Source organism: Lytechinus variegatus, chromosome 3 (assembly GCF_018143015.1).
Source record: "Lytechinus variegatus isolate NC3 chromosome 3, Lvar_3.0, whole genome shotgun sequence".
NCBI classification, from domain to species: Eukaryota; Metazoa; Echinodermata; class Echinoidea; order Temnopleuroida; family Toxopneustidae; genus Lytechinus; species Lytechinus variegatus.
The window spans coordinates 17092943-17237121 of NC_054742.1; the positions used below are offsets into that span (position 1 = coordinate 17092943).

General features: G+C 34.9%; 3 protein-coding genes and 1 long non-coding RNA gene across 6 annotated transcripts in view; 3 read left to right on the forward strand and 1 right to left on the reverse strand.

Annotated features, from left to right (window-relative positions):
• The first annotated feature begins 7064 nt into the window (after positions 1 to 7064).
• Positions 7065 to 74496, forward strand: LOC121410360 (multiple epidermal growth factor-like domains protein 11). The gene is made up of 28 exons (XM_041602393.1): positions 7065 to 7470; positions 14268 to 14464; positions 16981 to 17082; positions 21211 to 21311; positions 23829 to 23921; positions 28205 to 28315; positions 29361 to 29496; positions 46351 to 46471; positions 47870 to 48108; positions 53662 to 53702; positions 54104 to 54173; positions 56050 to 56232; positions 57467 to 57579; positions 59007 to 59170; positions 59602 to 59707; positions 60127 to 60273; positions 61577 to 61714; positions 62260 to 62388; positions 62933 to 63061; positions 63548 to 63682; positions 64115 to 64243; positions 64638 to 64766; positions 65081 to 65209; positions 65652 to 65808; positions 66209 to 66420; positions 69074 to 69199; positions 69774 to 69965; positions 70758 to 74496. The coding sequence occupies exons 2-28, from the start codon at positions 14331 to 14333 to the stop codon at positions 70961 to 70963; spliced, it is 3672 nt and encodes a 1223-aa protein (XP_041458327.1). The 5' UTR covers positions 7065 to 7470; positions 14268 to 14330; the 3' UTR covers positions 70964 to 74496.
• A 1398-nt stretch (positions 74497 to 75894) lies between these two features.
• Positions 75895 to 79887, forward strand: LOC121410363. The gene is made up of 2 exons (XR_005969323.1): positions 75895 to 78906; positions 78948 to 79887. It is a non-coding gene; the product is annotated as an uncharacterized LOC121410363 (long non-coding RNA).
• Positions 79888 to 84674: 4787 nt separating this feature from the next.
• On the reverse strand, positions 84675 to 118371 carry LOC121410361 (hepatoma-derived growth factor-related protein 2-like). 3 transcript variants are annotated; one of them, XM_041602394.1, is made up of 17 exons: positions 118266 to 118371; positions 110317 to 110409; positions 109155 to 109231; positions 108028 to 108166; positions 106644 to 106781; positions 106153 to 106206; positions 102072 to 102191; positions 101294 to 101489; positions 96446 to 96536; positions 95277 to 95946; positions 94514 to 94578; positions 92800 to 92822; positions 90643 to 90707; positions 89985 to 90092; positions 88900 to 89059; positions 86345 to 87698; positions 84675 to 84906 (listed from the first exon to the last, which is right to left on the reverse strand). In XM_041602394.1, exons 2-17 carry the CDS (start codon positions 110392 to 110394, stop codon positions 84849 to 84851), a joined length of 3396 nt encoding a protein of 1131 aa, XP_041458328.1. In that variant the 5' UTR covers positions 110395 to 110409; positions 118266 to 118371; the 3' UTR covers positions 84675 to 84848. The 3 variants fall into 3 exon arrangements, with proteins under 3 accessions (XP_041458328.1, XP_041458329.1, XP_041458330.1); XM_041602395.1 differs by lacking the exon at positions 118266 to 118371 and adding an exon at positions 118212 to 118233; XM_041602396.1 differs by lacking the exon at positions 118266 to 118371 and adding an exon at positions 117925 to 117946.
• A 10335-nt stretch (positions 118372 to 128706) lies between these two features.
• The window catches only part of LOC121410364 (D-ribitol-5-phosphate cytidylyltransferase-like), a 16368-nt gene continuing 895 nt past the window's right edge, over positions 128707 to 144179 (forward strand). Inside the window, exons 1-8 of the mRNA XM_041602397.1 lie at positions 128707 to 128850; positions 135198 to 135474; positions 135762 to 135911; positions 136618 to 136722; positions 140239 to 140284; positions 140584 to 140741; positions 142368 to 142583; positions 143452 to 144179. The exon at positions 143452 to 144179 is cut by the window's right edge and continues 895 nt beyond it. Of these exons, the coding sequence (XP_041458331.1) occupies positions 128726 to 128850; positions 135198 to 135474; positions 135762 to 135911; positions 136618 to 136722; positions 140239 to 140284; positions 140584 to 140741; positions 142368 to 142583; positions 143452 to 143556 (1182 nt within the window). The 5' untranslated portion in view covers positions 128707 to 128725 and the 3' untranslated portion in view covers positions 143557 to 144179. The remainder of the gene's footprint in view (positions 128851 to 135197; positions 135475 to 135761; positions 135912 to 136617; positions 136723 to 140238; positions 140285 to 140583; positions 140742 to 142367; positions 142584 to 143451) is intronic.

The window sequence follows — 144179 nt, forward strand, 5'->3', positions numbered from 1 at the left end:
GTTATACTCGTGATAAAATTTACCAAAAACCAACACCAAAAGGTCAACACTAAACTTGAAATCACCCAATGTCCTTAGAATATCCAGGTCCTGGGTCAAAATAATAATTAACAAAAAATATCAGCTCTTCGCACTCACATCATAAAGTAAGTGCGATCCACATCCACTTCATAAATTTCCTACACAGTGCTTGAAATAGGATTAGGGTTTAAATTTACCCCTTTTCAGATCGCAATGTCAAATAAGCTCCCGCTTATGGCTCGCATTACCATGATTAAAAAGATAATTATATTCAGAATGCCCAGATTCTATGTATAATCTAAAACACGTGCACGCATGTTTATTGAGATGAATAGCTTGTTCAATTAAAACGTGCTTAAATTATCCAGTTTTATATAAGAATATAAAAAATGTTCTTCTCGCACTCGGCTCCGCACTCGCATTATTAATTTAGGAAGATACCCAATTACCCATCATCTTTTCATGATTTACAAAATAAATTTGTTTAGGTCGGAATGTCAAACATTTTCCGCTCGTGTTTCGCGCTCGCGTTATTTTAATCGTTGAAAAAAATATGTATCGTATTCGGTGCCAGGTAAAAATGGCAGAGGTAATAATGGCAGAGGTAAAAATGGCAGAGGTAAAAATGGCAGAGGTAAAAATGGCAGAGGTAAAAATGGCAGAGGTAAAAATGGCAGAGGTAAAAATGGCAGAGGTAAAAATGGCAGAGGTAAAAATGGCAGAGGTAAAGATGATAAAGATAGGCTACATCATAATAATTATCATCCATGACCGGACTCTTGTCGACGAAATGGGCTATAAAAACTGATTAAATATTGTGTTTTTTCGTCATTTAAGATCTATACTCTGTCATTTATATGACTAAACTCAAGCATTTTCTTGCCAAAATGATTTAAATTAGTGACTGCATGATGAAAGGATCTTAAGCTCGTAAGCAGAACAACGCTTTACATACAAACCCAACGATTTTTATAAAATGTAAACACCAATGTGTGCAGCCACTAACCCTCTGAAACGAACAAGTTCGGGTCTACTTCGAACTACTTTCATAATTTAACCTGGATAAAAAAAAATAACTGAACATTCTGTAATACAAGTTTTTTTATTTTTTTATTTCCACATCATGATGGATCGTGATAAATAGATATTGATGTCACTGGCGGATCCATGGGGCACAGCTGGCCCGTGCCCCCCCCCTCCCCTTGAGAGGTACAATTAAAATCTTAGCAAATATGCTAACTCAAGTGTGCCCCCTTTTTAAAGCGAGACCCTTTTCTGCTTGCTAATTTTTTTTTTGGACGAGTTAGTAGGCGGAAAACTTTTTTGCGTGTCATTTTTGTCTCACCTGCATAGCAGAGTGAGACTATAGGCGCCGCTTTTCCGACGGCGGCGGCGGCGTCAACATCAAATCTTAACCTGAGGTTAAGTTTTTGAAATGACATCATAACTTAGAAAGTATATGGGCCTAGTTCATGAAACTTGGCCATAAGGTTAATCAAGTATTACTAAAAATCCTACTAGAGTTTTATGTCACATAACCAAGGTTAAAGGTCATTTAGCGTCAATGAACTTAGACCATGTCGGAGGAATCAACATCGAAATCTGAACCTGAGGTTAAGCTTTTGAAATGTCATCATAACTTAGAAAATATATGGACCTAGTTTATGAAACTCAGACATAAGGTTAATCAATTATCACTGAACATCCTGCGTGAGTTTTATGTCACATGGCCAAGGTCAAAGGTCATTTAGGGTCAATGAACTTTGGTCGAATTGGGGGGTATCTGTTGAATTACCATCATAACTTTGAAAGTTTATGGGTCTGATTCATTAAACTTGGACATTAGAGTAATCAAGTATCACTGAACATCCTGTGCGCATTTCAGGTCACATGACCAAGGTCAAAGGTCAATGAACTTTGGCCGAATTGGGTGTATCTGTTGAATTACCATCATAACTTTGAAAGTTTATGGATCTGATTCATGAATCTTAGACATAAGAGTAATCAAGTATCACTGAACATCCTGTGCGAGTTTCAAGTCACATGATCAAGGTCCAAGGTCATGTAAGATCAATGAACTTGTTGGGTTTTTTTGTTGGATACCATATCTCTGTAAGTTTATTGGTCTAGTTCATAAAAAGTGGACATAAGAGTAACCATGTATCATTGAACATCTTGTGCGAGTTAGAGCAGTTTTCAAAGTCAGCACTGCTGCTATTGAACCGCGTGATGCAGGTGAGATGGCCAGAGGCATTCCACTTGTTCAGGAAAATGTGCCCCCCCCTTGGAAAATCCTGGATCTGCCCCTGATTAATGTGATACGTTAAATGTAAATGATACAATTATTGTTCAGTCTTTAGAGCAATACCTTAATGCAGCTGGTCCAAGTGGATGCCAGGTTCCCAAAGGGTTTGACGTCATATATGGGAAGCTGCCCCATGACATTTTATGCACTACAAAATGGTTCATAATTGTTTTAAAAAAATATTTCAGGAGCATAAGTGAAATGATTTGTCTATTGATATATACTGAAGATAAAAAAATCATTTGGATTTTTTCTAGAAAATTATATTTTATTAATATTTTCTATACACCAAATATGGGAAAGCTGCTCGCAAATGACGTCATCATTAGAATATAAAACTATAGCTTTTTTAATCTTTGATTGATTTCCTAAAACCCTCACCAATACCATTTTATTTTTTCTGCTATTATACAATGACTTTTAACTGAGGTTGAACTTCCCCTATAATGAATTGCGATCAAGAGTGTGCTTCAAATCTGAATATTAATACAGCGATTCGACATGAGAAGGCCGTCCATGAGAGTCCAGAAAAAATAAAAAAATCCAACCAAAAGATTATCAATTTGGTGCAGACGATCTATCTATGATTTTAAAAATGTCGCCCTTTCCATTATTTTTAGTTTCTTTGAACCTTTCTTAGTTAATCTATGCAGGGCTTCCATGCGGGGGCCTTTTGATTTTTTTCATGGTGGTTTAAGACCCTTTTTACCTATACCATTATGACCTCTGCCATTTTTACCTCTGCCATTTTTACCTCTGCCATTTTTACCTCTGCCATTATTACCTCTGCCATTTTTACCTCTGCCATTTTTTCCTCTGCAATTATTACCTCTGCCATTTTTACCTTTGCCATTTTTACCTCTGCCATTATTACCTCTGCCATTTTTACCTCTGCCATTTTTACATCTGCCATTATAACCTCTGCCATTTTTACACCTAGCCATCGTATTCATGGCTATCTGCAAACAGTCCTTAACTAGTTCCTTAAAAATTAGGTCAGAATGTGTATTGAAAAATGCTCAGTAATTATCAAGTAACATACGTCTCTTGTTTAGGATCACAAACATTGCCAAGAAGTTCTGGACAAAATACATGAAATTTATTTTTAGCTCGCGCTTCGCGCTGGCACTATTTGAAAGGGCTTATGAGATTATTGCATATTCTTTATGTTTTATAAGAATAAAGCTAACAAGTTACCGTAGGATAACCCCCTTCAAAACATTACAAAAATCAACTTTGAGCGGCTTATCAGGGAAAATATGAGTGAAATTTGTTTCGCCAAGCCCCCTATTGGCGAAGGCTGGATCCGCCCCTGGTAATGCCGGGATGGATAGCCCCCCCCATAACAAAACACTTAGCTAAGATATCGGGTAGGGTCGCGGGGAGAAGACGGGAATATCAATATTTGATATTAATTACAATTAATAATTTGATTTATGAGCGCTTTTCCAAGAGGATATAGCGCCGTTAATGGCATTAGACATTTTATTGGTGTGCTTTAAGATGTTTTTTGAGAGGTCAAGAAAAGAGATGTTTCGGAGAGATGGAGGATTTTGTTCCAAAGACGGGATCCAAGAGATAGAAAAGAACTGAATGAAGACAGTCTGTTTTCTTGATTTAGGGTATATAGGAAGGAACAAATATAGGACGAAGGTAGTATGTTGATCTTTGTTGCTGAAATGGTGAAGAAATTTATAAGAAATGAGTTTGAAATCATCCATTATGATAGTGTGATATTATTATGCTGGGATGAGTTAGTTCAAGTTAGCAACCACTTGTGTGCAAATAATGTATGCCCCTAAAAGTAAAAGTCAATTGAATACATTTTCAATAACCTCGGGGTCAACCGGGCCGGTCAGGGAGTGTGCTGATGTTGTTGGATTGGAGAAAGAATGTGCTTTTGATCTTTGCTTTGCTTTGTTTATATTTGAAGTATTTTTGGAGATGTATGAAGAATTGGTAAAAAAAAATATGATTACCGATTTCAAAAAGGAAGATACAATTTCAATTGTTAGGGCATAAACTGAATCAATTCTGAGTAAGTATATAAAATGTAGGCCAAGATCCCCCCCAAAGATATGTTAAAGGCAGCATGATTATAATTAGAATTTATATAAATATCTATTGCAATAAAAATGAAGTTAACCATAAGAGTGATCATTCCGGTAATAGTTTAAAGACACCACTGAACAACAACTCCCAATTAGACTGCATGGAAATATATTCTTTATACAGCGAGACGTTTGTGGAGAGTGAGTGACCCTCGGTTAAAAAAAATACTTTTTCATGTCCGCACCTCTCCAACCACTCTCTTTGAAAAAAAATACAACAAAGTCGCGCAAAAAGTATAAGGTTCATGAAGAAAATATTTGGGCCATGGCCCATGGATTAATAATATTACTTTCGAAGTCTATGACCAATTTACGCGGTTTCTGGTTGCCTCCCTCTATCGACAAGAACAATCTCTGATTTACTTTTCCTCTTATTGACCGATCTTATCGCTCTTCCAACTTCTATTTATTTATATTTTGCCCCTTTTCATAAGGAGGTGGGAGGGAGGTGTAATGAGCTAGAAAATTTGAAGGGGGCACGTATGACTGATTTAGTGAAAATTTTAAGAGTAAGTAAAGCGAGTAAGCACAAATTTTTACCTTTTTATGGGAAAAAATGAATTTGGAGCTATATTTTAGTATTCAGAATAATGATATGATGTTTCACTCTTTCCAGATCCTTTCCTTTTGGGGTGGGGGGGGGGGGTCACTCTCCACATGGACTGCTACCTACCCGTGTCCGACAACCTTAGAAATAGACTGTGGGATGGTCGCTAAAATTGTGACTTTCCGTGGGGCGGCAAATACAACCACGGTTCTTGGACATGATAATATGTAAAATATTATGAGTGAATACATGCACAATGTTGCCATCGGTAAATTTTGCTCCTGACCTCAAAATTAAAATAATAATATGCAAAATCGTACCATTGATTCGACTGGAAATTCCGCCATTCACCCCGTGTGTTAAGGACTTCCGTGAACGCGCGCAAGCGTGCACAATGCATGTAACCTCGTTCGCGTTTTATTTTTTTTATTAACTGTACACATATACGTTACAATACCCTAAATAAAGCCACCCTAAGTGGCGTGAACAGGGACATCCCCTAATTTGATACCCTAGGTGGCGTAAACACCGAAATCGATTAATTTGATACCACAATGATTTTAATTTGATGTTAAATACAACATAAGTAAATTCCATTCTTTGAAGTTATTAAACGTAAGGTCAACATGATTACTCTCAAGGAGACCTTTCTTAGTCACTCTGAATAGCCACCTTTTAGCCTAAATTAATGAATGCAAGTGAAAAATTTTGCTGTCTTGACTGACTGATGCATCACATACCATTCATTTTTACTAATTTGCACCCCTAAATGGCGTAATATTCATAACCAAATTGGCATCCCTAAATGGCATATAGATAGAGTGAAAAGGCTACCCTAAATGGCATGAAGAGAGAGAGAAAAGGCTACCCTAACAGGCGATTTACCAGCGAATGATGCTGAAATGCAACACTTTTTGCTAAAAGACTTCGACGACGCCTGAATGCCGGAAACGGGACCCTTTTCGACGCTTTTCTGCAGGACGCGGTTGCACGTAGCAGGCCACATGGAGAGTGACTCCCCCGGTATAAAACTATTACAAGAGTACGATATTGTTCCTATACGTGACTTTGAACAACAGCAAGATATACAAAAACTCCTTATTTCCTGTACTTGAAGGATGGAGGAATACGGGGGCCCACATTATTTTGTCATGACATCGGGCATCGTTACCTTTGGTGTAATCTTCTTGGGTAATGGATGATTTTTTCCAGTTTCATATTTATAATCATTATATTGTTTGCCACCAATGCTCCGATATATCAACCCCTTTTGATGTGGTAAGACTGTGGGGAAGACAGTCTGATAAAAATTTGATAATCGCTTATTCACTTCAAGACTGATGTTAATTTGTTAATAGGGTCTATCTCTGAATTAGGAATTCAAGATAGTGTATAGTGAGAGTCCAAACAAAATGTCTGCTGCAATTAAACAAATTATGTTGCAGTCGGTCTTTTATCTACATCTTTGTTTACAATAGTTATGCGAAAACATAGCAAACGATATATTCTACCACGGTAATATGCATTCGTTTTCCAGGGTATTTTTAAAATCAAACTTCCTCAACGATCATTTGGAAAAGCTATCCAACAGGACCTGGCCCAACAGGAATACTGGCCCACTAGGAACTTATTAAATTTGCGCTGTTGTTGTTTGTGACCAGATCCATTGACAATTTCTTATTTTGTAAACAAAGAGGAGCTTTCAACTGATAATCCCATTCATGTAGCTACTCAAGCGTGAACATACCGTTAGAAACCATACTACATGAGGCTGATTCACACCCTATTCGAAGAAAAAGAATGAGACTATGGATGAGTTCATTTGGCTTGTAGGGGTGTTACATTATCAACACCGTCTATGCCATCAATTATTTGTGTCTTATGAACAATATACAGCAATAATAATTTATTGTAGACAATTTTTATATTTAAATAACATATTTAAGAACTCAGGACAAAATGAACAAAAAATACACTTTTCTTTAACGCTTGTATCCCGGCTTACAAACCTGCAACAATATAGAGCTGTCTGACGTCATAATTTTTTGTGTGCTGCCAGTGGAAATCTGGCATGCCGTTTCCCACCTCCCACGCATACACGCATGGCCCGCCGCACCCGCTTTATTTTGTAAACATTAAATAGGATAGTAGACAAGAATAAGCGGCATCAGCTCACAGAACGAAATCTCTAGCGAAAATATACAGATTGACAGGTTTTCCATTCTGAAGATTGGGATGATGCTTCTTGTATCTTTCTCATCATGGTCCTAATGTTATGAACTTCATTCAGTATAAATCTCCACTGTGAATTTCATCATTTATTGGACACCAGTCCTGCCGGGTTACATTCGACCACCGCAGTTGCACGGGTTGTATTACCGGTACCCACAAGTTACCACCACGCCTTCCATCCATCCATCTGGAGATTGGCCTCCTGCATTTGATATTTGTGGAATCATTTACGTCGATGGAATAACATTTGACAGGTAATTTTGACACACTCAGTAATGTTTTGTGGCATTATCGTGATCCAAGTCCCCGGTGACTCGGATCCACGGACAATTTTTCACAACGTAAAACATGTCCTACCTGTTTCTACCAACCTCCATCGTAGTTGTGTGTGACTTGTCTCTTTTCAGTCTCCACCAAAGATTGTAGAGCGCCGCGTACGCGCGCTCTACAATCTTTGGTCTATCTTCACTTTATTGGCGTTATAAATCAGATCGAATTGCATCTATATACTCCTTTTCAATCTCTATTGCTTTAGTTGGTAAATTATACTTTTCATATAAATAAATCATGATTATATTCATCTTCTTATGTTTCCCACACTATGAAATTTGCTTTATTTCGTTTACATTTTTACTAAATAAATCGGCCCCGAGTATATCCCTCGAACAGTCTCAATTGATTTCGTTGATTCCTAATTTACTAAATAAATCAGGATTGAATCATCTTTTCAATCTCCATTGCTTTATTTCGTAAATTAGTACTTTTCATATACATAAATCAAGATTATATTCATCTTCTTATGTTTCCCACACTATGAAATTTGCTTTATTTCGTTTACATTTTTACTAAATAAATCGGCCCCGAGTATATCCCTCGAACAGTCTCAATTGCTTATTTCGTTGATTCCTAATTTACTAAATAAATCAGGATTGAATCATCTTTTCATTCTCCATTGCTTTATTTCGTAAATTAGTACTTTTCATATACATAAATCAAGAGTATATTCATCTTCTTATGTTTCCCACACTATGAAATTTGCTTTATTTCGTTTACATTTTTACTAAATAAATCGGCCCCGAGTATCCCTCTTCTGCAGACATTGCTTTATTTCGTTTATCCCTAATTTACTAAATAAATCAAAATTGCATCTACTTTTCAGTATATATAGGCTTTATTTCGTCGTACTTTTTAATTATACTATGAATAAATCTCATTATGTTTGTCATGATTATGCTTTATTTCGTCTATCACGTTTTTACTAAATAAATCAAAATGCATATCTCTCTCTTAACTGTCTCCATGCTTTATTTCGTAAGGTACGTAATTAGAATGTCGGTCTATCATACTCCTCGTGATTCAATTCCCCCTTCATCCGAATTAAACCACTCTGCCACTTTTAGACAGTTTCCTAGAGATGAAATATTTTCGATAATAAGAATCATTAAAATCAATGAAAATCACATTAAAGACACTATTTAACTGTCTAAAGAATTGAATTAAAACAGTATATACTACTCCTCGTGATCCAAGTCCCCTCTCCTAAAAATACAAAACGGCAATTAACCCGTTGATATTCATCTACCCCTCATTTCCCTCCTCTTCAAAACCACTCTGCCACTTTTAGACAGTTTCCTAGAGATGATTAATATTTTCGATAATAAGAATCATTAAAATCAATGAAAATCACATTAAAGACACTATTTAACTGTCTAAAGAATTAAATTAAAACAGTATATACTACTCGTGATCCAAGTCTCCTCTCCTAAAAATACAAAACGGCAATTAACCCGCTGATATTCATCTACCCCTCATTTCCCTCCTCTTCAAAACCACTCTGCCACTTTTAGACAGTTTCCTAGAGATGATTAATAAATATTTTCGATAATAAGAATCATTAAAATCAATGAAAATCACATTAAAGACACTATTTAACTGTCTAAAGAATTGAATTAAAACAGTATATACTACTCCTCGTGATCCAAGTCCCCACTCCTAAAAATACAAAACGGCAATTAACCCGTTGATATTTATCTACCCCTCATTTCCCTCCTCTTCAAAACCACTCTGCCACTTTTAGACAGTTTCCTAGAGATGATTAATAAATATTTTCGATAATAAGAATCATTAAAATCAATGAAAATCACATTAAAGACACTATTTAACTGTCTAAAGAATTGAATTAAAACAGTATATACTACTCCTCGTGATCCAAGTCCCCTCTCCTAAAAATACAAAACGGCAATTAACCCGTTGATATTCATCTACCCCTCATTTCCCTCCTCTTCAAAACCACTCTGCCACTTTTAGACAGTTTAATAGACATGATTAACAAATATTTTCGATAGTAAGAATCATTAAAATCAATGAAAATCACATTAAAAACACTATTTAACTGTCTAAATACTCCTCGTGATCGGAGTCCCCTTCCCGTGTTAAGTTCGTCCAATTTCCCATAGGAGGGGACTTGGATAACGAGGAGTACTATTACTCGTGATCCAAGTCCCCTCTCCTAAAAATACAAAACGGCAATTAACCCGTTGATATTCATCTACCCCTCATTTCCCTCCTCTTCAAAACCACTCTGCCACTTTTAGACAGTTTAATAGACACGATTAACAAATATTTTCGATAGTAAGAATCATTAAAATCAATGAAAATCACATTAAAAACACTATTTAACTGTCTAAATACTCCTCGTGATCGGAGTCCCCTTCCCGTGTTAAGTTCGTCCAATTTCCCATAGGAGGGGACTTGGATAACGAGGAGTACTATTACTCGTGATCCAAGTCCCCTCTCCTTAAAATACAAAACGGCAATTAACCCGTTGATATTCATCTACCCTCATTTCCCTCTTCAAAACCACTCTGCCACTTTTAGACAGTTTAATAGACATGATTAAGGAGTATTTTCGATAGTAAGAATCATTAAAATCAATGAAAATCACATTAAAAACACTATTTAACTGTCTAAATACTCCTCGTGATCGGAGTCCCCTTCCCGTGTTAAGTTCGTCCAATTTCCCATAGGAGGGGACTTGGATAACGAGGATTACTATTACTCGTGATCCAAGTCCCCTCTCCTAAAAATACAAAACGGCGATTAACCCGTTGATATTCATCTACCCCTCATCTTCAAAACCACTCTGCCACTTTTAGACAGTTTAATAGACATGATTAATGAATATTTTCGATAATAAGAATCATTAAAATCAATGAAAATCACATTAAAAACACTATTTAACTGTCTAAATACTCCTCGTGATCGGAGTCCCCTTCCCGTGTTGAGTTCGTCCTATTTCCCATAGGAGGGGACTTGGATAACGACTATAGTACTCCTCGTTATCCAAGTCCCCTCCTATGGGAAATTAGACGAACTCAACACGGGAAGGGGACTCCGATCACGAGGAGTATTTAGACAGTTAAATAGTGTTTTTAGTGTTATTAAATATGTCTTATTTAGTGTTTTGATCATTGTTGCATCAACTTGGAAGAATATACCGCCACAGCTAGGAGTGAAAAGAAAGAGACTATTTTTGTCGTTTGAAAAAGTGTCCGAGTCAGTTGTTATTGTGTCAATGGGAAAACGTGTGGTGGAAGGAAGCCCCGCTCAGTGAGAAGCTTCGCACCGTTTCGCATCGCGAACAATACATTTCTTTGAAATCCTTCCAACCGTGGATTCTATTGAAAGATTGCTGATATTTGAGGTGTGTCTCAAGTTTGTCCCCAGTGACTTGGATGACGATAAGTACTGTTTTGTTGAATTGACACTGAGTTGAATTCCTCATGAATTCATATGATTTAGATTATTAATTAATATATCACATTCACAGTTAAAACAATGCATGCTTGATATGTTGTATAGACAGGAATATCCCCTCGTTTCAGGGGATTTATTTAACAATATCTTACCTTTTACTATCATTGAAGATTTTTGTCTAATCCTATTATGTTTAAGGAACATTCAAATGGGGTAGCAAACTTTTTTAACTGGTATTAGCAGGTATTTTTTTATGAGTTCTTCAATTAAAATGATGAAGTTTGTTTCAGAAGGAAAGTACAATTTGTAAATCCATACAAAAAATATGCATTATATTCACCTGAGGACACTTTGTGGGATAGCAAAACTGATTCTTATAAGGTTAATAATCAAGATTCATTGCTCCTTCCATGAAAAATACCAATGTGAATACAATACTCTTAATTAAAAATTTTTTACCTATATTTAGTTTTAACATGAAACTACCGAAAATTCTACCCTTCCTTTATGAAGTTTTGATTGTTGAAAATAAAGCATTCATTGACATGTACTTCCTGTGTTGTCATGGTTTTCAACAAGAAATCAAAGAATATTAACCAATAATATATAAAGGTGTTGTACGATGTCTAGTCATTAAAACTTAGAAGCCATTACCCTTGAATTCTGTCCATGGATGGGTCAATTATCTACACAATCTATTGAGTTGTTCAAATATTTAAGTATTGATCAAATATGGCAAGGTTAAAAAAATAATAGCTGAATTTACACAAACATTATTTGTGAAAAAGAGTGATAATTCTCATTGTATTGATTCAGTTCCTGATGATATATGTACTTGAAATTGATGTTATATCTTAAATTAATTTTTTCTATTGAGATATTCTCATTGATGTAACACTTTGTAGGCAGTTATGAGATAATAAATAAATACCAGGCTGCCTAGTATGTCTGCTTTATGGTTTGGTGATTTGCCCTTTTTTTAATTACGGTGAAGTCTACCCTGAAAATATATAGGTCTTTGATATAAGATCAGAAAAACTAGAGGAAAATCTCATGAAAATTAATAGTGAAAGCTCCTATTGCAGCATTTAATATTCTAATACCCTTTTCATAAACCCATCCTCCAATTATCCGCCTAAGAGTAATGCGGATAATTCAATAAAAATTGCGTTCACAAACTCCGAAAATAATCCGCACTGAAAAAGGCGGATAATCGTCATGACAACTGGACACGCCCCCTCCGATGCGGTGGTGTTGGAAAAGGGTGACCTTGTGACCGCACCATGGCAATTATCCGCATTTTTGTCTCACCTGCGAAGCAAAGTGAGACTATAGGCGCCGCTTTTCCGACGGCGACGGCGGCGTCAACATCAAATCTTAACCTGAGGTTAAGTTTTTGAAATGACATCATAACTTAGAAAGTATATGGACCTAGTTAATAAAACTTGGCCATAAGGTTAATCAAGTATTACTGAACATCCTATTAGAGTTTCATGTCACATGACCAAGGTCAAAGGTCATTTAGGGTCAATGAACTTAGACCATGTTGGAGGAATCAACATTGAAATCTTAACCTGAGGTTAAGTTTTTGAAATGTCATCATAACTTAGAAAATATATGGACCTAGTTCATGAAACTTAGACATAAGGTTAATCAAGTATCACTGAACATCCTGCCTGAGTTTCACGTCACATGACCAAGGTCAAAGGTCATTTAGGGTCAATGAACTTTGGCCGAATTGGGGATATCTGTTGAATTCCCATCATAACTTTGAAAGTTTATGGATCTGATTCATGAAACTTGGACACAATAGTAATCAAGCATCACTGAACATTTTGTGCAAGTTTCAGGTCACATGATCAAGGTCAAAGGTCATTTAGGGTCAATGAACTTTGGCCGAATCGGGGGTATCTGTTGAATTCCCATCATAACTTTGAAAGTTTATGGATCTGATTCATGAAACTTGGACATAATAGTAATCAAGCATCACTGAATATTTTGTGCAAGTTTCAGGTCTCATGATCAAGGTCAAAGGTCATTTAGGGTCAATGAACTTTGGCCGAATTGGGGGTATCTGTTGAATTCCCATCATAACTTTGAAAGTTTATGGATCTGATTCATGAAACTTGGACATAATAGTAATCAAGCATCACTGAACATTTTGTGCAAGTTTCAGGTCTCATGATTAAGGTCAAAGGTCATTTAGGGTCAATGAACTTTGGCCGAATCGGGGGTATCTGTTGAATTACCATCATAACTTTGAAAGTTTATTGGTCTAGTTCATTAAACTTGGACATTAGAGTAATCAAGTATCACTGAACATCCTGTGCGTGTTTCAGGTCACATGTCCAAGGTCAAAGGTCAATGAACTTTAGCCGAATTGGGTGTATCTGTTGAATTACCATCATAACTTTGAAAGTTTATGGATCTGATTCATGAAACTTGTACATAAGAGTAATCAAGTATCACTGAACATCCTGTTCCAGTTTCAGGTCACATGATCAAGGTCAAAGGTCATGTAAGGTCAATGAACTTTGGCCATGTTGTGGTTTTTTGTTGAATAACCATCATATCTCTAAGTTTATTGGTCTAGTTCATAAAAAGAGGACATAAGAGTAACCATGTATCACTGAACATCTTGTGCGAGTTAGAGTAGTGTGCAAAGTTAGCACTGCTGCTATATTGAACCGCGTGATGCAGGTGAGACGGCCAGAGGCATTCCACTTGTTTGGAAATGCGTTCATAAAGTAAAAATCTGGTCCCGATGCTGCTATTATGCGGATAATAGCAGCATCAAAATAATGTAGATAACTTTGGTCCTCCTCCGATTTTACGACCAAATTATGCTGCTATTAGCTGCATAATTGGGTTTATGAAAGGGGTATAAGTAACAGAGAACATTGTGTAATCATTGCAATATAAGAATATAATGCTGAAAAACATTATGTTCCCCTTCTTAAAGATAAACAAAAGATAAACAATAACATCTTCATATCATAATTTCAAAAAGATTTATTCAACATAATAGACTTCTTTTAGATAAGATGCTGATCCTATACTATTATCTGCTCTGTATACTACTTTAGTAAGTAAAAGAAAGCCCCTTTTCATGTAAATTGCTGCTTGCTAAAGTCTAGTGAGATGGCCTACTTTAAATCCATTTTGTAGGTTAATAAATTTCACACAAGTGCATGTGCCTTATGGATGACTCAGAAATTCCATATATTAGTGAAAGTGTAGTCTGACTAGAATAATGTGACCTCTCAATTTAATTTCTGATTTTCATCTCTCACAGGTGGCTGTAGGATCAGTTGGGTTTCAAGTAGTAAAGGATTTAGGAATCACCAGCCATTTTATAATGGAGTTATGGAATAGTATCATGTGGAGAGGCACAGCAGTGCTGTTGTTTCTGACAACCTTGTATTTTACAAGAGGAGATGCAAGCCTGTCATTGGATGTGGATGGTAGCCATGTCTGTACAATAACAGAAAGGTAAGACAGGAATCTTGGCATGTGAGTTTAGATTAAAATAAACACCTCAGAATGCTTAATCTCATTTTTCATTGCATTGGAAACAAAAGTAGGGTTATCTATTGACAGTAATTTTGATAGTGCGTAAAGTTAATGGAGGTTAAATTTAAATTATGGCTGACAAAATGCTGAAAATAATATACAGGTACATGTACATGTATGAAGTGCCTCTGAAGTAGATGATGAATAAAGTTCAGATAATAACTTGGAGTACCAAAATTACATAATTGGGTACATACTTGTGCAGTAGGCACTTCAACTGTATGATGTAATGTGATCATTTTAGAGGAACTTAATAAGATGAATACTGGCATTCTTAATTGGTGGCATATAGAATGGTGAAATGATTTGTATGTATGCCTTCAAACCATGTTTGTGCTAATATTCAAAATCAAAGCAAGGAATAACTCCCTGATGATGGGAAGTGATGTACCTGCCTGTGTGTTTCACTAGCATAAAGTAGTTAACCACTTATTGCAAACAAATAGAAAATGCCCTCCAGTTATTACAAAAAAGCTATACACTGTATGTAGCATGGCACATAAATAATTTGATCTTGACTGAATAAATTCTTAATATATTATTTGAATAGCAATAAAAGTAATTACTGTGGGAATATTAGTATGCGGTTTAGTTACCCAATTTCATCAGTTAATTTGCTCTGGCACACTGGTTATAGATTTGAAGTAGCTGTTAAATATTGGCTGCTAATCTCCCTACTTCCTTATAGCGTCTCCCCAGGGCTCCCTGTCTTACCCCCATTCCTCTTCCTGTCCTGTCTGGGTCTTATCCCTCTTGGCCCTGCCCTTCATCAGAAAAAAAGTCATGAATATGATCACTTTAGAACCACCTACCAGATTCCATAAAGGTTAAGTTCTTTGAGAGGTCTAATATTAGATCATGAATGTTTGATGTGAGTGAGTCAAGTTGCTCCTGCATGCCCCTGTTCTTCAACATCATATAATATCATACACTTGTTGGCATCATTTCATGCATGACAGATTCTTTCAGATTCCATATTGTCCACTTCCAGAAGTACTGTAAAGTTTAAATCTCTTTAGTCACATACGCAATACCTGCATGACAACTTTTGTCAAGTAAAACTTGTATCAAATTCATAAGTTCATTTTACCTTCCTTCAACAGCTTGATATTAAAGAAATGTGTTTTAACTCCTGAGATGCATGAAGAAGGTATTTCTTTAACAAATTCATTTTGTAATATGATTTGTAATAACCTCAGGCAGCAAAAATATGTTAAATGTACTTTCACATTTCTGTGAATGTAGTTCCAGGTAAAGGAAAAACACAATATTGATCTACTACTGTCCGAGTTGAAATTTTTGTGATGGTTTAATTTTTTTTGCTTATTTCGCGATCGTGTCCTCGCTGAAGTTTCTTATGTTTATTTAAGACAGTTTCAAGAAACACATAAATTTGGAAACATGAAAATAATAACTGGCTATATTATAAGTCAAACTCATCCCAACTAATGTTGTATGAATATTATTGGTGTCAAACCTTAAGTACACTGTAGGCATAGTTTTAAGTTGGTTTCATTATAATACTCTTTTGTGCTTTTCACACTGCATAAACCCATATTATCCTCAACCCTATACTATCTTTTTTGGTTTCACACCATCTTTCTTAACTCCATACTACTTGCTAAGCCAAGGGTTAATGCCTTAAGCCCGGATTATTGCACAGCTCATGAATATTGATGACTTTGTCATACAGTGTGTGAGCCACCAAACCGGGCATGGTGGCTCACCGGTAGAGCGTCCGCCTCATGAACGGGAGGTCGTGGCTTCGATCCTCGGCCGAGTCATACCAAAGACTTATAAAAAAGGGACCTTCTGTCTTCTTGCTAGGCACTCAGCATTTAGATTGGAGAAGGGTAACGATAACATGTTATGTTATGCAGGGCCCGCTGGTAGAGCAGTTTCCTAACTGAAGTGGCTACCCTGGGTAAATAAAACATTATTATTATTATTAATGTCCAATTTCGACTTCTGTGATTGGCTAATGCTTAGCCCAGGTTCGTTTCACACTGCATCTCTTAGCACTGCAATAAGCCGGCTAACCCTGCTTTTTAGCAGGGCCAGATATAGTACCGTCTTATTTACTGTACGAGCCTACTTTCCTAAAAGGTGTGAAACCAAAGTGGGCTAGGCTTAACCCCGGGATAATGGTGGAGCTAAGACCCCCCCCCCCCACCTTAGCGCCACCTATTTCCAGGGGTTAAGGAAAGAAAGTGCAGTATTGAAAAGCATATTGGAGTACTTGTAAATTGTAATTTCATTTGTTTAAATTGAATCATTCATTAAAGTTGGTCTTGATGAATATGTGTTATTTTTAACTAAATGACTCCCATTTTATGACATCTGGCGAAATTTGATGTATAAGGTATATTGTAAAGATTAAAAATTTGTAATTCATTTTGTAAACTGATGTCTATGTTTTTTATATCTTGTTATAGTTATTTCCAGACCCTGACAGCATCATATAGTGAGCCGTTTGATCAGATATACTACACCAAGTGTACAGACATCACAAACTGGTTTAAGTGCACAAGAAGAAGGTGAGATATCAGACTTTATTATAAAGTGAATGATATAAAATACACTGATTAATTTGATTAAGAATCTAGAAGGTAGATATAAGTTTGAATAGCTTCACTGAAATTGAAAGCACTTCTTCCTCCACTCATTCATTCTTCAGCCACCTTAAAACATGTGCCATCTGACATGATATGTTAAGGATATTTCCCCATACAATTAATAGAGAAATATACTTTGTAAAGAAGACTATACACAAGATACAACTTCATTAGAATGTGATTTTTTTTAATGTCACGTTATAGAGATTTATTTAATTTGGGGATAATAATGATGGTAATATTCACAATGGTGATAATGATGATGATGGTGAGGTTGGTGATAATGGTGATGATTGTGATAGTCATAATGTCAAGCTACCATAACCATACATAATTTGACTCCATATTTGTCAAAAGTCTGCTAAGTTGTAATCCATTTATTACAAAATTTTCACTTTCTTTCACTGTTTTTCACCAATGGGTATGTAACTGTGTATGCAGGTTTAATAGCTAAATGGTATCGGAACTGTGAATATGATTATGTTTACGATCCTTGTAGTAAATTATCTGTAAATATTAGCTAGTAAGGAAACCAGGAATGCAAAGAATTTGGGATTGAGGCCAAGTTGAAAACAAAAGAAAGGCAGAAATTGATGTGCTGATGGTATTATTGGTAACCTGCCCAGTCATGAATGACAAAGATGAATGAAAACCAGACAATTTAAGTCAATAAAGTTATGAAAAAGGAAGTACCTTGTCTGACTTCAGGTCTTGTATTATTGACAAAAAATTGTTTTATTTGATTGTCTGTCTGATGCCACGGCTTTACTTCCCGTAGAATGCAATCTCCCGTATTCCATGTGTACAATATCGTTTTGAACTATAATCGTGAAATTATACATCAAATGTAATGTCTGACATTTTCTTTTCTTTTTTAATTCATAAAATCTCACTCTGTGTTTTCATGCATCCTGTTCAATTTGACATTCAGCATTTTGATTCTTTTACTGAACATTATAGGCCTAAAATGAAAAATATGTTTATCTCCCAGAAGGCTCCTAGTTTCTGGAATTAGATATCTGCCCATCATGGGCATTGAAGCACAATACTCTATGTACGCATTGCATGTAAGCAGAAGTTCCAGACCTTTCTAAGGGTTTAGTATACATCCATGACTCAGATTGTTTGTGAGTGATTCGAGTGTTTATCCAGACAACTTGCAACAAACATGCACATCTCTTTTTATCTTTTATGTCTTCTAATCACCAATTAATCTAGAAACCTTATTAACTCTATTCTTACATGTGTAAAGTTATGTAAAATACACCCTGGAAATAAAAGATGAAATGAAAAAAAGGATTTTATAAATACCTGTAATAGGTATGTGAGATGTTTTGTAATGTATACTCAGTGTTTCCATGATATGGCCTGCATTTATCTTTATTCCCCCATATGGTTACTCAAATTTGGAATGGTTTCATAAAGGAGTATAAATTATGATTGGCTGGTTTTAGGGCCTATCAAGTAAGAGGCACTACATAATTATAAAGAATATCCAGCATGGTATTCATTTCTTGAGCTCAAAGTCATACCCTATGTAAAAAGTAAACAAAATACAGAATACAATATATATTTCTATTTTTGCTTTTAAAACTTTATAAATGCACACATACAATTGTCTGTAAGAAATTAAAAATAAAATTTATTTTCCAATGAGAGAATGCTGAAAATAGGTGCTATTTATCTGTGTAGTCTTGTGACAATGTTAACGAAATTGAGATATCATTTGATCGTGTTACAGGGAGTGTTTGTCGATATGGATTAGGAAGGACTATCAATGACCTCATTTGATATCATTGATAACCAGCTACAGTTTATGTCTTTGAATTGTGCGATTATTTACCAGTTTTCACTTTAATGTCAATTTTAATGTGGAAGTCAATAATGATGACATGTTTATCAAGGAAATGCTTGACTATTGTCAAATTCATATAATCATGTGCTGCAGTTGTATCCATAGTGAGGTGATGTACACCACCAACATTGTACATTGTAGTGCAGTGTAAAGAGGAGAATAATCTCTAATGGATACTAGTTATAATGTACATCGTTGTAGTCAGTACAGCGTTTAATCACATAGTGAAGGTTATTTCAACTCTTTCAGACTGGCTCATGACCAAGTCATTATGAGTAATAATAGCTACTGGACTAGGAAAATTATTGGACTCCATTGATATTAGCTTATAAAGGAACCTGATATTATATTGTATTGTTGATAATACAGATTACTTATTTCTGTTGGGATGGTTAAAGTTGATGTATCCATGTTAATTTCACTAATTCACTTTAAATTTTATTTCATGCAGATACCTCTAAACGGAATGATTTTTAGTTGAATCATAAATGCATCGTCAGTCAGGACTTGTCTTTTACACTATGTTTAATTTTATATTGTTCCCATCTGTTCTTTCTTTAAAAAAATGTATTCTCTTGTTACCACATTGCTTTCTTTTGTAAAATGCCTGTATGGATAAATATTCTGTTTTTTTAAATCTTCATTTATATGGAAGCAATTACAAATACATTAAATTAAATTCAATTCATTTATTCATAGGCCTACATAGGCCTGCTTGTTTTTAAATGTAGAATTGACCTAAATTCCATTTCCTGCATCTACCACATGTGTATTTCAGAGTCTCAGTGTTAAATTCAATGCATGTTCACAAAATGTTATATATATCAAATAATCATCAATAATACAACCTGCTGGTGGAAATAAGATCCCTCATTAAAAATCACTACAATCTTGCATTGCACTTAAAAAGAACTAGTATTGTAACATACCGTAGATGGTTTCATCTCATTGTTTTCCTCATCTTCCTTCAAGGGGATATGGAAAGTAGATTGTGACGTCAACATGGTTCTCATCCTTGAACTTCCATTTGCCAGTCTGAGTGGGTTTAAACCACTGGAAGAGCATACATGCTGAGGGTTGAAGTTTGTCAACTATTGGTCTTCAAGTCCAAACTTATCTTCATAAAGTCTACATTGAGGTCAAGGATGGCCTCATCATTTAGTTTCCTGTACTGATATTTTATGTATTATTTGTGTGCTTTAGTGTGTCTGTGTATTATCAGTTTATATTTATGTGATTTTGTTATGAACAACATTGTACACTATATTTAAGGAAAAAGTAATAGTTCATATTTTGGGGATGTGAGCGATAATTATATCATTTGAACTATATTTACATGTAGTTACAGTATGTCGTGGAACAAATATCCTCGAGTCTCTTTCATTGATTGTGAGGAGGTATACATTGCCAGCCAGATAATCACATGTAAGAATGGGCATTTAAAAGGAACCATGGTCGCTTTACAGAATCAGATTTCTGCTCAGGAAATTGAAATGTCGGTGAACTCTCCAATTTTCTTTCCTAAAACCCATAATTCCTGTTGAGGTGATAGGATATCCTTTCAAATATACATCTATGTCTTTGAATAATCAACTGGAAACATCATATTTGCTATAATAGCGTTGTAAACTCATAGTAGTTCTGCAATATTAATTTGTTCAAAAGTATTCAGCAATGGAGAGAAACAATTGAAAAGGCTATGTGATTTAGATTTTCTGAAATGCCAATATGTACATTTTTATGTAGTATACATTTATTTAATCATTATCACTAATTTGACCTGAATTGTATTTTAAAAGACTTCTGCATCGTCATTTAAAATCTCTATTCTCATCTCTGGCACTTTGAATAACCCCCAAGGAAATGATTGTTTTTTGCTCTTGCATGCCCAAAACTGGCTTATAAGCAGAAATAATGAGCAAAATAAAGTGAATGGAATAAAGAACATAATCACTTATTCTAGATAATAGATCTATACGAAGATTTTATTTTTACTGCTTTTGCTTAAATAGTTACTTCATACAAATCAGTGTAGGGGTAGAGCTATTGACAATGGGATGGATTGGCTGTGTATCTTACATCATCTGCTAGTATTAATGAAAACATCACATATTTAAAGATGTACTTGTGAATATTGTTTTCAATGCAAGTGTTCATAATGTATGTGTAAACCTCAAATGTCTTTTGTTTCACAGGACGAGGTACAGAGTTCGGTATCGTCAAGAAGTGAGGACTCGCTATCGCAAGTTGAGGCTGTGTTGTAGTGGGTACCATCAGAGAGAGAATATGTGCATACGTGAGTAGAATCTTGAAGAATTAACATACATGTGGGGGTGCTTTTTAACCATTAGTCATACAAGAGCTGTGCAAATGGCTTGCTCAATAGCCAGTAATATCTTCAGGCAACATGGGAAAATATAAAAGCTGCGCATTGATCTTTCCCCTTTTCAACTCAATGATTGATTCCTTATAAATGGTTTGGCATGTCTTATGTGAGCCAATATAGTGTAATTCTGCATATCTGAGGTTATATGTTGAATTTGATTTTTTTATATAAACTTGATATCAATAATTTTATTTTCTTTGGACAAGAAATATATTCATGTCATTTAGCTTTTTTTGCTAAAAGAAAACTCATTAATTTCCTAACACTTATACATGGGTGTACTGTGATGGAAAACACCAGTGTGCCTGTGCAAATGACCCTGGAATTATTCATTTACAATTTTTTTCTGGACATGGTCCATAGCATACACCTCACTCTAAACTATAGTCTTTGGAGTACAGACATCTTTATACCTATATCTATATACCTATACTAATTCATGTGTAGAATGATCAGTTAGTGAAATTTAAAGCAGATACGAACCAATAGCGCCATCTTGAGTCCTCAACTACTCATACCTGGCCAGTTTCCTGACCTATAATGCTAGTGTAGTCTAGTAATATAGACCCACTTGAATGATAACATGCTAATTAACTACCCAATAAATGTATACTGCAATAATTAACCAAGTAGCAAAACAATTACTTTTCCTCTCAGAACATTTTAGTTTCTCTATACAAATACAATTATAGGTCAATTCATTTTCTGTAGTATTAGTAGATATCTGAAAATGTTTATTTCAAGACTATGTGTTAATAACCTGCATTCAATGAGAGACCACACACAGTTTACTCCCGCTTTAAGAGACTAAAGAAAAAAGTTGAAGAAAGTCCCATTTGCAAAAGAGAAAATTATTATCAGAAAATAGATTTTGAGCCAAGAGCAAGAGCTGAGTCTGTATGTCAGACTAATTCAAATTTCTATATATGGGTGTTTTTCTGCCTGAACTTCAAAGTCTGCAATTTGGGAATCTTACTGTATTTGACCATGGATACACACTTAGTTCATTCATCATTACTCACTGTTTCAACTTGTGTTTATAGACATGGCTACTTTTCATTTCAGTCTTATAGAATGCAAAAAATAGGCCTAAATGTTTCATTGATAATACACTTTTGAAAAAAGTAGCTCCTATAAAAGCCAATCTTAATTATGTTAGACTTTATTAGAAACTTTCCTTTACATGATAATGAAAATGAAAACAGTATTTTAGTCTTGGCAGTGCATTTTGAAAACAATTATGTTTCTGTGTTGTTTGTACTGTGGGTTATATATCTCATGAGGAGGAAATTCATTTGGGAGAAAAACAAGATATAAGTAGCATCGATTTCTCTACTTGACATCATAGAACGATCAAGTTTATATCTTTTCACACTGATTTGTAAATATTATTAGATATATATATATCCTGAATTGGTGTGTACTTTACAGTTTGAGTGACATTCCAAGTAATACAACTCAACATTTCCTCAAAAGAGTTCCTTGTTAAAGGGGAAGTTCACCCTGACAATTTTTTGGGTAAAAATAGGGGAAAAATAAGAGTATTGTCAAAGGTGTGAGAAAAAAATCATCAATGAATAAAAAAAATAATTAGAATTTAAATTATTTGATATATGACGCCATATGCGAGAAGCTTTCCTACATACATTTGTATCATGTGGTAAAAATCAATGAAATGTAGTTTTCTAAAAAAAATATTGAGAAGGATTTTTACTGTACCTTCAGTATATCGATAGACAAATCATTTAACATCCATTCCTAAAATGGAAGCAAAAATAAGTGACAGTCATCACAAACCATCGAAAAATTGAGATTTATGCATTTTATATTGCATAATATATGGGGAAGCTGCTTGTTTATTACGCCACAAATCTACTATCTAAAATTCTGAAAACTTTCTTAATCTTTGATAGATTTTCCTCAAACCTTAACCAATATTTTTTTTTATTTTTCTGCTTTTTTCACAACAAACTTTTCTTCAGGGTGAATTTCCCCTTTAAGAGGAATGTGAACTGGAAATTATTACATTGCCAGTATATATAGAAAAAGTAGTTCAATGAATGAAATACAAATAATCATAGTAATCATGATTCACAAGATTTTACACCATAAATTAAAATTGTAGAAAAAGATTTTTCTCCCAATTTCCTATTATTTTCTGCCAGGACTTAAAATATATGTTCAGAATATGTTATTCATAAAGATGTAACACTTGACTTGGTTCATCCATTTAAATGTGAAACTGATTTGGGAAGATTATGCAATATAATGCATAGACAACGGTAAATTGGTTTATGTTTTCTTCCTATATTTTTACACATTATAAAGATGAGGTGATGAAGAATATTGGAAAATAGAATTGTTTGGGATGTAGCTGATAAGGGTCTGAACAGGGAGAGATTCATCAAATAATTTTTTTTTCTACAGCTATTTGTTCCAGTCCCTGTGTCCATGGAACATGTTCTGCTCCAGATCTATGTACCTGTGAAGCTGGATATAGGGGTGATACATGTGAAAGTAGTAAGTACAGTCATTTCTAAAGTTAATTGTTTTTAAAAAGGGCATAATGATTAATCTAGCTACATTGTATAGCTGGTTTTATGTTTGAAAAATCTCAAATATTTTCACATGTACATGTGATGTTTCCTTATTTACTCTTTAAAGGTTTGTCTGTAGTGATTAACGTCATGGGTACCATACTATCTATTTCTCCTTATTGTGAACCTCTATACGAAGGTCAAAGAAAACAAATTGAAAGGTCACTGTCTTCATGAAGTATGTATTACTTTCAGAGTGAGGCAGCAATGTTTCAAAATTTATTAGATACTGTGTTTTAAACTAAATATCTAGTATAATTTAGTTAAATAAACAAACTATTTAGACAAGGGTTCTGTATCACAAAGGTTTCCATCCAGTTGCTAAGTGGAAATGGTTTATCATGATCATGATCTTATGTACATTTTGTTAGACACTCTGATTGGATACTTACAAGCATTCATGCTCTCTTAGCAATCAGGCAAAAATCAATACCCAAATTACAATCAGAAATTCAGAATCGTTCAAATTTGCAATGCATGGCAAACTTTGTATTATTTTTGCCCATTTTATACCAATTAGAACAATAAATAAAAGGACCATCTGAAGTAAAAGCCTTTTCATTGTTTATCGTTTTAGAATATAATGTTTTTCATAAGGAAAGTCACTTCAGAAAAGGTATTAGGCTATGTTTCTTGAAAGAAATTCTATTTACAGGGATGCATAGCATAAAAGCATTCAGACACCCTAATCAATGTGTACCCCAGTCTTCTATTATTACCCTAATAGCTAGCTCTTATTAGAACATATCACTGTCATAGTGCAGAGAGATGGGTCGAAGGGAGAGGTATTGTCATCATAGTTAGGCAACAGTAGGCCTATTGATAAATAGCACTCATGAGTCACATAGAAATGTGTACCATACATGTATACCTGAGCTTGCTGTATTTTCATATCAGAAATGCACCATCTTTGAACTGCTTTAAGATAAAATTTATGAAAAAACTTACACCCGATTCCTAAATTAAAAGATTTGCTTAGTTGCATTTGTTGGTTGATTGGTTTGACAATTTATTTACTGTTCCATTTGATATTGAGTTGCCCAGTGCCCTGATTTGTTTTCTCTTTTATTTGTCTCCCTTGTTATGTAATGTACTTTGTATGGATAATTTTTTAAAAATGTATTATGCAGGCCTCGAAATAATCGACGTCCATCGACGGCCATGGCCGTCGATGCCCCCATTACTGGCCGTCATGCCCTTCTTCTTTTTGCTAAAAGTTACGGCCACTAAATATGTGCCCTTTTTTATATGGCAGTGGTGCCCTTTTTTCTCATAAATGTGCCCTTTTTCTGATAAATAATGTACCCCTTTTGAAAGTCTGCACCTTTTTTTCTGAGCGAGGAAAACTTTTCTCCGACCTCAAAAAGTATTCAATACCTTAGCTTTACCAGCGACGTCCAGTGCCTGTATTGCAGTCTAGTCTGAAGCCGCGCCGAACGATGAGCTAGCTATACACAGCTGGCCGGCTGGCCGGCCGCTAGCGCGCTTTACATATGCTATGTAAGCTGCAGCATAAGAATGGACGAGCGCGAGCTCCGTATGTGTACTACACAAATGTCGCGCGCGCTGTACTGTCCTGGCGAGCGCGCGCGATGCGTAAGTACAGTACTTTGAATGGGAATGTTTCATAAAGCTGTTCGTCAGTTACGAACAACTTACGAACGACCGGTGATACTTTCTTGGGTGCTAATCAGATTCACATTTAATTTCATGTAGCTCAAGAAAGTATCACCAGTCGTGTGTAAAGTTCATTTTTTCTTTAGTAAATAATGTGGTTTGGTAATGAATCTGATGTATAACATCAACTATGGAAAGCCCCCCCCCACGCCGCAAAACTGTAACACCTACAAATAATTTATTACATGCCCCTTAAAAAGTGGCCTTGGTGCCCCTCTGTATGGCCTTGGTGCCCTCTGCTGCCTGGCCTCGATGAAAAAGTGCCCCTCAAAAAAGTGGCCTTGCCCCCCAAAAATCCTATTTCGAGGCCTGTATTATGTCTTTATTATGTCAGGGTGCACTTGTCACAAGCACTGCTTACAGAGTTGTTACCTCCACTGTGTTGAATTTTTTGGAAAAATTGTATTAATGCTTTTATCTTCAGAAATAAATGTTGAATTGGAATTAAATGTTCAACTTGCTAATTTCTTAGAATAAGTCCTAAATGTCATGAAGACTGATATACAGTCCAAGTATTCTAATCTAAAGAGGATGGTTATAGGTTGACTGGTCAACTTGACTATGGTATGGTTATAAATAGTTTTGGAATGTTTTATATTCATGGGAGAGGTATTTTTCCCTGACCAGTGATATTATGTCATCACATATATCTTGCCTGATGGAACTGTCATGCCATCATTTACATTTTGACAGTAGATGAGTCTACATGATTGGTGTGCTTACTGTCAGGTTAAGTCACTTATAAAGGTGAATGTACTATACTTCTAATAATATTAGCAAAATTGTAGGCCTTTAATACACTCCCATTTCCAATATCACAAACAGGTAGGCCTAATAGCTAATACTGAAGTGTGATGTCATAAATTTTCCAATTTTGCATTTCAGTATTTTTGATACCATATTTTGGTAGAGCATGATGAAAAACCTCCCACCTCCAAAATTTGTAGCGAATCGAATCACTGGGGCCTGAGATATGACCTCATGAATACATAAAATAGCCCAATAATACATTGGCTTCAATGGGGCTAATTATGTATTCATGTGGTCATAACTCAGGCCCCCATCGACCAATTCACACCAAATATTGGTAGTGGAAGTATTTCATTATGCTCAACCAAAATATGGTATCAAAATTCTGAAATGCAAAAATTTGTTTTGGTGACATAATCACTTTGGTACTCAATACATGTAGGCCTATTGTCTTTGTAAGTAACTTTACCACCTTAAAGGTGTGAAATGAAAGACATGAAGGTGTAATAGACTGTTTCATATATTTGTTCAAGAGGCCAAATGGTCCATTTTAAAATTTGAAGGTTTGGATGTTCCATTCCTTATCTTTTGAATTATTGTTCCTTGTATTGGATTTTTGGAATATTTATCCTATAGGCTATAGGCCTACATATATTGTTAATTATAATTCATGATGATTGACAATATGTGGAAGCTTTGTAAAACTCATTATGATTCATAGCAAATTCTGTGAGTTTACTGGAGGCAGTATGAGAACATGAGATGCAGCCAGCAATACTTGGGCGAGGGTAGGCTATGAGATTAGGTAGGATGAAAATAGACAAATGATTCATACAATGGATAGGATTTTACAAAAAATGTGCCTGACTCTGCAAAGCTTGTTTCATTATAAAATTTGACAATCAACCAAAAGTAAGTGTCAAGGTTTACAACAGGGATTAGATAATATACATTATGTTAAAACGATTAACAGTAGGTGCCAAGTTTTTTTTCTTCACCAAATGTCCATTTCTTATTGTGACTTTGATATAGCTGGAGAGCCATTAGATTATATAAAGAATGTAATTTAAAGTGTACAGGAATTTTGCATGGATGGTATGATGTGAAGACAATGAAGGAATCTTGTAGCCTATACATTATGTGAATGTACGGCATTTAACAAAATAATCACCCATGGTTATTCCTGCAGGAAGATTGTTATGACCTGACATAGTTTTATGATACTGTTTGTTTTGCTACCTGATAGTGAATCCCTTTGTATGCCAAGGTATATTGTACATTTCAGATATAGGTCAGGCAGACTAGCCAGGCAAGTGACCAAATATATGATACTGAGAATAAAAATGATGTGTATACTTTTGATAATTATCCTGTACTTTTTTTTCTTGTATCTTCAAATATGTTACCTTACTTTTTCATACTGTACAAATTATTCCCTCTGTCTATGTCATTTACAAATTCAAATTCCAGATATTTTACTCTGAACTTTTTCCCCTTTGCTATCCATCATTATTTCTGTGCATTGCTTCAGCTCATCTATTTGAAAACACTTTGGAAATCTTCTTAGATCTGCAAGAATTTTGGTTCCTATTCTTGTTCATCATCTTGTGTATCTGACTGTCTATCTTTCTTCTAATTCATTCTTGTATGGTTGGTTTTAAAGCAGAATAAGAAAGTGTTTTAGTTAGACTTTTTGGGGGCCATTATAGGTTATATCAAGATGAATCTATATTGATGTAGATCTACATGTATATCAACTTTCATTTTTTTTCTCCTCAGCTTGCCCAGATAAGAGATGGGGTAGTAATTGTCTAAATCGTTGTCAATGTGCGAATGGAGCATCATGTGACCCGACGGACGGAAGCTGTTCCTGTCAAGCTGGCTTTTCAGGTAAATCATCTATAAACAATCCAAATTTGATGGTGACCTCAAATATTTCATAATTCTTGTACTTCTTTAGTGATATGATCATGTACTTCCCTGTGGTAAACTAACAAAGATAAACTAGTTTTGCAAATGGCAAAAGATCTGATAAAATGTGATTTTGGATTTGCCGACTTGAGAGTTGAGTGAAGGAATAGGATTATGATTAACCCACATCATTAATGGATACTAAGTAAATGGCACAAGTGCAAGATCATACATTTTTATTACAAGATGATAAATTTGACAAGCATATATTAGTCTCTTTTCTGACCTTATTTATGATAATGATCAGTGAAAACTGCTACTGCTAACATTTGCGATCACTACAGTTTTTTATGATTTTTAATTCACACCTAAAGATCCATAATAATTAGATTGTTCCTGACAGAATGTTTGTCATCCCACCCACAGTGAACCTCACATCTCAAGTTGAATACCAGTAACAATTTAACAAAGTCCTACTGTGTGCCTTTCATTCTAAATTACCATCATTAATAATAGAGTATTCCCATGAGTCTACTAGATGCATTATTGATGTTATGCTCCATGTTGGTTGATGATCAGTTGAGGGTGAACCTATTTCATTTTCAGTGAAATTTTCTAAATTTTAATGTCTGAATTGTAAATATTATTCAAGCCTTGTTATTTTTTAAAGAGGGGTTTAGCCATTTTTACTTCCATTAAGGAAATAATCGATGTTGTTCGAATTAGATCTCTAATTTGGTTTGCAAGCTGAGGGAACACATTAAAAGGGAAATTCCATGCTATATCCTACAGGAGTTTTAACGTCCTTTTTACTTTTTTTTACCCCAATATATATATATATTTTGTCTGATTGATGGTGTTCCTGAAGGAGTACCAGAAGGGGAACAATTAACCAAGACTTTACAATTGAATGATAAACAAATTTGATTTGTAAGTTTAGGTGGCAGTCATAATTTATTAGTAGTCATTTTATTTCAATTATTTGTTGTAATATTGACAATTGTATTCCCATTTGTATTTGTAGGTCCCACTTGTTCGGATCCATGTCCTGCGAATACTTATGGTCCAGGGTGCCTCTTAGAGTGCCAGTGTGAGAATGGGGGTAGATGTGACTCGGTAACAGGTGCATGCTCATGCCCCCCTGGATATCGACTGCCCTTGTAAGTAAATTCACTTATAAAAGTTTCCTCTGAATCTCTAACAATTTGCTTTTAGATATTAACAAATATATTACTCCATTTTTTAGTCTTTAGTGCTCAAGATTATGATCAAAATTTATGTCAAGGTAAGAAATGGAAATCAGGAGTAAATAAGTTGTTTCTGTAAATTTGATAATAACAGTCTCAGTGTAAGACTGTGTGTTCTCTGGAGGTCCTCAGTATGTAAAGCCTTGTACATAACACTTCTATGAGCTTGATATGGTCTATTATCAATCAGGGGATATTTCCTTGTCCTAATGGAGGACAGACAGCAGCTGACTACTCTACTCATGTCTCTATGGCCCCTGAGTTTTATAGAGTGTTTTATCTTAAACATGTCCGGAGCTTGGGATTTGAGACAGAGTATTTATTCATTGAGAATGTACAGTTTTTACTTAGGGCTTTGTACCCTGATTTTCCTTGATTTCACATATAATTTTTTATTGTTTTGTGTTATATATATGTACCTCTCCCTTTATTCTTAATACAGCATTATAATTAAGATGGAAAACTATATTCCTCAGATCATTATGATTAATTTTAAAGGGTGTTGAAGCCTACATGCATATGAACCCATGATGTAAATTAGTTTTTAATATGGCAATTTAGCTATTATGGTAACTACCAAGGAAGCTGTGATTTTTAAAAAATTACTGTGAAGTTCTGTGTATACAGCGCACCCAACTTTTGGACTTGTCAAAAAAAGAAGAAGACATGAACATTACCGGGAAAAATTACCCATCCGAATTGGCACATTCTTAACCTGTGCTACATATTTTTTCCCCTCACTTTTCAACACTAAATAAGTGGTAATTAATTGAACAACAGAGAAGAGGAAAAGCAGCAGCTAACTCCAAATATTGCTGCCGGTGTAGTGGAGCCCTGTTACGGAAATTCTGTGAGCCCCGCACTTATTTTTAATTGCCGAAAATCATGGGACGTGCGTAAGTCATGTGACCGTACTGTTGCGAGGGGGAAAAGCCTGCCGCCTATTCGGTGTGCTGGTAGATCAGTTCCCTGTGCAGCGCTAGTGGAATAAAGAACACGCATGTTTTTGCAAGTTTCAGAGTGATAAGTATTCATCATGAATATTGCATTATGAAAATTTTTAAAGTCTATTTTGCCATTCATGAAACCGTCAATTATCCCATGCACCTTTCCGCTCTCTACAGCCCCATATGTATGCATTCATGTCGGAACTGCTGCCGTGATTCCGTTGTCCCTGTGTATAAGACGCATCCCAACTTTTAACATTTTGTGATGTGAAAATAAGTGCGCTGTATACACAGAACTTTACGGTAGCTGCTGAGCCCTGTTAATATCGGTTTCATAACATTTTCTCTGATGACCATTGCTCTGCTGTAAATTCCACTCACTAATGGAATGACCAACTTCAATCCCAGAGTTAACAGTATACCCTATCCTAAACCTAAGGTAAAAAGTCCATATTTTATTGTTCGAAATAGACATGAAATGGAATACTCCAAAAATTTGCTTTGCCTAATTGATTGTTGGTCCGGCAGCCACTGTACAGCGCCAGATTGATGAGGCTCTATCCCTTCAATTGTTGAACAGTGTAGCAGCATCTTTTAACATCTTTTGGTCTGATGCGGCCGGGGTTTGAAGTCCAGATCTCCTGGTTGTGAGACAGATGCTTTACCAACTGAGCCAACTCACCCTATTGCAACCCTAACCCTATATCTGATACCCTTTTCATAAACCTATCCTCCAATTAGCCACCTAAGAGTAATGCGAATAATTCAATAAATATTGCGTTCACAAACTCCGAAAATAAGCTGCATTTTTTTTTACGAGCGCCCGTCCTGAAAAAGGCGGATAATCGTAATGACAACTGGACACGCCCCCTCCTATGCGGTTGTGTTGGAAAAGGGTGACCTTGTGACCGCACCATGGCAATTATCCGCATTATTTGGAAATGCGTTCATAAACTCAAAATCTTGTCCCGATGCTGCTATTATACGGATAATAGCAGCATCAAAATAATGCGGATATCTCTGGTCGTCCTCCAATTTTACGACCAAATTATGCTGCTATTAGCCGCACAATTGGGTTTATGAAAGGGGTATTAGATGAAATAAATCCTGGAGAAATTGTCTCATGAGCAAATGTTGTGTCTACGTTTTATCAGCTATAATGTCAGAGTAACAACAGAATAGAAATTTCATGATTGATTGATTTCACGTTTTTTAAATAAATGTTTAGTTGAGTTTGGTATCAATCCATTTTGAAAATCTTATCTCCAAAGTAGAATTAGGTGTAACTTACAGTTGGCTACGTAATTTACATGCTATTTTTAAATCTGGGCTAATAAAAACAGGACATTCCCATTGATTTGAGATGAGTGTCAGTTTTAGAGCATGAACTACATTGCAAGTTGATGACATATAACAGCTTTCCTCATAACAGCATAGGCCCCTCACTCTATCAGGTTGTTGTAACTTTTAAGATTACTGTTGGCAATTGGTATTATGAGATGCCCCAAAAGGTGAAATTGATTTATTTAGCATTATGGGACACTTTTTTCCAGTTTGGAATTTTGCCAGACATATTTTGCTATGAAAGTTCGAATTCAGCTGACCAATTTGTAGTTATGATTCAGTTTTTGTTCATATTTTTTATTAAGTATGCAATGTTTGCTTATGCCTTATTAAACTCTTGGAGAGATTATTTTTTATGTTCATACTTTTAAACTGTCACTTATATGACATGTAATAAAGATAAGTGCAGTCTTGGATAAGTAGATTATGACGTAACAATTATCAATTGCAATACTTGATCATAATTGAAATAATGATATTTGACTTTTCCTTTTACAGTATGGCTTTTCGATTTTGGTAATTTTCCTTTATGATTGTTGGTTTACGTATCATTTTATTGAATCATATTTGATGCTCAAATGCAGTCGAAAGTTTCTTGAGCAAGTTGAGCTATATTAAGGTTTTTGATTCCTTAGACAAAGTTTTCTCCATAATGAATGCCTCAAGAACTCTCTCCCCTCTCTCAAGAAGGATCAGTGTTATGCAGACATGGATCCAGTTTATATTAGACCCAATAATTTAGAGGGACTGAATATTGTTCACAAACAATACTGCTCCTCAGATATATCCAGTAAGACTGGATCTGCCACTGGTGATGTAAAAGAGTTTTATGTGTCCATGCTATGACTGTATCATCCTCTGTCTCTGGCCTTCATTTTCCCATATACATCCTAGTCACGTTTTGAGAGCTCTTGCTTTTGAGGTAAAGGGTGCCTGATTTAGATTTTGTCAATTTGGGCAAAATGTTGCCAGGAAATAACCTTCCAGACAGTGCTATGGATGCATCAGTGTTTGTGAGGGTAATATGAGGAAAAGTGTCTGTGGGTCAAACAGTGGGTGATGTAGAAGAGTCACTCCTATAACAGGAGAATTATTCGAGTTGAGGTTTATAAGGAAAGAGTAGGATATGTTATGAAATGGTCATTATTTTGGAGTCAAATGGTGGGTTAAAAGTTCACTGCCAACACTTAAGCAAATTAATGTGACACTTTAGAGCATTTAGGTTAATTCCATTGTGACTTATGGGACATTTGATACTTTTTTCTACATAACTGAGGTGCATATCTGAAATAGTAGCTGCACAAACATGGATTTACTTTATTAAACTGTAAGAAGAATACTGAAACTCACTATATGCAAAAATGTATGCTTTCAGCTTGGTTGCATAGGGTGCTATATCTTCAGAAATGTCATTGTGACTTATGGGACATCGATGGACCACACAAATTGAGCTCTTTTGTTCAAAGTGCCATATCTATCTCAGTTTTATGACAATGTTTTTAGATTTGGGCTTGGAGATTAACCAGTGATAGTGCTCACTAACAGTACTTGAATTGGACTTGATTCATTTCATTTGTTTCAGTAGTTGTGTGCAATCGTGTGTGACTTATGGGACAAGTGAATGTGACTGATGGGACCCTATCTCATTTCATGGAATTTACATTTCCTCTCGATGACTTTTTAAGTCAAACTTAATCAGGCCTCTACAAATTTTTTTTTCGTCACTTGCCCTGTTGGGCAAGTGATGAAAAAATTTGCTTGCCCGATAGAAAAAACTGCTTGCCCAATTTTTTAAATAATTTTTTCATTATGACGGCACTATTATTTTTATTAAGGTATACAAAATTACAATTGAGAATCATGTCCAGTATAAAAGAACACACATTGAAAAGGATATTTTCAGCAACGTAGGCCTGAGTCTTAACGTTTATTTTGGAGAAAAAAAATCGATGTTTTATGGGCATTTAAGGTTTTAAAAAACCCGTCAACAAAAGTTGCTAATATTTCATATTTTGCATCTTTAAATCCACAAAACGGCTACCTGCTTACCATATTTCCTTAGAATTGCTTTCATTTACCGTAGTTGGAAACTATAAAGAAAGCCAGTGAAAAATGTTCAGCTCTTAATTAGTTGGAAACCATCAAGTCTTTACTTCATCATTTTATGATGTTGCACTCGGTCAATAATTTTTATCTACATGTTTTCACATGCTACTTTTTTTCTATTTTGAGGAATACCTGTTCACTTATTAATAAATTATTACTAACATTGTTTAATATTGTATGATTTTTAAGTAATTTTTTTCACTATATGCTTAGAATCTTGGGTGTGTGTGTGGGTGTGTGTGTGTGTGTGTTTGTGTGGGTGTGACTGTGAGTTGAACTTTGATATAAATGAATTCAATATCTAATTTCTACTTCGCCTATTCCAGTACAATAACCTGTACTCGGCCATGTAATGAAGGCCCACATACCCTAACTTTTCCTGAAGTTCTTTGAAAACGCAGACTTCTACGAAAATTGCATTTCTCTATGGGGGAGTCTAAATTCGGTGAGAATGTATTCATTAATAACTTAAATATACATGACAATGAAGAAATCATCAAACTTTATTGGAAGTTTTGAATAATATACCCGAAATGTAAACTCTGTCTGAAACAGAAAATCACCATATTTGAGGCCTTTACTGAGCGAATTGTCCCCCAGAGCTCTGGCAGAGAGACAGAGCTTAGACTGGCTAGCTAGTATGCGCACGTGCATGAGCGTCCCGCCGGCCTTGTAAAATAGATGGAGCTTTGTTTGATGATTTATTGTCTGATATTTACCTAATCCCCTCAAAAAGGGAAACAAATGAATTTTAAGTTATAATTAACAAATACAGCAGTTATTTTGGATGTTAATAGGCCGTTTTGAAAAGCAAAGCCGAATGACATGACAACTCACCAATGCGTGGTTACTCGACTCTGTGATTTATTTCCTGTGTAATTCTAATTCTTTTATCACAAAATTGTGATATCGGAAGGGGGAAAATGTGCATTAGAAATTGAACATGGTGGTAGTCATAATGGACCCCTATACTACATTCAACTGTTTCCCGGCCATTGCGTTGATTTTTTTCATACCTGGTACCATGTGTATGGAAATACGTGGTACAGAAAAAATAACGCAATTTCGGAATTTGAAACTCCGCTACTTGCTATTTTTTAAGGCTTGTTCATGATTTTGAGTGTGGATTTTGGATGATTTATGGAAAAACGAGGTACGGTACAGAAAAAAAGACGCAACAACCACTTGCCCGATCGGGCAATTGACTTTGAGAAGTGCTTGCCCGCATGTCATTTTCACTTGCCCCGGGCAAGCGGGCAAGCGGGTTTGTCGCGCCCTGCTTAATTTCAGCTATGAATAAATATTCCCTAATAAGATGACACCTTTAATAATTCATGCCATTGTGTCAGAAATAAATTCAACAAAGGGCAGAAACATCTTTTCATGCACTTCATTTATATACAGGGAACATTAACCAAAAAAAAAGCTTCCTAACTTGTCATCAAGCTTTAAGAACTGTAATCAAATCAGTACAAAATAATCAATAAACAATTACAATCATAAATATTTAGCAAACAGATGAAAAATTAACAATTAGAAAGAATGTACACACTTTCCCATTGTGACTGATGGGACATAATGATAGGACATATTTGTTACAGATGAGACAAATAAATGTTGCCTTTCTCTGTTTGTCACATACAGTATGGAAAAAAAAGACCTTTACAGTGTATACATGTAAGAACATTAAGGCATTAATGCTGCCATGAATTATATCAATATTCTTGTTAATATATTCTCTTTTGTGTCAAATGCTAATATTTTTCATTAGTTGTTGATGTTTATGAAAAAAAAAACAGATGGATAATTGGATATCAGTGCACAGACAAATTTTTGACAAAAAATATCAAAATTTTGGCATAAATTCTTTAAAGAAATGTATTAACTGGACTGTCTAGAAAACGGTTGCAATTGATTTCTACTATCTAAACTGCATGTATATGTATACTTGTATATAGTAAAAAGTGTATTCATTTACATGGAAGATTTTACCATTGTCTGTGCAAAAAATATGAAAATAATTGATTTTCATGAAAAATCCAAGGTGGCCGCCAAAAATTGCCAATTTGGAACCCCATGGGACACGATTTGACAAAGGGAACACCAGGATTCATTAACTATACACTTCAGGCAATACAAAAAATGTTGGTTAAAATATATCATGGGGGTGCACCCTATCACAACTTCTTTTTTTTGCCAGCTGCTTGGGTTGATACATTTATGTCATCTCTTTCATAGAAATTCTGAATGTCTGTAAGGACATCATCATTTATAGAGTACCAAAGTGATGATGTCAGTTGTCATGGTGTAATGGCGGCCTGGTTCTAAACAAAATAACCTGGGGCCGTTTCATAAAGCTGTTGTAAGTTAGGAGCAACTTTAAGAATGACTAGTGATCCTTTCTTATATGCTAAAACATTGCCAATTTATGATGACATTTACCACAAGGATCATTGGTCGTTCTTAAAGTCGCTCTTAAGTTACGAAAAGCTTTATGAACCAGTGCCCTTTTACGACTCTCAGAATGATGGTAACAACCAGGGACAACACACATCACCATTTTTGCAAATACAAATGTGTAAGACGATCATGCAGCTGCGACTAGGTTTAGAACCGGCCGATTCGATGTTCATGACATTGTGACATCACACTTCGGTCCTCTTTAAATGCGCATGTTCCTTTCTATTGGCAGGCGGCAGGAATGATTCTGAGAAAACTTGATTGCAAGCTTCTGAACAATTTTTTGGCATTTACAGGGGCTTTAATAGCTCTGCTCATGGTAGCCTTAAATGCATCTGAGGACTGGTGCTCTTATTTTGACAGGATCCAGAGGGTCGCTCAACTACAAAATTTGTGACTGATGGGACATTGACATAGGTTTTAATAGTTTCCATGGAACTACATGTATATACCAAGTTCACATCATATGTAAAACAGTGGATGCATACTCCAAGGGGACAAGAAAACCAAGAGAGTGATCTGGACCTAAAAAAATGAATAAAAGCTAGGGTGAAACAAACCCAATTTACCTGCACTCAGCTTTGCATTTTAGCGATCATATTCAGTTTTCTCCTTCTTTCTGGACTGGGCACACAATGCAAACTTTTTTTTGTTCAATGCACTGCCTATGATATTCAGACTGTTTTTTTTTGACAGTCAGCATACTGTTCTCCAGCTTTTAAGCATTCTCATCTCACTCTTTGATGTCATAGACAGCTTTAAGGTGGCATGGTTTACGAACTGTATGTGTGACTTATGGGACATGTGACTTATGGGACTTAAATGTATGTCCCCCCAGTATAGCTATTTCAAGTCCAATACAGATGCAGCTTGATTTGTTGATGCAAGCATGTACTATGGTAGATAAAAAAGTCCAATACTTGTCTCCAGGAGTCTATGGCAGCATATGAGGGAAACTTAATGCTCAAAACTGTGACTTATGGGACATCAAACATACACAACTTGAAATGTATTTTGTGCCTCACAGTTTCACTGCAGCTTGTAAAACAATACAGCTAATTGTAAATTATTGCTTGGAGGTCACATGGACAGTGGAATTTTTCATCAGCACCCTTTGCTTGCCAGGAGCCAGGGATGGGTGAAAGTTGTACACTTTCTATGAAATCTTAGTACCAAAATGCAACAGAGTGCACATTGCATATTTTATGAATGAATGAGGGTATAGTAAATATAAGTGTGTTTTTGTAAACCTTAAACTGTATACTTATAAACAGTATAAACAAAATTGCTCAGAAAAGAAATTTTTGAAAATGGAAAAATGCAACATTTGGCTGGAATTGACCTTTAGCATAATTGAAGTATTTTGTCTTTCTCATTTAATTTTATAATGGATCATATTTTAAAGAAATATTAAAACTTTCTAGTTTTTTAATGGATGGATTCAAATGTTGATAAAGAGGATTTGATAGGAGGAAATTATAATTTATAAAAAAAATATTGGCATTGCTCTTATGTGTTTAAGACCGCATGCTCGATCTGTAATGAAAATCATAAGTCAGAAAAAATGGAACCAGTGGGATTCAAACCTGCCATCTACTGCTGTTTTCTGACTTATGATTTTCATTACAGATCGAGCATGCAATCTTAAAGTAGACAACCGAAGAATCAAAAGTATTTTATAATGTCTTTTTGTGGTCAACATTATAAAGGGGAAGTATTACTAATCAGATATATAACTTCACTTTTTAAAATAGTGATTAGAGTTTGCAGAAATCAGCTCTCAAAAATGACTTATTTTCATGGCATATTTCTGCCTTCGTCCGTCCTCTGGCGAGCTCCAGCTGAGTGACGTCACACCAAGAGCAGTGAGCAGCTGAGCTGACAGCAGCCCATTGAAGACGATCTTTCCAATCAGCATTTTTTGCTCTTAGAATTGTTTATTCCTCACAAGATTGGTCTTATTACATGTACATAGATAAAAGTTTGAATTTTCTGAACAGTAAAATGAAATGCACATTTAACATATTTTGGTAACCGATATTTAGCTTAGAAAAAATTATTTGTTTTCAAGAAATATACGTGAATAAACAAAGCATATTTTCACTTAGAAATCATGCTTGCACCACATTGATATTATTATCAATATAAAACATAGACATTCGTCTTCACGACTGAATAAAAATTATGAAATTTAATTACGTAGCAAGTTCAGGAACCACAAAAAAACACGGCAATATCCATCGCGAAATGATTGGAATTGCAGTTGGATTGCCGAAGCATTGCGAGGCAACAGCACTTTGTATATATATCATTATGAACCCAAATACGATTAAGATACTTTCTGTGGACAAATCTGTACGCACGTAGTTTTTTTGCGAGTGCGGGGATCCTGGTTCGAAACTCTTTGATTTTTTTTGGTTCGGGATTTTTTTTTTTTCAATTATATTCCTTCCCCGTTCCTACCAGCTTTTTTCTCTTTTTATTTTCATGTGAGATTCTGTTCAGTCCTGTATTTATTAAATCTTACTTCTTAATTGCTGCTTTTTATTTTCAAGTTAGATTCTCTAGGCCTACTTTGGCCTTTGGGCAGCGACTCCCTCACGGTAGTCACTTAAGAACCAAGTTTGAAAGGACACTCGTAAAATTACGTCACTCACGCCGATGAATATTCATTAGATCGTGGTCGTGCGTGTTAATATTCAATACAAACTCTCTGCATGCATGCACTCAGTGTGTATTGAACACGCACGACCACGATCTAATGAATATTCATCGGCGAGAGTGACGTAATTTTACGAGTATCCTTTCAAACTTGGTTCTTAAGTGACTACCGGTACCCTGATCACTCACTGACTGGAGTGGAGCAACACAATGACGAATGCAGTAGACAAAATCGGTCTTTACAGTCCACAATTCAATAAAAACGGGCAAAGGAACACAGTTCTGATTCACGTTTGGTCTGAAGTTGTCGAAAACAGAAATTGAATGCCACATAACATGAAGAAAACGGTAAATTCGGAAGATATTGAACAGGTCAGTAAGGTGATTCAGTGCATGATGCACAGAGAGCTGATGAGCTTGTCGATTGTGTGACGTCATTATTCTCGACCGTTTTCGGCTGCGTGATTGTCGGTCTGGGGGGCTGAGAAGGGTGTCTAATAATTTCATTTCTTGCATTTCCACGACATCTATAAGACTTTTTAGTGATATGTTTGTGTATAAAAAGACAATACCTTTCCATCCATATATAATTTGTCTATAATCATCACTTTCGTGAATTTTCTTCGTGTGTATCCTTTAAACACATAGGATTCAAATGTGGATTGCCATGGTATGTTTTAAGTTAGCTTGTTATGCTATACACATGCATGATCTAAATATGAAATCTGCATGGTAAAAATATGTGCATTGTGCAAAAAGAAACAGGGAAAAGTTTTTTTTTTCAAGTGGATGGATTACATCATAGTTAGGATAAAGAATGAGGAGGGGAAATTTGAGGAGAAATTTTGAACCCTTGACTATTAGATATGATGCAGAATATTATGACTCACATTTGAAAGAGAGCAACGTGTGGGAATTTGGCAATGATTGTGTCAACATTGCTTGAGTTGAGAGAAGTAATTAACATGTAGGTTCTGCCTGTAAAAAATGTGAACAATTATTCACTATTACTAGGGTTCTTAGAGTGTAGGATATAGATGCATATTCTATCATCTGGATTATTGTAACAACAAGCTCAAATTATTTGAGATATACATGTCTTACGTTGCAAACATCTTCTATTTGTAATGTCCATGCAGTTTTCATTTAACCAAGGAGCATTGTTGGGGTTTGATTAAATTTATATGTGTTATTGGCTAGCATTGTCTGTATACACATAAAAATTAATCTAAATTTAATCATCAGGATTTAACTGTGATGGTGATGAATAAAAAATTCATTCTGTAAATCTGTAGTCAGATTTGGCTTCTATTTATTTATATGATAAATTAATGATAGTCTTTTGTGTTAGATTAGAAGTAGGATTACCCTTTTGCTTACAAATGTTGTTACCTCAGATTATTTCACTTGCAAACTTGTATGACACAATACTGGTTTTTCCCACCCCTATTTATGACAGATGAAGTGAAAGTTTCGTGTAAGGTCATAGGCCATTTAGTCTTGTAATTTGATCATTATCTGTACTAGGCTTGACACAAAACTCTGCTAACACTGTTTAGGGATAGCCTATGTGTTAAGGTTTCTCTTTATGTAGTCATCAACAGTAAATATAGGAATTAAATCGGTTGAGTACAATTGATATAATCATGTTGATTTTTTAAAATTTAAATTGATATAATGTTAGGATGGGCTTTACCTTAAAAATCTTACATGTCTTGTAAAATACCCTGTACTTGAAATAAAACCTTACAGGGTCCTTTGTGTTTATTAAACTGTCATTCCCAGGGTACGCTTCCATTGTATTTCGTTTTAGTTCATGTTTTCAAACTTCCTTCAATAAATGTGTCCATAACATGGGTTTCCCCATTTCTTTTTCATGTATGATAAAGTGAAAGAAACAAAAAAGATTGAAGCAATTTCCTTTACCGAAAAAATTATTCTCCATCAATTTTAGTTTACATTGTGTTTTATGATGGCTCTGTCTTTGTCATGAGATTTTGATGTCTCCGAACTTTTTTATGATAACATGACTTCATATTGTTTTTTTGCTGCTAATAAGAAATGACATTATTTATGTTTACCAGCTCTCTGTGAAAAGTATATGTTTAAATTAGCAACAAGCTAGGGACTAATTGAGTTTCATGCTTTCCATGTAACATAAGTTTTAGGGATTGTTAGGTTTTATTTAAGCCTGAATTTGAAGTAGGGGAGACCGGGATAAGTTGGAACATGGGGTAAGTTGAAACATTGTGGTTTTCTTTAGAGCCTGTAAAGTGAGTTTATGCAGTGCTGCCCTTGGTTTATTGCTATTAATAATACAACATTGTTGAAGTATTATTGCAATAAATTGGGAGCAGTATTGCATAAATTTGTTTTACAGGCGGTAAAGAAAGTGTTTCAACTTACCCCATGTTCCAACTAACCCTGGTCTCCCCTACAGGTGAATGTTCATATCAAACTGTGCTTTAATAGCATGGTGGCAGCAGTGGGATATAACACTTGTCAAAGTCGAAATATTGTATGAATTTATTCTGTTTATTATTTTGATAGTGGCAGTGGTAAACGTAGTGGCAGTGGATGAATCTACATCATCTTTCTTCATCGTAGATTAAGAAAGAAATAGCTCTCAAATTAAGGAAGAAGTCTAAAAAATGTTCTCTGGAAACTATTACTTTTCAAATGCTCTCACAATCCTGATAAAAATGAATTCCCACCCCTTTCCTGAGTCTGAGATTTTATCTAATCTTACTCAAAGATGGAAATATTGTTAGCTTATAGAAAAATGCTATTCCCTGTTGATAGAGTTTGAGTGTGAAGTCACTATGTGCTTTGTGAGGTGAAGGATGTGGAAATGAGACATTAGGGATATCTCCAGGGGCTTCTCCCCTCACCTTTCATTCTAAATTGCAGGGATTTAAAATGAACCCATGACTGTATTTAGGGACCAATTGAATTCTGGATTTAGTTTTAATCATTAGAAAAATATAGGGATTGAAATTAAAATCATCTGAGATTGAAAATATGAATCTATAGGATTAAAACTAAATCAAGAATTTGATTTAAAATACCTAACTACAGTCCACCTGGATTGAATTTAAATCTCTGCAATTTAGAGTGTTAACCATTGCTTTTTAATTATTTGAGTACATTTTCTGTTGTGCCATTTTCTTTGTAATTACCTTTTATAATCAAGTACGTTTTTTTAATGTCTGTATTTTTTTTCTCGAATTCATGATTGAAAAGCAATTCATTTCTATATAGAGTATGAGGAAGGGCTTAACAGAAATTTAGAATTTTAGAATTTGTTTATTTTTTTACAACAAAGTTGTATAAGATGGAAAGTTGTTGAAATGTTAAATTTGCTGCCGTGTTACATTCTGGTGCTATGGGCATTTGGATTGCCTGTGTAAAATACCACAGTAGAAAAGTTTCAGTAGGCCTAATTATTTCAGTTTACATTTTTTTTGTAATGTTGATACATATGTTTTCAAAATGTGATACTTTCATATTCACATTGATCACCTTTTCTTCATACTTCATTTATGTTCCGAAAGATGAATGTATTTGAGTCAGAATAATAATCTTAAAATAGATAGCTGTCAGAATGGCATTTCATTCTAATATGAAGGGCTGAGGGGGTTGAGAAGAAGATAGAGTTTGAAAATTTCATTCCTCCCAGACTGTTAACTCATTTGTTCTAAAAACTTGGGACAGTTGGATGGGATGAATCATGCATCATGATTAAATCGGTTTGCCTTGTGTTGGGGAGCCTTCCAATTTTAAAGCTATACAACTTTACAAGACAAAATTTTAGGCTTAACAAGAACTGGTGTACATTGTACATAAGGGTAGCTTAAGAATGAGCCTACATACATCTCGAGGCCATTGGTGAACTTCAAAGCTTGAAAGGGAAACATACTTTTTGCATGTGGTGAGAATAATTCAAGTTAAATTTAGCTTTATATCTACCCCATACATCCTGACACCATAAAAGAGTTTGAATGAAATGAGTGTTTAATAGGATACAGACTTTAAAGGGATGCTCCAGGTTGAAGATATTTATCTTTCATTAGAGTAAAATTCACAGAGCAAAATGCTGAAATGTGATCAAAATCAGGTAAAAAATAACAAAGTTATTGAATTTTAAAGGTTTGCATTATTCCAGTGAAACAGTTCTAGAAATGTCATCATGAACATTCATTAGATGGGCTGATGATGTCATACCCTCACTGGTTCTTTTGTATTTTATTATATTAATTATATGAAATTAGGTTTATTCAAATTTTTTATACCAAAAACTAAAACAATTGGATTGACAACTGATTAAGTGCATAGGCTATTTATTGAGTTATTTCATCATAATGGAGACACATCATTTACACATGTATGAAAAAATGAAACTATTATGATTTCATGTAATAACATAAGAAAAAGGAATGTGGGGATCTGACATCATTAGCCCACCTAATGAATATTCATGATGATGTGCATATAACTGTTAAAAAAAGTATTACTAAAGTTTAAAATTCAATAGGTTTGTGGAAAATGATTTGTTATCCAATTATGATGAAATTTTTAGCATTTTTTTTTTGAAGATTACTCTATTTATTCAGATATAAATATTCTTAGCCTGGAGCATTCCTTTAATGGTCTCACTAGGAGAAATTAAAACAGTCTTAATAAAACAACCTGTTGGGTATAATTTCAAACATTGGCTCAGATATTTGCCCTTCATAAATACCCTTAAATATCATTTGATTGGACTATGTTTAAACTGTATACCTGATTCATTTTACACACTTGTAAGTTTTGAAGTGAAAAAAAATTTAACCTAAAGATCCAACAAGAAAATCGAAATTATAAAAGCTACTATTAAAGGGGCACTCTGGGCTGAAAATTCTATATGATTACTGAACAAAATGCTGAAAATCCAAGATTATGCAAGATTATTTTGCATGAATAAATGAAAATCCTTTATGCATTAATAACACCAAAGTGTGCACATGTGTGTCTTAAAAAAAATGCTGACAATTAAAAACAAAATTTATTGAATTTTGAAAGTTAGCAATATTTTGTGAAAACAGTTAAATGCATGTCATTATGAAAATTTACTTATAGGCTGAATATGTCACATCCCCACTTTCCTTTTTCTTATGTTATCACATGAATGAAATCATTATTTCATATTTTCATACATGTGTGTATGTTTCCCTGTTACAGCAATGATTATCTAATGCATTAAAATCAGTTGTCAATATTTTTAGTTCTTTGTAGGACAATAGCTGAATTAAGATAATTTTATGTAAAAAATACAAAAGAACAAGTTTGTTCTTTGGATATTCATGAAGACATGCATAGAACTGTTTCTCCCATATCTTTAAAATTTGTTATTCCTTGCCCGATTTTGATGAAATTTTCAGGGTTCAATTTTTCACCTCTTGAAATCATATTATCAGTCTAGAGTACCCCATTAAAAAGAGATTTGTGCCATTTTCAATTTGCTTAGATATGTCATGAACTAAATGGATATTGCTGTATAAGATGCAGAATTTTTAGAATATGATTATGTGAACCTGATACTTTGCTATAAAGTACCTTGATGAAAATGTTTTAGAGTCTATGCTGATATTTAAAAACAATTCAAACTATTTGAATTATTTAAGTATTTTCTGATAATATAATGAATCATTCCATTTTTTTGCCTTATAGTGCAATGACAAGATAATATCACAGCCTTTTGTTTTGTTGCATTAGTATTTTTTTCAAAAAGGTGATGGTAATATGGAATTTTAGATAAAATTTATGGACTTGTGGTATTCAGCAGTTGCGAAAGTCCAAATCACTTAATTTATGAATTCATAAGTATGGGAAAGTTATTTCAGCCCAGCTCAATTCGTGGTTGGGGAAAGTCACATGGAAGTCAGATTTTGAGGTGTTTTCATTATATTTCTTCACTCCCAGCCTTTGTATATTATACTTAAATGTTCATGTAAAGTGCAGGAAATGTTTGAGTGGTGGAAGTTTCTACATGTTGTATCCTCCTCCTGAAGTTCCTTCCTTCTTTCCTGTCCTAAGAGCTTGCATTTTCCAGAAAATTATGTTTTTTTTATAACTAAATTTCACTTCATTGAAATGCAAAAAGTTTCTTGTGCTTTGTACTTTAATTGCAAGTCATTATACTTTAAACTTTCCTTTACAATCTAATGGCATTTTTCTTTGGTAAATTAGATGTTTGATTTATTTTATCTAAAACAATTAATTTGTTATAATAACAATGGCACTACATGATAAGGAATTGTTTTAAATTTGTAATTTCTTTCAGATTATATGTCTCATCAAATAAAAATGTGTAATGGCTCTTTATATCAATTATATATGAGTAATACTTTGTTTTAGTTTCAACTGTTTATATGAGGCCATGCAAACAAACAACTTTCATTTCCTTGTCTATTTCCTTTTCCTTAGTTTTTTTTTAACTATCCCTCGGATTTTCAACTATCACACTCAATGTTATTGTGTCCATATACAATATGCTGAATCGCAAATGATTTGTATGTTGTAATAATTTTGTAACCACATTGAACCATGATGGTAAATGCAGCACTTTTGCCATTTCTGTATTATTGATTGTTATTTGTTTCATGAGCTCTATCACTATTATCCTGATTCATAGTATTAATGCATTTATAGTCCAAAGCAACTTATATTTATATGCTATATATATGCTATATTTATGCTATATTTTTCGTCATGAATATATTCTCAAATATGCAAAATTCTTTGATCCTTGAAGAAGAATATTAGAGAAGCTAGACACAATATTAGGTCTCCAATACACATCGTTATTGAGTTTCCTTAAAGAGAAATTCCAGTAGTTGCAGTAAACACTGATTTCATGAGAAAGTCTGTAAAAGAAGGCTTAATTGTCAGTACATCGAGGATCTAGATCTGGTAAGTTACATTAACTGAACTTTGTGAAATCTACGCAGAAAAATGTTCACACCGAAGATCCCCAACGCAGATAAGAGCACGTGGGACAATGACACAATGTATACCCGAATCAAGTGCTTATTTGCTGATTTCTCAGCAATTACACAATTTCTTCCAGAATCCTTTGGTACATGCGTTATATTCATACAAATGGACACTTTGGTGGTCATTTCATTGGATTCTGTATGAACTCATTTTGATATTTTTACCAAAACTAGCAATTACCTTTAAAGTAAAATGTTATGTTGTATTGATGCAGGTGTCATGATTATTGTCCTGAGGGTACACATGGAGCAAACTGTGCCAGCCAATGTCAATGTCAGAACAATGGTGTCTGTCACCCTGCTACTGGAAAGTGTACATGTAAACCAGGATGGAAGGTAAGGAATATGAGCAATCCTCGTGTCAAAGAAAAGAATTCTATGGATGTCTGCTTTGAACATATAATGCTGGTCCCCAAGTCTGCTTGCCTAACGATTTGAGTTAAGACTTAACATGAATTGCTTTTTATTTCACAAAATATTTCAGTTGATAATGTTCCTTATATATTATAATGAGTAAGTGTACCAAATATCTCATAAAAAATTAAAAGAAATATATGATTTTCAAAAAAAAAACCTGGGGCTGTCATTTTCAGATTAAACCAAAAAATGGTACCCATATTTGTGCACCTATTCACTCACACGATTCAGGGATTTTGATGAAAAGACTGCATTTTCAGGACATCACATGAAATGCACAAAATTATTTTCCACCATTTTAAGTAGGATCTTTTAATGAATACTTTTCTATGCATTGCATGTGTAAAGTCTGTGGTTGTCACATATCTTCTTTTACTAGAATTGCGCGGATACGTGTATGCACAGACAAGGAGACTGCGCAGACTTGGGGAACTTGCCAGACTGTCTTTCTTGCAATTGAACCAATTTTTGCTTACTTTTTTCTGAATTGGTTTCTCTTATGTTGGATCATGATAAGAATTTTGAAAAGAAATGAGATTTGACCTTTAAACCATTTTTAATTGAGGTGTATATGAATTGCTTGGATATCATTTTGTAAAACTAAATTTCTGTCAAGTATCAAGACTCCCCACCTCTGTCGAAATCATTATTGTTATTTAATTTGTAAAGTTTGACTTGTAGCAATGTAATTATTTTTAGTAAGTTTGTATTTTCGTTTGTTGATATATATGTTAATTATAAAAATGAATAAAAGACTCAAATATGTAAAAAGAAAGTATCAAACAAACTTTACATATTATCTTCAAATGAAACAATTGCATTTCCAAAAATCCAAGAATATCATTATTTGCTTCTGATCTGCAGATTAAAGTAACATCTTCCTTATAATTGAGCTTTAATTCAGTTATTAGATTTTATTGATGATGGAGCTTTGACTATTGAGAGCATATAGTGTACTAGTTCAATTGACATGTCATATATCTGGCATGGTTTGAATTCTAATTGATAAAAACAAGTACTTCACACTATCTTTAGCTAACTGTTAGGATGCATAGGAAATCTAATTTATTCACCAGCTATGTTAATTGTAAAGTAGAGCCTGTAGGCCATATCTGTATGAATCCCACCTAATTGGATGATTAACTGTAAATCTAGTCTAATCTTTACTGACAGAGATCTACTCTGTACAAGTATTATATTTAACAAATATCAAACTTAATGGAGTTTTTATTATTGAACATATACTGAAGTTGATTCGTTTTCAGTTGAGTACAGTTATAGCCCATAGTATTCATGTTGTTACTATTTGTTTTACAGGGTGCAGTGTGTGCTGTGCCATGTCGGAAAGGCCGGTTTGGCCAGGATTGCAGTGAGCGTTGTACTTGCTTCAATGGTGCCTCCTGTAACCCTGTCAATGGCACGTGTCAGTGTCCTAAGGGATATCAAGGAGATCAGTGTGAAATGCAATGTCTTTCAGGAACCTTTGGCATCAACTGCCATCAGCAGTGTCAGTGTCAGAATGAAGGACGCTGCTCTACCGTCGATGGCAGCTGCAGGTAAGCACAGCTGGACAAGTTATCAAAACTTTTCCACAAACAAAGCTGTATTACTTGTACTTGAGATTAAGATATAGAAATTATGGGTCAGTTTTGTATATATTTCAGTTTTAAATTATCATAAGCTCTAAAGCTCTGAAAGTGCACTAGGTAGTAGTGCTTGAAAGAGAAATTGAGTGTGATGAAGATATGTTATCATGAATCTTCATTATTTGTCCTTGCCTAAGTAACTATTAAAAAAAAATGTTTTCAGATGATAGTCATCTCTTTGCCATTACTTTTAGGCTATGAGAATCAGTTGGAAATTTAGTACAGATATGTAATGCTAGAGTTTGAAGAGAGCAATACGTCAGAAGTGTCCACTTGTTGACGGAAGCTGCGCGTGAGCGTGATAGGATCATAAGGTAAACTGTGAGATCAATATGTTTCCTATCACAAATCCCTAGGGTACTGTTGTTTTTGGTCCCTTTTTTTTGTCTGAAACCAATTTTGCCAGTTAATAGAGTGCAGCGAGGCAGTGAAATTGTGCAAATTGAAGCAGACTTGATGATTTCTTTAGTGGGTGTATGTGTCTCGTATCTATGCCAATATGTTAATCAGTTATGAGTTGATTGCTATAGAGGCTGTACCTATTTTAGTGAGTGTATGTGTTTAGTATTTGCACCAGTATGTTAATAGGTTTGAAGTTGCATTAGAGACTATGCTCACAATCTGTAATGTAGATGAATATTTGTGAATGTTCAGTAGCATCTTCAGTGAATAGTTTCCATTTTATATGCTTATGTTAATGTCTAAGTGACTTGAAAAGGCATATTTTGGCCAAAATGAAATTCTGCTCTGATATTTGGTTTTTGTCTCACCTGCGAAGCAAAGTGAGACTATAGGCGCCGCTTTTCCGACGGCGGCGGCGGCGTCAACATCAAATCTTAACCTGAGGTTAAGTTTTTGAAATGACATCATAACTTAGAAAGTATATGGACCTAGTTCATGAAACTTGGCCATAAGGTTAATCAAGTATTACTGAACATCCTATCAGAGTTTCATGTCACATGACCAAGGTCAAAGGTCATTTAGGGTCAATGAACTTAGACCATGTTGGAGGAATCAACATCGAAATCTTAACCTGTGGTTAAGTTTTTGAAATGTCATCATAACTTAGAAAATATATGGACCTAGTTCAAGAAACTTGGACATAAGATTAATCAAGTATCACTGAACATCCTGCATGAGTTTCACATCACATGACCAAGGTCAAAGGTCATTTAGTGTCAATGAACTTTGGCCGAATTGGGGATATCTGTTGAATTCCCATCATAACTTTGAAAGTTTATGGATCTGATTCATGAAACTTGGACATAATAGTAATCAAGCATCACTGAAAATTTTGTGCAAGTTTCAGGTCTCATGATTAAGGTCAAAGGTCATTTAGGGTCAATGAACTTTGGCCGAATCGGGGGTATCTGTTGAATTACCATCATAACTTTGAAAGTTTATTGGTCTAGTTCATTAAACTTGGACATTAGAGTAATCAAGTATCACTGAACATCCTGTGCACGTTTCAGGTCACATGACCAAGGTCAAAGGTCAATGAACTTTGGCCAAATTGGGTGTATCTGTTGAATTACCATCATAACTTTGAAAGTTTATGGATCTGATTCATGAAACTTGTACATAAGACTAATCAAGTATCACTGAACATCCTGTTTGAGTTTCAGGTCACATGATCAAGGTCAAAGGTCATGTAAGGTCAATGAACTTTGGCCATGTTGGGGTTTTTTGTTGAATAACCATCATATCTCTGTAAGTTTATTGGTCTAGTTCATAAAAAGTGGACATAAGAGTAACCATGTATCACTGAACATCTTGTGCGAGTTAGAGTAGTATTCAAAGTTAGCACTGCTGCTAAATTGAACCGCGTGATGCAGGTGAGACGGCCAGAGGCATTCCACTTGTTAATATTTTATATTGGTATCATTTTAATGCTAATACATTGGTGTAAGAATCATTCCTATTAGGGTGTATTTATGCACAACTTTCTTACCCTAGAATCATGATCTGAATCTTGATTCAAATCATGATTCTGCAAAATTATGGTGCACTTAGTCAAAAGTGAAAATAAATGTATTTCAAATCACAAACATGAAAAAAAAAATGGGGCATTTGGAACTATGTACGTTTCTGTGGAATCACGAATGAAAAAGGTTGTATAAACATTATTTGAATCATGATTTTATGACGTCAGTCAGGTCACTGTGTCAGGCTATACTTCCGGTGTATGTGCGTACATGCTTAGTGTATGGGTCAAACTGCGCACTGTGATGCGCACTGAATCAGCCCAAATTCAAGGAGAACAGCATTAGAATGAAAGTCATCTAAACCCTAATTCTGTTGTATTGTGATTCAGGTTTATGTTCTGAATTATGATTCTTTCATAAGGTTGCTTAAACTCAGCTAGAAAATGAGTCAATTCATTGGTCCCATGTTCATCTTCACATACAGATAATACAGATAATGTACTCATCAAGAAGCTATGCTTATATTTATAGTGTTCCCTTGATGTATTTCTAATGACTCTATACTCAGTGGAATGTGAAAGTCGGCAGATGATATTGAGATCAAGATTCTTAACCTTGGTGCTTTCACACTTCCTATATTCAGTAGTGTGTGGATGTGGCTTTGATTACTGCTTCCTTCGTTTTTGTGTTGATATATCCCTAAAGGCACTGTCATAAAGATGCCTCAGTGTGGATTTATATTCACCAGGAGAAGAATTAAACAGGGAACAAATTGTTTTAAAAAGAAAGGGAATTCATAATCTTAAGACCTAATTCCGTATTGGGTTATAGTATTTTCTATCAACATAAGCTTATGGAGAGAAAATCCAAAATTTTACCAAAAACCATTACTTTTGATTTAATTCTTGCACCATGTGATAAACAAAAGAAAAAAGTTTTTTTCATTTATTAGTTCACAGTTATAAATTGTTGCATAGCAGAGCAAGACTAAAGGTGCTGCTTTTCCGAAGACGGCGGCGTCAACATTGAATTTTTAGTCTAAGGCTAAGTTTATGAAATGAAATAACTTAATAAGTGTATGGACCTAGTTCATGAAACTTGGTCATAAGGGTAATAAAATATTTCTAAACATTCTGCCTGAATTTCATGTCACATGACCATGGTCAAAGGCATTTTAGTGTCAATGAACTTAGACAATGTAGTGGGAACCAACATCAAAATCTTTACCTACATGTAAGGGCTAAGTTTTAGAAATGTCATCATAACTTTGAAAGTATATGAGCCTAGTTCATGAAACTTGTATATAATGGTAATGAAGTATTACTGAATATCCTCCTTGAGATTCAGGTCACATGACTATAAGGTCGAAGGTCATTTAGGGTCAATGGACTTTGGATATATTGGGGTATTTGTTAAATACCATCTTAACTTTGAAAGTTTCTGGATCTAGATCGATCATCTAGTTCATAAAGCTTGGAGTAATCAAGTATCATTGAACATCCCTTTACATTCAAATGACCAAGTTCAAAGGTCATTTAGGGTCAATGAACATTGGCCATTTTGGGGTAAGTGTTGAATAACCATCATAATTTTGAAATTTCATGGATATAGTTCATGAAATATGGACATAGGGGTAATCAAGTATCACCAATCATCTTACTCAAGTCTTAGGTAACATGATCAGGGTTATATGTCATTTAGGGTCAATGAATGTGGTATTACATTTTTATTTGAATAGGGTTTTGTGAAGTAGGAAATTGTCCACTTCGTTCCCTATAGATCTAACATGAGACTTCTGAAAATATGAATGAGACTCATTGTAAGGAAAGTAAGAAATGAAATTAGGATCCATTTGTCAAAGGTCAAATGATGCAATTGGGGAAAAGGAAATCATAGTTGAGAGATCCCTACTCTGAAGAGTGTCATAAGTAATCCCACATTGATAACCAAGAAATTGTTGTTTCCTTTTCTTTCTCCATAAGGTACTATGTACTTTTAAGTTTTCAAGATATTGCAAGTAAATATAGATAATTGGTTTTCTACATCTTCTGTGATCAACATGAACATTGCAATGTTACTCAAATTTTCAAACTTACCTTATTTTCATTGAAATAAATACATTGAAAGTAGATCAAGTTAGTTACAAAGGATCCAATCAATAGTATTTATTATCCTGCATAGGTCTACCATGTCCCACCTAATCTATACTCTGATAGAAAAAGTAACATTACAGTGTGATCCTGAGCATATTTACAGTATTCCTGTCATAGTAAGCAAGATTATCTAGCTGTGTAATATAAGCTCTCTAGGATTCTCATGATGACATTCAGACTTATGTATGATTTGAAATTTCCTCTTCCATGAAAGTGCAAGTCTAATAAACCATGGGGTTTTGTGTGCATCATTGCACATTGACAAGCTGGGTATATAAAATAGAGAATCAGTATCATGGAGCCTTAGAAGTATTTTGGATAAAATGATAATTAATTCTGAAAACTTGGCTTGCCGATGAGACCATGCAGACCATTTCCAAAAAGAATTTGATTTGTATTTTGGTTATAAGACACTATATAAATGTTACTGCAATGGGTTTTAAAAATATTTCTTTTTATTGATATCCATATGGGTCTTTCTTTCCATTTATTTGTATGGATTCATGTCTGTAGGAACATTATTATGAAATTCATGGATCGGCAGTTCCATGTTAAGTGAATCTTTAAGTTGCTTTGAAAATTGGAAGTCCATATTCTGCTAAATTACAAGATTATTCATTGGTCTTTGGTCATGTCTTGGTCTTTCATACAATCATGTCCTAATAAACTTTGTAACTAAGTTTTAGTGATAAGAAAACATTGACAAGTCCAGTGCATACATAAGAGAACTATTCTTAAGAACAAATTATAACGTGAAATTGACCTATTTAGAAGTGACATCATGTTCCTTCTTTAAATGGGGAAATTCATATAATATACCCCATGTTGCCTCCTACATGACCGCAAATATATTTTCAGGCAACAAAATTTCATATTTTGTCAGTGTCTGTTATGAGTGGATTGGATTGGTTCTCAGTCGTATGTATATCTGGGTCAACCACAAATCTATGTAACAATGTATCGCTTTGTCCTTGATATACTATCATTCTGACAGCTCTTGGGATGTTAGGAGGGTTTCTTTGTCAGAATTGGGTCTATCATACCTAACTTACTTTATGTATACTACATTTATGTATGTCACTATTACTCAGTCTCTTCCCCTGTTATTCTATCACATTTCTTGATTATGTTCAATATAAATTTTATCTATTCTATTTTGATTGTCTATCTTAACATCTCGACTTCCTCTCGCTCACTCTTCTGTCTTGGTATGATTTATATCTCTTCTTGTTGCTTGTCTTCCCTTCTCTGTCTCTCACTCATAGCTTCTTTCTCTCCCTTTCATTTTCTTCCATCTTGCTTTAATTCATTTAACCTGAAGTGAATTTGTCTAATCTTACAATAATGTATGCATCTTATTTCTCAATTTATTTCATGTGTGTCAGCTGTCAAGATGGATTCCTTGGGCAGTATTGTGAAGAGAGCGGTATGTACTCAATAACATTCAGTGGTATTTGATAAAAAATAATAATTCAGAACTTTTAAGTTATTTTATATTATTTCAATATTTATCTCTTTTTGCAATGTTAAATTAAATGCAAGAAACATACAGTAGTTGCCATTTGATGTCAAAATAGTTCTATACATCTGCCTTTATGACATAGAGGAATGACCTGAGAAAACAATAACAAAACATGGTACCTAGGTTTTACCATCATAAGGCCAGTTCCTGCCTGGTTATGTAAGAGTTTTATTTCAGAATGAGCTGACCTTTTGGGACATGGGAAATTACCATGACTAAGGTAAAGGATTCTGATTGTAATGTGTGTTTGCTTTAGTTGAAAATTTATCATTTTTGGTCTTTCTTGCTTTTTTTCGTCTTTGCAGTATGTCCTTCATGGAAGTATGGAAATAACTGTTCGAGTCTCTGTAGTTGTAATATTGAACACTCTACAAGGTAGGTATCAAATATAACTTGATATCACTATCAGCTGAGTAATTCATGTTGTTCCAAAATAACATCTAAAACATTTCATGTGTCAGATGAGTGAGAGATAAGACAGTAGCTGCTTCTAATACATGGCCCTAGGTATATATACACTATTGTGTTGCAAGTTAGATGTCTTGTGTAAATAAGACAAGACTTTATTTAGTTGAATGCCATGGAAAAAACTTTGTCCTTAAAACAGAAATCTGTATCTTCATAGGACAAGAAATAAGAGTTTTGTGTGAACATATTTTTCCCATTACTAAGTGCTTTTTGGCAATCAGCCTATCCACTTGTTTCACATCAGAAATAAGTGTATGATGTGTTGTTGAAGATATAAAGTGTTTATCTTACAAAGATATTTTGCATTAAGATATATGGTTCAAAATCTAATATGTTGTTACATATAAGGAATGTTTTCTTTAAAGCATTGATTTGAATGTAATGTAAGACATGGAAAACATGGAATTGTCTTTTGAACAATGATGTCTGTGAGACGCTGCTAATTGCTTATAAGTTTGTATATGTTTTGAAGGATTAGACATTTCAGGTGTCCATTTTATTGTATTGTATAATGGGAATGATCATTAGTACATCTGGTATCAATCTGTTGTCATTTTTGTAACATAATATGATTCATGTCTCAAGATGACAGAATACCCCTTGGAACAGGAAGACAAAGCTTCCTATAAAAAAGCAGTGTCTTGTCACATCCATTAATTATTTAATCTTTACAGGTGCAATAACAGATAAATGTATTATAAGAGGAGGCCCACATTCACTACATGTATGTAATTTATAAGTCTGTAAGGTCTTATCTTATGATACACGTGTATGTGTATGGTGGTTGAGGAAATTAAAGCCTGTGCATAGCTTTGGTAAAGGGTCAATAATGTCACTGATAATCGAATATCATCTAATATGACAGTCTTACTGAAGCGTAGAGACCATTAGATATTTTTCCAACTGCACTTCTCTGAGAAAATTTCAAATATTCAAATCTTGGATATATAGCGCCCTCTCTCGGCGATGCTTGTTTTAAATTTAAAAAATGGGCATTCAAGCAATTATCTTATAAATTTAGTGATTAGATATCCAAAAGTTACAGACAAAGAACATATCTTGAAAGTTTCAGCCCATTCCATGATTTGGAATAGTATTTAATTGAAAAACAAAAACACACAGATATTTTAATTTGATCGGGTGACCCGATCAAGTTAAATTTCCATGTAAAATCGCAAAATTTATCCTGTAAAACACATTTTCATTTCATATCCTCCACATCATAACTGTTATAGGGCATATCCATTCATATTAGCTAGCAATGAATTGGTATAGTGATAGGTGCATTTTGGTGGATTTACCAAAACTATACACAAGCTTTAAACTACAAGTCCTCAAATAAATCATTCGTGACAATTTCCTATTGTTCATTGACTTGCACAATATTAACTTTTTAAGTTGAGTTGAGACTGAGAGAGCATGATTCTTATGAAGGTAGCAAGCCAAAATTTTCACTTTACTGGATAAGTATTTGAATCAAGTTTTCTTCCGAAGTGATCATCCATAATTGTTTTATTTGTGCAGAATATATCAATTTAGACATAATACAATACCATGGATCATATTTAAAGTATCTCCATTAGACAGGGAACTTCTACAGAGTTAGGCAAACACAATGACATAGTCATCATGCACACTGTGAGTATGATGACTCTGTGTATAAAGAACAGTTTCATTGGTCACTGGAAATGGCCTTCACTAGAGGGGCACTCTGTATTTATCTGTATGCATTGCGTATTACAACTAATCAACAAATCATTTCTTCTATCATTCTCACATACAGTTGTCATCCCATAACTGGACAGTGTAAGTGTAACACCGGCTATGTTGGTTCAGAATGTGATTTTACATGCCCTCTTGGTTCTTATGGCAATGGTTGTTATCAGATATGTGAATGTCAAAATGGAGCTCATTGCAACACTGTAGATGGAACTTGTACATGTGCACCTGGATGGCAGGGAAGAATGTAAGTATTTCCATTGGTATCACATTAGTTACTACTTAAAATGTATTTGTCAATGATTTTAAGTATTAGGTTTCCTACATGTAATTATATCTGCTAAATCAAATACTCTAGGGTCCCATCTTACAAAGATTGGTCTGATCAATCACAATTACGATTGATCTGAATAATCACAATTACGATTGATCTGATCAATCACAATTACGATTGATCTGATCAATCACAATTACGATTGATCTGATCAATCACAATTACGATTGATCTGATCAATCACAATTACGATTGATCTGAATAATCACAATTACGATTGATCTGAATAATCACAATTACGATTGATCTGATCATCTCAACTATGGAAAGCAGACATCAACATCTAAAATGCATGTTTCTTCAAAATATTTTCTAGATATCATGTAAAGTCATATATGCAATGTTTTCTTGAATATTCAGTGTGCCTTTCTTTGCATACCAAGGATATCGTACAAATTTTCTGGAAAAAATTATGACACTGATGGATTTCCAGAGTTACGATTTATTGGATCAGACGTAATGCTTTGTAAGACAGGCCAAGTTATAGAAGCATTACTATTAATTCTCTGTCTATGATAATAACAAATAAAACAAATTATTATTGAAATTAATTTGGAAATGTATATTATGACATGAAGTAGAGACATTAATTCTCAAAGGTGTTTACACATCATCTTGAGGTTCTTATTAAATTTGGTTAAATGACTTCAAATGGTAGGATCAGATCAAATCTCATACTCATGGTGATTAACACCTTTTTGTGAATTTGATCCTTATATGGGTATGTCTCCAACCCACCCTGTTTGTGAATTTGAAGGCCTCAGACCATAAGATTACTTTAAATCCTTCATACTTCAATCCTGATGACCTTTGCTATTTTTTCTTTCAAGAGGTTCATCCCTTCCTTTCAATACCTATATAACTTACTTCCTATCCCTTATCCTTACTCCATCCTTATCTTGGTCTACAATCTCCAAAATGTATGTCAACTCCTTCTCAAACACAAACTCATAGAATACTGCGTTCAATATTGTCTTAAAATTCTTCCTATTCCATGACTAATGCCTGATTTGCACATTGATCTAAACTCCCACATATTCCTCGGTCACCAACAAATATTGCTAATGATATTTCCTACTATTGCCTCCTCAAGAAATTATATAAATTTTGCTCTTTCGTTGTACTTCCCTCCCTTTCTATTAATCAGCTGTAACGAGACATGTCCTGTTGGTAGCTACGGCCACAGTTGCCAGGCAACATGCAACTGTCAGAACGGAGCCACCTGTCATCATATAGACGGAGACTGTATCTGCGCCCCAGGTAAGAATCTCCTGCTCTTCACACTCTATTTATACTTCATCTTCTCTTCATTTTCCTCCTATCTGTTTAGATTAAGCATCTGTCATCAGAGTTGTATGGATATAAAGTTGTGAAGTCTTTGTAAATATAATCTTGTGCCCTTATGGCATGTCGTCAGTTGATGCTGTCAGAGAGAAAAGTTTGGAAGTGGTCAATTCTGAATCCGGGGAATGCTTTTCTTGATTTGTTTCTTGTCTGTGAAATAGACATGCACAAGTAAGGAAAACCCCATGACTGGCCTGTACTGAAATTAGGAGCATTTCTTACTTGGATCAAGCTTACATAGTAAAAACTGAGCTCATCACAGTTTAAACTGAATTCTGTTTTATGCTGTTTTGTATTTTAGTGGTGTAAGATAAATCTGTAATATGTTGATTTTAATGAGGAAAATTCTGTCTTATAATGTATGAAATCTAAGGACACCTTTTTTCAAGCCTTCAACAAACTTTTCCCTTCTGACACAAATCAGTCACATAGTCTTTTAATTGAAAGCAATTTTCTGAGATACTAGGTTAAAGGCAGTTGAAAAAGTCTTAACCAAGTTTCTATATTAGGGCAGCTATTTGAATTTACAATGCTCTTAACATATGAAAATCATTATGAGAATGTTTGAAAGAATATGGATGTGTGAATGTCGAGAGTGTATCCATGTGTCTCTCTTGGTTTTACCTTTCTTATCTGATAGTGAAGTATCATGTTAATCATCATGAGCTAGGGTCCCAAGAAATGATCTTACTCATCATTGTCTGGGAACATACATCTTACTTGTTTAGACTAACAGATAATAAGAAAATAGCAGAGCTTGGTTCAGACAGAAATGATTCAATTAGTCCATGATAATCTGGAGAGATATTGTAGATGAATTTTTTAGTTGAAGGAAATATCACCTACAATAAATTTTATGGATTGAGGGAGACTTTTGCTTGGTGTTAGATGTTTACGCATGAACAATATCTTCTGAAGTATTCTTGAAGTATAGCATGCTCCTGTGTCTAATAGCTTTGAGAAGATTATTAATGACTCTTCTCATGTATGAGTGACATCTAAAACAATTTTAACACTATAAGACTTAATTTTTTTCTTTGTGCATGCATTAAAATACATCACAAGCTATTAAATAAAAACCCAACACAAACTGTGCTTGTAAAAATCTAACTAAAAATAAAATGATTAATGTATACTCCTCTCATAGGTAATAAATGACATGTAGAACTTTTGCTTTACAGCTCTTAACAGAGCACTATCTACATTTTCAGTGGTAGTCTATTGACTATAGGGTCAAGCAACTCTGTAATGCAAGATCATATTTGAACAGGCTAAAGAAGTACATCCATTGGAATAGACTCTAAATGTTGTAATTTTCCTGTCGATTCGCTATTTCTCTTCAGGTTGGAGAGGAGTTCACTGTAATCTTCCATGCCAGAATGGTTACTTTGGAGATGGATGTAGTAGATTATGTGATTGTGGGAACGGAGCATCATGTCATACCGTTACTGGAGAGTGTGAATGCACTCCTGGATGGTTACAACCCTCTTGTCTAACAGCTTGCAATGTGAGTAATAATTGCTTGAAAGTAATGATATCCATGCTCTAAAATTTTAGAGAATTTTGTAGACCAGAGAAACTATAGATTATATAATGTAAAGAAGTACACATTTGGCATGAGAGAATGTAGAGGGCAGTATTACCTCATTACTTTGCAAACTATTAATTGAATTATTATAAACAATTTTTGATATCATTATGGATGAGTTATGAAGACGGAACACAAACATTTGTTCTTTATTCTGTCTGCCATATCAGTTATATCAGTAATATTTTTATATTAATAAAAAATTTCTTGTTTAAAGAAATATGATTTCAGTGGTGAGCCTTTAGATTGATATAATGATTATGTTTTTGAATGAATCCATTGCATTTTGAGATCATCTTATGATGTGAGAAACTTTCAAAGCATTTATTTATATTTATATTTTTCTCCAGCCAATGGCCTTTGGACCCGAGTGTGTCAATACATGTAGTTACTGTGAAAACTCTTCAACCTGTTCTAATGTTGATGGTGTCTGTCAATGTAATAATCCTTTCACAGGTAGGACTAATTAGCCGCAGGGGCTACATTCTGTATCTCATGCTAGGGAAGAGAGAACTAATTCAATATCCAATTCTTGATTCAATGCTTTATGTCACTAATGTATTTCACAATCAGTTCAATAGTATAGGAAGCATTGATTTATTCTCAATTAAAGTCAACATTGAGTAGCGTATAATTTTTTTTCAGAATTGTTAGATGGGTGTACTGTAGTGAGTAGGGAGATATATGTTTTTACTCATTACCCAAAAGTAAACAAATATGTATGTGTCGTAAAAGAAGATGTTTTAATATGATGATTGTTGAGGAAAAATTGTATATTGTCTCAAGTCATTACAATCAGTCTTGTTATTATAGATAATCCATTGATTATATCTATAGAAATTATCTATGTTCTTTACCATTTTTATTTTCAATAGGTGTACTATGTTCCAGTACTTGTCCCAATGGTTTCTGGGGACCTTCTTGCTCTCAGACATGTCACTGTGAGAATGAAGGTTCATGCGATCCTGTGAATGGGACATGTCTATGTCCACCAGGATTCACTGGAGAGTTCTGTGAGTTAGGTAAGTGCATGGCCAAGTATACAACAGCATGGTCAGAAACGTTAGAATACCTATCAGAAAGTGATTGGATGAAAAGTTGATACATTTGCATATAAATAGATTGTGTGTACCTTTAAATCCATCAAATTTAAAGTGTATAAAAAATGCTTTCGTAAATTCTTGCGATTTCTTTTAGAAGTTTCAATCTCTTTGATGACTGGGGAAATTGTTAAAATATTTAAAACTGATTGTGATCTTGTGTGATTTGAATTAATCATAGATATGATAGTGTGATAAGTGCTTTAGCTCTGAATATTTTTGAAGTTATGAAATGAAAAATTCATTCTGATTCTGTACCAAAGATACACAAATCATTTCCTAAGTTTGTGGTTTTATAGGGTTATTTTCTTTTATATCACTTTAACCCTATCTAGGCCGGGGGGGGGGGGGTGGCCTCAGAGGCCCCCCTCAACGAATCGTGCGATATTTTCGCCGCATAAAATTTTCTGACCGCGCTGCTTGCTGACTTTTTACTTTCAAGTCTTGCGCAACTTTTAGACCAATTTTGCGTCACCCGGGTACGTGGTTCTGAAATTACGCAACATTATGTAAGTGCAATGTCAGACCAAAAATTGCTCAGAAATGTGATTTTGTGTACAAAGTCAATGCAAATTGTGTTTTCAACCAAAATTCATAAATGTATGATTATTTTTAGTTTTGCTGTTCTAAATGTATTTATTTGATGCTTTTTATGATCGCAGAAGAGTCCCAAACAAATTTCATTGAAAAAACAATGGAAAACAACGGGTCAACAAAACAAAGAAATACATAAGAAATTGCAAAAAACAATATAATACATAAGAAAATGATTTGATATCACAATTTTTTCATGTACACTTGCTAAGAACACCACAAAAAGTTTCTATACCAAAAATTAGTACATTTGGAGCTTTATTAGGGAGTTAGAGGAAAAAGTATGATTTCGCCTACTAATTACACATAAATTAGCATATTCACTTAATAGTGATTTGCATGAAATAAATTACTATACAATCTTGTAGATTATGTCCCAGGCAAGCCGCGTGCCAATTTTCGGCGCGATCGTGCGGTCGACGGACGAGATCTTGGGGGGGGGCTTGGGAGGCCCCCCCCCGTTCATATGAACTCCCAAAATACCCCGGCCTAGATAGGGTTAAAATTCCTTTATTCATGATTATTCTTCAAAGCTTTTCTGTCAAGTAAAGGGAACTTGATTATAATTTTTCACTAGAAGAATATATCATAAAATATTCTTTATTTCTCATTGAACCATTATATATTACAGTTTGTGATGAAGGTACATACGGCTATAATTGTGGGTACCCCTGTCCTGGTGTATGTATGAATGGTAATGCTACCTGTCATCCAAGAGATGGGAGTTGTACCTGTCTTCCTGGCTATCAAGGAGCTAACTGTGATAGACGTAAGAAAATATATCTATATTTGTTTTGACTTAAATAAAGGTTTACATTATCAAGAACAAATCAATAAATACTGCTGAAAATGGTGTTTTGCAGTCAATTTATACTTTTTTTAAATGAATGAAATAGGAATTCAACAACTTTACATAAATTCAAATGAAAATGAAAAATTTGTGCTATATAAATGCTCCTTATTATTTTTATTAATGAAATATGTGAATTGTTTAATTCATGTTAGTGAATCATATCCATGATTTTGTGTATATTTTATATCACACAAGTAGTGTAATATTTCTTCATAAACAAAAACATTTGAATGAGGACATTAATTAATGAAGTTGTATCACAGAATGATTTTGTAATTGTCAATGAAAAATTAAAAAAATATTAGAGACCATCTTTTACTTCAACCTTTCTGTCATGTTTTAAGGTGTAATGTTGGATTCAGATTAAATTTCCAGAGATTTACATAGTATTGGTCAGATCAAACTACCTGACCTGTAATAACTGACAAACAATTTTTCTTTATGTGATTCTTCTCTTACAGCATGCCCTGCTGGATTCTATGGTGTTGGATGTTTACAGGAATGTGCTTGTAGTAAGAATTCAACATGTAACCCTGTCACTGGGCAATGTGAATGCTTACCTGGATGGATTGGACCTGATTGTAGTCAAAGTAAGTTCTTGGAGTTTATCTTTGAGATCTTTCAACATATTCACGTTCTGTTACATTTAACTATATTCAATGGTGAATATTGAGGCTACAAAATAGTCATTAAACCAAAAGAAGCTGCAAATCAATATATAAGGTTAAGATAATGTTGCTTCCAGACTAATTTAGATAAGTTGTAGGATTTGGGTCAGGGTAAAGTGCATTTGTACAGCTGTGCATGTTTAACAATATGACAGGTTACACATTGTTTTGCTGCCTTTATGCATTTCTTCATCAGAGCAAATATTACAGGAGCGCATCCTCTTCAATTATTTGTCCCTATAATATTACAGTACCTGGTATTATGTGTAAGCCCATATAGTATGCTTAGCAATTGAGTCTTGGAACTCTTGTTGGAATGCTCCCCACAGAGTGGAGAATATGCATACATTGTGTGCTGGCCACAAAGATCCGATGACTTGGGTAATAATAATTACAATGTAAAGCACTTAGAAACACAAAGTATTGAGTGCTATATACACAACTATTATTATTTTAATTAATTCAGGATGTCCAGAAGGTCGGTATGGTTATGGATGTTCTTTCACCTGTGACTGTGCACAAGGTGCATCCTGTGAGCCATATGATGGAGAATGTTTGTGTCCTATTGGATTTGGTGGACCAAGGTGTACAGAGAGTAAGTTCAATTATATTGTTTCTGATTAATTAGAGGAATGTACAAGGTTGTTTTGATATAGCTAATATAGTGCATCCCCAGCCTTGTAACAGATTTATATCATTACTAGTGATAGTGACTGTCTCATTTCTTTATCATATCCTGATATACCTTATCTTCATTTACGATTAAAAAGACTCGATTGTCCCTTATCATAAAAGATATTTGATTGGCTGAGACAGTTTCTTTTCGTGTTAAGGTATTTCAATAAGAAAATCAATTGCTTCTGAAATTGTTTAAGATAAATAGGTAATTGAAAATATAGTGAGTCATTTATAAGAATTTTATCAATGTACACAATATAATCAAATTTTGCAATGATCATTGAGATGTATTAATTGTTTGATCTATTATAGTACAGTAAATGTTTAATGGCTGTTTTGTTACATTGAAGATTCATGAGGAGAAGAGATGTTTACTTCATAAATTTGTCTTCTTTTGTTTCAGGTTGTCCCAAAGGAAGATATGGTGAAGGCTGTAACTTTGAATGTGAATGCAATGAAGAAGGTACAGCATCATGTAGCCCACTGAATGGACATTGTGATTGTAGCACCGGTTACAGAGGACATCGCTGTGAAAAATGTGAGTTATTCACTTTATTGTAAAAAAATGTCTCCAGTAGTATTCTAGATAAAGAGGCAATTGAAAATTTGGCTAATAACCTCATTGTCATAAAAAAAGTTATTGTTATTAAATTGAATGGCTCATGATATTATCATATAAATATATTATCATTATAATCATTATATTGCAAAGCGATGAAATTACCCCTTAAATATATGGATAAAATTAAGTTTGATTTGTCTTATGAATAGAGATTAGTTGAAAATAATTAGGTAAAATCCATCACTCAATTAATCAAAGAAACATAATTTGTAAGAAATAAACACCAAATATGAAAATACATTATCCTTTGAATCATCATACCCTCTTGATAATGTACAGATTTCAATATATGTTTTGATTCATATGAGTTTTAAATTAAGATATGTTTTCGTCATTGATTTCTTGCAGTGTGTGTACCAGGAACATATGGAATCAACTGTCAGTTTGACTGCAAGTGTCAGCATCAGTCAGACTGTAATCCTATAACTGGACAGTGTGATTGTTCACCTGGATGGATTGGTGATACATGTCAATTAAGTGAGAAGGGTTACCAATCTTATCTTTAGAATTCCATCTCCCCTCATACGATAAGTTATCACATCATTTAACATTTCCTTGAATACAAAAGTGATAAGAGTATGTCAAAGCTGATTTCACTATAAAGTGATTTAGTGCCTGTTTATAATCTTTATTCTGTATTTGTTCAAATGATGATGATTAAGTTCTAAAAATGGGTTTCATGTGATCATATTCAAAGAAATTGGTGAAATTTAGATATTCATACAAAAGAACATTTTCCCCTTCCAGGAAAATATATGTGATAGTTACAAATATGTTAATTACCTTGATTTTTTCCTTCATTAGAACTGTCATATAATTTCAATTATATACCTATTTACATCAAAGCTACTTTACTTTTGTTTTATTACAGAATGTCCACCAAGTCACTATGGTATGTTCTGTAATAAGACATGTTCATGCCCAGGTAAAGCTGAATGTGATCATGTGAGTGGACAGTGTTTATGTCCAGCTGGTTTCTATGGTGAAGATTGTAAACAAGGTAAGTCTGTAATAACAGGAATTTCATCTGTTTTAACTAGTGAATTCTTTTCTTGATTTGACATATTCCAAGCCTCTTTATGATTTTGTTTACCCCTCCCCCCAAAAGAGTTTGTCATTTATTTCATTACTAAAAGTCCTTAATCTGCTATAATGTGTAGCATAGTAATATGCAAGAGATAGGCATCTGTATTCTTGTGATGAAATGAGAAAATTTGAATTACGTTTGTTTGGAGTAACTACTGAGAAGTGTTTTACACTCTTTGAAAAAAAAACCCAGAAATAAAGAATGATTGCATCCTTTTCCTGTTATAGTTTGTGGGCCAGGATTCTATGGATCAAACTGCAAGGAGACATGTAACTGCCCTAATTCTAACTATGTATGTGATTCAGTCAGAGGATGTGTATGTCCTGATAATGTCTATGGTGGCCAGTGTAATATTGGTAAGTTAGGAGTGATATAATTCATATTGTCAACTTCCATTCATAAATGGCTCTGGAGGGTTTTATGGTATCTTTCACATTTACTAGTATTTGATTAATTTTATAATTCACTCTTAATTGTTGAGGTAGTCAAACTCAGTGTACCATAGTATCCCGGCATAGTATCATAGATTTGCAAGCCCTTAAGTTGTCTCAAATTTGTCTGAAGCAACATGGAAATATTTCTTTACAATTGAAATCAGTTCAATAATTTCAACAAGTGAGGTGTGTTCAGATGTGCAAAATTCAAATTTTAAAAGGTTAAGAATGCAAATTTCCCTCCATGGTTTTAGCATTCAATCATTTTCCCCTGATGACCACTTTATAACTGTATACATATCCACATTGAAATCACAACTAATTTTCAATGTATATTCTTGCATACCATTCAATTTTCTTATAGCTGGAATCAAGAACCAACAAACAGGTCTGATGTCTGGTGGACCAATGATTGGTATTATAATGGGTATTATTATCTTCATACTTATTATTCTACTAATGTTGGTGTTCCTATGGAGAAGAAGATACAGAGGTAAACCAGACTATGGATTTGCTATCTCGTGAGTACTTCATGAATCTTTAATGATATTTCCATGATAAAGACTTATTTTGTGAAATTGAAAAAAATATATATTCATGATATTGGTTTTGCTGTCTTCTGCAGTAATGGCTTTCAATTTCTTAGTTGCATACAGCTTAAGCTGTCAATATTCAACTTCTTACAAATGATGGCAGTAGTATTAATTGTGTACTAATGAAAATTGATTTGTTTTTCATATTCATAACAATTTATCTCATCATTGTCTGTACATGTAGGTAATAAAGTTTAGAATAGCTTTTTTCCACATAAAGTGTAATCTTTTGGTGAGATAGCAAAAATGGATTGATGATATTGATTATAGGACAGGGTATTAGTTTGGCTCAGCTTTTTATAAAAGCCAAATTTTTGTATATTCCTAGATATTCAAGAGGTGATATGATGAACTCATCTGGTCCTACTGTGGTATCCAATGGTAACGCTCATAGTTTACCTCCAGCCAGAGACTCACCTGTAGGAGCTAAGGGTAACAACAAACTCAAACTACAGAATGTCAATCCTTTATTTATGGCACCAGTTAAAAATATTGAAGATGACAGCATTTGTGGGGGCGCTGTTGGAGGCAAATCATTTGGTGAGTTGGGTATGATAACATTTAATTGCTTTATTTTTCACAATTATTGCATATTAAGGTGTCTTCTATTGAGAGATGGGAGATCATTAACTTTGTATACTTGTCTGAATGGCTCCAGATATATAATAAACTATGGGTTGAATGGGTTAAGAGCTTAGATTTTGAAGCATATTTAAGGACAAAAGAAAAATATACATCAAAAATATAAATATAATTATTCTCTATGTCAGTGAATATTGAATTGTAATCCAAGCATAATAAATGTTTATTTTCATCAATTATATAAATGAATGAAACTTAATTTCGTTTTTGGCATGAATTAGGTTAACAAATCATGAGCACTTTATATATATTATAGATGTTGGGTATTATTATTATTTTTAAATTTATCCTGCTTGTTTCCTTGTCTCATGTATTTAAATGTAAAGGCCATTTATTGGAAAAAGCAACCTATTAAAGACTTTATTTTTATAATTAAGTATAGATTATTTTTCCTGTTGAAATTGTAAAAGTAGCTCCCAATACTTCCGTTCAGGATATGAATTATATGTTTGTTGTTTTGATTCTCAGATATTTGGCTATATGCCAGAGGCTATTGATACTGATGAATGAAAGTTGTATGGGGCTGTATATAGTTTATTTGGATTTTGGAAATATTCCAAGCTCTTAGCTAGAAACTCACCAGTAATTGTCATTACTTATTTCCCTTTTCCCCGAGAGTGGAAGTTACAAAAAATGTGTATGATTAGTTAAATTATATAATTACACACACTTAGAAGTCATTGTAGACAAACCATATTTTCTTCTTTTTATGAGAATAGATAAAAAATGCTAATTCATATAGAGTTCATATTAATTCCTTGTGGAATTCAAATCAACCAAATTTATTTTGCAAATACAAATGAAATTCCATCATAAATAGTTTTTGAAATTGTATGCTTTTTAGTAATGGAAGACAAGGTTGACAACTCATATGAAACAACGATTCCACCTCCTCTTCCCCCAGGGAGGGGTGATGAGGATCACTATGAAGAGGGTAATCATTCTAAATCAATATCTTGCAGGCAAAAACAGAACTAACACACTGCTCCCAATGTGTGCATTCATTTATTGTGTTATATATTCCTGATACATGTATTATATATGTGTGTGCATTTACTAATGCTCTAGAATATGCATAGCATCAGTTTACAAATTGTTTCCCCTATCCCTTAATGAGCAGCAATATTACGTAACGGCCATACAAGTGTTTGTCAGAGAGTGAAACAGCATGAAAATGAAATACGTTAATCAGTTCATAATCATTATTCATATTTTTTGTCCTCCGTCATATTTCAAAATGCACACTTTTTTTATCATATTGTTTTTTTATCAATTACATACCTTAATAGTATTTTTATTTTGTAAGAGGTAGTAGCTGTGCTGGTAATAAAATGAACGAAATTGTCATTAATGTGTGATATATAATAAGCAAACTCCTATGATATGTGAGCTATTGATTTGAAATGAACAAACCAGATTTTAAACTCTATGTAACATACTTAAGTTGTAGTATACTATTAGAAATCTATCAGAGTGTGATGTAAGTGTCATATTGATTAGCTTGTAGGGTAATACTGGTAAAATTAATGGGATAGTTTTTTTTGACCAATTATTGTTCTGTTCAATATTCAGTTATAGTCACATGCTCATCACAGTTGCCATCACAGTCACTGCAATCATCATCACCATATCACATCATCAGTCATGCAAAAAATAATAAAATGTAAGAAGGGCAAGTCCTTCACACAATGACTTGCCCTTCCAAATCTTTTAAGTTTTAACAAATATGAATGTCCACTTTCATTTTGTTTATTGATATGTCATGATAACAAAGAGACTCAAATATATTTGTGAGCAATCTGTGTGTGAATTCCACTATATAGTGGATCCACTACATATTGACCACCCTTGTTTTTTAAACTGCACCTTGTGCACATAGGGATGATACATGGGAGATGCATGCAGAGTGAGCACAAAACAATTAGAATTGATTAAACAAGAGACAAATATTAGGTGTAAGATAAATAGTTTTGTAGATTTGATGCTCAGATAATTGAATTGCAAAGGATTGTTTATAATCTGCAATTTGTTTATGAATTATAATGCTTTTGTGTGGATCTTATGCATTACTAGATTAGATGGTGTTAATATGTCTTACTGAGTCAAACTTAAATACTGGAACAGCCGGATATTTACAGTATAATGAGCATATGCCATGTAGTTTTCCCAACCAATGTTACCCCCCAAATTTCATTGTATTGTTTTGAAGCATTATATGAAAATATGTATGTCTAATTATTGATGGTGTGAGTAAAAATCTCTCATACTGTGAGTATAAGAATACATAATAAATTGAACTAGATGTGTGGAATTCTTTTTAAGGCAATGAGATTACCATGTTTGAAATATCATACTAATTAGAAATATGAAAATAGAGTTCCTGTAATCTCAATATGCTTCTTGTAAATGCATTGTGTTTTAAAATGCAGTCTAATGATTTTGCTTTTTACCACCATATTTCATAACGGATACTTTTGTTTTCAAATCTAGCTCAGCAAACATAATAACATTACTTTGTACAAATTATATTATATCTCCTTTCCTGCTGTAGACTCTAACTGTGAAAAAGCTACTAACTCTTATGAGTGCATACCTCCAGCTGTCCCACCTCTTAGAACTAATATCAATCAATTTGATGGCAAAGAACCAAATAAAATACAACCTGGAAAATCAAAAAGTAAGTATACCATCCTCACATGTTTTTCTTATTGCATTTAAGTAAAGAAAAAACAAGTTTATTTGAACCATGTTTTGTGGAAGCACTTCAGATGTAGTTATTTAGCAAATCTCATTGTCCGCATTGATGCCTGTTTGTTTGTTGTATTTGAATAAAATGATATTCCCATTGGCTAGTGCCCTTGATTGATGCAGAAAATAATTTGAAGTGAAATCAAATTATAAAGTTATTTTCAGATTAAAAGGCTGTGTTGAAATTGCATCCTAGATTGGAAGTAAATTGACTGCAGTTGCCTGTTTTCTTAAATAGATGCATTAAATGCCCCATCCTTGTAGCTGACAGGACTGTTACCTTGATACTACTTGTTGTGTCTTGTTCCTTATGTTTTGGATTGTGAATCCCCCAATTGATAGTTTATAGTCAGTATTGTATATCCTGTATTACATGTAGATAGGAAAAATATATGTTTTTGTTATAATAAAGAGTCAATAATTGACCATTTCAAAGTTTGAAATATATTGATCATTGTTAGCAGTCTTTATTAATTTGACATTATTATTCCTCCTTATTTCAGTTTTTAAACAGGCTAAGAACAGCAGCCCAATTATGAACCGTTACTCTATGCCTGGAGATTCAACGGAGAATATCTATGCTGATATAGATGAAATGATGTTAGGTCAAGCTAGGAAAGCTTCTCAACCACTACCACCAGTACCTGATAACTATTCTAGTATACCAAGAAATACACCAGCATTGCCATGTCAAGGTATAATACACTCTCTTGATGCATTTATAGATCTATAAAAATATTGATCTGTATGTCACAAAGCACGACAACTAGGCTTTGAAATTAAGTTGAGCCAAATTTATTGGACTGAAATATAAGATTTCATTTTTATGGTCTTGACCTATCCCAAACTTGAAACTTTTCATCTGTTTCGAACTTTGGATTTGAAAGTCTGTTTGTAGCAGGAGATCAATTTTGTTTTATCAAGCACAATGTAAGATGGGCTTGTTTAGGTTACAAATCTGTTATGAAAATTATGAATTTTTTTTTGGCTGGGCATATATTTGTAGAGAAATGACTCAAGTGTAAATGTGTATGTTGTTTATAATATAATAAATAGATTAAAAGAGGCTGTATGCTATTTGCTCTGGTGACAATCAATGCAATGGAAAAATCTTCACACTAATACAAACTTAAAACTTAACCTAACACTGGTTTTGTCCTGATGATATTGTAAACAGAAAAATAACAAAGAAGCCCCAAACAAACCCCTTCCATCAAAAACACCCTTAAACAGTCTTAACATTAACCCTATGTTTTTGAAGAAGTTAACACAATCACCAATGAATGTATTAGTGAAGTTAACTCATTGGCCATGAGGATAATGTAAACCTGAATAATTATATAAGAATTGGAGGATTGGGTAGTTAATGATTAAATATCAAACTGGTAACAATTGAATTTAAACCTTGTATTCTTCCCAAGAGACTAGGCAAGGTTTGAGAAATAATATCTAACTTTAATGTTTGCATTGTCTTTTTTCTTTCACAGAACCTCTTTTATCATCAATGGAGGAATCAACTATGAAGAGTAGTACGTTACCATCTCAGCTGTCAGACCAATCTCATATGTATGATAACACACCGAGAGGGTTACATTCTACCAGTCTCTCTGGATCATTACCAACCACACCACATATTGAACAAGATGAGTTTATTGAACTCAGTAAGAGATCAAGACCGACTCTCAATTCATAGGCTTTACTTAATAGTAAACTTCAATGTAGATACTTGCTATACTTTAAGGGTTACATGGAATTGTAACTGAGATGTTGTTGTTAGTTTCAACTTTCCGAACTATTACCTGGTACACTTCCATGTGAACATGGCATGCCAAAGGACTCATAACTAAACTCTGTGCCATCTGCTTCTTCAAGATCCTGGCAAAATTGATACATTCAGTGATTGGATAATCTTTTACATCTGGATCAATTTGTATACTCAATTTTGAAATGTACATTTATAGTTAAAGTTACTCTGTCATCATTCTTGTATATGAAAATGGTACATATCATTAATATACAGTGAATCTATTGTCTTATACAATTGGTTTATAGAAAACAAGTTTTGTATGAAAGGACCCTTATGAATCTTGAGCAAACCAATCAGTATTTCAATTTGTATGCATTTTTTTCATTTATGATGCAAGGTAAATCCAATTTGATACAATATACTTCATGGTATGATGTGTATAGTAGCTTTCAGTTTTTCGTTTGCTCATGTACTTATTCCAAATCAGTAGTACCTCAAAGTATATTGAATACAGCCTACTGCTATGTAAAAATTTCCAATAAAAGATGTATGCAAGTAATGCTGTTGTGTAGAATTCTGGTATACATGCGTTTGGTTGAAATTTCACTAGCTGATCATCACAACCTGGAAATATCAGTTTGATTAAAATGATTAGACATAGATGAAAATTATTTGAAAATGTAATTGATGATATGTAGGAAATTAAAGTACAAGAAATGCAGATGAATTTTGTACATGTAGCTATGCTTCTTCATATGACATCACTGATTCAAACCCCATTTACGTTAAAAGTGAATTCCTAAATATATCTCCTTAAAATCAGTCATAGACTAATCATAATTGAATTTCCAAATTGATCAAGATTGAATAGTATTGCAAAGAACAGGCCTAGGTGGGCATAAAGTCTATTTTTTCATCTATGTTTTCACCTTTTCTTAATAAAAAAAAGCAACTCGTGTACTATAGAAAGAGGGTAAAAATCATGTTAAGTTTGTTTGTATTCTTGATTTGCATGTACATTGTTGGCCGTCTTCTAAAACAGGGTTAAAGTATATTTTTCTTCCAAAAACCACTTGCTTCTATTTATATATCGCTTCTGTTGCCTGTAAACTTGCCAATTGCCGATGAACTCAACCAAATACGATATGACATGATGCTTGTTAACGTACAAGTAAATATGTTTGTTGAATTGTATAAATAACATGTACGAGTCTTGTTTGTATTAAACATCCAATGCGACAGCTTGTGCTTGATTAGTTAATACATGTACCTTTATAATAGTCATCAGCTACTGTATATGTCATCTTGTGGATATGATATTTCACAATTTGCTTCAACATGAAAAATTCACAAGTCCATTTTTGCAATTTTATTGCATTTTTATTCACTTTGCATTGATTCAGAAAGGAAGTAATTTTATTCCTTTAAAGTGAAGTTGTGAACAGATACCGTGAAATATTCTATGTATACAGTATTTACGACCTCTAGACTGACCATTCAAGGCCATTCTGACTTTAGTCTCATTGTTGTAACTATTATATACACGTATAATAAGGAACAATACATTTTAAGATGTATTTTCTACCCACCAAAGCAAATCCCAAAGTTAGATTGTATGTTGGTGATGTAAAAGACAACTTTTTGATATTAACTATAAAAACCTTGTAATATAGTAGTTAGTATGCTATTTTATGAAAAATCATTTTGTATATGATGTACTTTATCAACTCTTGGAATGAATTCCATTTTCATGATTGTGAATATTTATCATTTCTGTGTATATAATCATGCTCAGTTGTAATATAAAATGTAAAGTTTTTATATACTTTATTGCCCATTAATTGAAAAGAGGATACATAGTCCAAAACGGCAACATAATACTCAAGAAAAATATTTTCCCTGGATATTTTGGGTAAAATAAAAATAATAAATGCCCAATGTCTTCCTTTCTCCAGTGTAATGCTGATCTTCTGCATAATTTTAATAACATTGTGGACTGAAGAGAACATGGACTCAATGTTCTCAGAAGTATTCCTTTGTAATGGTTAATACCTGGTGGGGGAAAATTAACATATTCACTGTAAAAACTGTGGTGTTAAAACTGACACAAATTGGTGTTAATAGAGGACCACACTTTGAGGTGTTAAAATAACACCATAGAGATTGAATATAACACCAAAGAGTGTAAATGTAACAACCATAGGTGTTTTAATAACACCTATAGTGTAAAACCAACACCACACCAATTTAACACAGGTATAAAATATCTGGTGTGGTCCTCTATGTACACCGGTTAACACCACAGTTTTTGCTGTGTTCTTGTTAAATGTACTTTCAATGTATTTTGTGAATTATATAAAATATTTGTCAGTCAGCCAAAGTAAAATATGACAAGAAAATAAAATACATGCACCTTCAAGTTCTAAAATTTAAACTTCATGACCTTGCAATGTGATTGTTTCATGAATCTTTTTTTTTTTTTTGGGGGGGGGGCAAATTACTGCTCTTAGATGCATGAATGTGTCTTCCTTATTACATACCTGGATTTTCATACATATTTTCTGCTCTTTCATTTATGTTTGTGCGTAATTATAACTTCTGAAATAATATTAATAGCAAAAGCAATTTTACCATTACCACCTTTCTTCATTTTCCAATAACACTTTTTTTTCTACTTGAGTATATTGTAATAAATCAATTGAATTCTTGGAAATATAATTATGCTTATTTAATTCATTCATTTGCCAAATGGTCTGTGTTTTGTATAATGTAGTTTTTCCGGATGAAATAATGTAGATGCAACAAGGTCATTTGTGCGTTTTGTAATGATTGTTATTTATCATATCAATCACTATGAATTGTAAAATTATTAATACCTTGGGTCTGTTTCATAAAGACTTGCAACTCTGCCATTATACATTACCATTGTAACATTGATTGTGATTGGCTGCTTAGCCCTGTTACCATGTTAATTGCCATGATGTCACTGTTCCCATAGTTGTAACTCTTTATGAAATGTGTCTTTGGTAGGTCTTATATTATTTTCTCAATCATCTCAATGACTATTTTCAAATAAATAGTGTATGTGTAATATATATATATATATATATACACCCCCAAAAATGCTGAATGTCCATTACGTAACAGCAGGTTGTTTCCAAAAATAAGTTGTAAAGGATATTTATTACATCAAATGACAGTTGACGTGGCTTTTATGTCACAAAATCTTGTACACAATGAGTTTGTTATTGATAAAAAATGGAAATTTGATGTTGACTTTAAAAAAAATGAAATTATGAAAAGTTTATTATTATTGATTTTATTCGTATGGAAATTCATAAATTGTTGACCTTGTATTAGACTATGATCTCTACAGAGGAAGGTTATTGTACAGTATGGTGCAATCTTAACTTGCCTGAAGTCTGTAAAATATATATTAATGTCATACTGTAATTGTAAATATAATATTAGTATTCATATCGCAACATTTGATTTGGTGTTCATTTTTGTTTTGTGTTAAAAAATCTCAGCATCAGAGTTACAAGCAGCTCTTCATGTTCTCAAAGCTTGAATATCATGATCTCTTGAGTTGTTCCTTTATTTCCCCATCCATCTTTGACCATTCACATCTTTTCTAAGTATTAAAAGCCCATTGCTTTTTATGAAACTATTATCTTAAAGCCTATCTATAGTTTTGGTCAATTCACCAAAATGAGGCTGTACCTCTTCCAATCCATTTCCAGATGTGTATGCCATAAAACAGATGTATAGGATATGAAATGAAAATTGATTTGATCTGGTGCCCGATCAAAATAAATGTCTGTTTGTTTTTCCATTTGATATACTAGTAAAACCTTTCTGAAGCATGGACTGGAATGGAAATTTCAGGACATACACTTTGTAGATTCTTCATATCAAATCCCTAAATTTGCAAGATAAATACTCAAGCTCTTTTAAAGGAAAATAAAAGTATCACCTAGAGGGTGCTAGATATATTTGAATGTTTAAATGATAGCTCAGTCAGTAGAGTGGGGGTCTCAGAATCCAGTAACCTGGGTTTGATTCCCAATGGCTAGTGCCATTAGGTAAGGCATTACCCGAGGAGAGGGGGGGGGGGGGGGGGTGTCGGCACTCAACCCATTATGTGGTAGGTATGTTTCACTGGCAAGTCAAAATTAGGGGGCCCCCAGAACTACTCGTTCTGTAGGGTAAGTAGGGTCCTTGGAACTACTGACAATGTGGGAAAAAGAGGGTCCCTGGAGCTAAATCTTTATGTAAATATGCCCTGAATCTAATAAACATGACGAATCATGGGGCCTTGAAACTAGATTTTCAGTAAATGTTGATGCCCTGGAATTTGTTTCTTGGGCATTCAAAATATATAATTGATTCATATATGCTGTTGCCTTCTAAATCTTAGTGACGGTTCCTGTTATGCTCTGTGAAACCCATTTGTTTTCCTTAATCCTTTCTTGTTTTGCCATTCTAATCTCATTTATTTTTACTCACATTCTTGCTGCATCCCAACTACATTCCCATATCTATGTTTATAGTAGACCAGCCAAAACGATTTTTTATTCTTTGAACGGCAAAATTTGTTAATGCTTGCTAATGCTTGGCATCCCAGCTAATAGTCTTGCAAAAATACCCAGGAATAGCGTACGCAATTTTGCGTGAAAGTGTTATTTTTAGCGTAAAATCTGAAAGAATGTCGAAAATCACGCATTTTGATATTGACAGATTATCATCATATTTTTGATTATCTTTGATATGAAATTATTTTTTTTCAGAGTTTCAAATTATGCCTCATAAATATGCATTTCAAATTTGAATATTACACACAAACATATGGCACAGGGAAACACAAAACTGCAATTTTCTCAAAATAAAAGTTTGTGAAAACTATCAATCTAGAGCACTTTTTGACGTTTGGCCGGTCTACTATTTATATGAATCTCACACTTCCCACCCTATCATAACATTACTTGACTGGCAGAAGGGCATTTAATATTCCCAAGGGTGTCAACACTCATGTGCACTGTATCTTTTGCATAGCATGTGTTTGAGCTTACACCAGCCATACTGGAATTTGAAAACTGCTTAGCCACACAACTTATTGCTCTTTTGCCATCCAGGTGACAATATCACATGTGTAATTGATGAACACGAAAGTGTGAAAGTTATTAGCAAAATCCTGAAAAATTGTTTTTCTTTCTCTTACCAATAAAATAAAAATATTGGGTATATTTGAATTTCATTTTCTTTCCCTTAATTATCTTTTTTTTTTCATTTGCAATGGAATAAAAAGTGGGTAGCACAGCGTAAAACTTGAAGTTGGTTGGCTAAAGAAACTTTTTATCAAGCTAAAACAACAGTTAATCTGTACTTTCAGCTTTGGAACTTGTTGTATGCCAAATGTTTTTATATGCTATGGTATGGCAGAAATAGTATTACGAGACCCCATGATATTTTGAAGAAATAGATGTAAGAAAGCCAACATAAGTCGTCCCTTTCAATCAAAACCTTGCCAAAGTCTAGGTATTAACAAAATCAGGACTCTTTTTTTTTTCTTTCTTTCCAGCCAAATAAGTAGAGTTTTGTCAGAGGAATTTTTTTTCTTGGCAAGTTTGACTGTATTTAAATGCAAACACATAATAGTCATAAAACTGATAAAGTTTACATATGCACATGTCATTTATTACATTGAAAGAATTCTGTACAGTCCAGTCATGATTTCTTTGTATTTTACATGAACTCTGCAAAAAAAAAAATGGGAAATTAAATGTCCATGTCCCTCATAACTATGTTCAAGCTCTTCCATCAATTTTATTGCAGCACCACAGAAAAACTAATAAAAAAAGATTTCTTGACTTTGGAATATAAAACAAGAAATTGTTAGTGCATTGATATATCTGGACTTGCTACATTTCACTACTGGCTTATTTTGTGAAATTTATATGTAGTGAATCTAACACATTTTGTAAGCTAAATGTCACATTTACATGCAATAGCCCAAAGGCGGCATAAATCAGTAAACTTTCAATGTATCAGCTCATTTTTCTCTCAAATCATTCTCAGCTGTTTTGGAAGGATAGATAAGACAGCTTTCTATACCATTCACAAGTTAGGAAAGAGCACAGTAAACATAAGAAGCATACAATTGTAAGGACAATTTTGACATTTTTAGCTTTCCATAATTTTAGCACAGAGTTGGACCATAGTCTAAGTTTAACCTGACTTCAGAATACGGGCTGATATATCAAAATCACATTTCATAGCATCAGCGCTTGGTTCCTTACCCAGAACCCAATCATAGTCTTATAACGATTACCTAATAGAATGATGTCTATTAACTTTACTCATTACAAACATTTATATCACAATATTTGTAAAGGTCTTTTCATGTCTACTGCTCCCAAACATGATAATTTTCTTATGAAGTCAAATGACCACCATAATTCAAACCAAACATTACTAACCAACTGCATAGGAGTCTATTAGATGACCCCTTTTTATAAAAGTAATCTGTTTTTTCATAAAGCTGCTGGAAATCATACATACCTTTATGAATGACGAGAATATGAAATGTTCAAATGCAAGCCTTAAGTCCCAAATGATATCCAAACGTCTGACTATATTTCAAATACATCTTGCACTAAAATGTACATTTCAAGCAAGAATCAAATAATGATCTGCATATAACTTACATGACAGTTCAAACACATTTTGGCTTGTCATACTCCTGTCATTTATGAAGTACTTTGTAATATTATGAACAGCTCTATGAAACACCTCTCTGCTGAGGTTGGTTAAGAGCCAATATATGTGATGTACTTAGACCCCTGTTACATCTGAAAGTTTCCTACCCGAGACCCGACCGAGTCCACCTGCAACCTTGGCTGGATTAGCTTCACGAACGGACCGAGTCCGAAATGTGGTCTGTTTACATCACAGCGTTTATTCCCTCCCCTATCGGTACAGTTTCGAGCGGTATCCGATTGCTGACACTAAAAAGCGCTCTCGATCTGGGCTCTGAATAATTTGCGCGCTAATTGAAGTTGTTTACATTTTGTTACACTCGTCGGCTGCTAGCTCGCCATTTGGTTACGTTCGTTGAACATATGATCGACTTGAAAAGGATACGTTTAAAATGCTTCCTTCTTTCCACTCAAATCAAAGACTTGATCAATCACAATTCACATGTCGCAAATCATTCGAAGAATGGCGGGCATGGCTGGGGAGGGCATAGCGCGCACTATGACGTAATTTGACAGCTGGCGAACGGACCGAGATAGGTTCGAAAGCTTGTGTGCGTTTACATCTACGAATCGGTGGACCGGCCCGATACCTACCCGAGACTACATCTGGATGTGGTCTCGGGTAGATTCGCTAAAAGGTGGCCCAAGGTAGGTTTGGGATGTTTACAACTGATTTCTTTCCGACCTGAGGTAGGCCCGGGCCGGCCCGAGGTAGGGAATCTTTCAGATGTAACAGGGGTCTTAAAGAAGTACATGTAATCCAGGCTTAAGTAAAGATGATTTGAACAGATAAAGAAAAATCAGGCTAAGAAAACACTGAAAATTTGATCAAAATGGGACAAAACTTTGTTACTTGTTATCCGATTTTGATGAAATTTTCTGCATTTCACTCATTAAATTTTACTTTTACTATTCAGATATAAAACATTTCAGCCCTGAGCATCCCTTTAAGTGGATATTTCAAAGAAAACCCTATTAAAAAAAATTCTTGGGGTAAAGAAGAGTAATAAAATGAGCTTTGAACATTCTTGGTAGTGAGATGGGTTCATTATTAAAAACATTAAAACTAAACATGCAAGAAAACTGGATGAAAAAAAAGCAGGTGCTGCATTTAGGAAGTTGAGTATTTAGGTCAAACAGTGATACGTTAAAGTCAATAATGGGATATTTAGCCTGTGCACTATTCCATCATTGATGTTACAGATCATGACGGCGCAAGCGCTAATACACGTTCCATGTGCTGAGCGTGTGGTTTCAGGAAAAGTAGGTCAGTCAGCGCAGCAGGGTTATCATGATTCAGATTAAAAAAGGATACGAGTACAAGAACTGAATATTCAAAATCTATGATTGCTCAAACTTGTTAAAGTAGGATAAAAAACAAATTTACTAGGCCTTTATTTTGAAAGTATAGAGGGAATTATTCATCCTCCGATGAATAATTCCTGCTATACTTACTCAAAGCCTGGTATATTTGTATCATATTTTCAGCTAGACTTCCCTCTGAAATATAACAAGGTAAATCAAGGAAATAAAAGTAAGCAATAAACATAACAATGTCTTGTGCACACTCACTCCTCTTTATAAAGTGAGATTGAACCCCCCCCAAAAAAAAGTGATACCATTATCAAATTCAAACCTGGTAAAATTTAGTGTTGATTGGTGTTGCAATTGCACAGACATGTACATTCCCAATTGCCTGCAGTATTGGTTAAAATATGCCTAAAAATGTCTTATTGGGGCTCCTTCAAAAAAACTTTATTCATGTATAAACTACAACCCATTGGACTGCTTGAGTTACAAATACTTGACAGTGCATAAATTGAAACAAAGATTTCAAGCACTCCAGAACATGGTCTCAAAGTACTAGTTGAAATTATTATTTTCATTATGAATATTATTATCTGCTAAACATTTTTTTTTTCAATTCTTGTATCAATACAGAAATTTGGCAAGCTATATATAGAAATAACAGAAATTCATTGGAAGATTTTGCAGTAAAATGCATATACAATTACAATTAGAAACACTTCAATTGAAAAGATTGCAGTATGGGCTTGTATAGAAGCTAATGCAAACAGAAATGTGTTAGCTCAGGGAAGGCTGAAAGCTGGTTCAAAACCATATTGATGCCTTATTGCCTGAGTACAATTAGATCTGTGTGGCATATCTATTAAAATGTATTATGGTGGGATTTGAACTCTAGGATTTATACTCTAGGATTTATGAGTAAAAAACACCCATGTGAAAACAATTCCAACAATATGCCAAACTTCAATAGCCTGAACATTCAATTTTCTTACACATTAATGTACACATACATTCATTCTTTTTTAATCAAAATGAATCAATGATAGAATAGAAATAATAACTGACCTAATTTTCAAGATGATCAGTAAAAAATTGAGAATGAACAATATTTTTGTTGAACATTTGACAACAAATAAAGCTCCAGTTGATAATGAATTATTTGAATTGGGAGGAATCTTCAGCTAAAATACATAGACATCAAGATTCTAATCACAGGAATGTACTGGACAACAATCCATCCCATTTAGTTTCAAAAAGTTACAATTGACAGTCAATTTGTGAAAACTGGTAAATGGGTCAATCCATGTCAAATCAACCAATGCTTGTCACCCGACCCTCTTCGATTTTCTTTAAACTCGCACCAAATGTTGCCCCAAGTGTCTGACGGAAAAATCTGAAATATTTTGCCCCAAGGTCAAATGGTTGCTAAGATACAGCCTCCCATAGCAACCAATGCGCACACAACAAAATTATTTTAAATAAAATTGCCTATTTTTGATTGACTACTGCAGCAAAGTTTGATTGATTACAGTCTTCATTTTAAGTAAATTGGAAGAACTTTTTGGTCTTAATATGCAGAGTATACTGTAGCGCGGACCTGTCAACCGGATTTCGCACACGAGGTCACCGAAAATGGCGTTAAGCATCCATGTCAATGATTTCAGAAGCATGTTTGGAGGCTCATAAATCCAAAACTAAATTAGCTTAGAACCAAATATTATGCACATTTATGGACTTTCAGATACTCAACAGAATTACAAAAAATTGACCCAAGAGTATGTGTCGTTTTCCTGTAGGGCGCCCTCAAAGTTGGACTTTTTTCAAAAGATGCCAAGTTCAAGGTCACGGATCACCTCTCGTCCCATCGAGGAGGGGGACCAATTTCTGTGTTTTGATAGACATTTACCCATATTTTCAAGTGTTACTTGAGAAATTTTGCTACCGGAATGTTTAGGGGCTGATTTGCGCATTCCAAAATGGTCGTAAACACCCTAAAATTGATGTTAATGACACATACATGCTTTTCAACACTTCTCAAATTGTGATAACTCAAGGATGAAGAGCCGAAAAACAATGATATCTTCTGTGATGATAGTCTGTAATTAGTATTAAAAGAATATGTCTGCAGAAATAGTTTTTGTTGTTGGTAATGACCTTGAAAACACACCTAAAATTCAATAAAAACAGTAAATTGGCTAATTTTCCAGAATCAAATGGCATTCAAATGGTGTTTACATTGACTTTCAAATGGGTGTCATTTCAATACAAAGGGTGAGCTTAAGCCAAAACTTGAAAGACATGTTCAACTTTTGGTCTACTTTGAGCAACATAAAGTATTTGAACTCAAAACCATATCATTTGACCTTGAAATTATTGCAAATATAGCTATTTGTTGCTTCATAAGTAGCATATTCAAATCGCGCGTGTACATTGTACTTTGCAACACATTTCAAAATGGATTTTCTCATAGAGAGAATACCTGATCAGGCTGATATTTGCAGTATTAGTAGTCTGTAATGAGTTCTTGGAGGATCTACAGATTAAGTACCTATTCTCTCATGACAATGACCTTGAAAATACAGCTGAAAATCATAAAAATCAATAAATCATACAATTTTCATTAATAATCAAGTGTTTTTATCCACTTTTAATTGTGTGTTATTCCATCTTAGATTGCGAGTTCATGCTGATAATTGCAAATCATGTTCCACTTTTGTCTACTTTAAGGTACATAAAATATTTGAACTCAAAACCATAACATTTGACCTTGAAATTATTCCAAATATAGCTATTTGTTGCTTTATAAGTAGCATATTCAAATCGCGCGTGTACATTGTACTTTGCAACACATTTCAAAATCAATTTTCTCATAGGGAGAATACATGATCAGGCTGATATTTGCAGTATTAATAGTCTGTAATGAGTACTTGGAAAATCTACAGTTTAGGTAACTATTTTATCAAGACATGAGTGGGTTAAAAACACTTAATTACTAATGAAAATTGAATGATTTATTGATTTTTATGATTTTCAGCTGTATTTTCAAGGTCATTGTCATGAGAGGATAGGTACTTAATCTGTAGATCCTCCAAGAACTCATTACGGACTACTAATCCTGCAAATATCAGCCTCATGAGGTATTCTCTCTATGAGAAAATCCATTTTGAAATGTGTTGCGAAGTACAATGAACACGCGCGATTTGAATATGCTACTTATAAAGCAACAAATAGCTATATTTGGAATAATTTCAAGGTCAAATGATATGGTTTTGAGTTCAAATATTTCATGTAGCTTAAAGTAGACCAAAAGTGGAACATGATTTGCAATTATCAGCATGAACTCACAATCTAAGATGGAATAACACACAATTAAAAGTGGATAAAAACACTTGATTATTAATGAAAATTGTATGATTTATTGATTTTTATGATTTTCAGCTGTATTTTCAAGGTCATTGTCATGAGAGAATAGGTACTTAATCTGTAGATCCTCCAAGAACCCATTAAAGACTACTAATACTGCAAATATCAGCCTGATCAGGTATTCTCTCTATGAGAAAATCCATTTTGAAATGTGTTGCAAAGTACAATGTACACGCGCGATTTGAATATGCTACTTATGAAGCAACAAATAGCTATATTTGCAATAATTTCAAGGTCAAATGATATGGTTTTGAGTTCAAATACTTTATGTTGCTCAAAGTAGACCAAAAGTTGAACATGTCTTTCAAGTTTTGGCTTAAGCTCACCCTTTGTATTGAAATGACACCCATTTGAAAGTCAATGTAAACACCATTTGAATGCCATTTGATTCTGGAAAATTAGCCAATTTACTGTTTTTATTGAATTTTAGGTGTGTTTTCAAGGTCATTACCAACAACAAAAACTATTTCTGAAGATATATTCTTTTAATACTAATTACAGACTATCATCACAGGAGATATCAATGTCTTTGGGCTCTTCATCTTTGAGTTATCACAATTTGAAAAGTGTTGAAAAGCATGTATGTGTCATTAACATCAAATTTTTAGGGTGTTTAAGACCATTTTGGAATGCGCAAATCAGCCCCTAAACATTCCAGTAGCAAAATTTCTCAAGTAACACTTGAAAATATGGGTAAATGTCTATCAAAACACAAAAATTGGTCCCCCTCCTCGATGGGACGAGAGGTGATCCGTGACCTTGAACTTGGCATCTTTTGAAAAAAATCCAACTTTGAGGGCGCCCTACAGGAAAACGACACATACTCTTTGGTCAATTTTTTGTAATTCTGTTGAGTATCTGAAAGTCCATAAATGTGCATAATATTTAGTTCTATGCTAATTTAGTTTTGGATTTATGAGCCTCCAAACATGCTTCTGAAATCATTGACAAGGATGCTTAACGCCATTTTCGGTGACCTCGTGTGCAAAATCCGGTTGACAGGTCCATGCTACAGTATACTCTGCATGTTTAGACCAAAAAGTTCTTCCAATTTACTTAAAATGAAGACTGTAATCAATCAAACTTTGCTGCAGTAGTCAATCAAAAATAGGCAATTTTATTTAAAATAATTTTGTTGTGTGCGCATCGGTTGCTATGGGAGGCTGTATCTTAGCAACCATTTGACCTTGGGGCAAAATATTTCAGATTTTTCCGTCAGACCCTTGGGGCAACATTTGGTGCGAGTTTAAAGACAATCGAAGAGGGTCGGGTGACAAATTGTCTGAAAATTGGTTGATTTGACGTGGATTGACCCAAATTTCAATAAGCTCTTGATAGAAAAACCGGAATACCGGCTTCACCTTGAACGCGCATATACCTGAAAAATCCAGAATACTGGCTTCAAGTCATGTGACTCAAAATGCAAGGGTTGTAGACATCCGGTGACCTTTTTAAATTGACTTCATCTTGGAGATATTTAGACGATAACTTCAATATTTAATTTCATCGATAAATGTTTTTTATTGGTAAGGTTTTAGCATAGAAAGTGACCCAAATTAACTAACCTACCAAGAAGCTTCATGCATTGATACACGGCGAGTCATATACAGACTATGCGTAAGCTATTGGTGAATTTCATTCCCATCAGCAGTGATTTTGAGACAAAATTTGAGATTATCGTTAGTATGGGAAGCTACAGAACATCAGCCGTGCACCAGCGGAGTGAGGTGCCGTTTGAAATGGCTGGGCTCGAATCATGAGAATAATTATATTTATTCATAAGCTTAATATTTTCAAATAATTGAGGGCAAGGGTCACGACCGTCCCAAATAATTCAGGGTTCAAAGGGTTAAAGGAAGGGATGTTGTAATCAATGGCAAGTTTTATGCAACAGGGTCAGGACTAATTTGTCAATACCAATTACCATCATAAGTCTGACTCCTTGAATTAACAGATGTCTACATAGCATTTCCAGATTCCACAAAATCATACTATCTGGAGAGTATCAAGTTATGAATATATCAATGAATAACTTTTTCATGCTATTACCAAATGGGTAGCTGCAAAACCGGCTCACTTATTTCCAGCCAATGTTCAAAGGTCTGTGAAGCAAATGAATACTATCTTAACCACAAGGAAATGCATTGTAAATCAACAACTTAAAAAACAAGAGCTGCTAAATCACGTAGAAACTCTTTCATATAAAAAACACACCATGTAACAAGATCTCATGTTTACAGGTTATTGTCTATGATCTTCCTTGATCTTCATACTGACACACGAGTACCATTGTGATCAGGTAGCAGCCATCACACCAACTGTACAGAAGATATCTTTACAGGTCAATCAGAGTCTGTGTCCATGCAGTCATCACTAAATGCATGGTCTTTGTCCTTGGGCCTAATGTCATGAAATGAAATTTGAAAAAAAAATATCTAAACAACTACCTACATGTATATGGAATATTTGTTTTTGTTTAGTTTTCCTGATTCTGAGAATTATTGATTGAGGAAGAAAATTTGTTCAATTAGAAACATCAGTAATAAGCACTTTTACAATGTTATGATTGTTACTATTTTTTTCACTCTAGAAAATGGAATTGGTGTAACATTCCTGTCTTATATCAAGTCAACTATTTAAAAAGGAATCAAATGCAAATTTGATCAAAAGGCACACCTTTAAAAGAACAAAACAAAAGAAATAACATCAAAAGGATTACTAAAAAATAATACCTAAAACTGATCCATCTCAATAGTCCAGGGGTAGTTTGATTCTTGTTACCCCAGGGAGTATTAGGGTTAAACTTTAATACTGGACTATCAAAATAAAGCATATATATACAGGTGAATCTGCAAAATTATAATTTCTTTGGATCACATGTTTGACTTGGGTGAGAGTTGACTTAAGAGAGGCAAAAAAGCTCTTCTGGTCTGAAAAATTGCTTCCCTGTCATGAGAGATTATTTAATTCATGGTAAGTTTATTTATGCAGACTCAACTGTATATTGTATTATTCATATCTATGAGGATTCTAATCTATCTCAAACTTTATGCAAGCAATATATCACAAATCTTTTGGCTCATGAGTTAAAATATCTAAGATATCACTTCTTAAACAAACTAGTGACTACTGGTGATTTCTTATCAGAGATGGATGAACTGAAATGAAAGAAAAAATGTGCTAATAATTCAGTGTCACCAAAGACTGACTATCAACCACTTTAAGATCCTATTCCTTATGTATGTCAAAACTTTTACATTATACTACATTTCAATCCTTTAACGAACAAAGTAAAACTATGGAAATAATAGTACTTGAGAAGGATTTCTCAATTTTCTTGCTTGAATTTTTTGGCTTGTAACATTATAATATTGTTGGGTGGGTGCGGCCATTCTACTGTTTGTGACTCGGTTACTAAGTAATGAAGATTCGCAAACAGACCAAACAAAATTACATGTTACAGGTTGATGAATTCAAGCAAGAAATTAACAAATCCTGCATGGGAAATCTAATTCAACAGTTCTACATAATTGATAATATCATAATGAATCACATGAAACTCTAAGGAAATCAAGTTCTAAAACTGGTTGATTGTCAGTCTTTGACAGAGCTGTGAATTTCTAATGCATTTCACTATTTCAGTGGTCCATCAGTCGAGAGGAAATTGCACTGGTGACCGGCAGCATTAATCAGGCAATGGTGGATCCATCAATTTGATTGAGCTCCAATGTTTGTATGGTGCCTTACAAGGAATTCATTACCTATTGTTATAAATCAATGTTTATTCTTGATGAGAGAATGACAGTACATGTATAATATAGAGGATTAATATGCTCACCTGTCTTGTTCTTGTTCCCCATCAGAGATGTCCATGTCATCACCATGAGGTGGGATAGGTTGGTGTGGTATCACTGGGTAAGATGGAGCACCCAAGACAGGTATCCTCTGAACATCCTGAGGCACAGAAACAGGTGCCTTCTTCCAGGAGGAAGACTTTGAATCGGACTGCTGACGTAGAGCTTTGCCATACTCTGGAGGGACATCATCATCATCCACTTCATCATCGTCATCAACATTTTGATGCCTGTTTGCTTGTCCATACTCTGGAGGAATATCATCATCATCATCATCATCTGAGTCTTGCTTCTTCAAAGCTTTGCCATACTCTGGAGGAATACTGCTGTGTGCTTTCCTGTTTGCACTGCCATATACTGCAGATACTGATCTGGATGATTCTCGCTTATGCTTTGAAGGTTCAGTTCTTGAGCTTTCCCATCTATGTTGACGGCTCTCATTCTTTTTGTTTGAAGAGTCTGTGCTTGGCAATGGAAGGTTACTAGTCCCACTGATCTTTTTAACACCATCTTTTGACTTGCTCTGATCAATAGTTTCAAATCCTTGCCGAGACTGAAGCAATGAACGAGCACGCTCCCACCAATCTTCTCCTAGCCTTGATTCTTCTTCAGTTTCTTCCTCAGTTTCTTCAGGCTGTTTCTCCTTTTCAACTGTTTGTTCTTCAGGAGTTTCAAGCTCCATATCATCACTGTCATTATCAGGAGTTGCTAAAGCCATATCATCACCATCGCCATCTTCATCATCATCATCATCATCATCTATCTCACCTTCCTCTTTCTCTTCAGCCTCAACCTGCTCCACTTCATCTGATTTTTCTTCATCCAAATTCACTAATCCTTCCTCTGCTGCCCGCTTCAACAAATCCCTTGCCAAACTAGATCCTGAAAAAATATCACGTCCAAATGCATTTTCTGGTGATTCACTTGACTTTTTTTTCTCTTTATCCTCCTCCTCCTCTTGACTTTGCTCTTGTTCTTGTGCTTCCTCCTTAATATCTACACTTTCTACATAGGATTCCTCATTCACAGCTGGTTCTTGATCAGTCTCTTTCTGCTCTGAAACATCATCTCCAGGATTAGGTGATACTTCAGTCGGTACAATGTCAACATATTCATCCTTTCCATCAATTTCAGTAGAGTTCGCAGATTCATTCTGAGCCAATTCTTTATCGACTTCATCTGTTTGTATGACATGCTGTTCTGATTTTTCTGTCGTAACTTCACTAGTGTCCATATCACCATTTTCCTTGGCATGCTCTGCTCTGCTTTCATTCACCAAATCTTTCTCATCTGTTTTCATTTCAGTCACAGGCTCACTAAGTCTGTTTTCTTTATCATCTGTAAGATAACAATATAAGAAGGAAATAGTAGCAGCCATATACTGAAGAGGATTACTTGGGTCAAGTTAGAAATATATTATATTTTACTTGAAAAGAAAAGTCCAAGGAGACATATATATTACAGCTTTCAGTGTTTTTTTTTTTACTTCAAAAGTGTATGAATGGCTGTGAAAATGAAAACAAATATAGACATCATCCAGGGAATATGTTGCACTTTAAATCAACTAAAGATAATTTCATTATTTCTTTCCCTTTCACTTTACAATAACCGTCTGCTACATAATCACGACTTCTTAAAGGTCAAGTCCACCCGAGAAAAATGATGATTTGAATAAATAGAGAAAAATCCAACGAGCAAAACGCTAAAAATTTCTTCAAAATCGGATGTAAAATAAGAAAGTTATGACATTTTAAAGTTTCGCTTATTTTTCACAAAACAGTTATATGCACATCTCAGTGACATGCAAATGAGACAGTCGATGATGTCCATCACTCACTATTTCTTTTTTTTTTTTATTGTTTGAATTATACAATATTTCATATTTTACAGATTTGACAAGAAGGATCAACTTGACTGAACCCTATAGTATTAAAACAATGCTAATTCCATGTGTTCAGGGAGGAATTAATCTTTGTTTCACTTGACAATGAGGAGAAAATTAGAATATTTCATATAATGAAATATAAAAGAAATAGTGAGTGGATGACGTCATCAGTCTCCTCATTTGCATACCGACCAGGATGTACATATAACTGTTTTGTGAAATTAAGCAAATCTTCAAAATGTCATAACTTTCTTATTTGACATCCGATTTTGATGAAATTTTCAGTGTTATGCTGGTTGGATTTTTCTCTATTTATTCAAATCAACTAATGGTTGGGGTGGACTTGTCCTTGAAACAAGACTGAAAGATAAACAATTCCTCTTACATTCACATCCCAATGCAACATTTATTGCTTTGATCATCATGTTTGTAGTAGACCATAGTTTTGACTTCAGTAATCATACAACAATTTTGAACTTTTGGCAATATGATATTGCATCTTTAAATGCTTGCATTCAATAATCACATCTAAATCATGATCGGAAATTTCATTTAGTTTGCAGTGGACTTAGCATAGAGAAAGTGTCAATAACAAAGTAATAAACTATTTATTGAATGGTACATATATAACATTTAAGGGCTACTGGGTTTTACCTGATTTAGGTGTTTGAGACGCCTTCTTTGATTCATTCTCCATTTCTTTCTTAAGCTGTGCCGCACTCTCAGAATCTTGCATGAGAAACACTAGTTTAAGCTTGTTATAGAGATATTCTGCCTTCTTGCGAACTGCATCACTAGACTTGTATTTACGCACCTGTTAATAAAATAAAGATTTCAAGGTTGCTATGATTGGTGTGATATAACATACCTTAACATAAGCATTTAATAGATATCCTTGGTGCAAATGTCGACCGAGATTAGAGTAAAAGGAAATTATTCAAATTATTTCTTTTTTTGTTGGTTGTCTATATTAGAGGATTTATTAAAATTCAAATAAGCGGTTACATAAATAAATTCAATTCAATTCAAATTTATTTCCACATCTGATTAAAAAGACAAGTACATATTCATATGCAGATAGATATATACAATAAAAAAACATTAAAATGAAACATATTCAGTTTGAAATCCCAATCAAATAAAGTTACACAATGTATCATAAATTATGAAATTACAATTGTCACAGTAATAACAAAAATCATATAAAGTTGCCTAATTTTTTTCCTTACATGAATGTCAACAAGCTTTCAAGCAAAGAAATAATACAAATGATAGTGTCATATATTTTCACACATTTAGTATCACCGACCTCTTCTATTTATCCCTTGTAATTCAGCATTTCTGTGACCAATTATAAAATACAATACTTACTGAATTTTGTATGATAATCGTTCATTATATCCAGACAACAGATAATGTTAACTAAGTCATATTTATAATTTTTTTTTAATTCAAAGAAATTCAATGAAAGATATGGGCAAAATCCATAAATAAGGTGCCAAGTTGCCAAGTGACATTTTTGGTTTTGGAAATTTGAAATTTATGCCATCCAAACAATAATAAAGCTAGTGTGAAGTAACATAAGATGCACTGAATAAAAAAGGGAAAAAAGTAGGGTCTACTTTACAATATTCGGTAACCAACTGAAATCTTAATGGCTTAAAAAACAATATTTACGAAAATTGGAAACCAAAATTATCACACAATGCTCCCCATGAAATTATCCATATATTAATTACCTTTTTTATTGTCTGCACAAAGTCAACATGTTTTTTTAGAAGACTAGGTGTCAAGCGATCAACTATCTGGTCAATGTTTGCCATAATCTGCAAGCTACGTGCTGGCTCCTAGAATAAAATTCAACATAAAAGAGATTTGTCTCCCTTATAAAGTTATAGTTATCAAAAAAAGTTGCAGCAATGAATATGTTATGCATTAAATCACTTTTCAATTATTTTTTATTCATTTCTTGGTGGAAAAAAATTGAAATGAATATATTTTCATATATTAAAATCCAAATAAGTTCTGATATCACATCATCTGCTTGCTCATTGCATATTCATGAAGACATCATAGAACTGTTTCACCAAAATAATTCAAATCTTTAAAATGTCATAAATTAGTTATTTCTTGTCCAACTTTGATAAAATGTTCAGTGTTTTGTTCTTCTGATTTTCGTTTATCTGCTCAAACCATATTATTTTCAGCCTGGATACCCCTGTAATAAGGTTTTAGTTGGACAGAGTAGTAATTAAAAAACAATCAAGTTCATGAAAGAAACACCTATTGAGTTTCATTGTCTGAGAAAGAACAATGTAGATTATGAGTCAAATTAATATTCCTTAAAAACAATCAAAACTTTATCTCAAACTTAAATTACACAATAAAAATACTCACTGGATTATCGAGTGCAAGTGACTGCTTGAGGCTCACATGGTATGTTTCAATCTTTTCTTCAGTTTCTGTAATGGAAAATATCAAATTTAATTGATTAGTCAATAAAATACCAGTACAAATTGAAAGGGTTCTTCTAAGTACCTTTGATGGGCACAAACATTAATCATCTTCTCTTGTAGAATAGAAAATTATGCCTCTGGCATTCTCGCCTGCATTAAAGGATTCGATATATCAGCAGTGCCGACTTTGAAAACTACTATTAAATAATTATTCACAAAAAACACCATTCATATATTGATATAATTCTACATTCATTGACCCTAAATCGACCATTTGACCTAGATCACGTGACAGAAGACTAGTCAGTGACACTTAATTACCCCTATGTCTCCATTTCATAAACAATATCCATAAACTTTTAAAGTTATGATGGCAATTATGTTCAGTGATACTTTATTACTCTTATGTCCAAGTTTTATGAACTAGATCCATAAACTTTCAGATTTATGACGGTTAATTCAACAAATACCCCGAACATGGCCAAAGTTCATTGACCTTAAATGACCTTTGACACTGGTCATGTGACCAAAAACTTGCACAGGATGATTAGTGATACTTCATTACTCTTATGTCTAAGTTTTATGAACTAGATCCATAAACTTTCAGATTTATGTTGGCAATTCAAATATTACCCCAAAATAGCCAAAGTTCATTGACCTTAAGTGACCTTTGACTTGAAACATGTGACCTGAAACTCGCATTGGATGATCAGTGATACTTGATAACTTGTATGTTCAAGTTTTATAAACTATATCTATAAACTTTTATAGTTAAGAGGGTAATTCAACAAATACCCCCAACTTGGCCAAAGTTTGTTGTTGACCCTAAAATGCCCTCTGACCTTGGTCATGTGACCTGAAACTCAAGCAGGATACTCAGTAATACTTAATTTATGTACATGTGTCATGAACTAGATTCATATACTTTCTAAGTTATAATGACATTTCAAAAACTTAACCTTGGGTTAAGATTTTGATGTTGATTCCTCCAACAGGGTCTAAGTTAATTGACCCTAAATGACCGGAGACCTTGGTCATGTGACCTGAAACTCAGGCAAGATGTTCAGAAATACTTGATTAATCTATGTCAAAGTTACTCGAACTAGTTCCATACACTTTGTAAGTTATGATTTTTTGTCAATTCAAAAACTTAACCTTCGGTTAAGATTTGATGTTGACGCCGCCGAAAAAGAGACGCCTATAGTCTTGCTCTTCTATGTAGGCGAGAAAAATCATATAAATCAATCTAAACTTATATAAATGACACAAGTCGAACTGTTATAAAATACAAGCTAAAAACAAAATAATGAAATATTCTTAGAGCTTCCATAAAAATGACATAGTAGATCTCCAAACATCTTTGTGTACAAAGTCAACGAAAAAGAAACAAATTTTTGTTGAGTGGCTGTAGAAAAGTGCAAATTATTTTCTATAAAAAAGTTTTTGCAGAAAATAGCATCATGGCTTTATCTGCACACTTATAAAGCACAAATACATGTATGTTTCTTTTTCAAATCAATATTGTGCATATTCATGTACATTCACATGAAGTAGTTTGTGCAACAAATCAAAATTGTGTGTTGACGCAGTTTGTAAGTCACAAGTCAATGAAAGCAATAAGCTTTAAGTCATCCTGAATTGTCATAATTGTGAATGAAAACTCTTCTAGATTTCTTGTGGACAGTGATAACAGTTTGGATACAAGCATCAAATACATGAAGGTGTTGTACATACATGTACTGAACATGATTGCTAATGATGTCAAGCAAGCAGGGCTCACTGGTTATTTTGATCTCAGAAATATACTGATATATGTCAAGGTTATGATCAAAACTCATTGTTCAGCTTGATAAGTTGATGGGAAATATTTAGTAAAACACTTCTTTATACCAATAGGTAAGCATATTCTATACATGCATTAAAAGGTCAATACTGGTAAACATATTGTAATTCAATTTGTGAAAGTTTCTTATTATCTCCTCTTATTCAAAGGAAAGGTAATAATATTATAGTATCATCAAGAAAATCAAATTAGTAACTACAGTGCTTTAAAAAAAAACAATACAATTTATAACAGTATTGAATTCAAATAATTTACCTTTATGCTTGTCTTTCAAAAATCTGCAAGAAGAAAAAAGAAGATCAAGGCTTGAAACATACATGAAGCAAAGCAATCCTTCATTATGAATAATTGGAATGCTATACTTTCTTTAAAATGTCAAATTCTGAAAGTCATTAAACAAAATAATACTTCTTTTAAAGCTGTTATGTCTCTCAGTCATCCCATGAATTCCTACCATTCATACCTGCCAACCTTTGATAATAAAAAAGTCAGTATCAAAGCCACGAGGGTGCCGAGCGGGTCGCGCGCGAGAGGGTTTCCCCCCGATTTTCCCCCTCCCATGGTAGGGACTCTGCATTTTCTGCATGTAAAAGTAGCATTTCCCTACACTTTTTAAAGCAAATTTACCCTCTTTACCATACCACAGGATGACCTACATGTAACATTAGTCTACTTAAATGTAATTTAATATCATTTATCAACTTAAAATTAAAACAAATGTCTTTAAGATATCACGTTTGTGACAAAAAAATATACCCAGTTTCATTCAGGTGTGATTTGTTTTCATTTAAATCTATATAGACTTATGAATAATTTAAATTTGAGCATATTTTTGTGAGGCCCTCTATTGTTGAAAAGTGAGATTGATGCAGATCTTCATCTCCACAGATTCTCTTTTTAACTAGAAAAAACTAATTTCAAGAATTCAATTGAGTTTTGGGCCAAGGGATATTTTGTATCATTAATTCAGATTTAAGTTGGCCTACTGTATTAAAAACTGAGTAAAAAAATCTAACATTTATGTATCAAGTCTATCATGCATTAAAATAAACATTGTCATCAATATTCATGTTATTTCACCACACAGGAGTAGTGACTGAGGACAAGATTATATCACAACCTTTATTAGATAAGTGCTTGTTGGCATAAGAAAGCAGATTTTCACCCATGACAAAAACGGAGCCGAAGCTAATGGCGATTGCGCCCGACCCGCTCCCACCACTGCACTTGCGGTGCGCCGGTGAGACTGGAAAGCTGAGGCGTAGCAACTCGGGCGTCGGGAGTTTAGGCAAGCGGAGAAATTTTCTTACTAAATCACCATATTTCGCGTCAAAAATATCACCACAAAGTTAGGAAACAAGGGGTCTAAAAAAGTGAATTTTTCAGTTTTTCCGATGTTCGTGGATTTTGAAAACGTGTCCTAACTGAAAACTGGCACTTTCCCGAGCCGATGTCAGCCGCCATTTTGTTCCGGAAGTCAACGCTAATATCGGCCGTTGCGTGTACGCTCGTAATTTTCACATGCATTTGCAATGGAACTGTGCACTCCAGTTGTTTATATGTTAGTCGTATCTTACAGCCGCCTATGCGTTAGTCGCATCATACAGCCGTTTCAATAATTTCAACACTATATTGATTGACCCAAATATCGGAATTTTGGTTTAAAAATTCAGAATTCGGAATGGAGGCTAAAAATCGGTATAATTCCGCCAAAATCGGAATGGTTGGCAGGTATGTACCATTCAGTGTTACGGTTTTCAATGAGCTGACAGTGAGTTATGCAGAAATTGGACTGAATTGCTGAACATTCTTATAATTCAAATTCTGAAATCATGAGGTAAATACTGAGTAGAAAATGTTTATTCATCTTGATGAAATGAACCCAATGCAATATTTAAACTTTTGAGGCAAAAGTAAAAACATATGAACTCTTAGCTTTATATGATTAACAAGAAATGAATTTCCTCACCCTTCTTTTACTTTCTTCCGTTCAAGTTCCTTTGCCTTGAAGGCAGCTAATTCTTTTTTCCTCTTCTGTGAAATAATGAAAAGGTAAATAAACAATATATAAAAACTTTATAGATGCATTTTTATTGATGATATTTTCTATCATTCAGGTCAAATTGATGACAAAAATCTACAGTCTATTTCATGTAATGTATGTATACATTATTCAGGCAAACTGATATGAATGGTGTCTATTATTTGTTAACATTTCCTCTACCAAATGAATTAAAACCAACTACAAGGAGAACTTGAATTTGAAGAGATGAAACCCAAAGGAGGCATTATGAGGGGGGGGGGGGAGGTGTCTTTCAAGACAGTTATCAAATGAGACTTGTAAGCATGTGTGTGGGTGTTGTCCCCCCCCACAAAAAAAAATATAAATGTAAAACTTTGAAAACTAAACTAAAATAAAAGTAATAAATTTCTTTTAATAAATAAAAAAAAAGAAATAATGAAATGATGATCTCTTTTATCGATGACATATCATGGGTGATTAATAGTAAAAAATAAAAATACCCAGAAAGAAATCAAACGAAGAGAATTTGTAGTTGTCACATGACACAATTTGCAAATTGGCTACATACCAAAAATAACAAACTGCCATTTTTCTTGCTTACAATTTAACGGAAGGCAAATAAGATGAATTAAAATAATTTTTTTTATAAATAACAAAATATTTAAAACAAGGGAAAATGTAATAGATTTAATAAAAAAAATTAACCCACCTCTTCTTGTTTTCTTTTCAATTCTTCTTGTTTCCTCTTGGCTTCAGCTTTCTTTCTCTCCTCTTCTTTCTTTTTAGCCTCTTCCCGCTTCTTCTTCATCTCCAATTCTCTTCTCTTTTCATCTTGTTTCTTCTTTAACTTTTCTTCTTTCTTCTTTTCCTTTTCCTCCTGTTTCCTCTTCTCTTTTTCCAAACGTTTCCGTTCTTTTTCCTTTTCCTTCTCTTCTTTTCGCTTTATTCTGTCAGCTTTTGAATCTTCATCCTTATCATCATCACCTTCATTCTGTTGATCTTTGTTTTGGTCCTCTTCTTCTTCCTCCTCTTCGGATTCAATCTTTTGTTTTGACTTTCCTTCACCTTTTTCTTTTTTCTTTGGTGCTATTTCTTTCTGGATTTCATCATCACTTGACTGTGGTTCTTTTTTCACCTCTTCTTTCAATTCTTCTTTTGCAGCCTTCAATTTTTCTTCACTCTCAGAAGACTTTCTCTTCTTTTTCTCCTCCTTCTTTTTGGCCTTTTCAAGTTTTTCTTTCTGTTCATCTAAACGTTCTCTTTCTCTCATCTCTTTCAGCTGTTCTTGTTCTTGCTTTTTCTTCATTTCTTCAATCTTCCTTTTTTTCTCTTCATCTTTTTTCTTCCAGGATGAATGGAAGTCTGGTTCACTGTCACTGCTGTAAACATTAAAAGAGAAAGAAAAATAAATCATTATATTTCTTAACACAAATAAAGATTGACATTAGGCTGGGTGCTACATAAGTTTTTAGAAGCACTTGTTCAGTCAGGAAAGTAAATTTTTAAATAGTTCAAATATAATTGCCCCAAAATCTTTTTCACTTGCCCGAAAAAATCATTAAAAAAAAGTTTCACCTCTTCAAAGGAACTATTGCGGTTTTATAAACCATTGACCGTCTCTTTCGACCTGATCTACATGTACCTTGTTATTGCCATCGACCCTAATTTTGGTCATTCTACTGTGAGAATTTTGCTTACCCAATTTGGGCAAGTAGTTTTGGTCTTCACTTCAAAACACTTGCCCGACTCTAACTTTTACTTGCCTCGGGCAATCGGGCAAGTGCTTATGTAGCACCCTGACATTAGGGATAGATTACAGATGAGCTCAATCAATTTTCAATGAAAATAAAAGTTAATGAATGTGTGTGAGTATATTACCTTGATAACGTATCACTTAATGAATCTAATGCTGGCTTAGGAGGTGGCTTCTTTTTGGCACTTGATTTGGGAGTTGCTCTGGGTTTCTTCTCTGCAAATACAACAGTATGAAACAAAAGTGATTGCTGTGTAATAATTTTCTATGTGGTAAATGTATTGAGATGTGGTAAATTGTTAATTTACTTTATGTACAATAAAAGTTGAATAGAGTTAACCCTATCTAGGCCAGGAAGGGGGCTCTGAGGCCATCCCTCGACTTTTCGTGCAATACATGTATTTTTGGATTTTAAGACCTAATTTGCGAAGCCTGGGTATGCGGTTTCTCAATTACGCAATATTTTGTAAGTCCACTTCAGAGTTGCTCAAAAATGTGATTTGGTGAACGAAATCAATGCAAATTGTGTTTTCAACCATAGTTCATTAATGTATGATTATCTTTATATTTGCTGGTTTAAATGGATTTATTTCATACTGTTTATTCAATTCAATTCATTCTTTTTTTTATGATCACAAAAGAGTCTACAACAAATTTCATTACAGAAAAACAATGAGAAACAAATACCATATTTTTCGGAATATAAACCGCGGCCATGTATTAACCGCACCCCCAAAATCGGGAAGCTAAAAAAAAAAAAAATTGGCAAACCGAGTTTCATAGCAATTTGGATTTACCAAACTTGCTGAAAACCTATGAAAGACCAAAAGATATATTATTAATCTTTGTATTTTAAAAAATGGTTACTTTATTTTTCAAACAATATAAATTATTTCTTTGTAGAATAAAGAAAAAAAAAGACCATGAAATGGCAGTATTGTATATCAAACTTATAGTCTAAAGACCGAAAAAGAAAACAGAAATGTTGAGAGAAACTGAGGGAAAAAAATGAAGATTAGATGACATTACTTATTGCCTGTTTTCTAACCAATTATGATTACGATCAATTACAATTTCATGCCTATTGTAAAGCATTTCCATGCATTTTTAGGTGTAAAAAATTAACCAGGGTTTTTTTTAAGGAAAAGGAGACTATAAAATGGCATTTTTTAATATCAAAATTATGGTATAAAAAGGGAAAGTTTTTTTTTGAATATAGAGAGAAATAAAGAATAAAGGACATTATCTATTGCCTTTCTTAATAACCGATTACGATCAATTACGACTACATGCCTATTGAAGAGCGTTTTCCATACAATTTTGGCTGATAAAAAAAGTTTTCATCACAAAACAATCAGGGTTTTTTAAGAAAACATTATTAAATTGATAGAAATTGAAATAAATAATACATAACAACCTTTACAAAGAAGATTTTTCAAGGAAAACTTTGCAAAATATACTATTTTTAGTAACTGACAAACAAATATACATTTAAATATTCTATATAAGTTTTGGGTAATGGGTATTTCTTATTAAGGACGAAACATAATCAAAATACCCCGGCCTAGACAGGGTTGGTTTCCATCTTTTGGTGCTACTGATTATTTGGGCACAAAAAATATTGAAATAAGCAAAATTCAATTATGCCCTTTTTGTTTGTAAATCCTTGATAACAACATGTGAGGTGATAAACCATTGTATCTGGACTTTAATTGGTACTGATCTTCACAAAATAAATTTAATTTTGTCAAATTATTCTATTCAAATGACCAATTCCAACATATCCATGTATACCAGATAAAGAATCCACTACTTTCCGTTGCTTTCAAGATCTTTACTTTCAATTATGTACATGACCACATCAATTGTGGCAAAGTTTACAAGATTTTCCTACGTTTAATATTGGGTTTATACAATGAAAATAAAGGCATGAAGTTATATGTACAAAATTTATACTTATAGAAAAGAAAATTCACCATCTTTGCACATTTAATATGCATTAATAACACCAAAAAACTAATAAATATAAACATGATCATGATAACATCTTTCCATACACAAATAACAAATGAGAGAATATTATACAGTACAGTAAAAATGTTTCTATGTTACAACTGGTCATTTTCAAACGTGAGTGACACGACAATCGGAGAGGTTTAAGGGCTCATATCTTCAAACTTAAAGGTTATGAATCAATCATGACTACTATATTATATACAATGTAGAACTGGCATGGGCCACTACGAGTTTGATTTGAATTCAACAATTCGTTTAGTAGATATGATTAAAAAACGGTGCGTGAGTGACACGACAAATTTTGGACATGGGTTTCTGACCACTAACACATATGGTTGGATTCGTGCCCAAGTAGTTGTCATGGAGTACTGTGAGTACCAGTAAATGGACATAAATAGTGTACCTATCTAACACATATAGTCAAAATCAATCAAACCTTCTCTATGGAAAATGGGACCCTCCTATATACCGTGAGTGACACGACATCCAAAATGTGAGTGACACGACAAGTGCAAATATACAACATTTATCTCAACATTGAAAGTATTTTTTGCATGATGTAGCAGAGTAAAATCTTAATTACATAATAACTGCTTTCTTTTTAAGTTCATAATATGTCATCCTGATGTTTTATTCTTGGTTTATGGTCATATTTGCCCATCAACTCACATTCCCTATACCATACCACATTGTCACACTAGGGCTTCTACCACTCTCCTCTTTAGAGGTGGGGGCACTTGAAGGAGGTGTTATGAGGTCTTGGCATTGACATCAACTCGAACATAAGTTCTTTTTGTGGCCTGATATCATTCAAAACTTCAATTTTCTCCCTATCTGTATATGAAAGTTTTATACAGGTTTATACAATTCAGCATCTACAACGGATGGAATAATTTTTCCTTGTAAGAAAGGTATTCTCAATAGTCACTCACATCATCTGGCATGGTCTGGTAGCCAATGATGTCATGTATGACTCCCTTTTCTTGAAATATTGGATTACAATATTATTCTCCTTTAATATTTTTATAGGCATTGTCCAAATAGGACATGGCAGTTTAAATGTCTTTTTTGGTACCAAACCACAATCACGTTGCTGCACACTTCTGATGGACTATCAGCAAATCGCCTTGAGAAAATTGGAAATTCAACTCAACAAGCATAGGTTTTCTCCTGAACACTGCTTGTATGTGGACCCTCCCAAGTCAGTACATGTAGGCACTGTACCAAAATTCAGAGCTATGCTTTTTGCTGGAATTTGTAAGCGCCTTTTCATTGCTAATTATTTGATCATATACCATACCATGGGAATCAAGGGAAAGCCACAAGGTGAAAGACGCAGTCAGTACCTGATTCTTGCAGTCTGCTACTATTACATAACAACTACAAGTCATTAGCCTTTCCTTTTCTAAGCCCTAGGATGTCACACTAAAATCCAATTCAGCATTCCAACCATGCTCCCTTTATACCTCAATAGCTTTTTCCCTTGGAGGTCCAGCTCTGTTCTTATCAGTGTTCCCCCCACCAAAAAAAAAAAAAATTGATCTACTGGTACATGGCAACTCATCCAAAGTTGCTGAAATCAAAATGCGGTCTCGGTTGGGACTTGTTGGGACCTACAATGTACATGAACATGCATCATTTTGTTGTAATGAATATGTGTAAATGCAAATCTGCTCTGAACACACATCGGCCCACTTACGGTAGTTTGCTGTTCAGACCCTACATGTAGATAATCACTAGCGGTATGAATGGTGGCCTACAAATAATGATTTTGAACTTGGCATGTAGCTGCTTCAAGCAATATCCAAAATGTTTGTTTTCTTGCAAATTTGTTTATTTCATGTCCTGGAATACAAGCTTTATGGCAAATGAAAAGGTTGATTTAATCAATCAGAAGGAAAAGAAAAGTATTTTCTTTTCCAAATTTGAAAAAATGTTTGGTGTTCATGGTGATCTCTTATATCTCATGTACACTACTTTACCACTAAAATTTCTGCAAATTTCAAAAAAGGATCCGTGACTTTTCTAGCTGAGTATTATAACAAAGAAATAACATTACTCAAAAGAAAGGTGAACTTTCTGCTTATTTCTGTAAATGGAGACAGGGAATGTTTGAGTAATACCTAGGTATGACTTGAACCATCACCATCACCAACCCTTTATGCATTGTAAATATGTCCAATGCTTAATAAAGTATAGTGGTTTTTCTCTTGATACATTCATAATTTTGTGTTGATTGATTATGTTGTTATATTCTTAATCACAGTACATTCACCAAAATATGAATTAGGATCTGAGTCTTCACACCAATGGAAAATTGTCCGGATTTTTTAAACCAAGGCAACCACGCAGAGGAGAGAAAATAGATGAACTCAATGTCAAATTCAATATTTCCATAAAAAGGAGTAAAATTAGGAAAATGGAGGAAATTATTAGCCTAAAATAGGCCTAAATGATGTCAGGAACAACATTTTGATTGTATCCCTGGTAAAACGCTTCAAAAATTACTTGATGTCCTTTTTTATACACAATATAATACTGTGAGTGACACGACGTTTCGTGAGTGACACGACATTGTGAGTGACACGACACAACTTTGACAGTTAATTTTAGCTTTACCTTAACACATTGGACCAAGTTACTTTATATACAATAAGGTACAGATAAACTGTATTTGCTCCAGTACTGGGACAAATTAATTTTCAGAATACACAGCTCTAGAAAACTTTTTGCATTTAAAACGTGAGTGACACGACAACCAGTTTTGAAAACTTCGAAACCCAATTTTTTTCAGAAAAACACTTCACAGAATATTTTTCTGCTTTTTAGGAGTTAGATACAATACACAGCTTGTATCTTGCCAACAAATGTGCTTCTAATACAAATTTTATATTGTGATAGGCAATATGTGAATTTTAATGCAAAAATCAAGAAAAAAAATTCACATATGAATCTACCTTTTGGAGATTGTTTCTTGGCAGGTGTTTTCTTTTTGCTCTTCTTAGTCTTCTCAAAATCATCATCCTCTTCATCTGAGTCTTTGTCTGATTTGACTTCCTCATCATCATCATCTTCAGAGTCCACTTGAGATCTTGACTTCTTGCTACCTTTACCTTCAGACTTCCGACCCTTCTTTTGTTTAGGTGAAAATTCCTGTTGGGACAACAAAATAATACTAAAAATTATTTTACAGGCAAAGTTGACACACATTCAATCATTCCGACAAAAAAGGGTGATTCCATGATAGAAAAGTCAGCCATTTTCACAACACTTTTCAACCTGCTGTCCAAACAAACAAGGAACTTCAATTAGTTTTTTTGGTAATATAAAAGTACAGGGTAGTCAAAATAACATCAGAAAAAATACGTTTTCCATTCATGAATTAAGGTGAAAATGATGTGTGTTGTACAGGACTTTTCTAAGTCTCGTATTTGGACCTTTAATTCACTCGTACTCAAGCTTTTCACATCACTATCCATTTCCACCTTATTATTGACAAAAAAGTGCTCAAGCACTCAGCCAAGAGACTATAAATTGTCAATATGTCCCGTATGACACGAATAGAATCTCTCAAAATATGAATGTCCTCAAATAGCTTGATGTGAATATATTATCTTCCCATCTTTTCTATAATGGTGACATAAGACATGCAACAAAGATAGATAGTTCCACAGGTCTACAGTTGGTGATACAAAGGATGGTTCGATCAAAGACACTTTTATTAAATTGACTTACCTCCCCACTACTGTCATTTTCTGATGGTGTAGCATCATAATCAGTTTCATCTATATCATCATCTGCTACAGGTTGAGCTTTCACACTGCCTGATGATTTGCGAGATTTCTTCGGTTTGGCCTGTCAATAAAATTTAACAATCAATAATTAATCATTCATGCTAATAATCAAGAAATATTGGCAATAGTTACAAAATGTTGCTTTCAGGCACACCCACACCTTTAAAAACCCTACATCTATAAAAGAATTTATGTAAACCAATTTCAATTTTAAATATTGCCCTCACATCAGTACAGCTGAAGGATATTACATCTGGCACTTTATTTGATCGAGAACAAAGTTGCTAGCATTTTCATTTTATTCACATGACATTCTTCAACTGCTGTAGAAGCAATGTTCAGTGTATTTGGAATATCATATGTTAATGCAAATGTGAAGTATTGTTCAATACTCAGGCAACCAGTAATAAGGGCAAAAGGGTATTTTTAAGAATTATGATTGACAAAATACAGTTACAATCAATTATCAAAAGTATTGTCTATGAAATTTATTAAAGGAAAATGAAACCTTTGGAACAAGATAACTCTTGCGAAAACAGAAAATCAAAGAAACAGGTCATAAAAATTTGAGAAAAATTGAAACAAATAAAGTTATGAACATTTGAAGTTTTAGATCATTATTGTAATGTAGATCCTCCAGTTGGCAAAGTGACAAAGATGTGTGATCTCACATGTGAGCAACTTTCCCATTACTTTTGTATATATTTCACTTAAACTGCCTCTTTTATCACATATATCAGTAGATCATGTATCCTTTCTATTAAACGAGGGCATCTAATACATATTTTCAAAAATACATTATGGATGAAGACTTGGCACACCATAAGATAGATCAAAAGGAGAAATTTGGGGATATTTTATAATAGTCCATCAAAGGAAAAATTATTCACATGTGACATCACCACTGATCTGAATACCATCTGGATGGGAGGTGAAGTGTCGCGGACTGAAGCCATTGTCCGCCATCTTGAGACCATCGACACAGCGAACAAAGCCGTTTGTTTTGTATGTAGTGAACAGAATTTTAATTCCTTTTACCATGTTTTAGCATTGCAGAAATTGAAAACATACTAGTATATCATTTTGACAAGGCTACCCCTTCTTCACTCTTTTTATTGCTCAAATAGTTATTTTTGGAAGGCCTATCATGAACAAAAACTCTCTTTATTTCTTAGACTAAATTATTTGCAGGGTTATTCGCCCCTTCTTTCTTTTGCCCTGCTCTTCACTTTGATAATTTTCTTTCTCTCTCTCCTCTTTTCTTTTTCTTAAGAAAAAAATATTTATTGATACATCCTTAGGTTCCAGCTGTGGTTGATCTCCGTGTTCCTGTAGGCCTACAGTTTTAACTGACGAATTTTAATTAAGTAATTTGTTTCTTTCCTAAAAAGCATGAATTTGGCCAACACTTATTAATATTTATTTGGCCATAAAAAATACATCGCACAATGTAAATACAAAAAATACTATTTGAAATTGCATAATCAAATACAAGTAGAAATGAAAGAAGGGAAGAGAGTAAGAAAGTGTTTTTTCCATGGACCAGGGCTCACAAAAATAAAATTCAATTCTATTGCCCAGAGGCATGCAATCGAGCTCTCAAATACTAATATGATTCGTTGAGCGACAGATAACAATGATTTTTTTTTCTATTTAATCACCGATATTTATTAAACTTTTAAGTATTTAATTGTTATCATTTTGCCAGTAGACTCTTTTATCTTAATTTTCTCTATTTTCGTAATTTCCAAATATGCTACTCCCTTTATGAATTATTAATACAGCCTAGTTTGATTTTTAAAAATTATTTTGTGTTTAATTTGATCTTAAAATATGGGGATATAAATGCCCAATTCCCTTTTCTCAAACAATTATTTTCTCTCATTTTTGTTCCATTTTCATTTAGACACAATTTGTTCTTGTGATCTGAACTATTAGGTTACCCTTATCAAAGCCATCTGATTTTCAACTTCCAAACTTTGCCTTAATTCTCTGTAAAATGAACAGGATTTGAAAATCTTAATGACATCCTACTTTGTCACCTTTGCACATTATTGAGGGAGGCCATGTGCTTCAATAGACTTGTTAACTTTAATCCCTGGTAGTAAATGTTCTCCTCTTTGTATTGTTTTGTGAGTTATATAATATCTTGAAGCTAAGAATCACTCATTTCAATAAGGCTATTGAACTGAAAAATCATCCCCAGCGACTTTTTGTGCATTTTGCCATTACTGGAGATTATGGAGTATAATCCTCTGACACATCATCATTCATTGCACTCACACGAAATGTAAAATATGGCACTATACCTCCTCCAAATATTATAGCGCCAACTTAAGTTGGAAAACCTCAAAATTTTATAGAACTAGAGAAAAATAGAATTGATGCCCATGTCTTCTAATAATAATAATAATTCCTTCTTATTAAGCGCTTTTTCAAAAGTTACAAAGCGCTGTACAAATGACAAAACAAATACAATCGGTAAAAACTTAAAACAAAACTACGGTACACAAAATGAAACACTACAGTACTCGCAATATATTAAACATGTTAAAACAAATGAGATTTAAGCATCTTCTTAAACACTTCGGTAGAAGAACATTGTCTAAGTTTATGGGGCAATCTATTCCAATATTTGGGGGCAAACACAGAAAATGACCTATCACCTACTAATTTGAATGTCCGGGGTATGTGAAGAGGGATATGTGATGATGACCGAGTGTTGTACATTGATTGGCGAACTGTTAGGAGGTTTGACAGGTATGATGGAGCTTGATCATTAATACATTTGAATGTGATAGTCAGAGACTTACGCTCAATTCGATTTTTTACTTTCAGCCAGTGTAATTCTCTTATCAGGGGGGTTGTCTGTGTATATGATGGTTGACAGTAAAGGACCCTAGCTGCTTTGTTCTGTAATTTCTGTAGACGATCTAGGTTCTGAGAGGTGACACCATTATAGAGAGAATTATAATAATCCAATCTAGATGTAACAAGCGACCTAACAGCAGTATGACATGTATCATTATCAATAAACTTTCTGATTCTATTAATATTTCGAAGATGGTAGTTAACCGACTTAGACACACTAGTAAATTGATCTGACATTATCATATGTTTATCTAGAACACAACCAAGAATATGAATAGAGTCTGATGGAGATAAGGAATGTTCATCAATGCTCAAAGAGATGTTTTGAAGAGTACGATAATGCACTGGTGACGAAAAAATGATGAAGTCCGTTTTCTCACGATTAAGGTGAAGTTTATTGATTTGCAACCAATTCTGGATATCCTTCAAACAATCAGATAGTCGGCTGAGAGTCACATCTGCCTCATCTATGTTGAATTTTTCATAAGCTTGTATATCATCAGCATACATTTGGTACTGAAACCCATGCTCTTCAATTATATTTTTAACAGGTTGCAGATACAAAGTAAAACATTTAGGACCAATCACTGATCCTTGTGGGATTCCAAATTTCAAGTCCTCAACATTGGACTGAGCACCATTTACTCTGACATGGTACTTTCTACTTTGGAGATAGGATGAAAACCAGTGTAGTGCACAACCTGTGATGCCAAATGACTCCTCTAAGCACTTTAGAGGAGTGCAAAAACAACGTCTTTTTGATGGTCCAAAGATGGCGACCGCTTTGCATTGTTGACTTATTTCCGAATGGCCAATCAACGTACAACCGCCCATCCAGATAGTGTACAGATCAGTCTTTCAAATGCTCATAACTTTCTCATTATTTGTCTGATTTTTCTGAAACTTTCTTTGATCTTATTCTCTGATTTTTCTTCTTCCACACAACCCCACTTGTTCCAAAGGTTTCATTCCCCTTTAATATATTTAATTTACTTAAGGCAAAATGAAATACAGGTACTCCCCCTAAAAATTGTTGTATAGCATTCAGTCATAAATAATGCACTCATATTTTTCATATATTTCATTCCTCTATTATTCTCAGTGTCAGCTATTATTGGGTAATAATATAAGCATTAATAGTATTAACCTACCTTTTTAGTTTCTCCACTTGCTTTTCTTTTTCTTGGTTGAGACTGTTTCTTCTCCTAAAGAAAGAACAAGCATTGTAGTTAATAATCATTATTGTTATAATTGTTTTGTCCATCTAGATTGCTTAAAATAATAAAATCAATTCTGTTATCAGCTGCAACAAATTTGATCAGTAATACTTATATTGTTGTCTGAATATTGCCAAGTTGGATGGGTTACATGCAAATGCAAAAAAACTTTGATACTGGTACTTTCAGTGACAGGCATGTCACAAGAAAATTTCAGATAAGACAGCAAACAGCCCGGGGGGGGGGGGGGGGGGGGCATGAAGGGCCATACATGGAATTTTTTGCTAGGGGGTCAGAGGAGCATAATACTTTTAGAAGATACCCAAAAGCATGTATTGAAAATACTTTACAAACAACTATAAATCATCATACATACTACCTGCCAAATGTGGACACGATTTCAATTGTCTTTTTTTTTTAATTACCTTTGGTTTTGATTTCTTTGCTCCTTCATCTACAACCAAACCTCCATCAGAATCCGCCTCCTCCTCCATATCTATCTCATCTTCTTCTGTCTTGACTGCTCCATCAGCTGCCTCATCATCAGTTGAAGATCCAGGATGCTTTATATAACAATGGAAAAAATTAGTCATCATCTTTACATTGGCAGGTCAGATGTTTAAAATGTGATGTTTATAGGGCTGTTATCGATGACGTCTGTATCGCTAGGTCTGTAAATAATTGCTTGTTTTTTGCCACTTAGCCATACTGATAACCTGTCTCTCTTTGTCAATAATATGCGATTAAGTAGGGACACAGTTATTTTTCGCGATTTCACGGAAACAGCCCTTTGAAAGTGGCATTTCAAACAGAAAATCACGGAAAACATATTTTTTTCCTGAAACTGCACAGAACAGCAACATAAATTACTCTAAAATCTCAACAAAATACAAATACTAGCCACAAACACGATCTCACTTCGCTATTATAATAGCAACGTGGGGATGAGATCGTGACAATCCAAACATCATGACTGCATTCTACTCCATTCGATCGAATCAAAAACTTCACAAGCGCAAGCTCAATTTTAGCCAAAGTACCAACTAACGTAGAATGCAGCCAGCAGACAGCCATGTGTTGCTGCCCTCTACGTTCAAAGATGTACAGCACGATATCAAAATGGCAGATAGATGAAAGACGTTGACTGCTCAGAACGATGTCCAAAAAGCCCCAAAATTACCAGTTAAACTTCATCCAATCCTAAAATAATGCTAATAACATGAAAGGTGAGGATGTATTTATGCTGAAGATGTTTGTTAAATGATTTATGTAGTCGTTTACAACAGATTAACACAGATTTTAAAGCGTTCTTGGTACAATGGCAGATACAAATTTTGGCCAACATAAGTAGATGTGTGTGACATCGCTATAATGCATAAAAAATGTGTATTGATTATGTTCTTTTGTCTATATTTTTTTGATATCGGTAAGATACATGTATTTTTAGCATGATATCTACATTTTTCTAAACAGTCCTAGATGTTTATAATAAATGTAATTTCAAGTTTTAGGACATTTGGATGTTTATAGCATCATTCAATTATATATTCCATTTGATGACTAGGAATAAAGAAGGAAATATTTATAGATCCCAGAAGAATAATTTCTTCCCATTATAAATGAACAGATTGCACAAGTGAATTTTATAATCTTTATTATTTCAAGACTAAATATAATTAAGTTGTCAAATATAGATTCTTGAATTACTCATTTACACACAGAGAGAGATGAATATCCTATCAAATTACTTAACATCATTGGACAACTCAAGACAGACAATAAACCTTCAAGATGTAAGGTTATACTCACTAATCCATGGAACTTGACATGGGGGTTGTTTTCTATTTCCCATAGGCCAATGTTGAATGCTTCAAAGCGTTTGTGGGGTTTGCCAAACTTCTCTTTAAATTCCTTGTATGGATACAGGTCCTTAAATCCCATGAAAGCACTGAAATGAAAAAAAAGTAGTTTTGAGTTCCTAAGACTAACAGTCACAGTCACTAATTTCTTTTTGAAAGAATAAACCATCACTCAAGATGTTCATAAAATACCTCAAACAGAACAAGTTAAAATGAATAAGCTTAACAGCATCCTTTATATGACACAAAACAGAACTTCTGGGTAAAACTCTCCCCCACAAATTGTCAATTTGAATAAAAATAGCAAATTAAAAAAGTATAGAAAGTATAGAGCTGAATTTTTAAAAATCAAATTTGGATTTAAAATAAAGCCAGCCTGACACTTGCACGATTTTGTGTCACGCATTGGCACGACTAAAGTCGTGCCAGTGCGTGAACTGGCGTGAAGTGTGCGTAAACACGTCGGGACAAGAATTTTGAAATGTTCAAAATTTTGGTCACGACAAAATTTAGCGACCGGGTCGTGAACTATGCGCAAACTGTTCGTGAACTCGTCGGGACGATGCAGGAGGATGCGTGCCAGTGCGCGCCATGCCACGACTGTCACGAATAGTTCATGAACAGCTCACGTCGTGTTCACGAATAGTTCAGCACGACACCGTCCGAATTGCGCAAACTCGTCGTGCCAATGCGGGAAGTGCGTAAACTATGCGTGAACTCGTCGTGCCAGTTCGTGTCAATGTGGACACAGACGGGCACGCATTCGTGAACTATGCGTGAACAAGTCGTAAACAGTGCGGGAGCCTCCCGGTTCGTGCCCCAAAATGGCACGACTTGCCACGACAAAATCGTGGCCAAAAGTCGTGCAAGTGTCAGCCTGGCTTTAGAGAATTATGACATTTCAAAGGTTTGCTCAAGTTCAATAGTTATGCACTTCCTTATTTCATTTGGTAAGCAAATAAGTGACCTGATGATGTCATCCACTCTATATTTATTTTGTATTTTATTATACAAAATAATGTTTAAAAAAAATATAATTTAATTTTCTCCTAGTTACAATATGGAAATCTATTATACCTTTCATGTGTGCCAAAAAAGAATATTGGATATTTGTTTGGTGGTGGCTTGACACCACCTTCTGGTACATCATCAACCTGTAAGTGAAGACAGAGAAATGAAGAAAACAAAGGTAAATATGTATAAAGTTGACAGGAAACACAGATTAAAATCTATAAAAAACAAACAAGTGGATTTATGGAAGCAAAGAAATATTTTCATATTATGTTGTTGATACATACAAAACCAACAATAAGTTGCCCAAAAGATTTTTTTTTCAGATTTTAAATTTTTAATTAAACTTGATAAAGCACATCCTAAGCATTTAGATTCTATAATGATATGTACATGTAACTTGTCAAAATTACACATTTACCCACACAAGTGGTATTTGGTTCAATGAAGAAGAAATTTAGTGAAAAAGGTTTAAAGTTTGAGGTTTACTCGGCAAGAGAAGTAGACACTGTGCAATCTATATACTGAAACTTCAAAGCAGTGTGTGGGAAAAAAAAGACTCCTGTATCTCATCCTTTATTCAACTTCAAATTTTTAGAGTATGAAGAATAAGACTCACTCTTTGAGATACACAGTTTCCGATTTTGACATTTTGAAGACCAAATTATTATTTAAGCTTTTTACAGAGAATCTTTCCTGGGGACAAACTGCTGCTTTTGGGATGGCTGGCCACGTACATGTATGTACAGCGATCATGATTAAAATAAAGAATAAGGGTATGTATGTACAGCAATCATGATTAAAATAAAAAATAAGGATGGCTCAGAATGGAATACCAGAAATATTCCAAGAGTTCAGGAATATTGGTACTCACAAGTGGAATATTTCTGGTATTTCATGAAATAAAGTTATCCAATTTAATTATTGTTGTACGCGTTGTATATTTCAGGCATTCATGCATGTGCCCTAAACTGGTGAATATGCTCTCATATTCAATAGCAATATTTTTGCAGGAGCCTATGGGATATTAGTTGGATTTTGGTCCTTTTTAGTGATACGCTCTGATACTGCATGAGCAACTGATGCAGACCAAAATGCTCATTTTTATGCATTGCTATAACACTCTACATAGATGATAATCAGTGATATTTCATGATAAATATATAACAGAGAGATGAATAAAGAGATTTGAATTAATACAAGAGCAAGGTGAAAACTCTTTGCTTACCCTTGCTGGCCAAAAGGGCCATCCTTTCATCTTGGCAAAAACCTTGTCTCCAGGCTCATAGTGCTTTGGACGAGACATCTTGGTGTGGGTATTCTATTTTCACAAATAGAAAAAATTGTAAAACTTTAGTATTATTGATATTTCTTCTATGAAACAACTTTTTCAAGAGAACTTCGGTCTCTGTATTTGTTGAGTGGAGCCAACGGAGTTCAGCCGAACAGCCAACATAACAGAGACCGAAGTTCTCTCCTTCTACCCCAGTCTCAATCGGTCATTTTGTTATGAATTTTGAAATTAGGAGAGGTATCGCGACAGAACTGTTATTTTTTTTAGGCTCCAGTCTGTGCCTTGATGTCAGGATACTGCCACACGATAGACCTTCATCCATATAATTGTGGTAAGTGCATAATTTTCGTTTTCACAATTTATTTTGCTAGATATTTTGACCATAATCTACCCTAGTCATGTATGGGTAAATACACGATGAGATCCTGGGCGCCGGCCGGCAAAGCGGGCCGGCGCTCCCTAGGTTACAGTGTACAGTACGGTATGTGGAGAAATTTCAAAAAATTAAAAATGTTAAAAAAACTCCTCAAAACAGATGGCTAGCAGCTATCTACCTATTTTTGGAAAGTGTTCCATATGCACCCCCCATTAAAAATAACAAAAGATTGTTGAGACTTCCGGTTCGTTTACTTCAGATTTTTTTAGCACTTTTTTTACTGTTGCTTACCTTGGTTTAACCCAGGGAGCTCCCGCCCGCGAAGAGGGCGCGGGCGGGAGCTCCTTGGGTTAACCTGGGTTGGGACTCGATCTCACCTCAATTTATCTGCAGTCAAGACATTTCCGCTATGCTAGCGAGAAGCGCTGATACTGGAAGGGGTATTTTAACGATTATCAGCCAATAGTTTGACCAGTCTTGACTCACAGACCCTTTACTGACTAAATAAACCAATGTCTATGGACAATTACACGCATTAGATCCTGCTCGAAATTTGACGGAATAAAGCCATATTTTGGTATGTATGATGGGGTGACCATAATTTGCGCACATTTTGAAAATTATCATGAAGTTGATTTCAATCAAAAATTTCTCACAGCTCACGCGCTCAGCTGAAAAAATGTCATTAAGAAAGTGTGACCTTAATTTGCGCATGATCGTTTTGCAAGGCTTTAGAAAAGAAATCAAGCAGACAAAGGTAAGATAATTATATCAGAATCAGATGGGGGTTAAATTGTCATAAATTCACTTGGTATCACATTTTACTTACTTTTTTGGAGACCTCTGCTTGTAAACTGTCGATTTCTTGATGTTGGTCGAGAAGATCGGATTTTCTCGGAGCGGACGCAAAAATTAACAAAATTTACCAATATTTTCACAAATAGAGACCTTTCCTTCAAGAAAAATTATCAAGCCGAGTAATTTGAAGTCACTCTTTCTGTTGGTGATATCAGTGTTTCAAGATATTTATTAGAAATTGAGATATTCACTCATGCGCAAAATTAGGTAATGCACGACTTTAGGTCACACCATCATATTTCCACTTCCCCATCATATATACCAGTATGTTATTATTAGGGTTAGATACATGTATATTATTCTAAACCTTCTCCATGTTTTTACTTTCAATTTTAGTGGGGGTGCATATGCACAGTGACAAATTGTGTACAACGGATAGCGCAGCGTGAACGCTAGTGGTCGTGTACATTTTTGCTCATTACATGACGTCATCCAGCCATTGCCGAGAGCCAATTTATGAATGAAAATATACCGTAAGTAACGGTGTATTAACCGCACCTTTTTCTCGGCGGGGCAGAAGCAAAAGTCGGGGGTGCGGTTTATACACGGTGACGGGTCTGAGCCAGCCCGCCGTAACCCCTCCCGTACATGTACGATGTCTGCCAGTTCACAACACATCAAGTGGCCGGGCGTAGCCGCCCAGGCAATGTCGTTTAGAGGGGTATGAGCCGCGGGTAATGGGAAGCGATTATTGCAATATTAATTAAATGTTGTCCATAACAAACGCACCCACCTTCATGACACTAATTTTGACTTTATTCTCGATTCAAAGTAGTGAAGTTCCCTGGCGAATTTAAAAAGACGCCAAGCATACTCGGTAATATTTTGTCACCGCTGAGCGAGAGTTGAGTGAGCTTAGAGATTGCGTTGTAATGTGGTTATAGTGCGACTTAAGCTGGCGCTATTCAAAGTCCCGTTTCGCGCCAGCTTGTTTTTTTTCCTTCCTGTTTGCTTTTCACAAGATACCATGTAAACCACGCACGAGAGACGGCAAGAAGCCGTAAAAAACAAATGGAAAAAATGCCAATTTCTTTGTTTCTTGAACCTTCCTATAATCCCGTATCCAAAATTCATGCTAAGACATCAAATTTCTGAAAGTGATTGTGAGATTGTGATGCAAGAAATGTGAATGTTTCTTCCTCCTACGCTGGGCCTGGGAAAGACACAGATCATAATTTGATAAGATGTACTGGCATGACTTGTACTGTATTGTAGTTTGCAATGTAATGGCAGTGCTGTGTGTGTACACTGTGACTGTGAGGTGAGCGAGTGTGTAAGTTGCCAATATTGTCGGGACCGTTCTTTCTTTCTAACATTTGTAGATGAATTGATCAAGAACAGCATATATCTGCATACCGGTAATCTCTTTGGATACTTTGAAATCTTAAAAAACTTAGATTTTGTTTCTTCGTACCTCAAATATGCATGTAAATGTGAGATTTTTTTTTTTTTTTTTTTTTTAGTCCAAAGTTGGGGGTGCGGTTAATACACGGGTGCGGTTAATACACCGTTACTTACGGTAGTAAGCATGCGCAGTGCAAGCCTTCCATTGCCCCACACAGTATTCCACCAAAACAAATGTGCAATTCTCGATCATCTCGTACCAAAATTGACCTAGAATTCCACTTTCCTATATTTTATATGTATTATGAAAGGGATTCTCGGAGAATCTATTTTCTCACCGATACCACACAGGTAACCGAATTTCGATTACTTCTTGCTTTTCCGTCAAAATCTTACTAATTAGCGTTGATACGGGATCGTGTTCACTTGAATTTGTAGTCTATCGCAACGTGCACAAAGTCAATTGGCTTCTGGAGCATCGCGTGAATATGCATTAAAAATGGAGATTTTCGATAATTTTCGATCGATACCAGAGCGATCCGATACGAACCAAGACCATTTTCCGCGTACACAACGTGACCGGATATCGTTATCACTATCGATACTTCCGCACGCAGTCCGAAGGAATTATTTTGGCGACCATATGGTCATGACGTGATCTGCGCGATTGACCAATCAGCGGTCTCCGAATCGCTGTGATATGGAACTCTAAACCAAAAGCTTCGGTCTCTGTTATGTTGGTTGTGGGGGGGGGGGGCACTTGACCAATAAAGCGGTGGGGGTGTCCCGCGGGCGAGACAAAAAACGGGGGCCTTGGAGCGGGCTTATTGTAAAAAGAAAGGGTCCTCAGAACAGGCTTCGGAACTACAAATGTCTGTGAAAACGGGGGTCCTTGGAACGGATCACCAGCATGTGAGTGGGTATGCATCCCTATGGAACGGTCATGCGTGCATGATGCAGCTAGCGCGGCCTCCGCCGGGTGAGCTCTGTGGCCGCTTTTCACCAAAAGTGCAGCTCATTGTAGCAGATCGATGCAATCGGAGCGGTGTAACGAAAAATATGCGAAGCTTTGGAGCGGATTTCTCTCTTCTTTTTTCTCGATAAGAAGAAAATGCTATGCCTTGGAGCGGCTTTCTTTGTTCTTTTTCTCAAGACAAAAATGCTATGCCTCGGAACGGAAATTTGAGTGTGAAAATGGGGGTCCCCTCCCCATCCGCGGCACATACCTAGGGACAGTGATTTTCCGCGATCACGGAAAACGGACGGAATTCACGGAATCGGCTGTTTGAAACGGAAAGTGGCTTTTCAAACGGAAAATCACGGAAAACACGTTTTTTCTCAAAATGCACAAAAAAGCAACAGAAATTAATCCCAAATCCTCAACAAAATACTAATATCAACTGAAAAAACACGATCTCACTTTGCAACAACAATCATGACAATCAACACATCGTAACTACACTCGAGCCTCTCCATCACTCGATCGTATCCAAATTAGTTTACACTTACGTCCGCATAGAAGGCAGAATCCTGCCGTGTGTTGCTGCCCTCTGCGTTCGGTCATAATATAATGATCACGGTGATTCATCAAATCCAAAATGGCGGATATTCGGAAGTCGTCGACTGCTCAAAACGATGTCCGAAAAGTCCCCAAATCAGCGATAAAATCCCATTTAACAATAAAATAATGCTAATAATATGAAAGGTGAGAATATATTAATGTTATGTTTCCCTAATTTCTTTTTTAGCTCGAATCTCTTCGATTAAAATGGATTTTAAAGCGATGTTAGTACATTGGTAGATACAAATTTTGAGCAGCGCTAGCATTTTGACATCGCTACCCATGCGCGACCAAAAAAACACGCTACATTGCGTATTGGTTTTCTACGTAAACGGAATTGTCAATTTTTCTTGTACACAAAGTCTATGGGGAAACGGAATTTCCGTTTCCAGACATGCTGAAACAGAATTTGAGATTTTCTGAAAAGGAAAAGGCAATTTTTAGAAACAGAAAATCACTGTCCCTACATACCCACTATGCATTATATACTGAGTGCCCCCCCCCCCCCCCCCCGGGAGCTGAACTCTGTTGGCTTCACTCACCAAATACAGCTACGGAGACCGAAGTTCTAGCGCGATCTGTACAGGGAACTCAATGGCCATATATGTTTATGTATTATAAGTTTGGATAAAACACAAAGTGAAATTGCACAACAGCCGAGGTAAGTCACTGTCAGTAGAGGCGCACGGCCAATATTGGAGACTGTCTCCCATGAGAGAGATTATCTCCAATATCAGAGACTTTTGTAAAGAATTTGGGTATCCAATTTTAGAGACAGTCTCCAGTTTGGGAGACCAATTTCCTTTGTTTACATTTGCTGCAAAAGGATTACCTTGGCGGGAAATAAAAATGTGATAAGCAGATTCCTCATGAAAAATTACCCCTTTTCACCGTCTACTTTAAAAATTCACCGTCTACTTTTGTTTTGATAAGGATTTTTGTTGTCATCCACACACAACAAATGGGCTTCTGAACTCAGTGAGACAAAATTTTGGGTGGAAAGTTATGCTTTTGTTGGTGTTGTTTCTTTTGTTCTTTTGCAAACCCGGAGGGGCCACTTTACATTGACGAGTGGATACCATGCGCGACCAAAAAAACACGTAAAAAGGATGTTTTTTCACGATAGGGCACGTTACGTACGTAACGTGATAAGGGTGCCAAAAACACAAAAATAATGAAAAAAGGGTATCTATTTCGTTAGGAAAATTACGTGTTTAGGGTGTAATTTGCGGGGATGATAAAACAAAATTAAAATGTTTTATAAAGGATGTCATTTTTGCCCCAACACTTCGTGTTTAGAGGCCGATTTGCGCGAGGTGTAGAAGTGGGGTCGTACTAAACCAAATAAGGTAAAGCCAACTACCGAAAAAACCGTAACAATAAAACATTCCTGTACTTGTTTAGGGGTTCATTTCAGGGAATATTTGCCAAGAGTATCGTTTTTGTTAAGGGTAGGGTTTCACACGCCAAAACTTGTTAAGGGGTTCAGAATTTTCAGAATATGGAAATTACGTGTTTAGGGTGCTTTTTGAGACCCCTTGGTCGCGCATGGTATCCACTCGTGAATGAAAGTGGCCCCACCGGGTTTGCAAAGCAAGTCTCTAATATGGGAGATTATCTCCCACATTGGAGAGAGTCTCCCATATTGCACAACGAACAATTGTCCATAGACTGTGTACAACGGATAGATCGTCTCCGCACAGCGATTCGAAGACCGCTGATTGGTCAATCGCGCAGATCACGTCATGACCACGTGGTCCCAAAAATAATTCCTTCGGACTGCGTGCGGAAGTATCGATAGCGATAACGATATCCGGTCACGTTGTGTACGCCGCAAATGGTTTTGGTTCGTGATCGGATCGCTCCGGTATCGATCGAAAATTATCGAAACTCTGCAATTTCATGCATATTCACGCGACGCTCCGAAACCCGGAAGCCAATTGACTTTGTGCACGTTGCGATAGACTCTACAAATTCCAACGAACACGATGACATATAGACGCTAATTCGTAAGATTTTGACGGAAAAGCAAGAAGTAATCGAAATTTGCTTACCTGTGCAGTATCGGTGAGAAAATAGATCCTCCGAGAATACCTTTCATAATTCATATAAAATACGGGAAAGTGAAATTCTAGGTCGATTTTGGTACGAGGTGATAGAGAATTGCACACTTATTTTGGTGGAATTCTGTGTGGGGAAATAAAAGGCTTGCACTGCGCATGCTTACTATATTTTCATTCATAAATTGGTTCTCGGCAGGGGCTGGATGACGTCATGTAATAAGCAAAAATGTACACGACCGCTACGTTCACGCTCCGCTATCCATTGTACACAACTGTTCGTTGTGTATTGGCCGTGCGCCTCTACTGACTGTTTTGCTCTTTCTTGATTTTTTCGCTTTTTTTGGCAATTAATTCCAAGACTAAAATAAAAGAGGGAATATTAATTTGCATTTCGGTCGCGTTAATTTTCACAAGTTTGATTCATTAAAGACAAAATTGAAGAGCCCCGACGGGGGATTTTGCATATTGTCCCCTAAAATTATACATTAGACGGTAGGCCTAAATCCTAATGCCAAATGGTGGCTGCACGATAGCGAGCCGTCTGTCACTCTGAGTCCGTGTAGCCTGGGGCGTTTTGGGGAGTGAAAGTTATATACTGTACGTATGGAGTCACTCCCCACTAACGCCTGGGTTTCCTCCCTATACCTCCCCACATACGGGTACAAAACCAGAAACTTTTGCCCCCGAGAATTCTACTTTCCATCTAAAAGATCTAGCCCTAAAACATGTACATGGGGTCCAACTTCATTTCCAACATTTCAGCGATATTGATTTCATTTTTAAAGAAGAATTCATTAAAAAAACGAGAGATTTGTTTTGAAAAGATGGAAAGAGCTTACTTCCGTGTTTACGTCGCCATCTTGATTTCTTTGTCTTCCGCTTGGCGACAGCACGCAAATCCAGCGATTTGCGTGCTGTCGCCAAGCGGAAGACAAAGAAATCAAGATGGCGACGTAAACACGGAAGTAAGCTCTTTCCATCTTTTCAAAACAAATCTCTCGTTTTTTTAATGAATTCTTCTTTAAAAATGAAATCAATATCGCTGAAATGTTGGAAATGAAGTTGGACCCCATGTACATGTTTTAGGGCTAGATCTTTTAGATGGAAAGTAGAATTCTCGGGGGCAAAAGTTTCTGGTTTTGTACCCGTATGTGGGGAGGTATAGGGAGGAAACCCAGGCGTTAGTGGGGAGTGACTCCATACGTACAGTATATAACTTTCACTCCCAAAAACGCCCCAGGCTAAGTCCGTGTACGAGGAGAAATTAAAGAAAAATTTAAAGTGTTAAAAAATTCTTCGAAAGAAACAGACAGCTGCCAGCTGTCTAATGGAACTCTTACCCTTTTTTAGTGTAGTGGTAGTGAAGTGGAGCCTGCACGAACTAACAAGTAGGTAGGCTATTATCGCTCGATCGAGTTTGAGGTACCCAGCCCCGGCCGCGCCGCGGCCCAGGGACCGGGCCGCGGCAAGCGTGTACTGTAGGCCTAACTGATGTGTTACTGTTGAGTGTCAGTCAATTCCGCGAATATGAATTCCGGCATGATCCCCAAATATAATACTAAACCAAAATTACGAACTTAGATCTCTACATGCTCTCTGAAACATTTACCACCAACTGCATACTTACACCAACCGAAGGATATATGGACTAGTCACTAAGGTATCATTAACTTAGACCTACCAGGTTTTGTTGTCGGAATCAGCATGGACGATCCGTCGCTCCACAGAAAAGCGCCATTTTTAAGTGATTGGATTGAAGTTAGACGAGAAAATTTTTGTCTTTGGATGGAGCGTGCACGTCACGTGTCCGATCTAATGAGTGTCCATTATACAGTGCGTCCCAGAAAAAAACGAAACCGGTATTTAGCGATCATTTATCATAACTTAATCATAAATAGAATAGATAAGTGACCTATCAATTTAAAGCTTAGAATCTCCTCTTTCATCTGATATTACTTAGGTTATTTCTCATTCACGCATGAGTGAGCAAAAAAAAATTGAAGAAAGGATACCAAAAACTCATTTGGCGGGGGGTTATCTGGGTTTCAAAAAGAAAACCACATTTCTGAAAAGTACAATATCTGTTCTTTAATTTGATACCTAAATTACAGAAAATGGTCAAGAAATAACAAAGTTCTGGTCATTTGAAATAAGGCTTGTATAATTTCCATAATTTCATGAGATCAACGTGTTTTCACCGGTTTCCTGCAGAAGCTATCGCATTGTGAACAAAAAGATTTATAGGCGAGCGGCGAGAGGCCAAAATTTGGGACTTTAATCCCCCCGACTGGATCAAAGCAAAAACATGCATCATTTTGAAGGAAATTTTCTGAATTTTTCAGAACTGAGAGTCAAAAGTGTCGCAAAGTGTAGCTTCACCATGGAAACCGGCCTTGAATAGGCCACGCCCATTTTTGTGATAAATGCAAAGCAGCAACTTATTATTTAGATTTGTTAATTAATTATACTAATTTATATATAAATATAGAATTTTCAAGGATAAAATCACTACAGATTGAATGATATGATAATGCCTAGCAACCAAATATATATTTCATATATATTTGATTTAAAAATCGTTGCCTAGCAACATTATTTTCCCTAGCAACCATATTCACTTTTCAATATTCTTTAATTTTTTACCAGATTAATTCATTTTATAATTTTTTAAAGTTTTTAATTTGTAAAAACTAATGAAAAAGGTAAATTTTGATGAAAAAGTGATAAAAGAGGAAGACTAGGATGTATAATGCATATGTGATCATGAAAAGTTACATTATTGCCGTGTTTGATTAACCCCTGCATGTGACGGATATCACTAAATATATATGTTTGTGTGTATTTACGACTATATGCATCATTTAATGGATATTGTAATATTGTTATAAATCAAATAGATACCCTACTGAGTCATGTTATCTGTTCTAATCTAAATATTTGAGTATTCACAGATTTTTCTGTTACCCATGGAAACCATTTTATGTTGCATAGCAACAGTATTTTCCCTAGCAACCATCACTTTTTGGCGATATTTCAAGCCTGTAACCTCCCCAAAATTCCTGTTTTTGGTCCTCAAAATGCATCTTATACTATTCGAAGCATTTTTTGTGGTGATGACAATTAATTTCAGCCATCTGGCCAGGAAGTCAGCATATTAAGAGAGGGCATGGCTGTATACAGTAAACTTTTCCTTGGGGGTGGCAAGAAAGTCTCCAAGAAACAAAGTGAGGAAGCAAAGCGACTGAATTTGGCAAGGGATGCTTTTTCATAGTAAATGGAAGGATATCATGCACACTTTTGGTGAATTTTGTGAAAATTTTCAGTTAGACACCCTGTGTCAAGTTATTTGTACAATCTAAATAATTCGGTATTCATAGAATTTTCTGTTACCTATGGAAACCATTACGTTGCCTAGCAACAGCATTTTACCTAGCAACCATCACTTTTTGGCGATATTTCAAGCCTGCAACCTTCCCAAATTCCTTTTTTTTGGTCCTCAAAATGCATCTTGTACTATTCTAAGCATTTATTGTGGTGATGACAATTAATTTCAGCCATCTGGCCAGGCAGTCAGCATATTGAGAGAGGGCGTGGCTGTATACAGAAAACTTTTCCTCGGGGGTGGCAAGAAACAAAGCGAGGAAGCAAAGCGACTGAGTTTGGCAAGGGATGCTTTTTCATAGTAAATGGAAGGATATCATGCACACTTTTGGTGAATTTTGTGAAAATTTTCAGTTAGATACCCTGTGTCAAGTTATCTGTTCTAATCTAAATAATTCAGTATTCATAGAATTTTCTGTTACCTATGGAAGCCATTACGTTGCCTAGCAACAGCATTTTACCTAGCAACCATCACTTTTTGGCGATATTTCAAGCCTGCAACCTTCCCAAATTCCCTTTTTTGGTCCTCAAAATGCATCTTGTACTATTCTTAGCATTGATTGTGGTCATGGTGGTGATGACAATTAATTTCAGCCATCTGGCCAGGCAGTCGGCATATCAGGGCATGGGTGTATACAGAAAACTTTTCTTTGGAGTGGCAAGCCGACTAAAAGTCTCTGATAAACAAAGCGAGGAAGCAAAGCGACCAAGTTTGGTAATGAACGCTTTATTCATAGTAAATGGAAGGATATAATGCACACTTTTGGTGAATTTTGTGAAAATTTTCAGTTTAAAAATGTATCTTTTCGCTGCGTACGGCCATGGTAGAGGAAATGGGTATTATTAACAGTATCATTTAGTTTGTTATTTGGAACATTTTATTATACATTTTAGGAAAAGTAATATATATCCAAGACCAATCAATAAGTCTTAAAGTGTATCCAAGACCAGCCAATAAGTCTTAGAGTGCCTGCCATGGGACAACGGAATTATTCATCTTGTGGAAAATATAATTCCTATACTGTAGTGATTGTGAACTCTAAAGCTAAGTACTTTATGAGGTTCCTACTAAAATATGTAAATCACAATGATCTATCAAAGTTTCAATCTGCAATTCTGGCAACTCTGTACATTGTGAACTCAAAAACTAATTACTTTATGACGTTCCTACTAAAATATGTAAATCACAATAAACTATCAAAGTTTCTATCTGCAATTCTGGCAATTTTCCTGTGTTGTTGGAAGTTTTTTTTCTTTTTTTTGTTTGTTCTTATTATACCAATGGATGGGCAATAGGGCAGTTAACACAGTAATATACTTGCAGACCTTCAAACAGGATTGCTGGTTTATCTGCACAACTTGATGAAAAAACCTTTTCATTGATCACCTGCCATGATTTAAACACAGATTAAGAGATCCTCAGTATGTCGTATATACCAACTAGACAACAAAAATTACTCTAATCTGTGCCTGTTGCTCACTAGAACAGATTAGTGGGCATTACATTACTGATTCCAGCAGTTAATTAGCAGGTCAAATATCTGTTTAAGTAGAATTAATTAGGAGTAGGCCCTGTTATTGTCTCATCAAGATAAATGGCAAAGTCCTAACCATTGAACTTATGAGTATTCCCATTTAAGTTCTTTCTATAAACCTCCAAACCAATCTCTCTCCCTTTCTCGAGAAGCCACCTCCGATCGAGAAAATGTAATTATTGGGGATTTCAACAGTCACAGCATTATCTGGGGGTATGGAGAAACCAACGAGATGGAGAACTTGTGGAGAACTGGTCAGATGCAAATCAGATTGCATCACCCAACAAAATGTGACAAGGTTGTGCTTGACCCTCTCCCGCACACTCAACATCAACCTATTGGGCTGAAGGTGAATGAAGCCATCACTCTACGCAGTTCCTTTTCACAGATGTTTCACCCTGAAGAAAGCAATCTGGGAGCAGTTTGTCATAGGTCCGGATAACTATCCACAGGATCTTCCAGCACTCCCTACTCATTACGACACATTTGGAAAGCTATTGAAGAAATCATCACAGAAGAATATTCAACGAGGATGCTGTACAAACTATTCTCCCGTTTGACGAATGATGAAGCTGCTGTACAGTAAATATTTCAGGAGCTTTGAGAATGACCCCTTTGGTGCCGATACACTTGAATGTGGGGGAAATTGACAACTGCCATTATGGATAATAAAATAGAAAGTGTCAGTGATTTAATAAATCAATGGACATGACTCACAACAGCAGAAAAGCCGGGTAAAACGATTCGGATCCTTGAAAACGATTCAATATATAATATATACCCCTAGTGACCACCGACCAAGTGGCCCACTATCTTCTTGTGTACAGTCAATGTAACCCTATTTATTGCCCACGAAGGGCCAACCTCCCTAAATAAAAGTGCAGCGACAGTCTCCCAACTAAGAGTCATTTAAATGCACAGCCTGAACGTCTTGTCTGCTTGTGCTAGGCTATCAAGGGGAATAATTAAGAGCAGCAAGGCACCTGGATTAGATGATGTCCTCTGTGAGCAGATCACCCTTCTTGGACCAATGGCTGCTGTTAAACCACTGTTTACATGACGAAAAAAAAAACAATGGCAAGAGGAAATTTAGGGTAGTTGCCAAAGTCGAGCCAGGCAAAGACCCAATCAGAGTTACAGAAAAATCTCTCTACTCTGTCACACATACAAGCCCTTTGAAAAGCTCCTGCTTAACCGCATTGTTCCCTTTGTGACTGAGTTCTTCATTACAGTAGGCAAGATTCAGGCCAGGAAAGTCCTTAACTCATCAAGTACCGAATCTGACTCGGTACATCAGATGGTTTGAGGAAGGTCTGAAAACTAGAGCAGCCTTTGTTAACTTAACTGCAGCTTATGAAACAGTTAATAATGGGGTAGGCCTTCTTACGAGGAAAGTCATTGTGATGACAAAGGAAGTCAAGTTGACAAGGCTAATTAAAAAAATGCTGAAACCGGTTGTGAATCTCAGTGGTTACAGCAGCAAATGGTGGAGGCAGAAAAATGGTCTCCCACAAAGAAGTGTCCTTGCCCAACTCCTCTTTAACATCTACACAGACGACCAAGTAATCCGTCTGTCTGCTACCATAAAGAGTAGATGATCTTACCTATTGTGTGGCACAGTTCCCCAGATAGAGGTATCAGCACGGGTGGAAAATAGAGCAAAAAAGATGTCCTTCTTCCACTCTCTAACTATGAACCTGACACAAAGAGACTGGTATCAAGACAATTTCCTTCACTTGACTGAATCCCTTGATAGCTATGCACACATTTAAAGGATCGCCCTATGGACAAACCACCTCCAGTCTGTGACGCAAAAGCTTTCCATGTGACCTACGAATCACGCCCCAGGTTCAAATGACGATTGGCCATCCTGGCTATGTCTTACATGGATATGTCTTACATATGGTCTGGAACAAAAAGGCGCAAAGTCCTTAATATGCAATTCGGGGCTACATCAGGGATGCAGACACTATCTACGACTGAGGAGAGGATCAGACAGTGCATCACCTTTTGGTCTGCCCCCCTCCTACCAGAGCCGTGCGCTGCCAGAGATCTGGAGTCACTCAACCCAAAAGCCAGATCTTCCTTGAACCCTCTACTACAAAGGACTTGTGTCGTTACCCGAGAAGATGGGCACAGAGCAAATATTGCCCTTTAAAATCATTCAGTATGCTATGACCAAATGGGAGCTTAGGTGTGCAGGAGTTTGTCTCTCCAAAAGGTGGCTTTTTAAGGGGGGTATGTAGATATTGGGTAAGATTGTTAGCATCGAATATCTTTGCTCTTTCACTGACAAATTGTAAATTTCACCTTAAGGACTAACATTCAGTATATAGGCACCGTTTTCAGCAAAGTTTTAGCCTCACCATGGACCTAGGTCCATGGCCTAACCGACAACCCCATCAGGAACCAATTAAGTCCCTGTCCCCTCCCCATCTAACAACCCATGACCAAATAATCATTTTTCCCCAAATGTCAGATTACCATAAATAGGTGTCTTCTACCAGTCAGATAATTAATGACACACTTCTTCTTAGCTCATTAAAGATCTCATGTCCTGATAATGGTACAAGATCTACATGTAGCTTTCCTGTGAAAAGAATCGAGTGCAGTGGCAAAAGCAGTGGCAGTTCAAAGCTCTGGTAGGAGGGGTATGCCAAAAAAGTGTTGTATCCTACACTGTATGATCATCCTTACAGTTGCAGGAAGTTTCTTCATTCCTATTGTAGCCCCATAGGCGGTTCAACAAGATCAGGTAAGCCATTCTTCACTTGGACCTGGAGAGTGATGTACTAAGTCCATAGGTGAGATTGTGCATCACAGACTGGAGATTGTTAGACCAGTGAGTGACGCTTTTATGCGAGCAGAGTCATCAAGGGATTCTATTGAGCAGAGAAAACTGTGTCTAGATTTGAGTCTCGTTGCAGGCTCATGATTGACGAGTGGAATACTGTGTTCTTGATTGTTTTTTTTTTCTTTCATCTGTGCTGATGACTTCTCTTCTGATGTACGGTGGGGGCAATAATACATAGTAGGTAAAGATTACTCACTTCTTTTAGTCACAGGCAGTCAGTGATGGCTCTGCAAGCTCCATTCAAGATTTGGGGTCAATATTTAGCACCAAGGGCTGCATACTCTGTGGTACAGAGAGATTTGGCATCTATCAATTCCCAATATGTTTCCCAGCTTCTTCAGAATGATATTCCTTTGCTCCAAATTTTGCATTTGTTTTGGCAGCATGTTCTTTGTATGAAAAAAGAACGGTCTACAATGACGCCAAGGTAGGTTGGCTTGTTACCACCTGACCCTCAGTTTTTGATCTGCTCTCTGTTCTTAAGGTGGAATACACTAAGTTTGAGTCTTTCTGGATCGGAACAGAGATGATTTATAGCACAGTAAGGAGTCAGACTTGCCAGATCATCACTGAGTCCGTTTTGGCACACTGATGAGGCGCCCTGCAGTTTAAAATACATGTCAAGATAACTATAAAATATATCATCAAAAAACAATCAACGTCAAAAATACAAAATACAAACTATTTAACATCAGAAACAATTAACATTAAAAAATTTAGAGTGGGAAGTGACAATTTAAACATACAAGTACATAGCATTGTAAATCAATTGAATATTATTTCGCTCTTCATCAATTCGTATGAAAGGCTTTGCATAATTTTTAAAAAGCTAACAAGGAGGTACAGGCTTGTAAATTTGAAGGAAGTGCATTAAATAATTCGGGTCCGAAATTTGCGAAAGATTTTCTTTTATATTCAGTTCTAGCTTTGGGAAGCTGCAGGGGCATCGCAAAGAAAACCGTGTCCTGTATTTCACGGGCCGTTTACATACTAAAGGTTTTAAATAATTTGGAACTAAATTGTTCATTATTTTGTATACAAAAACACAATACTGATATTTTATACGCTGATCTACTGATTGCCACTTCAGAGACTGCAACAAAGAAATTTGTGATGTATTATAATCTTTTTGAGCATCCTGGCATATTTATTTTGAAGTTTTTGTATCTTATCTAAATGTATTTTTGCACTGCTTCCCCAAGATGTACTACAGTAATCAATGTAAGGTAAAATCGTAGAAAAGTACAGCTTCTTCATGATATCAAAGGACAGCAAATGCTTAATCCGCCTACAACCTATTGCTCGAGATATTTTACAAACGATATTAGTAATATGTTCACACCAAGTCAAGCCCGGATTGAGCATGACACCTAAGTATTTATTTTTTTAAAAAACTTTTTCTAATTGTATGTTACTGAATTTCACTGGCAAATGCTGAGCACCCCTCAACTTTTTCGGCTTTGACGGTTAAGCGCCTCATTTGACAATACTTCAGGACATTCGACACAAATATTGCTTTTGGTTTTTGCGTCATTGCCACTCTGCCAGTCATGATGAATTCAATTTTATCCAAGGTTGTATACATACCGTATACCTTCTGAGACTTTTCAACAGTAGATTTGTTTCCTCCATCACCCTTAGGCTTTCGCTTAAAAAAACGGTTCATTTTTATGAAATTGTGTTTCGTGAAATTTTAACACAAAACCTCTGAAGCATACTCGAAACAAACAGTTTCAGAAACTTAACAGTTAGAGAAACTAACTGCATTCGCAAAAGTTCGGATAATGGTCAACAGCTATAAGTACATAATTTATATGAGGCCCGAGGTTCACATCAAAGTTAGATCGAAACTATCACATTGTGCATCTTGCATATTGCAACAATAACATGCACGGTACATTTTTTTTACCCACGTAGACCGATCGGACATGGTTCAGAGCTAAGTAGTTCAGACAGGTCTATGAAATATACCGTAATATGATACTCATAGGGCCAGGAAGTAACCCAGGACCAAAATCCAGTTGAAACCAATTAGAGCAAAACCAATTGAAACCAGTTGGCCAACTGGTTTCAATAGGGAAATTGGAACAACTGGTTCCAATTGAAAACCAGTTGCCAACTGGTTCCAGTTAAAACCAATTGGGCAACTGGAACCAGTTGGCTATTGGTTTCAATTGGTTCCAGTTGTTCCAATTTCCCTATTAAAACCAGTTGAATCCAATTGGAGGCAACTGGTTTCAATTGGTTCCAGTTGAAACCAATTGGAGGCAACTGGTTTTCAACTGGAACCAGTTGAAACCAATTGGTTTCCAACTGGATCCAATTGGAACTTCCAGTTGGAATGAACTTAATTAGTTACAAATTAATTAGCATTTGCACTAACTATTGCTCATGCCAACACAGAAGCAGTGTTATTTGTCTATTAATACCAATGTAAAGGGCATTGATAAAATACAGACTTTCATAGGTATATATTCATATTGGAGTTCTTCAAATATATGTATTATTATTTGATGTAATTTGGTAACAGTTAGTGGTGTACTAATTATCTTTGAATCTGTTTTAATTATAATCTATAATATTTATGAACATGGTTTTCACTGCTAAGTATTGGAAACACTTATCTGAAAAAAGTGTGGAACTTCAAATTGAAAAAAATTAAATAGATACATTGTAAATTGTGATGAATCTCATAAAACATTAATCTGTGCGCACTGGCAGAAAATATGCAAATTAACTGGTTTCAATTGGATCCAGTTGGGTAACTGGAAAATTTCCAATTGGAAACCAATTGGAAATCATTTCCAGTTACCCAACTGGATCCAGTTAGGATTTCCAGTTACCCAACTGGTTCCAATTAGAATTCAGTTACCCATCTTTCCAGTTAGAAGTCATCTCCAGTTACCCAACTGGTTCCAGTTAGAAATCATTTCCAGTTGGAAGTCATTTCCAGTTACCCAACTGGTTCCAGTTAGGAATTCCAGTTACCCAACTGGTTCCAGTTACCCAACTGGTTCCAGTTAGAAATCATTTCCAGTTGGAAGTCATTTCCAGTTACCCAACTGGTTCCAGTTAGGATTTCCAGTTGCCCAACTGGTTCCAGTTAGGATTTCCAGTTACCTAACTGGTTCCAGTTAGAAATCATTTCCAGTTGGAAGTCATTTCCAGTTACCCAACTGGTTCCAGTTAGGATTTCCAGTTGCCCAACTGGTTCCAGTTAGGATTTCCAGTTACCCAACTGGTTCCAGTTAGGATTTCCAGTTGCCCAACTGGTTCCAGTTAGGATTTCCAGTTGCCCAACTGGTTTCAATTGGTTTCAACTGGAAATTGTTAAATTCCAGTTAAAACCAATTGAAACCAGTTGAAACCAATTGAAACCAATTGAAACCAGTTGGAAATCCAACTGGTTTCAATTGGATTTTGGTCCTGGGAAGTTATTAAATTTGCGGAACATTATAGAATAGTAGTTTGCAATTAACATCCCCTATTGGTACACCGGTTGGTACAGCGTCGGTACGTAAATATACCCGGGGGGGCCACTTCCATTCACGAGTGGATACCATGCGCGACCAAGGGGTCTCGAAAAGCACCCTAAACACGTAATTTCCATATTCTGAAAATGAACCCCTTAACAAGTATTGGCGTGTGAAACCCTACCCTTAACAAGTATTGGAAACAAAAACGATACTCTTGGCAAATATTTCCTGAAATGAACCCCTAAACAAGTACAGGAATGTTTTATTGTTACGGTTTCTTCGGTCGTCGGCTTTACCTTATTTGGTTTAGTACGACCCCACTTCTACACCTCGCGCAAATCGGACTCTAAACACGAAGTGTTGGGGCAAAAATGACATCCTTTATAAAACATTTTAATTTTGTTTTATCATCCCCGCAAATTAGACCCTAAACACGTAATTTTCCTAGCGAAATAGATACCCTTTTTTCATTATTTTTGTGTTTTTGGCACCCTTATCACGTTACGTACGTAACGTGCCCTATCGTGAAAAAGACATCCTTTTTACGTGTTTTTTTGGTCGCGCATGGTATCCACTCGTCAATGTAAGTGGCCCCCCGGGTAAATATACCATAGAGATGTATATCTCTATGATGTATACTAATTTGGATGCCGGTATGCCTCAAATTGGTAAAGTGAACGGAAAAGGAATAAAAATAATACCGGTACCGTATATGCTACCTTCAATCTCATGCCTGGCCTTATGGCCTTGGCTTCAACGCTACGCTGTCTGCGCTTGTTTTTCATTTAGAACAGCCCAGTGCCGAGGCTCGGGTCACGCCGGCGGCGCGCGGCTGGTCGATCGAGGCGCCAGGCGCTAGCCAGGCTAGCTAGGCTTCAGGCTCCGCAGCGTAACAATGAGAGTGATTGCCATCTTACCCGCTGCCGGCACGGGTGAAAGAACTGGCCTTAAAACACCTAAACAATTTTGTGAAATTGCTGGCTTTCCTCTTATTCTTCACACGCTCTGGAATTTTCAGAGGTAACGTTAAAATTAAATCGAATTTTTTGTTTGATGATGTTTGTTTTCAGAAAGATCCAACGTAACGTGCGGTACGGATACATTGAATCGGACATGCTGGTGTATAGTAATCCACCCGTAACTCTCAACTGCGCTGGCGGCCGGATGATGAAGAGTCCGGTATTGGCACCGCGTCTTAACTAACTTACTGGGCCGTGGGCGTGGTGGACCGTGCGTGGCAATGTCATGAATGTTGATTTATGACTGGTCTAATTTAAGTGTTCATGCCTAGATCTAACTTAGACCTACTGAATGAACTATGACTCGTCTCGAGTAGAACTAATCACTCACATGTATTGCGAGGTTTTATAACACGCACTACCGTAGTCGTTCTTACTACATGTATGCAATGCCAGTCAATGGATTGGCTCATTGGCAATGCCAATTCTAGACTGGAATAACCGTCGTTTCTGGGGATTTATTCAACTTTTTCTGACATTTTACTATCATCATCCCCATGATTCACCGACGGTAGAGTGTTAGTGTGAGCTCGCATGTGTTATCATGCTCTCCCTTTTGTTGATTGTCCAGATTTCGATGTGCTTTTTTTACATCGAATTTACACTCTAAGAATTTATCAACTACAAGTAAAAGATATCAATTTATAATTTCTAAGCAATGAAAAATTGTAAAAGATATATATTAAAAGGTATGAAAATGGTACTTCACCGATCTTTTCTTGTGACTTGGTCTTGGACGCCATAATCACTCCCAAAATAGCAGCCCAAATTACAAACGAACAGAGAGTGCATTGACAATTGGCAGAACTTGAACTCTTAAAATAAATGTATGTTCATTTCTAGTGGGTTTTATTAAATTTTGAGCACCACTGTAGAGTTTGGATTACTTGCGCACTTTGCAAATGGTGCAGATTAATAAGGTTTAGGATTAGTCTCATAGGCCCGAATTCACAAGGTGGTTTTGAAAACCCATGGTTTATGCAGATTTCCTGTATAAATCGCTCTTAGTTTAGTATGTATCAGGTACGTGTATAAAAAATGTCCAGTGCTGATGCGCGCTTTTGTCACAGTGCGCCAAATTGACGCCTGTTACCATGGTTAGATACGCTATATTCACAAGTCCTCTGTTTAAAGAGTGGACTCATAAATTCAAAACAGTGGACTCATAAATTCAAAACAGTGGACTCATGAGTAAAATAGCGTGGACAACCAGGCAACAAGGCATCAATTTGGCACACTGACAAAAGCGTGCATTAGCATTTGACATTTTTATATATGTGGTAAATTAAGCGTAATTTATACAAGAAATCTGCATAAACCATGGACTCAAGAGTGGGTTTTCAAAACCACCTTTGTGAATGTGGGCCATATTGTTAGGTACTATTTTTACACATTGACAGTGTACGACTGCTTCTTAAAAGCATTATGTATGACTAAAGGCCACCACACACTTTACGACTGTTTGCGATCCGATTTTGGAACAAAACGCATTTTGCTCATTTTCTGAAAATGTGAATAGAACAAATTTTATGTGAGGTTTTAAATTAATTGCAAAAAGAAGCTGCTGTAAACTACTTATCTAAAAAAAGAGCCAATGGAGTAAATAAGAGAGTCAAAAGGGGCCTAAGCTTTCGATCCTAGCAGAATCTTCTTTGGAGGCAAAATGACAAACATATAAGGTGGAACAACCATAATATAGACCACAGACATTCAACAGCAACACTGGAACAAGGAGACAAAAGGGGCATTAGTGAGAAGAGATGACCAATCAGGTTAATGAAGGGGATGAAAGAAAAGGAGTAGGCAGACACAAAGGGAAGTTAGTGTGAGTAAGGCCAAAGAAAGACCTCAAGCCAAGAGGGATTAAGATGAGGCAGGCAACATCAAACAGGATCTGGAACAAAACAGTGATAGAGGGTATGGGGAAGATATGAATAACAAGAGAATTAGTGAGAGGTGGGTCAAACAGGTAACAAAGAAAGGCATAATAAACTGGTGCATAAGAGTGGGGAAAAAAGGGAAAGAGAAGGGAACAACTGATAATGTGCAAAAGACATAAGTATGTATGATAGAGCATAAAACAAACTAAGAGAAGAAAGTGTAAAAATAAATCTGTAAGTATAAAAGTATATAAATATATCCAAAATGAAAAAATAATATATATACAAATGGTGTAACTGATATTGTAATCCGCTGGGTGTGAGGGGAAAAAACAGAAGACTATATAGTAGAAAAATAAACCCCCAAAACCCTGTATATATGGAAGGGAAGCAAATTGCCTAAAAGGGTAAAAGCAAATAAAGAAGCTGATGCTGTATGAGAGAGGGGGCGTATTGATAAAAAAACTAAACATAGTAAACATGAAAAAAAGCAAAATAAATAAGTGGTAAATCTAAGAGGTGAAGGGAGAGAGAGAGAAAAAAAATTAATAGATAAATATAAAATAAAAGTTATATCGCCTGAATAAGGGAGGAAAAAATAGGAGCTGAGCTTGTGTGAGATATGGGAGGAAAGTAGAGGCAGAAACTAAAATGTAACTAATCTAAAAGAGCTGAGGGTAAAAAAAACCATGTGTATACAAATGGAAAGTGGATAGGAAGGATTTATCAGTCGTTTCCCTCTTGGATGTTCAGGCCATGAGGTGACAAGAAGTCACTTTTAGGTTTGGCACAATACGCCCCCTCTCTCATACAGCATCAGCTTCTTTATTTGCTTTTACCCTTTTAGGCAATTTGCTTCCCTTCCATATATACAGGGTTTTTGGGGTTTTTTTTTCTATTATACAGTGCGTCCCAGAAAAAACGAAACCGAGATTTAGCGATCATTTATCATTACTTAATCAAAAAGAAAATAGCCAAATGACCTACCAATTTAAAGCTTAGAATCTCCTCTTTCATCTGATATTACTTAGATTATTTCTCATTCACGCATGAGTGAGCAAATGCAATTTGAAAAAGGGATATGAAAAACTCATTTGGCGGGGGTATCTGCGTTTCAAAAAGAAAACCCACATTTTTGAAAAGTTCAATATCTCTTCTTTAATTTGATACCTAAATTACAGAAAATGGTCAGAAAATAACAAAGTTCTGGTCATTTGAAATAAGGCTTGAATTTCAATAATTTCATAAAATGAAGAGGTTCTCCAGGATAGCTTTCAAACTCTCTCGACACTCTGTGTTGTTGACGATCAGCCATGCATTAAATCTTTTGTTCACCATCGAAAGCTTCTGTGCGAAACCGGTGAAAACACGTTTATCTCATGAAATTATGGAAATACAAGCCTTATTTCAAATGAACAGAACTTTTTTATTTCTTGACCATTTTTTGTAATTTTGGTACCAAATTAAAGAGCAGATATTGAACTTTTCAGAAATGTGGTTTTCTTTTTGAAACCCAGATAACCCCCGCCAAATGAGTTTTCGGTATCCTTTCTTCAAATTGTTTTTGCTCACTCATGCGTGAATAAGAAATAACCTAAGTAATATCAGATGAAAGAGGAGATTCTAAGCTTTAAATTGGTAGGTCATTTGTCTATTCTATTTATGATTAAGTTATGATAAATGATCGCTAAATCTCGGTTTCGTTTATTCTGGGACGCACTGTATAGTCTTCTGTTTTTTCCCCTCACACCCAGCGGATTACAATATCAGTTACACCATTTGTATATATATTATTTTTTCAGTTAGGATATATTTATATACTTTTATACTTACAGATTTATTTTTACACTTTCTTCTCTTAGTTTGTTTTATGCTCTATCATACATAGGGGAAGGCGGGGTAAGTTGAGCATAGGGGCAAGTTGAGCCACCAGCCCCAGGCCAATAATGAATGAGTCAGACATTATGGTGGTGTAATGTATTGATGACCCATAGCATAACCCCTAACCCCACCACATTGTTTTCAACTTTGAAACAAAAAGTAGTTTTTTAGAGGGAAAAATATGAATTTCAGCCAAAAAAGTAAAAGAGTGTGAAATAGATAAGTGCTTTATAAATACACACATCTTTAAATATAATAAAGACATGATAACAACATTATCAGTCCAGGTATGGATCTTCATTCTTGTCATAGTCTTTTATATGATGGATGCATAATAAATGTGTGGATACAAAATTATCGCACTAAGTTCGGACTGGGGTAAGTTGAGCCAAACAGCATGGGGCAAGTTGAGCCATGGTAATTCCTATGGTAATGTATCTTAAAAAACAAACAAACCATACAAATCGATTGAAATGCTTGCTGAAAGGAGCAAATTTACATGACTGCTCTTTTCCTTTTAAAGGATGTTAGTATTTAAAGAGAATTAGCAAGTGAAAAAACTTTAAACAAAAAATTGACATGCTGGTTCTCCCCTCATACATTTTGTACATAGTTTTTGTGGCTCAACTTACCCCAGAAGGTGGCTCAAACTTACCCCATATATGGGGCGAGTTGAGCCATTTGACATTGTTTTTTTCAAAGGTCACGATGACTTTCAGTGTGGGGATAGAAAGTTATATATAGGTGGAAAATAATTCAGAAGAATTAAATTTCAAGGCAAGGTACTTATTTCGACAAGATTATTAATCATATCAATTCTAACATGCAAAAAGCAAAAACTGTCACAACTTACCCCGCCTTCCCATACTTATGGCTTTTGCACATTATCAGTTGTTCCCTTCTCTTTCCCTTTTTTCCCCACTCTTATGCACTAGTTTATTATGCCTTTCTTTGTTATCTGTGTGACCCACCTCTCACTAATTCTCTTGTTATTCATATCTTCCCCATACCCTCTATCACTGTTTTGTTCCAGATCCTGTTTGATGTTGCCTGCCTCATTATCTTAATCCCTCTTGGCTTGAGGTCTTTCTTTGGCCTTACTAGGGCCGTCTGCACCATCCCGAGTTTTCAAATTAGCGCGCTATTTCTGATCCGGCAAATTATCCCGATCTGAAAAATCTCGAGATTGTTTGTAATGCAGACGCAATTATCGCGCTAGTTCGTAGGATTAATCTCGAGATTGCAATCCCAAGTCAACTCGGGTTTATTTGCAAAATAGCGCGCTATTTACGAATTATCGCGCTAATTCGTAGGTGCAGACGCACTCGGGTTTGGACTCGGGTTAATTTATTCATGACCTTCAGTCCATAATGCAATTCGCTTTCCATTTCCGCCTTGGTCAAAACATAAACACATCGCGATTGTACCGAACGCATGCGAAAGTCAACTTTATCGCGAATAGCGTTCATCAATTCCCCAATCAGCAACGATGGTGTCCAGCCCCCCAGTGAATGGATTTTGGGAGAGACCAGACCGATGGGGAGGCGCTCATTATCGACGATGGTCATAGTCAATAACAATACTGACAGCAGTGTCGTCTTATTCCTTCGCAAAATGTGAGCAAATAGCATTTCTTTCCTCCTCCCCCCCCTTGTCGTTGCCTCCTCCGCCATCATATTAAACGAAGAATACTTCACTCGGTTATATTATAGCGCGGCTGAGCTCAGAGGATTGTTGCATAACAACGGTCGAATTCGGCGAAAGTGCTAGTGAAAAGCTAAGAGTACAACATATGCACTTGATTGCATATCGCGGGAAGTTATTCAAAAGCGCGGGCCGTTGAAACTCCAAGATCGAAAGTGCGCATGCTCGGAATATCGGGCTTGTTGCCTCGCTCGAGCAAGAATCGCTCTTCGTGCGATGGTGGAGACGGGGTTTCTTGAATCTCGAGATTAATCGCGAAGAGGGCTGATCGGGCTAAAATCTCGAGATTGAGCAAACTCGGGATGGTGCAGCACCGCCTACTCACACTAACTTCCCTTTGTGTCTGCCTACTCCTTTTCTTTCATCCCCTTCACTAACCTGATTGGTCATCTCTTCTCACTAATGCCCCTTTTGTCTCCTTGTTCCAGTGTTGCTATTGAATGTCTGTGGTCTACATTATGGTTGTTCCACCTTATATGTTTGTCATTTTGCCTCCAAAGAAGATTCTGCTAGGATCGAAAGCTTCGGCCCCTTTTGACTCTCTTGTTTGAATGAATTGAAAGAATACTAATACAACCATTCTGAAAGATTGCAAGCCTTTGTTTAGGAGTAAAGGCCAAATTAGTTTCAAATCATAGCCAATGGTACGACTGCTGTGACGTCATTACAACTATTTGCTTTTATTCAAAGAAGGATGATAGCATAGTCACAGATTTTAACATAGGTATTTGTACAATGATTTCAAACAATACACGGTAAGATGTTCCAAGGTTTCAATACTAGCATCAAATTCTAATACATTTTATTCCAAAATTGAGTCACAGACCAATCGTAAGTTGTGCGGTCGCCTTAGATTTTGCACTAATTTTTGCTTTCTCTGTAGGCCTTGGATTGCAGAAACTGTTGTAGCAGTATCTGATGACTGGTTACCTTCTCTGCAGGACCTTGTTACTTTGCACCATTTGAAAAATGTACAGCTTCTTATTGGAGGTAAAACCCGTCACCAGTCTATCAAAATCTGTGTGCAATATGTCTGTGAGAGGATCCAGAGTCAAAGATATGAAACCAGTGATGTTATCATCATTGTTCATGATGCTGTAAGACCGTTCGTAGCAGAGGAAACTCTCCAAAGAGTTACAGAGGCTGCTCATAAACAGGGGGTATGTAATCTCATCATTCTTAGTCTTTGGTGTATTTACTCACATTTTTTCTCTCATCTTTCTTGCAACATTCACTCTTTTGCATTAATTGAGTTGAAATCACTTTTCAAAATGTGACTAGCCACCCCAAAACAATAAGAACAATAAGTATTAGCATAGTTCCTTTTGTTATCATTATACATGTGCTTCTTATCTTCATTGTTATTTAAAAAAATTGTCTTTAAAGGTAATTTTAATGCCAATTCTTAAACAGCAAGGTTGATCTTCTGTGTTTACCCCTTTTGCAGGCTGCAGGGGTAGTATGTCCTTTGGTTTCAACAACATTAGCTACAAAAGAAGATGGCATTCTGGATTATTCCTTGGTGCGATCCAAACACTGTAATAGTCATACTCCTCAAGCTTTCTCATATGAAACTATCGTCACAGCATATGACAAGGTAATTATCCATTGCCACTTTATTTCCCACACCATGGATGCAAGAGTCTTGTTTTACAAACCTATATAAATGCAAACATGTTTATAAATCTGTTTCTATCAAGGCTTTAAAAAAAAGTGCAGCGGCCTTTTGATTGCCAAACAATGCCTAACATAAATACATTTCATTTTACAAGGGTTTTGACTACTTCTCTGAAGATTATTTAAGATTGACTTTTATTCTTAGAAAAATTATATGCTTATAAACTTCATCTTGATGTTTATTATTTTATTACCTGTTGTTAATTATGATCAAATTGATAAATTCCTATTTTTAATTCACTGCACTGGCTCCCTATCAATATTTTTTTTTAATTTTGCTGCTCGTTTTTTGTTGCATTCATGGATTAGCACCCCAGTTATCACATACCAACTAGGTGTGTATGCTCTTCAAAATCAGGTTTCCGTGTGGTTCCAAAGTTAAAAAAAACTTGAGGAGAAAGACTCTTTGCTCATGCAACCCCCTCATTGTGGAATAGACTTTTGAAGAAATCAAACTTGAATTTCTGTTGATCCTTGAAAATGTTCTTAAAACCTTTTTATTTATTTTCAATTCTTTATGCACCTTGAACACTCTACAGAGTGGATTTGAGGCTTTACAAATCACATGAATGAAACCTAAACCTAGTTATATATTTATAAAATGTGATTAAAAATTCCCATACCAGATTTCTCAGCATGATCTTGATCATGGAACAGAGGTTCTTCATTTAGCACTGGAATATGCAGGAGTGAGAGCTAAGCTGTTACACACAACAGATGAAGTTTGGAAGGTAAGCAGGTGGACTAAGGGCTAAGTGTTTTGACAGATCTAAGTTTTGTTTCTTGTATGCTACTGATTCATTTCAGTTTTTTAGATGTTTTAGAACCCACTAGCAAACTTCTTGTTTTCTTTTATTGAATCTTATTCATTATTTGTAAATCATAAGGATGGTTTCATAAAACTATACACAATACAAAGTCTTGTTTATTGTTATGATGAACTTGAAAATTTCTTAATATTTTTACTATTGATAAATTTTGTTCAGTGCATTAGCAAAAGTATCCACATACTGAATGCTGTATATCCAATATATCACTCAAGCAACCAATATTACATGAATACCAAATTATGTATATCAGGGCTCCACGCTAACCCATTTTTTCAACTGGTCCAACTTTTTCATGTCGGACCAGTAGATACCCAGTTTTTGTCTCACCTGCGAAGCAAAGTGAGACTATAGGCGCCGCTTTTCCGACGGCGGCGGCGGCGTCAACATCAAATCTTAACCTGAGGTTAAGTTTTTGAAATGATGTCATAACTTAGAAAGTATATGGACCTAGTTAATAAAACTTGGCCATAAGGTTAATCAAGTATTACTGAACATCCTATTAGAGTTTCATGTCACATGACCAAGGTCAAAGGTCATTTAGGGTCAATGAACTTAGACCATGTTGGAGGAATCAACATCGAAATCTTAACCTGAGGTTAAGTTTTTGAAATGTCATCATAACTTAGAAAATATGTGGACCTAGTTCATGAAACTTGGACATAAGGTTAATCAAGTATCACTGAACATCCTGCATGAGTTTCACGTCGCATGACCAAGGTCAAAGGTCATTTAGGGTCAATGAACTTTGGCCGAATTGGGGATATCTGTTGAATTCCCATCATAACTTTGAAAGTTTATGGATCTGATTCATGAAACTTGGACATAATAGTAATCAAGCATCACTGAAAATTTTGTGCAAGTTTCAGGTCTCATGATTAAGGTCAAAGGTCATTTTGGGTCAATGAACTTTGGCCGAATCGGGGGTATCTGTTGAATTACCATCATAACTTTGAAAGTTTATTGGTCTAGTTCATTAAACTTGGACATTAGAGTAATCGAGTATCACTGAACATCCTGTGCGCGTTTCAGGTCACATGACCAAGGTCAAAGGTCAATGGACTTTGGCCGAATTGGGTGTATCTGTTGAATTACCATCATAACTTTGAAAGTTTATGGATCTGATTCATGAAACTTGTACATAAGAGTAATCAAGTATCACTGAACATCCTGTTCGAGTTTCAGGTCACATGATCAAGGTCAAAGGTCATGTAAGGTCAATGAACTTTGGCCATGTTGGGGTTTTTTGTTGAATAACCATCATATCTCTGTAAGTTTATTGGTCTAGTTCATAAAAAAGGGAAATAAGAGTAACCATGTATCACTGAACATCTTGTGCGAGTTAGAGTAGTATTCAAAGTGAGCACTGCTGCTATATTGAACCGCGTGATGCAGGTGAGACGGCCAGAGGCATTCCACTTGTTCAAATTTTTACTGGTCCGAACCTAAAATCTACTGGTCCCCCCAAAAATAAAGAAAACATTAAAAAAAGGCGCAAGTTTATTTTTGTAGCCTTTCGTTACCCCCAAAAAATAATAAAATGAAGGAATGAAGGACAAAAAGAAAGAGAGAAAGAAAGAAAGGAAGAAAAGAAAAGGTAAAGAAAGGATAGATGTGAAGAAATTGGAAAAAAAGAAAGAACTAAAGAAGGAAAGGATGGAATAATGAAGGAACAAAAATAAGAAAGAAAGAAAGAAAGAAAAAAGAAATGAAGGAAAGAAATGAAGCAAGCAATACAGAAAAAGAACAAATCCAGAAAGAAGTAAAGGAAAGAAAGAAGCAATAAAAAAAGAAAGGGTAAAAGGAGAGATGGAGAGGACAAAAGAAAGAAAGAGAGGAAGGAAGGATTGAAAGAAGGAAGAAAGGAATTAAGGAAGAAATAAAGGAAAGGTAAAATGATAGATAGAATGAAAAAAATAAAGGAAGGAAGGGAGGGAAAGAAGCGAGCAATATAAAACAAAGAAAAGGTAAAAGAATAGATGAAAGGAAGAAAAAAAAAGAAAGACTGAGCCACAAAGAAAGAAAGGAAGGAATGAAAGAATAAAGGAGAGAAAGGAAGCAAGCAGTAAAAAAAAAGAAAGTAAAAGGAAAGATTTAACAAAGGGAAAAGGGGACAAGACAGATAGAAGTAAGGAAGGAATGAATGTAAGAAAGAGAGAAAAGGCTGAAAGAAGAAAGAAATAAAAAAGAAAGGGTAAATAAATGATGGATGTAAGGAAGAAAGAAACAAAGAAAGTAACAAAGAAGGAAAGAAAGAAAGGAAGAAGAGAGGACTCAAGAATTAAAGAAAGGAAAATATCAAAAAGAAAGGAAGGAAGGAAGGAAAGAAAGAAATATTAGAGAAAAATATTTTGAAGAATGAAAGAACGAATTAAAGAAAAAGGAAATTAAAAAAGAAAGACAGTAATAAAAAAAACAAGAGAAGAGAGGAAAGAAACAAAGAAAGATTGAAAAGAAAAAAGGAAAGAAAGATAGGAAGAAAGAAAGAAAGAGAAAAAAGAAATATTAGAGAAAAATATTTTGAAGAATGAAAGAACGAATTAAAGAAAAAGGAAATTAAAAAAGAAAGACAGTAATAAAAAATGAAAGAGAGGGAAAAAACAAAGAAAGATTGAAAAGAAAGGAGGAAAGAAAGATAGGAAGAAAGCTTAAACTATCATCAGAAATAATTTCTCAGTTTCTCTTTGGCTTAATTAAAATAGCTATGAAAGAAATCAGAAACCAAGTGTATCAACACACACATAAATGTATATGTGGGGCTATTATGTATTCAGACGATGTCACCCGAAACCCAATGTGTTTGAACCAAAACAGAAGTGAAAATTTCTTCTTTTACTGCTTACGAATGATAGAGTTACACCAATTTTTAGGAAGTATGGACATTATAAGAGACTTTCATGAGTATGAACCGTGAATTTTGACAGTTCTGTGAGAGATTTCTGCCGGAGTTTAGCCAAGCTTCGTTCGCGCAGCCAGTAGATAATTTACCACGTGGGTTGTGTGGCTGGCTGCATGTACACTGTACACTATCCATTCTGTGTGTATTCTGTGTGTGAATGGCAGAATTTAACGGGGGGAAATGGTTTGCAGTGAATTTGACTATTTCTGGAAAAGTTATTGGCCCAGCAATGGTTTTTATTACTGGTCACGCCAGACCTTAAATCTTGCAATTTTTGGAAAAATTACTGGCCTGACAATGATATTTTTAATGGTCATGTCGGACCAGTAAATCTTCCTATTTCTGAAAATTTACTGGCCCAACAACGATTTTTACCAGTCTGGGACCGTCGGACCGCCGTTAGTGTTGAGCCCTGTAGTATATGGAGCCCTACCATGAATAACCTTAACAAATTATTTAGCCGCTGTCTTTTCTCATATTTTGGTGACTTTACAGATGTGTTGTGTTTTTTCTTTGTATAGGTTACATACAGAAGGGATATGTGTGCTGCTGAACAATTTGCAAGGGGTAAGGACATTTTTTTTTCAATTTAGTAAAAAAATAAGATTGACGTATAAATATTTTTCTTGAAAGAGGTATTGAAAGTTGAAATGTGAAGTAAGTAAATGGAGAATTATCAAGACTGTCGAGATTGAAAAAAATCATGACCATGTTCACAATAAATGGTTATCCACGAAATATGGGATAAATTTATGTGTCTATTTTCAAATACAGAGAATTAAAAGAAAATTTTAAGAGTTAGATAGTGATGCAAACTTGACTAATGATTCTTAATAAACAATTCTGTTCTTATAATTTTCTTACAGAGAGGCTTGCAAGGGTAGCTATTCTTTCAGATGGGGCTAGTCTTGAGATTGGTGATGTACTGGAAGAGAAAGTAAAGAAAAGGAGATTGAGAATCTTATCAAAATGCTCATCTGTCACAACTCTTCCATCCGATATAAACTCTGTTATTGTAATTGCAGTAAGTGTCTCTCAGGTTGGGATTACCATTCACTGTTACAGTAGTACAAGAGCTTTTTCACAACTAATAAAGTATGACTTGCCACATGGTATTTAACATGCAATCTTTGACGGATATTGTAGCCGGTGTCACAATGTTGTCTTTGTGAAACACCCCCTATTTAACTAACTTCTTGTCATTTGTTTGCATACCAGTAAAAAAAGGCATTTAGAATGCAATTTATTTGAGACATCGTTTCCTTATCATGCTAACTTAAAAAAAAAATTAAACAACATTATTTGATCCTAGTTAGATCATTATGAATACAAGTGATCATGAATACGCAAGTATTCTAATAAATAAATCAGTAGCACTCAAAAAACTTTTTCTGTATTTTCTTGTCACTTCTGTGTAGATGACACACAATTGTTAATCGTCCAGACAACCCCCTACCACTGCAGGCATAAGTGTTTCAACATTGGAAAAGTGTGTTGCTTTTATTCTTAGGTGAATGTGTTGTAAAAATCTTTATTAAACTAAACGATACAAGAGGGAACTTTTGGTCATCAGTATTTCACAGCAGATCAAAAATTAACATTAGCTGGATGAATATTGGATTATCTACTGTGACACCCTCTGATACTATGAGGAATAAGAAATATACTAACAGGCCAGGCTCCAAGTAATTTATGTTAATTTCATTACTCTTGAAATGAATAGGATTGCATGATTTAGTTTATTAATAATAATTATAATAATAATCCGCTTTTATATAGCACTTCTCTTTAATACATAGGGACGACTTGTCTAAGCGCTTTACAGATACATTATTAACCCGGTCATCAGATTCCATCAGTCATTCCCGCACACAATGTGTGCACATCCTCCACTCCCTGGGGAGTATTCCAGTCAGTCGCTGGTGAGGCGCACACAGTACTGGACAAGCTACAATGATTTTCACATCCTACCGAGTACCCATTTAGCACCTGGGTCGAGAGTGGCAAACTGTAGATTAACGCCTTGCCAAAGGACACCAGACCGTGGTGGGATTCGAACACACGACCCTCTGTTTATAAGGCGAGAGTCAACCACTACACCACGGCTCCTCCACACAATAATAAAACCATTATTAGAATTTGAAACTAGTAGATTGGTCTAGTGCTAAAAGATATGAAAGATGCCGTTTATCTGGTCTAGGGGGATGTTTTAAAAATCTTCCATGAATTACCAGTTGGGTGTGGAATACTGCATATCCACTTTAGTCAGATCATGAACAAGATATACAATATAGTAATCAAATAAGTATCATGTGCGTATTCACATTTAGCATGACTTTTTGTCAGACATAAATCTTTGTGAAATGACATCTCTGTTGCGTAAAAGTTACCATTATGGTAACTTTACCATCCAATGGTAACTGTCATGGAATCCTTGATTCTAATTGGCTTTTGAACATTGTTACCATGGTAGTTACCATTGAATGGTAAAGTTACCATAATAGTAATTTTTCTGCAACAGAACCCAGAACCTAAGGTAACATTGACAAAATTTTATAAATACATGGAATTTATAGATTGTGAATTGATAGGTAATCAACGAAAGTAAAATTTTATTTTTGCTGGATTTTGTTTTAATACCCTGTTACAGGATACTCCTCCAATCACTGAATGCATGTTAGATGTAACAACGGTTTTAGAGAAATTACAACAGCAGTGTCCACTCAAGGGATCTGTCATTCTACTTGTTACCATGCCAGCAGAAGAGAAGAATCTTCGAGATAATCTCATGGAAAGATTCAAAGAGCTCAGATTAGACAAAAGATACAGAGATGTCTGTGTTTACTGTGTCATCTTGGAAACAAAGGTATTGTATAATTCTATTTGTTCTTTATTTATGATTATAATTGTGTACTGTAACTAGAAATATATTTATTGATTTTGAAGTGCTTCATTTGACCCTTGTTACGGAAGGGACGGGTTTGGCTGAATGTGCACTGATAGAGCAACACATCTGACTCCTCATTCAGTCACTGTATATGTTTTTGGAACTTCTTCATATAATTCAATAATGGGTCTATTAACTATGTTTTGATACGGATGAGATATTGTTTTGTATAATCAAGAATTGCATAAATTATCTACATGAGCTAGTGATGGGTAAGTAAATTAATGTCTTTGTTGCAAATCAGTGGATTGATGGGAAAATTGTGTATTCATGAGGGCAGTTCTTTTCTGGCTGCAACCCATTTTGCAATGTTATCCTTTTCTGTATTGCTATTTATGTTGTAATATATTACCATTTTTTATGAGTGGATTTTTATATGTTTTGGTAATTACTGATTTACTGTCATGTATTTTTTTACTGCAAAGTGAAATGAATTTGATTCAAATTGAATTGAAATATATTAGTAAGTGATAACGTGTTAAGTTTTGGCTACAAGTGAGAATGTATAGTAACCATTTCATCCTATGATCTCCATTACATGATAAGGTTGCCATCAATGGTCACTACCTCAACTGAACAACCCAATTAAAGTTAAAGTTCATTGGAAGTTACCATTGATCGAAGAGCCATCAAGGTATTGGCCGAAGGCACTTCTCCAGAAATGATTTTTATCAAACAATTTTAAGACTGTCTTATTTTTCTCAAACAATTTTACTACCCATTCATGTTTTTATTTTAGTTTACTTTTACCAGCCCTTATGTTTTGTTTATTTTCTTTTTATTCTAGAGTTTAGCAGTTGGGGCAGAGAGGATAGACAGAGTATGTGAACTTACAGCCAACCTGGTGTTGAGACAGGATGAGCTGATGTCTGGTCAAACATTCATTGTTTAACATTACTATTGTGGTATCTAGCCTTTCTTTCTGCTAGTACGTGTAGTATATTTACATTTCTGGCTGGGATTGTTTTAACTTATATACTTTGTCATCTTTGATGACTCATATTTGTTCTCAGTTATGATAATCTTGTATATTTGTCAGTTTTCATTTTCAAACAGTGACCAAGTTATGTGATCTAGATGGATTTGATAATTTCAATTTTTTCAAATGTAGTTCACCCAAATAAAGATACAAGACATGAATTTTGCTAATTACTCCAGAGCTTAATTTGTATGAAATATCAAAACAATAAAATACATTGGCAATGTGACAACTTCAAGAAATATAGCCAGAACAAGAGAACCAAGTTAACACATAAATGCACATTTTGTATACAACTTAGTTTTGTCATTTTGGATCAATCATGCAGATCTTGCTGTTAAAGTGGGAATAAAGAGATTACATATTACACTTCTCAAATAACACAAGTATTGCCTTTGTTTTACTGTGATTCCAAAAATGTGATAGATATTTCTTATTTCAGTGCATTATGAAGCTGTACTATTACCGTAATCCTTTAGAGAGTTTTCATATTGCCCTTGTCTGCAAGGTAAAATTGATTCTTAGCTGAATTTTCA

What these genes read in the sequence shown, in the direction of transcription:
- LOC121410361 (XM_041602394.1), bottom strand. Translation starts at nt 110,394, where the DNA reads ATGTCTCGTCCAAAGCACTATGAGCCTGGAGACAAGGTTTTTGCCAAG. An exon ending in GGCCCTTTTGGCCAGCAAGG is followed by an intron (nt 109,232 to 110,316) that starts GTAAGCAAAGAG and finishes CTTCACTTACAG; the next exon opens with GTTGATGATGTACCAGAAGG. An exon ending in TTAAGTGATACGTTATCAAG is followed by an intron (nt 95,947 to 96,445) that starts GTAATATACTCA and finishes TAATGTTTACAG; the next exon opens with CAGTGACAGTGAACCAGACT.
- LOC121410360 (XM_041602393.1), top strand. Translation starts at nt 14,331, where the DNA reads ATGGAGTTATGGAATAGTATCATGTGGAGAGGCACAGCAGTGCTGTTG. An exon ending in CTGTCAAGCTGGCTTTTCAG is followed by an intron (nt 28,316 to 29,360) that starts GTAAATCATCTA and finishes TTGTATTTGTAG; the next exon opens with GTCCCACTTGTTCGGATCCA. An exon ending in ACCAGCATTGCCATGTCAAG is followed by an intron (nt 69,966 to 70,757) that starts GTATAATACACT and finishes TTTCTTTCACAG; the next exon opens with AACCTCTTTTATCATCAATG.